This window comes from Sesamum indicum, linkage group LG6 (assembly GCF_026168435.1).
Source record: "Sesamum indicum cultivar Baizhima isolate 11 linkage group LG6, ASM2616843v1, whole genome shotgun sequence".
NCBI classification, from domain to species: domain Eukaryota; kingdom Viridiplantae; phylum Streptophyta; class Magnoliopsida; order Lamiales; family Pedaliaceae; genus Sesamum; species Sesamum indicum.
In genome coordinates, this window is record NC_142662.1 from 21,412,225 (window position 1) to 21,556,403 (window position 144,179).

General features: G+C 35.1%; 9 protein-coding genes, 2 non-coding genes and 1 pseudogene across 17 annotated transcripts; 7 read left to right on the forward strand and 5 right to left on the reverse strand.

The window, feature by feature from the left end:
• The first annotated feature begins 395 nt into the window (after positions 1-395).
• On the forward strand, positions 396-2,736 carry LOC105163891 (exocyst complex component EXO70B1 pseudogene; annotated as a pseudogene).
• Positions 2,737-2,788: 52 nt separating this feature from the next.
• Positions 2,789-7,972, reverse strand: LOC105163890 (GDSL esterase/lipase At2g30310). The gene is made up of 3 exons (XM_011082410.3): positions 7,280-7,972; positions 5,442-5,697; positions 2,789-3,282 (listed from the first exon to the last, which is right to left on the reverse strand). Exons 1-3 carry the CDS (start codon positions 7,937-7,939, stop codon positions 3,077-3,079), a joined length of 1,122 nt encoding a protein of 373 aa, XP_011080712.1. The 5' UTR covers positions 7,940-7,972; the 3' UTR covers positions 2,789-3,076.
• A 7,696-nt stretch (positions 7,973-15,668) lies between these two features.
• TRNAQ-UUG (transfer RNA glutamine (anticodon UUG)) lies at positions 15,669-15,740 on the forward strand. The gene has a single exon. It is a non-coding gene; the product is annotated as a tRNA-Gln (tRNA).
• A 6,213-nt stretch (positions 15,741-21,953) lies between these two features.
• TRNAQ-UUG (transfer RNA glutamine (anticodon UUG)) lies at positions 21,954-22,025 on the forward strand. Its single transcript has one exon. It is a non-coding gene; the product is annotated as a tRNA-Gln (tRNA).
• A 23,600-nt stretch (positions 22,026-45,625) lies between these two features.
• LOC105163989 (uncharacterized) lies at positions 45,626-46,336 on the forward strand. The gene has a single exon (XM_011082526.3). The coding sequence runs from the start codon at positions 45,735-45,737 to the stop codon at positions 46,212-46,214; it is 480 nt and encodes a 159-aa protein (XP_011080828.2). The 5' UTR covers positions 45,626-45,734; the 3' UTR covers positions 46,215-46,336.
• A 4,779-nt stretch (positions 46,337-51,115) lies between these two features.
• On the reverse strand, positions 51,116-54,603 carry LOC105163889 (oligomeric golgi complex subunit-like protein). Of its 2 annotated transcripts, XM_011082407.3 has the most exons (4): positions 54,307-54,603; positions 53,184-53,231; positions 52,952-53,011; positions 51,116-52,849 (listed from the first exon to the last, which is right to left on the reverse strand). In XM_011082407.3, the coding sequence occupies exon 4, from the start codon at positions 52,761-52,763 to the stop codon at positions 51,381-51,383; it is 1,383 nt and encodes a 460-aa protein (XP_011080709.2). In that variant the 5' UTR covers positions 52,764-52,849; positions 52,952-53,011; positions 53,184-53,231; positions 54,307-54,603; the 3' UTR covers positions 51,116-51,380. The 2 variants fall into 2 exon arrangements, with proteins under 2 accessions (XP_011080709.2, XP_011080711.2); XM_011082409.3 differs by lacking the exon at positions 53,184-53,231.
• A 3,724-nt stretch (positions 54,604-58,327) lies between these two features.
• On the reverse strand, positions 58,328-60,641 carry LOC105163988 (cation/H(+) antiporter 15). Its single transcript, XM_011082525.3, has 2 exons — positions 59,656-60,641; positions 58,328-59,545 (listed from the first exon to the last, which is right to left on the reverse strand). Exons 1-2 carry the CDS (start codon positions 60,607-60,609, stop codon positions 58,328-58,330), a joined length of 2,172 nt encoding a protein of 723 aa, XP_011080827.3. The 5' UTR covers positions 60,610-60,641.
• Positions 60,642-72,729: 12,088 nt separating this feature from the next.
• On the reverse strand, positions 72,730-74,558 carry LOC105163887 (uncharacterized). Its single transcript, XM_011082405.3, has one exon. The coding sequence runs from the start codon at positions 74,347-74,349 to the stop codon at positions 72,877-72,879; it is 1,473 nt and encodes a 490-aa protein (XP_011080707.2). The 5' UTR covers positions 74,350-74,558; the 3' UTR covers positions 72,730-72,876.
• Positions 74,559-84,264: 9,706 nt separating this feature from the next.
• LOC105163986 (transcription initiation factor IIA large subunit) lies at positions 84,265-94,680 on the reverse strand. 2 transcript variants are annotated; one of them, XM_088881759.1, is made up of 11 exons: positions 94,368-94,680; positions 93,987-94,163; positions 93,682-93,885; positions 93,356-93,407; positions 93,159-93,217; positions 88,515-88,649; positions 86,989-87,105; positions 85,175-85,238; positions 84,932-85,086; positions 84,729-84,812; positions 84,265-84,607 (listed from the first exon to the last, which is right to left on the reverse strand). In XM_088881759.1, the coding sequence occupies exons 1-11, from the start codon at positions 94,488-94,490 to the stop codon at positions 84,584-84,586; spliced, it is 1,194 nt and encodes a 397-aa protein (XP_088737885.1). In that variant the 5' UTR covers positions 94,491-94,680; the 3' UTR covers positions 84,265-84,583. The 2 variants fall into 2 exon arrangements, with proteins under 2 accessions (XP_088737885.1, XP_020550528.2); XM_020694869.2 differs by having other exon boundaries at positions 93,646-93,885.
• A 3,756-nt stretch (positions 94,681-98,436) lies between these two features.
• Positions 98,437-106,337, forward strand: LOC105163886 (splicing factor PWI domain-containing protein). 5 transcript variants are annotated; one of them, XM_011082395.3, is made up of 13 exons: positions 98,437-98,591; positions 98,729-98,818; positions 99,228-99,350; positions 99,636-99,803; positions 99,894-99,977; positions 100,115-100,251; positions 102,588-102,632; positions 102,736-102,786; positions 102,873-103,613; positions 104,725-104,970; positions 105,053-105,199; positions 105,284-105,421; positions 105,514-106,337. In XM_011082395.3, exons 1-13 carry the CDS (start codon positions 98,571-98,573, stop codon positions 106,160-106,162), a joined length of 2,640 nt encoding a protein of 879 aa, XP_011080697.2. In that variant the 5' UTR covers positions 98,437-98,570; the 3' UTR covers positions 106,163-106,337. The 5 variants fall into 5 exon arrangements, with proteins under 5 accessions (XP_011080697.2, XP_011080705.2, XP_011080706.2 ...); XM_011082403.3 differs by having other exon boundaries at positions 105,520-106,337; XM_011082404.3 differs by having other exon boundaries at positions 105,532-106,337.
• Positions 106,338-117,224: 10,887 nt separating this feature from the next.
• PTAC16 (plastid transcriptionally active 16) lies at positions 117,225-120,477 on the forward strand. The gene is made up of 5 exons (XM_020695180.2): positions 117,225-117,885; positions 118,376-118,828; positions 119,018-119,086; positions 119,536-119,594; positions 119,700-120,477. The coding sequence occupies exons 1-5, from the start codon at positions 117,457-117,459 to the stop codon at positions 120,205-120,207; spliced, it is 1,518 nt and encodes a 505-aa protein (XP_020550839.2). The 5' UTR covers positions 117,225-117,456; the 3' UTR covers positions 120,208-120,477.
• Positions 120,478-132,465: 11,988 nt separating this feature from the next.
• LOC105163885 (putative protein phosphatase 2C 24) lies at positions 132,466-135,300 on the forward strand. Its single transcript, XM_011082393.3, has 4 exons — positions 132,466-133,304; positions 133,392-133,733; positions 133,827-133,932; positions 134,717-135,300. The coding sequence occupies exons 1-4, from the start codon at positions 132,870-132,872 to the stop codon at positions 135,034-135,036; spliced, it is 1,203 nt and encodes a 400-aa protein (XP_011080695.2). The 5' UTR covers positions 132,466-132,869; the 3' UTR covers positions 135,037-135,300.
• The last annotated feature ends 8,879 nt before the right edge of the window (positions 135,301-144,179 follow it).

Below are 144,179 nucleotides of genomic sequence, written 5' to 3' on the forward strand. Positions count from 1 at the left end.
TAGTAAGGTTTTAACCAAACATATTTTTTTAATTGATGGACATCCGAGGGGGAGTCTTATCTTGCTATTCATCTCCACCCATCATGATGAAATTTTTTATTATTATTTTGGAGCCTGTAAAAATAGACTATTTTTGTATTAAGATGAAGAAGAAATGAGGTAAGTACACTTTTATTTTTTTCAACTCTAATTCTTATATTGCTGCAACTTTATATTATTTTATAATATTAAATATTCAACTTTTATTTTTAATTATATTTGATAAAGTATTAACAAATCTTAATTTTAAAAAATAAAATATCATTTGAAAATTTTCATCCATATGTTTCTCTTTTTTTTTTTTTTTGGTCAACCAAGAAAGAACAAGAAACATGAGATGAAAGAGAGAGGGGGAGTGAATGAGCTCTCTCAACTTCCAACTTCCCAGACAATATCATATAAATTTCCTCAATTTCAATCTTCTCTCCTATGTCCTTTTCTTCCTCCCCTCTCTTTATTGTTCAGCTTTTACTTTTCCGCTTTTACCAGTCCTCTCCATCACATTCACAGAAACCGCGTTTTTTCATGACTTTTGTCTGGCCCCATTTCCATCTTTCTCTGCTTCTGCAACTGCCCATCAGATTCCCGAGCGCACCCACTCACCTGTTTGAGCACTGAATTGAGTTTGAATCAAGTGGAAACGTAGATATTGGAGAACCCGTCTGTAATATTGTGAAAGATTTGCTCTAATGGCGGAGAACGGTGAGGAGAAGCTAATAGCTGTGGCCCGCCACATAGCAAAAACTCTTGGCCACACCAACACCATGACCGAAGATATTCTCAGGATTTTCTCCAACTTCGACGGGAGACTACGCGAGAAGCTCTCCGACGATGGAGTGAAACAGACCCTCAACTCTCTTGATCGGAAGATCTCCGGTTACGTCTCTGCTGACGCAACAATTTGGTCAAACTCCGCGGATTTCTACTCCTTCCTCGATTCCGTTGACCAATTAACCGCTGCCGTCCGTGAATGGACCCCTTTAGCCGACGACAAGAACATCTCATCTTCCCTACACCGCGCCGAGGATTTGCTCCGTCGGTCCATGTTCCGTTTGGAAGACGAGTTCAGAGACCTCATGGAACGCGGCGCCAAGTCGCTCGACTTGACTGGTGACCGGGCAGCTCATCATCCCGATTACTCCGATGAGGACGACGATGCTTCAGTAGAGGATGACGACAATTGTGTCCCTGTTGCGCAGCCAGTTACGGATTATGACGTTGTGGTTGACGCTTTGCCAGCGGGGACCATCGGAGACTTGCACGAGATAGCGAAGCGGATGGTGGCGGCGGGGTACGTGAACGAGTGCTCCCAAGCATTCAGCCCTTGGAGAAAAGAGTTCTTGGAGGAGAGCTTGTCCAGGTTGGGGTTGCAGAAGCTCAGTATTGACGAGGTCCATAGAACGCAGTGGACTCAGCTGGAGGATGAGATCGAAAAATGGATCAAAGCCATTAATGTCGCTCTCCGGATTCTTTTTCCCAGCGAGCGGCGCCTATGCGATCGTATCTTCCTTGGGTTCTCCTCGGCTGCGGACCTTAATTTCATGGAGGTGTGTAGAGGTTCTACGATTCAGCTCTTGAATTTTGCTGACGCGGTGGCGATGGGGAGCAGGTCACCGGAGCGGTTATTCAAGGTGCTGGATGTTTATGAAACTGTAAGGGACTTGATGCCTGAATTTGAATTGATTTTTTCGGATCAGTACTCTGTGTCTTTAAGGAGTGAAGCAATAGCTATTTGGAAAAGACTAGGGGAGGCTATTAGAGGAATCTTTATGGAGTTAGAGAATTTGATCCGTAGAGACCCTGCGAAGTCTGCAGTTCCGGGTGGTGGATTACATCCCATCACTCGGTATGTGATGAATTATCTGCGTGCTGCATGTCGGTCGCGACTGACCTTGGAACAGGTCTTTGAGGAGAGTGTTGCGCCATCTGTTGATTGCAGAGACGGGGATGATAAGGCATTGTCCTCATCATCTTCATTAGGCGTCGAAATGGCATGGATTATGGAGATGTTGGAGTGTAATCTGGAGGCTAAGTCGAAGGTCTATAGTGAGGCTGCATTGTGCTCTGTATTTCTGATGAATAATTGGAGGTACATTGTGCAGAAGGTGAAAGATAATGAGTTGGGCACACTCTTAGGAGATGATTGGGTTAGGAAACGGACGGCTAAAGTGAGACAGTATCATGTGAATTATCAAAGGAGTTCTTGGAGTAAGATTTTGGGTGTTCTCAAGGTTGATAGTAATTCCACGTCGCCTAGTGCAGCATCCAAGAGTTTAAAAGAAAAGTTGAAGTTATTCAATTCATACTTTGAGGATATATGCAAAACTCAATCGTCATGGGTGATATTTGATGAGCAGTTGAGAGAGGAATTGAGGATTTCAGTTTCAGGGACGTTGTTGCCAGCATATCGCAGCTTCATCGGACGACTGCAGGCTGCTCCAGATATCGGGAAGCATATGGATAGACATGTCAGGTATAGTACTGAGGATATTGAGGCTCGAATCAGCATGTTGTTTCAAGGGACTAGCAGTGGGAGAAGGTGAAATCAAACAAGTAAGCTATAGTGATCAGGAGAAAGATTCATAGTATATGTGGAATCTGGTCTTTGCACTGCTTTGATCTGTACATTCTTCATGTGGTTCGTATCTTGTAATTGAAATCGTGGCTATAATTGAGATGTATAACGTTATGTTTGAACGTGTTCCTAGCTAAACCGTTCCTAACGTGTGAAGATACTTGAGTAAATCTGTGAAAGAGAAATATGGAATTTCATACATTCTTATTGTGGAATTCAGCTAATCTCTGTCACACCCAGATTCATATACTAACAACTCAGTAGAAACGCAAAGGGCAACGGATCAGCTGAATAGAGATAGCACTCACAACATTGTTAAGCATACAATACGAACATAACGATTCAAAGGGCACCGAGCGATTCTGACGTTGAAAGTTTCATGAGCATAATTCTGAAACTGTGCAGCTGATCATGGCCTTCTTGTGCGAGCACTCCTGGAGGTGAGCTTTGAACGAATGTCACTTACTGTGTCCGAGTGACCGGGAACTCATGAAGCAACAGGTCTGCCAGTTTCTGAGAGAGAATCGTGTAGGCCGATTCAGTGGGATGAATGCTATCCCAGAACAAGTAGCCGGAGGGATTTGGGCACACTGGAGTTGAGCGAGTGCAGAGAGGTCCAGCTTCCAGCAATCCAGTCCCGCAGCATCCTCGTCTGGTTTCAACAAATTCTGCACCACCACACACGTTTTAGGCCTCCTTTGCTTTTATTTTTGGCATAGGATCAGGTTTTATACGAATTAGGATACGATAAAATAATCTACCATGGATTATTATGCACAGCTAACGGCACACTCGATGTGTGTGTAAAATATAGAAGACTAATATGTTATAATAATATATTTCTATAGAAAAAAAATATTAATCAATATTAGAGGTAGTTTATTTAGTTTCTAGCTTTATATTAGCGGCTATATTGATGAATGAGAGTTTGATTCGATTAGTATAAAAATAATAAAAATATACTTAAATTTAGAGTTTAATTCATATTTAATTCAACTAAAGCTCGATTTGAGTAATAATTAAGCCAAATTCAAATGCAATTTAATAAGTCCGGTATTAATTCAAACAACTTATATATTATTATTTTTATCTAAGGGCTAGATGAGATTGATATGTTGGAAAAATTTGATGATTTTTGGAAGGCTGGCGTTCGAATAAGTAACTAAAAAGCTAATTAAATTGATTATTTTATAATTTATTTAAGTAATTTTTTTCGATTTTTTCAGCAAATGCGTGGATTCCATTGGTTCAAAATGAGTTGGATTTAAAATGATTCGAGTCTAATATATGGGTAAAAAATGGACGAGTTAAATATGGGATGGTTTGAAAATGATTGGGTCTATTACAAAAATGATATGATTTTGTAATATAAAGAAAATGTTTGTATGATAGCGATTATATTAATATTATTAAAAAGTATTATTATATATGATGAAATCCATTTAAAATCCATTAAAATTCATATAGGATTAATGATCTAATTGGACTTAATCACATTGATATCATAATTATAATAACATATTTCTATAATTGATAATAATATTAATAGAATTGATTGATTCATCAAATATTAAATATGATGAACTCCATTAGAATTCATATAAGCCTCACTATACAAAAGGTAAATTGTTGCAAGGTTAATTACTATAGTAAAAAAAGAAAATAGCGACAAATATAAATTAATCACGGTTTAGCAACAATTAATAATCATTGTATGTGTAAGGGTTATGATTAAAAGTCATGGTGAATATTAATTAAACATAGTAAAAAATATAAGTTTTTGGGTTTTCCGTTGTTTAACTATAATTAATAGTAGTGATTTATTACAATTTTTAGCCCGTCATAATTTATACTGTAGCGAAAATTTTATTTTTTTTAGTAACCAGTAATACATTGAATCAAACTTAGCCCATAACTATCCCATAATTCGTTACTGAAGTTAAATTTTCTATCCAATATGTGCAAGAAATTGGAGGCTACCTAATGCTATAAAGAATTTACATAAGTGCCCCAACTTTTGCAAGTAATCTCACTAGTGGACAAAATTCGCATATTTTTTAATTCCGATAGTATAGGCCCGATTCTTACCTACCTTGAACCTAGATATGTACGGAGTCATAAGAACCACATGACCGTTCTTGGATCAATGATTTATGTCAAACCGTCTTGATCAAGATCTTAATAAACACTAGCCTTTCATGTTCCACATATGACTTTTGACAAGTTCAATACTCTTACAACCTTCGTATTTTATCTCTTTACAAATTTAAGTGTCGAATAACTATAAAACGAGCCTTCTCAATATTTCTTTCTTGGAGACATACAACCTGATTCTCAAATAACCTAAGCATATATTTGGAGGAATCTAAAATTCGATCTGGACCTTAAGTAGATCTTTTCTAATTCGAATGGATATAATCTAGTAATCAATTTTCATCTATACTATTATAAAAGAAAATCTTTTGCGGTATCAATTTTGTAGTACCTAAATTTATCCTTTATTTCATTTTTTTCCCTTTAAAATATTTTGGTTAGATTAGTAATTAATATTTTTTAATAATCTCACAATTATATTTTTTTTATCTTAACAACCCACTGCTCTATATTTCTCTATCAACTTACTTCTCACATTTATTACAATTTGCAATTATAATTTGTTCTTTTCACAAATTTCTTTTTTTTAATTATTTTACACTAATATTCTTTTTATATGCTCGCGAGAATTACGTGCAATAATATTATTATATTTTAAAACAAATAATCAATTACATACAAAATAATTCATATTTCAGATGTGATTAATTAAGTCAGGATTATGAGAACTTACGATACTTGGTTGGGTTGTTGATCATGTCCAAGAGAGGATTGTAGGTGTCAACGTAAAGGATTTTGCTTCCGAGAAGCTCTGCCTCAATTTGCGGCAGCAGCTTTTCAAGTTTGTCATTATAAGACTTAGCATCCGCATTCTCCTTATGACTGCAACTCCTCAGAACTGGAGATTTGGCCGTCATCTGTATTGGCAGACAGCCCACTGGAGGGAGCCCTGATACCACCATTCTACGGCACCCTAGATGATAAAGTTCCTGCAAGTAAATCTCCAGTGGTTTCAGTCAAAAAATATAATGTCCAGACGTAAGATTTGTTGCAGAAATGAATGTTTGGACTATACGGCCCAGCCAATTTACTAGCTGCAATTGGGCGGCATACGGTGAGATATCCAGTTCAATCCCTTATTTACTGGTATTTCGGGCGGCTCGTCGCAATTTGCTTAGATCAGTCTTAAGGTGGGAGGTTTAATTTATTATAATTTTAGTCTTGTAATATCATCTATTGTCACTCATTTAAGTAAATATCGTATTTTTGTACATTTTTTTTTTATCCATTTGGCAATACAACAAAGTAAACATGACACCAATAACGTCTTAACCTTGTGGTCAAGACTAAGATGAGGTCACATAAATAAATTTAAAATTATGGGTTTGAATCCTACCAGATGTGTGGGTACTTGTCCCATATTGTAATTTGTTTGTTCTTAATTAATTGTTGAATCGATGTTTTGCATACCGGTCTTGATCATATTGATATATTAGTTGAACCAATATATAATTAAAAAAAAACTAAGTAAACATGACATTAATAATACTTATACAATTATATCTTATATAATTCTAAGTTATTCCAATCACACACTTATATCATACAACAAAGTATATAATGGCCCCTATATGTACACTATAAAAGAACACAAAAATTAGGTGAGAATATTTACAATTAATTATATGTACATTAAGCAACAAAAGTTTTTACACTATCACTATAATGAGTTTTACAGTTGTAATAGTAATCATATTTGTGTAAAAATTGTCACTTCCCAAACAATTAATGATAGAAAACTTTGCATAAGTCCACACTATAAATAATTAGTGAAATAAGTATATATATAATAACATTTTAGTGAAAATAAATAATAGTTGTTATTATATTTATGTTGTAACTGTAGATGCATTACTAATGATTTATACCTAGGTGTAATTTTATCACTAATAATTATATTTCGATGACATGAAATAACAATCACCAACTCCCATGACGAAAAAAGAGATAATTACATGTACAGATCTTGATCTATATATGGTCTATTTACACAAATTGTTTCTATTATTTGCGTAATTACAAAAACCGCCCTTGACAACAAAAAATCAGGGGTAGTTTGTGCGACGATGTTGATCCTTTTAGAGGTTGTATGTATAATTTTTCAAAAAACAATGATGATTTGTGTAAATGATGTTAAACGTTTTTCCTAGGTGTATGTGTGATTTCTCAAAAAAAATGAATGATTGGTATAGTTAGAACAAAGGTTAGTGCATGTTAATGTGTTCTCCCAAATATTATTAGCTAATATTTTGTGGAGAAATTATAGTCCGGACTCGACTCGGCCAAATGTAAACCACTTATATGGCAAGTGCAATACACTTGTTGTGTGATTGGTGTACAGTTCAATGAAAGTGCTCACTCACATAGCAAGTGAGATACACTTACTTTGTGATTGACTTGATCAGGCCAAATTTGATCCGAGCAAGAACCTTTCATATTTTATTACTCATATTATTTTTGGTTGTAACGAAAGACATGCAATAAAATGAAGGGAAGAGCCAGAATCTGGACCTTAACGAGGTTTTGCAGCTGCTTTTGCAGGAAATCTTGGTACTCATCAATGGTAAATTGAATCCTTCTGGTGGGCACATCATAGAAATTGAAAATGAAGTCATTGGTTCCAGCACTAACAATAACTAGAGCACTGCCCAGAATTCTTGCAACCTCTTTTTCGCCTACAATGCCCTCAAGCCTCCTAATGTAGTGCTTCAAGTACCCGGGCTGCTTCGACATGGGGATTACATGGGAAAGTGACGTCGTTAGGTCGTCGTACCCGGACCCAGCCGATGCAAAGCTGACTCCAGTAACCATATCTTGCTCCGATAAATAGGGGTCCAAGTATGGAGGAATAGTTTCTTTGAGGCCCATCATAGCTGCCAATATGTCGGGTACGAGTTTTCCATTAGAAAACCGGCCTGTTGGAAGGCTGCCGGGGAAGTCTAGGCCATAAGGCGGGTGGTCGCCTTTGAATGGAGTGATTATGTAGTTGTTGTTGCCGGTATCGACCGACGAGTCACCAAATACAAGAATGGCCGGAAACTCAGGGATTGGGTTGCCGTTGCATTTGTATGTGATGGTTATGCAAAGTTGTGCTGTGATGAGTGCAAATAAGAGGGCAGTATGAAGCATGGCTAGGGAAACCCTTTTCTTGCTAGTAGGAAGATGCAACATTATACTCGTGATAAAGGGTTCATTTTATTTTACTCCTTGACCAAATATTGATAGACAAAAAAATTTCTACTAAATATAAAAAAATAGGAAAAAATGCAAGTAACCCGCTTGTGATATTGCAAATGAGCAAATTACCCCTTATGAAAAAATAAATAGCGCATTACCTTCCTGCAAATACAAAAAATTACCCCCCTATGATTTTTAAAATGAAGCAATTTACCTCCCTGTATAAGGAGGTAAATTGGTTCATTTTAAAAATTACAGGGGGATAAATTGCTATTTTTTTTCATAGGGGGTAATGTACTCATTTTCAATATCACAAGGAGGATAAATTGCTATTCACCCTAAAAAATATATTATTATTTTCGTTTAAGGAAGTGTTTCGGCTAATTTAGGTCGTAACAAGGATGCCTGTTATATTTAAGTATTTAACTCCGTATTAAAGCGTTAAAACGCATTTTTTTCCCCTCCGTAAAATTTGTACTTTTTATAAATTAAATATGTGTTTGTACAAATAAATTGTTACAATTGGGCAAAACATTCTGAACTACAAAATATAGGCTGTCGATTTGTTAAGTTCAATTTGAACCATTGATTTAATTCAATAAAACTATTATTTTATATTGGTAAAGTCTAATTTGGATAAAAAAGATTTAAATTATATATATATATATATATATAGAAGAAAAGTACTGATTGTGTAAAGGAAGAAAGGTTGATTAGGAGGATCCTTTCCATACTTGAATGGTTTGTTGGGGTTTCTTAGCTTTGTCTCGTGATCTGCTTGTCAAATGTTTCAGAGGTATTGGGAACTTGAAACTGTGTCATTACTCTATGTCCTGTAGTGGCTACGAAGCATGTCTCGATGTAGATTTTGTTGCTTAATTACTGATACCTGCTCCGGATGGAAACAGCCATTTCTTTCCTTATATTCTAAGTCCTAGTAATATATTAATAAATAGTGATAATTACACTACTCACCCTTCAGCTTTGGTGTAATTATATACAAATTCTCTATAATTTAAAAAATTACATTTAGCGCCCTTAGAGTTTGCTTCCGTGTAACAAATAAAACCCTCAATTAGTTAAAATTTACTGAATTTGCTATATCAACAAAAAAAATAGGAAAAGAAAACTCTATATTTATCTTTGATTGATTTGTTGCAAGTCAAATAAATATTTTTGTGATAAGATTACCCTCATATGTTTTCACGCGTTAATGCATGTTAGGAAGTAGATTTTTACCATTATAAACATACTTTAGTTGGAAAAAAATTATTTGACATTCAACAAGTCATTAACAAGTCAATTGAGGGTAAATATAAATTTTTATTCATTTTTTTTTAATATTAGTAAATTTGGTGAATTTTGACTAATGAAGTAACTTATTTGTTAGATAAAAGCAAATTTAAAGGATGATCGATATAATTTTTCAAATTAAAGAAAAATTATGTATAATTACACTGACATTTAGGGACGAAAGTGTAATTATTCCTAACAAATAACGTGTGGGTTGAAGCTAAGGACAGATTAATCTTCATTCATTCGCCAGCTGATATATAAAGACTAAAGAGATACTGATATACACTGCAGAGATTTTGGTTTCTTAATTTAGTTATTATGTTGGTTGCTCAATTTACATGTTTCATTCCTAATTTGCACAAAAAAGAAATATATTTATATTCTATAATTAAAATGTGAATTTGATGAGTGTTTGTTGGTATACCGTATATACGTATATTTATCTATGTATACTGATGTGGTTTGTTATTTTAACGAAAGAATGATATGAAAATTTTACTTATGATATAATTGGGCACCAGATGATCATACGCGGTTTACGAGAGGGTTTTGAGTATGTATGAGAGGTCAAAATCAACGAGTTGTTGTATTCCCATTAAAAAAATAATATATGGAGTATTTATAGTAGTACTGAGAGTTTTAGAATGTGGTATATTAATGTGGTTGTGATTTTAACGAAAGAATGATATGGGAATTTTACTTATGACATAATTGTGCACCAGATGAATATATGCGTTTTACGAGAAGGTTTTGTATATGTATGAGAGGTCAAAATCAACGAGTTGTTGTCTCCCCATTAAAAAAATAATATATGGAGTATTTATAGTGGTATTGAGAGTTTTAGAATGTGGTAGGGTGTATGTGTTTATTGTGTAACTTGTATGTAAAAATTTACTTTTTTACTCTTGTAAATAAATGAATACCACCAATATATACATCATATATCATTTGAGAGTAAAAAGACACAAGAAGGATTTAGGGCTTGATTAAAAGACACAAGAAGGATTTAGGGCTTGATTTAGTTTGAACAAGTATTTGGGTCAAATATTGAACAAGTTGGGGGTAGGAAAGAGATGTTGGTGGACCGCAACTACTTGTTGGGATGTGCGAGGACATGTGAGCCCCTAAGACAAGCCATAGCCAGTTTGAGGAGCTAACCTTTCCCAAGGTGTGCCTCGAGAGCTCTAGCACTTGAGGAGGTGGGCTCGAGCTCATGGACCTCGAACTCGAGGCGCGAAGCACGGGCTTAGGGCACTACTCGCCACTCAAGCTACCAGTGCTCGTACGCACCAGGTTCCAGCTCGAGGCACCTGTTGGAACAAGTGGCCCTCCCGCGTCCAGCGTCTAGCTCTAAGCGGTGGATCGCGGGCTCGAGCTGGCGAGCTTGAGGCGCGGTGGAACTCAAGCCCGAGCCCTCGAGTGACGACTGCTGTCCCATGTGCTTTGGGAAGAGGCGCACAATATTGTATTCAATGGGTTTTGAACTCAGGTAAAATTTGTGAAAAAGTAGATGTCTCTACCACTCTACCACCAAATATTTGCTACTAATTTTATTTTCATTCTCTATTAGTAAGGGTTATTCAGAATTCTTTCATGTGTTTTGAGGAATTTTAACGTCGTCTTCAAGAGATGAGACTCTCTGTTACACTAGAGGATTTTCATGTGTTATGGAACGTGTGATCAGTTGCCAAGTTGTCTTACTCTAATAATGATGAAAGGTATTTTTATTTCTATCCCTCCTTTGGAGAGTAGTTATTTTTTTTTAGAGGGGTTCACCTCTTCTTGGCTTCAAGGTGGGTGAAGAAGAGTAGACATCTCTTACTTGTAGTGACGAAGCCCCTCAAGACCTTGAGGAAGTTCAGGTAGCGCTTTTTTTTTTTTTTTTTGTTTGAATAATATGGATGTTGCCTCACGGGTAGTTTTTTTCCAACTCATATGATCAAAAATTTTGGTATGTAATTTGACATTTATCACTTGGGATGAATTTCTTCCGACTCATTTAGTCGGATATTTTAACATTAACTCAGAGGTATTTTATACTTGGGGTGAATTTCTTCCTACTCACTTAGTCAGATTTTTTAACGTTCACTCAGTGGTATTTTATACTTGGGGTGAATTTCTTCCTACTCACTTAGTCAGATTTTTTAACGTTCACTCAGTGGTATTTTATACTTTAGGGTGAATTTTTTCCGACTTACCTGGTCGAATATTTTGGCGCTAAACTCCACAATATTCCATATTCATAAACCGACCACCCATGGATGCCCCATGGTATGGCCATGTCTGTGGTTGGGTCTCTACTTTGGCTAGGGGATTCCATGCCCTTGGGCTTCCTTATAGGCCTGCTTGGTTTTCTTCTTATCTTTAGGCCACTTAAGCTCCATTTGGTCAATTTACTTCTTCTAGGCATCTCCTGCCTAACTTCTAAGCAGGGGGGAGACACTTTTTCTCAGACTCCCTGGGAGCACTTTGGGCCCTCACTCGGACTGCGCTTCCTACAGGCAGTATGGGTCCCTTTAATGTTTTTAACTCGTAGAATTTCTTTTGTTGCTATTCTTGCCATGATAATTGAAGCAACCACAATAGTGGAGCAACTTTCTCAACTTGCCTAAGCCATAATCGATCTCCCAAAATTTTTAGAGGACCAAATATATCCGAATCGCCCAATTATGAACAATCTTGAGCATATTAATGAAATTATGTATTGTTCTCAAGCCAAGCTAAGGAAATAAATAGGCGAATGAAACACTACCATAGCAAGACTCAGTGTGAAAATCCAACCTACAATATCTATTAACATACTACCTATTAAATAATTGGAAGAGATGATCACTAACATCATAAAAGTTCAATATGGAGGACCTACCTAAAAATTGCTAGTGTATTTTAAACCATATATCAAGTGAACTGATACAAGAATGCCAATGGGATATCAGTTGCCTAATCTACAACAATTTGATCGAAACAACGGCTAAAAGCATCATATTGTTTGTTCATTGAAATGTGCATATATGATTACATTAACGGTGACCTTTGATAACACGAATTTACTTTGTATTAGTTTTCCGAGATTTGGACTTCGGTAGCTTAGAATTTAAGTACTTTTATTAAAGAAATGTAAGCTTGAAATGAAAGAATACTTCTTGATTAAAAGATGCTTGGAGGAAATGTTTTCAACAGGGAAAGTGTTGTAAGAAACTAACAGAAACACTTTCAAGTTAACCCATGCCCATGGATTATCATGAAAATGCTCCATATAAATACATACAACTTAAGCTTTTGTTGTGGGTTAATTTTGATGAGCGTTGTTGTGGAACCAAAACATGATACCCAATGTTTGCTCTAATTAAAGTCATCTATGGGCCCATTTTAATGTAACTATCATATTTTAATTTGAAAGGAAAGGGAGAAGGAAATGGATTTGCTAAAATGGAAGAGCTTGTCTCCAGTAAAAATTATTTTCCTTTTCTTCTACTTGAGAGAGAAAAACTTAGGAGGAAAGATATAAAAAATTTATTCTAAACAAACATGCATAACAATTATACATGAAACCTTTGCACGAAATGATTATGAAATCATGAGCAAAACACAAAATATGCAAGAAGAGCATATCATATATGTGTACATTTTTGCACTCCACTTGTTGCAGTTGAGCTGAAATGCTTCAAAGCATTATAACACCACGATGAAATCGTCCATCTAGTGACTTGCAGAGACCCAAGTGTTGTTCCTCTAATGATATCTATACCTTTGGATTTCCCAAGACACAATTGAGGTGTTGGGCACATTTGAGAAAGGGACACGGATAGTGCACGTGGTGGAGATGCATGGGCGGGGATGCTCTCACAGTGGAGGCCTATCACACTACAAGGTGGATATGAAGGGCAAATTCGCAATGGAGGCATGAGGTGATTCCATAAAGGGGGTGCAGGGATATGTTGTAATCGAGTCTGAGGAACGTTCAAGATAGAGGCATAATTTTCACCTGAGGTAGAGTGTTTGCTATTAAGGTGGAGATATGAGGTGCTTTTGCAGCAGAGGCCCAGGGCACATATGAGGTGGAAGTTCAGGGTACTCTCACAGTGGGGGCACGATTCAATTGTGCATGGAGGTATGGAATGTGCCACAACCAAGGATGAGGCATGGTGCACGCTAGAGGATGAGGCATGATGCCCACAATCAATGCATATGGGGTTGCTTTTGCGACAGGTGGCATGTGGCATGCACAAAGATGGAGGCGTGGCCATGGTTGAGGCACTAGAATGACCTCATGGTAGAGGCCTAAGGCATACATAAGGCAACGGCGTGTGGCAGTCTCTTAGTGGATGTGTGTGGACATACCTCAGTTGAGGTATAGACGTGAAGACGCTATGGCAATAGAGACTTGGGGGCACTGTTACTTCTCTAGGAGAGTCATTTCTTACACCTCCGTGAGAGTTCCTTCATCTATCTCTGGAACAGTTCATCATTCTCTTCCTGTTACAGGAGAGTTCATTCTTCCTTTTCTAAAAGAGTTTTTGCCTCCTCTACATGGGCCTTCACCTTGCTTGGAGGTGAGTAGTGGGGGTAAGGTCTGACTACTAGCCATAATATATCTTGGGGCCTCTCCTTCCCTGATTTATCATCTTCCGGGGTTGAGGGAGAAATTCGGGCTCAATTAGTGGACTACCGAAAAAAGGCCTTTAGGTGTAATTGGTGAGGTATTGGGCTACTACTCTTTTTTCTGCTTGGGTGGAGCAAAACTCCATTAGTTTCTTGAGTACTTCTTTGGTCAATTGAACCATTATCATCAACGCTCATCATATTTCTCCAGCAGATCTTTGTCCTTGGTCCTAGGTCGGAGAGAATTCCTAGTTCATATTTTAAAATGGAGGAGTTCCCTCCAAGATGATTCTTTGTGGGCCCATCTTGATCATTCATCATTAGTTTTCTAGCTCAAAATTGTGTTTCTATTTGCAATACTTGAGCTAGTTTCCCACATATATTACCAAATTAATGTTGCAAACATCAATAATTTTGTTATAGAGTAAATGGTATACAAGTGAAACTCTTAGTATGAGTGAAAGACCTAAAGCCATGCAGTTCTTTTTCCTAATTCAAACCTCCTCCCAAATGAGCTAGGGAGGACATATTTATATATAAGATAAGTTTTCTTCATTGTATGTTTGGTTCAAATTTCTCCATTGCTTGGGAGGGCATTTGAGTAATTGTACCTCATAGCCATTCAATTAATATTCCCTTTGGTTGATGTTTTCTATTAATGTTGATGTCGGAAATCACACTTTGTGATTAGTGCATGTGACGTGATCCTTGCTCTTCAATTAAGGTTGATGATGTAATATTGTCAAACTAAATCTAACATATCAGAACATGTCACAAGGTACTTTTGTTACCGATTCACTTATACGTAGGTCTTCAAGAAATTTCATGTGGATTATGCTTATTCTCTGAGTACTACGTTGGTGATGTGAAAAAGATCCATTAAGTCCTTTTGAAAAAGGTGAAGATATTTTTTTATCATCAAGTATCCTATTTGACTGCTATAGGAGCACTTTTATATCTTGAAAATTAGATGATATAACTTTTGCAGCTAATTTAAACATAGTTGCAATCCTACTCAAAGACAATGAAATGAGACCAAACATATTATTTGCTTGCTATCTTTGTGGAACACTTGATATGGGATTTTTCTATCCATGTAATTCAAGCTCTCAAGTTATTATTTGGTAATTGGCTAACATATGGAGGTATTGTGATTTTGAGATTAATTAACCAGTCATTGGTGGCTCCATATTCAACTAATTCTAAAATAATTGCAATTTATGAAACAAGTAGATAATGTATTTAGTTGAGATCAATCAACAAATATATCAATAAAAAATGCGGATAAATAGTTAAAAATGATCTAAGAATACTTTATGAAGACAATGTCGTGTGCCCAACTCAAATACTGAGGGTTATATTGAAGGAAATGGGATAGAGAATGTTTTACTAAAGTTTTTTTATACACATGAGCTCCATAAAAAGGGAATTTATGTAAGATTTACTCACTACTCACTAGGGCCTTATGTACAACAATGTTTAACAAAATTATACATAACATCAGAATACATTGTCAAAAGGAACATCACATAATGATATTATACTTTTGAGGGATGAATGCATATTATACTCTTTTTCCTTCACTTGCAATTTTTTCATTGGGTTTTTTCTTCGCAAGGTTTGAACGAAATAATTCAATACACTTAAGTCCTAAAGTATATAAATATGGATCCCGGGGTATACAATTGCTACTTCCTATTAGATCATTGTATAACAGGAAAAATAGTTCAAGTACTGACTAAAAAAGATACATGAGATTTTTTTTTGGCAAACTAAGACGTGGGAATAACTGTTGATATTAAATATTTTTTGCTTATTTCATGAAGGTTCCATGGTGTAGAGGTTAGCACTCTGGACTTTGAATCCAGCAACCTGGGTTCGACTCCCGGTGGGACCTTTTCAAAATTTTAATATTCTAAAATTTATTTTTGCTATAAATTACTAATTAATAACCTAACATAATTGTTTATGAATTGATGCCAATAAAAGTCAATATTAAGTCTGGCCTAAGTGGCCTTTATGAACTGTTGAGACAGATCGATCCAAAAAAATTTTTAAAAATCTTCTTTTATTTTTGATTGGTTAGGTTAATCATTAATGCCGGGATTTACTTGGAAGCTATGAATCTTGTGACATATAAAGAACTCAGTCATTTCAACAACATCATATAAAAGCAATATCTGCCAACAACATCACATTCATGAAGAATTAAAAATAGAGTATTCAATGTAAAGGATCCTCTTATCCTTTGGATTAATCAAATGAAGAGATACATGCACCAAAAGTCTGTAATTCGTCATAGAGCATGTTACGGATGGATACATTTAAGGTTGTGAAATCTGTGGTTGATTATAATTCTGCACTCTTCAAAATCACTTCACAGGTGAAATTGTATTATCAAACAATCACTGATGTTGATATGTTGGAGAAAGCATTCTCTTCTAATGGAAGAATAAAATAACGAACTCTTGATGAAAAATTAGCAATCATGTCCCACCAGTTCAAAGCCATTCCATTGGCGCAAACATCACTAATAATCGAAACCATGTTGGTACTGAACACAATAAGGATAAGTTTTAATAAAATAACATTTTATTAACCTAAAGAAAAAAAGATAAAGATAAATCTTATCTAAACTCGTGAAGCTAAAAATCATGATATTTAGACTAATATGGAAGACATAATTGAGCCTAAGCATTTGAACTGTCTCACCATTGTTAATTTGTTGAAGGATCCAAATAATAATAATGAATAATATTAAAATATTATTAAGTAAATAAGTGAATAAATTAATATTTATCTTTTTATGATTGATGTGCTTATATGTATATGAGTTTTAATAATTTTATTTAGTGTCAGATCATGGATTTTTCTTATAGCTTTACCAACATAATAAAACTAGCGGAGACCAATGCTTTGTAGATAGTGTAATGATACATATATATTATCATAATGGATGGGAAATATTTTCTCAATTTAACATTTATGAAATGTTACCACCATCTCAGTCTAGCAAATCCGATCAAAGGCTGCAGAAGAGTTAATATAGTGCTACCTAGTAGCACTAACTTCATATAATGGAAAGTTTATATTCATCTGAGTCTAAAAGAAATTTACTTTGCTTTAACGATTTACGTCTCAATGGTTACCATATTGGGACCACAAATGAAGATAGTAAATAGAATCTATCCGTTGCTTCACGTAGTTTGAGATAGAAGCGTATTGATGCTTTTCTACTCTATTTAGGTGATTGTCGAAATTCTCTATAGGCTACTTGACAAGGGACTTGAAGAAATTCCCATCTTACAGCCCTTGATAGAAAGCACTGGGTAATACCTCTGAGCGACTGAGGGAACCTCCAGGCAATGGTATTGAAGCCTCGGAGATATCCCATCAAAGACGCTGAATCCTTTTGCTACACCGAGAATAAGCTCATGGCCATCTTCTAGTGTTGCTTGCTATTGGCAAACTAGCGGAGGAACAAGGAGTGAAAGTCCTTGAATGCCCTAATAGAAGCAGTGGTCAGTTGATTGCACTAACAAACACTCGACACTTGACCCTACCTGTGTAGCAATGGAGGAGAGACGCATTCCCAAAGGGGACAAGTGCTCTTTGGTGTAACATCTACAAATTTTTATATACAATTGTAGGATTAATTGGTAATTATTAAAAAAATTTAGTAAAATTATAAATAAATAATATATTCAAATTTTGATCATATTAAAACTTGAAATGAATAAATTGGAGCTTCTTATAATATTTCAGAGCAAATTATATTAATAAAAAAAATTAAGAAACGTAATTAGTATTTCAAAAAAACATTAAAAAAAAGAGATGATAGTGATGGATGCGGCTCACGTGGCTAGCACCAATTTTATTATTAAGCACACAAACACACAAACTCTAACATACACACACACACACTCTTACGGGTCAAGGAATAAGTGAGAAATTTTTTAATTTTAATTATTATTAATTTATATAATAATATTATTTGATTAGTGCATTTATTAAATGAATTTATATATCCTATTTAATATTTAATCGAACAATTTTATGAGTTTGAATATATGAATTAGTGATTGATTAAAAATCCCATTTGCTTTATGTATGTTATAGTTGGTCAATTAATTACTTAATTTCTTAGATTTATTTATTGCTATAGTTGATTTATTCAATTTAACCAGTTTTGTTAACCAAGTACTTAATTATATGTACTGGTGTTTAATAAATTACTATAATAGTGAGGAATTGACAGAAATTAATAGAAATATTAAAAAAATTATATTTTAAAAATATTATGCTTATTAAAAAGGAATATGAGATTTTCACAATAATTTAATTAAGGAATGCTATAGGGAACGGTAGTTATAAAAATACAAGGAGTTTGAATAAATCCTTATGAGTTGATTGATAAATTAGCAGTACAAAAATAACCATCTTTAATCCCAATAATAGTTATCACTGTATGTATAATCCAATGTTTTAGCCACATGCAAATTTTGTCACTGTAGCCCATATCTTTTAGTCACATACAATCTTTATCACAAGAACTAGATATTTTTTGTCACATATAATACTTATCACTAAATTCAATATTTTTCTAATAACGAATATAAATAGTCACTGTTAAAACTTTTAGGTTGTCATGATAAATATTAAGTAAAATATATATATTTTTAATTATGATCATATAGTGATCGATGACAATAAAAATGCGAGTATTTGCTCATTTATAATGACATAATTAAAATTGAATGTAGTGGCCATAACCTCTATTTGAACTTTAATGTGATTAATCTTTGTTTAATTAATGATACTATGAAAAACTAATTGATCGAAAAAGATTAATACTAATTGAAGAAGTATATATTACAAAATTGCCTATCATAAAGAATTAAAGATAATACTATTAATTCATAATTCAATATTTACAATATGAAATGAAAAACTAAAAGAAATTTGTTCTTGGAAAGTAGATTAGCCCACTTCAAAACTTGTTGAACTTCAATCCTACAAAAAGGACGAAAACAATATAATTTAATAATTACAATATTATTGATATATTGATTATACGTATTATAACATATTATAGGATGCGGAGCTCAAGTAAAGGATGGTTCAGCTCTTTTTACTAATGTAAAATCGTTTATTGGAGGTAAGTATAGTTAATTGACTTTATATATATATATATGTACTTTGTGTTGTACATTTAATAGTGACTTATTGGTTATTGTCTAAATTACCTTGTTATTCTTTAAAGTTGTAGTTATGAGTTTATATGTGGTCAGGGTGTAAGAAAGATTAATGATTGTGTTGTGCTATATTTGATTGTTGAATAAAATTGATTGATGAAGTTTCTGGTAGGAAATTGATCATTGAATGGAAATGGATGATGATATTATTGATGAAAATATTGTGAATTGAGATAAAGAGATGACTTACTTAGCTGGGGGCATATCCCAATGGCTTATAATTCAAGATGCACAAACGAGCTGGGTTGGGTTAACCCAACTCAAGATGGGATTGAACCAATAAAAAAATAAGGTGGTCCTAGGAATCAATGCTTGGGACTAGCCCAGCCCAACCCAGTGACTAAGGACCACCTAGGTCGAGCCTGTCATGCCCTTTTTCTTTTAATAATGCTTGGAATATAATTTTTATTTTATTCTTCTATGTTGACTATTCTAATAGTTTTTTTTTATACTTTTGAAACTCTAAAATTTTTTATATTTATTATTCTACTTTTAAATTTTTAGTACTTTAACTCAATAATACTCTTTTTTTTTTAAATTTATTTTAAGTCCTTTTCGAATTTATTATCATCTAAGTTTACTATTGTAAACTTAATGGTCAAATTATTATTTAAGTTTATTGTATATTCTTAACTATTATTTTTTTATATAAATTTTTATGTGATTTAATTTATTATTTATTTATTTCATAAGATAATTATAAATTTAGTAATTATCTATAATTAGACCTCAATATCATAAAAACAAAATAAAACAAGTACTTTTGGGCCTATTCCGGGCCTCAACCTGGTTCGTGTTGGTTCTGGGCCGACTTGACCCACTTTTCATCTTAACTTATAATAATACAATTAATGACAAGTTGTATGTTGTTATTGATCAATGAAGATGATGTGATATCATACGAGTTGTCTGTTGTGTGATACTATTGGTGATGTAACATATCATTCGAGGAGTGTGACGTATGATATAATTGCTGATGAGATAATATACGAGTTGTGTGCTGTGTGATATGATTGATGATAAGATGTCATACGAATTGTGTGTTATGTGTTATCGGATAAAGAAAAGAAAAAAATATTGTGATTCAGATGATGATAGCCAAAAAAGACCATTGAGTTATGCACTCTAATGAGAGTAAGTAAGACCCTAAGAGAATAGACGATAACTCCAAGTATTATGTTGTAAATTGATATATGATCATTGGTATGATTATGTGTTACTTCTTAAATTTATTTTGATTGCATGGCGAGTGTCTATTTGTTGGTGTCATCACATAAATTCATTTTACTGTATTTGGCGGGCTTGCTCCGGTCCACCCTGACTTCCCTAGAAGGGGTGCGAGGAACTTCACAACTGATGGGGCTTCAAGAGGATCATAAGGGATTGGAGATTAGCAGGATCAACAAGATTAGATCGGTCTGCGCCTCCTTGCGATTAGGGTGTCAATGAGGCCCCTACGACCACCTAGAGGACTTTGGTGGCTCTTGCGTGAAGATCGACTCCTTTCTACCTCTCAACTCCGATGTTAGATGCATTGTTAATCCTCACATTTTAGTTTTGTGTTCCCACAAATTCACTTGATGTGAGAAAAAAATTGCTTATTTAAACAGGTCCAACTCGAGATCTTTAGGCATGGGTTCTTGCAAGAATTATAAAGAGAACTGCAAAAGAACAAGGTAGCAGACCACGCACAAGTCAATAAACAATTGTACTTTGCCTTGACAAAGTTTGGGGGGGAGGGAGGGAGGCGTACTCTTAACAAATGATGATCATTCAATTGAGACTGTATCAATTTTTTCATAACCTAAGGAATTATCCAACACAATTAGTCAAGAAATCCAAACCCATTTATGACAAGCTTAGAAGGTAGAAACACATAAGGCACAAGGAACGAGGTACAACATCTTGCCCAATTGGGCCCTGCTAATGAATCATAGCCAACCTAGGTTCACGGATGATCATTGGTGTGACTTGACCAGCACACGTGACATGTCAACATGACTGTCCCCCTAATGGAACACCGACTTGGAAACAATTTGTACGAGAGTAACTAAACCCAAAACAAATTGACACAAGGGCTAAGCTAACCCAAACAGGTAACAAGCTTATTCTAAGTAGGCACCTTACCTGTTAAAATGAAAGTTTCTATTACCCGCTTGTGTGGGATGTGGTCGATGTGCCATATATTTGGACTAATCGAATTCCACGAAATTAGATTAGCCTAAAATCACGGGATGTGGAGACCATGCCTAATCGCCGCTACATTTCTCAACCAGCTGTTAAGAATAGGAGACCAGGTTGAACAAGGCAGTTAGTCATTCAATTAGCTAAATAGCCTATCCATTCTCTTGTTTTTGTATTTTTTTAATTTGTTTTGTTTTTTTAGCACTCCCCTCGTTTTTTTCTTCATTCTTTCACTTAGCCTTTTAATTTTCAAGTAATTCTAGTACATTTGTTTTCTAATTCTTGCTTAAACATCCACAAACTTGAGCATAAGAGTGTCGACATCTTTTTTGTAAGTTACTTTTTAAAAGTCATAAAATCCTCTATTGGTCCTTTGATATTTTAATGATGCTTCTAGATTTAGATAAGCATAAATGTAATAGTGTTGATGAAGTTATTAGTACAATATCACTTAATAGCCTATATAAGTAAGTGATGCACGTATTAGTTGGAGTATGAAAAACATGATGAAAGTTCATAAAAGTTCATATTGGCTAATTGCCGGTAGATCATTTTATAATAGAAAAAATACTTAATGTTTAGACTTTATAGATACTTGCCATTTTTTGTTTGGATAAATTGTGATATGGAGATATTTGTTGAGACTAAACTTTGTACAAGTTTTTCATCAAGATTCCATGGTGTAGTGGTTAGCACTTTGGACTTTGAATCCAACAACCTGGGTTCGACTCCTGGTGGGACCTTATGAAAATTTTAATTTTTTAAAGAAATATTGAAATAAATTACTAATTAATAACCTATGATTATTTGTTATGACTTGGAGCCAACAAAAGTCAATATTAAGTTTGGCCTTTATAAACTTTTGACATGAATCGATCTAAACTACGTTAAAAAAAATCTTCTTTTTATTTTGGATTAATTAATTGGGTCAAAATATGTTCAAATTCATTTGGAAAGGACTTAATTTATGGTGTTCAAGTCTAATAACAATTACCTCTAGTTAAGAATCCCTAGTTCATATTGATATACAGGGGCATTCAGACTATGTATTAATACAGAACAAATAAAGACCAAAATTCTGAAACATATAATTGTATGCGATATGGAAACATATTTCCAGGTTCCTCGCGTGCCAGATGCTGAGAACATTTTGATCACTAGTATGTACTTGACTGTATGCAAAACTCTAGTGGCATACATGTCTCTCTGGCGATGCCAGTGCGAACCATAACAAGTCGAGACATGAGAATTCTTGAAGGAATTAAAATATCATTTCCTACCTTGCACTACATCTTGGCTTCCAAAGGGAGTCCTCTCGAATCTTGAACATTCGGGTACTATGAGGGACAATGTGAAAAATTTAGTTCGTTGATGCTTGATGTGCGAGATATGTTTGAGGAGGGCAAATTGTTCAATGTCCTGCGGGATTGAAAGCTTAGGCTCAGACGGAATTAGAGCATTAGAGCATCAATGACTTGCTTTCTGCAATTGTTGTTGCAGACCGTCTAGTGGACTACAAAATCACTAGCTAGGCTAATCCAAACAAGATGAATAACGAGTCTGGAAAGGACAAAGGAAAGGCTGGCAAAGCGGGTAGGGATGGAAAGTCCAAGAATAAGAAAAATAAGGAGTTGACAAGGATGGGCAATAAGGATACCGCCCAACCTATTGTCGATAGTATAAAGAAAGGTTGTTTTCTTTGTAATGGTAACCACCACATGCAAGACTGTCCCACGTGTGGAAAGCTAAACTCTCTTGTGGCTGAGTTGGATGATGGTGATGAAGGTAGATCCTCTCAGGTCAACCTTTTGAAGTTGCTGAGTGCAATGCAAGAGAAACCCCCAAAATAGAGAAACTTGATGTACATTTGGTGCTGGTGAACGGAAAAGAGGTTATGGCGATGATTGATATAGCTACCACTCTCGACTTTGTTGCTAATCGTGAGATTCAGAAATTAGGATTGTGTCTCACACGACATCCAGCCATATCAATGTTGTGAAGTTTGAGGCAAAGTCAATTCAGGGTATTATTAGTGTGGAATTGAAGGTTAGCACTGGCACGAGAAGTGTAGCTTGATTGTTGTCCCCCTGGACGACTTTGACGTGATACCTGAGATGGATTTCCTACAATTAGTTAAAGCAAAGGTAATACCTTACTTAGGCTGTTTATTGCCGATGTTGATTGCCTTTCTTTTGTATAGGGTATATATTTGCAGGATTCATTTAAGCCAACAGAAATGAAAGATGGCTTGCTATCGGCCATGCAGCCGAAGAACGGTTTAAGGCATGGTGAGAAGACCTACTTTGTTGCATTGATTGAAATTAAGTTGGATACGATTCAAGAGGTGCCAAAGGAAGGTATTGGAGGAGTTCGGGGACGTGTTCCCTCCCAAACTGCCTAAGAAATTACCTCCACGATAGGCCATTGATCACGAAATTGAGTTGGATCCTAGTGCATGGTCTTCGGCACAGGCCCCTTACCATATGTGCCCAACAGAGTTGGCTAAATTGAGGAAAACAATTAGATGGTTTATTGGAGGAAGGGTTGGTCCAACCATCCAAGGCTCCATATGGTTCCCCGATTATGCTCTATGAAAAGAAGGATGAGTCAATGAGAATGAGTGTGGATTATAGGGCATTGAGTAAGTTGACCATAAAAAATAAGTACCCTATTACTAACTCACTAGATTGGTTTGACAAACTAATGAGGGCCTACATGAACATTGACTTAAGGTTGGGCTACTAGCAAGTTCATCTGACTGTTGGAGATAAATCGAAAACCACGTGTGTAACGAGGTATGGTCTTTATGAATTCCTACTGATGTCGTTTGGTTTGACAAACTCGTCCATAACTTGATGAATGATGCTTTTTATAACTTCTTAAATCACTTTCTTGTCATGTATCTTGATGATATTATGATTTATTCTGAATTTTTCAACGATCATTGTGGCATTTGAGAGTTGTATTTTAGAAGTTGAGGGAATAAGAGTTGTATGCTAAAAAAGAGAAATGCAAGTTCTGTCGCGGACAAATTATTTTCCTTGGGTACATGATTAGCCAAGGAAGGATTTGGATGGAAAGCAAGAAAGGTGCAGCCTATGATGGACTGGCCAATAGACCATGATAACAAAGTTGCATTTGTTCTTGGGACTGGCAAATTATTACAGGCAATTCATCAAGGGATACTAAAATATTGTTAACCCCTTGATAGATTTGCTGAAGATGGACCAGCAGTGGGAGTGGACTGTTGACTGCGATGATGCGTTTAGGTTGCTGAAGCAGGCCATCTTGTTCGAACCGGTGTTAAAACTTCCTTAGTTTGATAGGCCGTTCGAGGTGAGGTAGAAGCTTCTGATCGAGCACTTGGGGTGTGTATTGGTGCAGGACGAACACCCTATTGCATTTGAAACCCATAAGTTAAAGAATGCTGAGTTGCAGTATAGGACACAAGAGAAGGAACTGACGGCTGTGGTGCATTTCTTGGATGCGTGGAGGCATTACTTGTTGCGCACCAAATATACTATAGCGACTGACAATGTTTCCAACATGTATTTCAAAATGCAACGAAAGTTATCCCCAAAACAAGCTCATTGGCCGGAGTTGTTGGGGGAGTTCGAATTTGAATGGGTGCAGTGGTAAGGCAAACACAATGATGTGTCCGATTCTTTGAGCCGAAAGATGGTTGAGGAATATGTAGCTGCCTTAATGGTGGTTGAGTTTGATTTCCTTGATCAGATTCGTGAGAGTTCCCAAAAGGATGCAGGTTATCAGAAGATGATCAAATAAGTTTAAGCTGACCAAGTTCGAAAATATTGATTTGATAACGGGCTGCTGTATGCCAAAAGTGGATAGTGTTTGTGCTGACTGATGCATTGTTGGATGTTACCCAGTTCTGTTACAATATTCATAAGTCGTCTATTATGGGTGTGAGCCCTTTTGAACTGGCTTATGGGCAACAACCTATGATGCTCCATGAGGTCGTAGTTTAGAAGATGGGTGGCAAGTGCCCTACTGTCTTCTGGTTTACGAGGTCTAAGCAGCAACTTGGATGAGGCAAAGAACAGTTTAGCAAAGGCACAATGTAGGATAAAAAGGTATACTGATATGGGAAGACTACACGTATAATTCAATTTTGGGGATCAAGTTTTGCTTAAGCTTACCCTTCATATTTGGAACTAGATTAGTACCAAGTTTGCGCATCGTGAATTGATTCTAAAATACAATGGCTCCTTTGAGGAGTTGAGTAAGGCAGGTTCGTTGGCTTATAATCTAAAGTTGCCTATTAAGTTCAAGATTCATCCAATTTTTCATGTTAGCTTTCTGAAGAAGTTCTATGAAGATTTGTGGACAGGACAAGACTTCAAACTCGACATACCCCCCTCCCCAATAGTTAGGAATGAATTTGAAAAGAAGGTGCTGAAAATTCTTTATCATAGAATGATAGGCAATAGTTGGAAAATTAGACGAACAGATTACTTGGTTCATTGGACGAATGAATCTGATGGGCATGCTACTTGGGAACATGATGTTATTTTATGGTAGTTTGAGGAAACGATTGATGAGTATTGGGTAGCAAAGGCAGGAGCTGCATTACCAACAAGGGCATCGGTTTCTTCAAGGATAACCGTTCTTCTTTCGAATTCCACTATAGCATTTCTTCTAGTTGCATCAATCATGTGTTGTAATTCATCATGGGTTAAGTGCACCATTTGCTCTTCCTGTCTCACGGGCTGTTCCCCTTGCTCTTGTGGTGCTATCTCCTCCATCGGGGTGCATTTTACTCTGGAGGTTTCTTCCATTTTGAATCTAAGTATTCTTTTCTCAATTTTCCATAAACATGCCAACTGATCTGAGTTGAGGTCGTTAGTCACCTCAAGGCTCCTTGCAGTAATGTTTGGGACTTGAGAAAAGAACAGGTCATTAGGCTTGCTAGGAGGTTCCCAACTAAGACTCTTCAATGCTTAAGTTAGTAGGGTTTAATGCAAGTTTCTGTATAAAAAATGTCTTGCCATAATGAAGCATAAATAGTGTATTTATAAGGTTTGAGAAGAGTCTACTTGCTTGTGCCATGGTGTCATAATCTTGCCATATGTATTGTCAGGTGAATTAATGGTTCTAAGAAGCGGGTCCTCTGAGTCGGGTCGCTGGACAGCCCGACACAAATTAGGAGGGCACGGATCTCTCATGGGGCTGTGATAATTCCCTCTTTTTTAGGAATAATTATGTAATTTCTTTAATAATAATTATAATAATCCCCCATCAACTTGCAAAGTCCACCTCTATGGGAAGGGCAGAGGGAGCGCATGCAAGAAATCAAGACTTCTTTGTCCTTCAAGAAACGTCCTCTCCTCTATATTTCCACAGCTGAATCGAAAGTTTGTAAACATTTTGGTATGTTATCATTAATAGAAACGGTAAATTACATTTTGTTATTTGATTTATACTCTTTTTTAATTTTATCATCGAAAGTTATTTTTTGCGTCAATTTATTATCTCAACTCTGCAAAATTTACACTTTGCCATATACGATCCTTTTTTCTTGTAGATTTTTCTGTTTGAAAAAACATCACATGTTATTTAGATGTAAAAAATATCACATCAAATAACCTTTAAATATCACATGAGCATTATATGTGATGCTTTTTCGACAAAAAATTGATTGAGAAATAGTTATAAATGACAAAGTGCAAAATTTCAAAAATTTGAGATGGTAAATTGACCCCAAAAAAAAAAGTTTAAATGCCCAATCGTAAAAATGATCATAGTTCAAATCGCAAAATGTAATTATTAATAACGTACCTAATTAATCAATTTTTTCGGTAAGTACAGGTTTTTTTGTACTTTGGTTAACCAATATTTTTTAAAACACAATACAAAATAACTAATAAATTAAATACTGTAAAACATAATTATAATTTTTATTTAATTTGTCTTTTATAAGTAAAACAAAAAAAACACTTGGTACAGAAATAATTACGAGACGTAAAAATGTATATCTAAAATTTAAATATATGAATATATAGAAATAAAACTCCAGTTTCTTTTCAAAAAGAAAAAGAAATAATATTTTAGTATATATTATACCTTATATATATATATATATATGATTTCATGAATGAAACTAAAAATCATAGCTGCATCAATAAATTTTTATAAAAAGAAAATATAATGATCAAATCAAAATTATTCGATTTTCATTTTGATACTGCTGAATTTTTGTTTCTATGTTAGATGTATTAGTAGAACTATGAACGATATGATCTCAACGAAATTTGTCTTATCATTAATGTCTCATTCTGGTTGACACCATGAAAAGGATACTACCTAGAATTCATAATATTTACTCATATTGTGTTCGTTTCGATGTATTTGGAGTTATATAATAATAAATTTAGGATACTTGTTTGGATAATTCTATGTTTCAATAAATTTGCAAACTTTTAATCCTCATTTTGAGTTATTTTTAATAATAATGTGATGAATCTTAAATTATTTTAATACATAGTCATTTGAGTTTTTTTTCAAACTCAAATGTATCCATCCATCCAAACGAAGCCTCAATTAAATCCATCACCTTTGTCATATCGATCTACCTTCAAATTCAAATGTTCTCAACTCTTCCATAAATTACAAAGTAGGTTAACGCCCTGGCCTCGACTGACTTCAACCCCGAGTATATAACCTCATGATAAGCACTCTTGTAATCAATTATTCACGTAAAATTGTACGATTCATAATATTTATATACCTTATATATTATATATATATATATATATATTCTCTTACGACCTTCATACCTCTCCTTTCTCAAGCTTACTAACTTAAGTATTAAAATATTATAACTGGGAGCCTTTCTGATGTGGTTGTTACGATTTCTTACCTTACATAGCCACGCTTCGAGGTTTTTAATTTATTTAGATAATTATAAATTTAAAAGATTTCAAATCTTTCAATAGTTATTTTGAATTATATTTTATTTAATATTAATGATTTATATATTTTTTTTCTACTGGAGTCCAAATTCTTCCCCCAAATCTAAATCCATCAATAAAAATGCACCCTTAAACACATTCAGATCTTTCCTTATCTGAATTAAACCTAACCAGACTTACTAAATTCGAACACGCATTATCCTATTTTTTATATCGACAAATAGCTACTCAAATTAGATAGAATTTAATGTAATTTACCTCCCTGTGATATTATAAATGAGCAAATTATTCCGCTATAAAAAAATAATAGTACCTCTCTATTTTTTAAACAAAGAGATAAATTGCTTCATTTTGAAAAATACAATAAGATAAATTACTATTTTTATTAATAGAGAGATAATTACAATATCACAGAAATTTAATTGCATTTTTCTCAAATTAGATATAACGCCATTTATTGGCATTCCTAATGATCATTTATTTGCGTTGTCTTCGAAAAGTTGACTAAATCTGAGTTGCTCGAAAATTCTAATAAATTATGGCTACATAAGTTAGTTCAATTAGTTAGTTTACCGATACATAAATCTACGCGTCAAAGGACGGACGTACTGATATATATACGGACGAACAATGTAAGATTTTTACTAAGTCTACAATTTAATAATTGGTCGTACACATAACTCATATAAATTAATATATATATATATATATATATATATCAGAGAAACAACACCTTGAATCTGTCGTCAAGCACCAAAGCTGTAACACCCCACGTTCTAAGCAATAATGACAACATATGTGGTCCAAGGTTGTGCACAATTAACCCTACTCAGCTTTAGTATAATTATACGTAAATTTCTTATTATTTGAGAAATTACATCTAATATTTCTAAAGTTTGTTTCAATCTAACAAATAAGTCCCTCCGTTAGACAAAATTCACAGATTTGCTGATTCTAACTAAAAAATTAAAAAAGAAAATCTATATTTACCCCCGATTGACTTATTACAGGTCGAATAAATCTTTTTATGATGAAATTATCTTCATATGTCTTCACGCATTAATGTATGTGAGGAGGTATATTTTATCATTATAAGGGTAGTTTAGTTCGAAAAAAAGACATATAATAAATCAATAATAAGTCAATCGAGAGTAAATATCAATTTTTATTCAATTTTTCTGTTAATATCAACAAATTTAGTGAACTCTGACTAAAGAATGAACTTATTTGTTAGACGAAAGCAAACCTCAGGATGTTAGACGTAATTTTTTAAATCATAAAGGATACATATATAATTAAACCAAACCTCAAGAGGGAAGTGTAATTATCCCTTAAACATATATATATGTGATCTCAGAATTAATGGGAATTGTGGTTGTGCAATTAGTCATTGCATGAGAATGCTACGGTCAACTATACTACTGCAACATGAAAGATAGCTCATGGGTTCGAATTTTTGGGGAGAAATTGAGGAATCAGTTCTAATTCTTGTAAAGATGAAACAAAATCCGACCACAATATGAAACGTATTTACTGTTACAATTTTATCGGATTAATGTCTTTTTTACTAAATTTATAGGGGATTAATGCTACCCTTCACGAGTGATGAACGACGTGAATCTCTATGATAATTGAAGACCTAGAAAATAGATCAATGTTAGAATCAAACCACGAAGGTTCTGATAATAACCTTCTTATACTTAAGTTAGATAGATTCTCGAAATAAAAATGTATAAGATCTTACGTTAGAGTAGCAAAAAAATATGTTATATACAGATTGTACGAATCCATATGTGAACTGTATACCTCAAACTAATCGAATTATCACGAATGATCCACATATATTAGGGTTTTGACAATACTGAATTTAACTCATAAAAATCCTAAATAAATAAGATAAATCCAGAATTTATCTGTAGATCGAGAAATAGCTGGAGGTAAGATCTACGCACGACTTTTATGGAACTACCCACCTCAATATATATTTATCTTTTTTCTTTCACGCAATAAAGTGTGTAGTATGTGAAATGTACGTATAAAAAACATAAGCGTTTTAGACAAAGTAGAATTGTGTAATAATATGACAAAGTACGTACGCGCAAATTGGTGATAGAGGAGGTACGGTTAAGTAATGAAAGAAATATTCCAAAATAGAAATATATAATTAAAATATGAAGCAATAATTAAAAATGTGTATGTAACCAACCTTGGGCGTTGTCTGAACTGTTAGGACAGAGCTTTGCATGTTAGCTAATAATAATGAATTGGTTGTATATAATATATACATATATATATATATAAATATACTAAGATGTAAGCTTAAAACAAGAATCTTAGCTCGTGCAATACCTTGATTAATCATTATTGTGTTAGATGGTATTATTATTTAGTACAAGTTTCATTGACAACAAAATTAAAAGCTAAGGATGCCTATATAAGTGCAGGGAAGCTTCCTCCTAATGATAATTAGACTAACTTTTATTGTTTAAAATTTTAGGATTATGAATCTTGTGAAAAACACTACTAGAAATTTAAAGAAATAATGATTAAGGGGTTGTTTTCCCTTTTTCTTAGAAAAAAAAAAAAGTTTAGACGGTTGTCTTATTATTTCAGAAATATTAGAAAAAATGAAAGCAAACCCCTTGTGATATCGCAAATGAGCAAATTATCCCTTTATGTAAACATAAATAGCGATTTACCTCCCTGTATTTTTTAAGACACAACAATTTACCTCCCTATGTTTTTTAAAATGAAGCAATTTACCTTCCTGTATAAGGAGGTAAATTGCTTTATTTTAAAAGGTAAAGGGGAATAAATTGCTATATATTTTTTGTAGGAGGGTAATGTACTCATTTTCAATGTTATATGAGGATAAATTGTTATTCACTGAGAGAAATATTTTTCCATTACTACTTTTATAAGAGGGTCAGACGATTGTTTTATTTTGCATGCTTATTTAAGTTCAATTATATGTAGAGATGTAGTCTTATATGCTTTATCTTTATGGAAAACTTAAAATGATAAAAAGATGGAGAGAGAGAATATCTAGAATCGGTAAAAATGTCAATTTGGTGTTTTCTTTTTGAAAAATTGTGTTTTTCGCCCCGTAACTTATGATTTTTTTTCTTTTGATCCCATTAATGACGGGATTCTCATTTTTAGTCCCGTAATTTTAAAAAACTAGCAGTTTCGATCCCATGATACCTTTCCATTAGATGTTTAACGAAAAAGGCTATATGGCCATAAAGTGCTTGGGACCAAAAATGAGAATCTTGGTACCATATGGGGCCAAAGATATAAAGGCTCTAACTGTCACGTGCTGAGCAAATGGAATTTTTCATTAAAATATATAACAAAAACGTATCATGGGACTAAAAATAGTACTTTTAAAAAGCTAATTATAGGACAAAAAATAAGAATTTCGTAATCAAAAGTAAAAAAAAAAAAAAAACCTATTTTATGGACCTCTTAAAAAAAATAAGAAAAAGAAAATTGGGTGTAGGTGAACATGAATTACTTTGGAGTAATAAAGGGCACACGAAATTTGAGAGAGATGTTGCTTGTGATTAATTCAAAGTGAAGCTTTTTATAAGCTCTTTATGCTTTTAAGAAGGGGTTCTTCGACTTGTTTTTGGTTCACAAGCAGTCAGCACGCTTTTTGGACAAGGTTTAGGTTTTCATATATACTTTATTAGCTCGTAATGACGTTTTTATGTAACCTAGAGGTCAATCTACAGACTTGAATTAATTAATTAATGGATTTTTATTATCTCAATACTTAAAAAATAAAATAAAAGCTTGTCTAAATTAAGTCATCCAATTACATTTTCCGAATTCAAATCGATTTTTACTTTTAAAAATGACAACGCTATTATGATATTTTGTTAAGGTTAATTATCACGGCCAAAGTAAAAAATTGTGGCGAATATCATTAATTAACGATGGTTAGGCAATGGCTACTAGCTGTTGGTTTTACAAGAAAAGCCAGCATTAGCCAAAGTAAGAATCTATAGTTGTTTGGATCATAGCTAAAATCATGACAAATACTGATTAATCATCACTAAAACTTATATTTTTATATTGATTTTATTTGAATATAGTAAATAATATTAATTTACAACGTCGGAAATGACCAATGTTTTGATAATGCGATTGTGACAGATGCTCGGTGTGATTAATTCATACTTGATTTGAAAAACATTAAAACGTTAAGCCCCGTAAAAAAACCAATAGATAGGAAAAATCTCCCCTTAAATAAAAAACAAAAAAGAAAATGATAATGTGATCCCCTTAACTTTTCAAAAGGAAAAAATGCAAGCAACCTCCTGTGACATTGTAAATGAGTAAATTATATTAAACCACTTTTAAAAAACTCTCAAATCCGGCTGCCGGATTCGAGAGGCAGTTAAATTTTCTTTCAAAAGTTCAGGAATCACGTTAATTCCTTCTTCTTCTTTTTTTACTAGAGTTCTATTAATATTTTTGCGAGGATAAAAACTCTATTAACCCGAAAAATAAAATCCGGGAACCAATTAATGAGTTATGTAACAAATTCTTAATATCCAGCAAGTATTTCTCTGTGCTAGGAAAAAATGGAGCAGCAGAACTTGAAGTCTCGGGATGTTTTGAGAACAATGTCAAAATTTGGGCATCATTACCTGTCTTAAAAATGTTGAACAGCTGCATATGGCAATGAATTCTTAGGAGCAAGCATCAAGTTGTGCTCCAACCTAACAACATTTTTGTGTACTATCTATGTCAGAAATATATTTCACGTGGGACTTCACATGAATATCGTACGGAACTTACACCCTCAGTGATTACCAAAACAAAGTTGTTCAGTCCACACAGGGATTAAGTGTCATGCATGAATTAAAAGTTGGAGATTCAATTCTCGATGTTTGTCATTGAGGGTCCAACTACACTCGCATGTATACTGATGCGAGCAAAAAAAACTCGAATCCAATGGATTAAGTATAAATTATTAGGTCTTTGAAAGTTTCATTACTGGAACCTGCGAAAAGGATGTTAACTCCCAACACTTAAGTTAGTAATGGATTATAAATAAAAAAAGAATGAAATTTTCAGGACGTGACGGGATGCTAGCCCTATTCTATCAATGTTTTTGGCCTATTATAGGTAAATTTATCATAGCGTGTGTCCTTGAATTTCTTGACGATGGTGTCCTCTTACCCCGCTTGAATTTTAAGCACATTGTCTTGATCCCAAAATGTGATAACCGAAAACTATGGCCCACTTTCGACCTATTAGTTCGTGTTACGTTGTGTATAAACTTGCTTCTAAATGCCTGGCTAAAATATTGAAATTGTTTTTGAACTCTACCATTGTTGAATCTCATCAGTCTGCTTTTGTTTTCGGCACACTCATTACAGACAATGTTTCGTTGCTTTTGAATTAAACCGCTTTTTGAAGAACAAAAAATGGGGTAAGGGATTGCTTTCCAGCGCTTAAACTCTGCATGAGTAAAGCTTATGACCGAGTTGAATGGACTTTCCTGAAAAGCGTGCTTGTAAGTCTCGGATTTGATTTGTCTCTCATATTTATTCCTGCATCTCTTCCTATTCTTTCTCCTTTCTGTTAAATGGTGAGCAATTTGGTGTAGTCATCCCAAAAAGTGGTTTCTGTTACAGAGCCCCTTTACCACCCTATTTATTCTTGTTTTGTGCAGAGTTTTTACTAGTTTATTGATCTAATGGTAACCTTAAAGGGGTTAAGGTAGCTCGGTCAGCACATTGTATTAGTGACTTATGTTTTGCCGACAATACATTAATTTTTTGTGAGACTAATGTAAGGGCTTTTCTTACAATCAAAACTATGTTGAATGACTATAATTTTTTTTCAGGTCAGTGCATTAATATGGAGAAATCCTCTTTGGCCTTTATCCCGAATACTCCTCAAAATCTCCAATTGGAACTTGTGGACATACTACTTATCCTTGGATGAACAAAGAGTGCTCTTTTGAGCATATTTGGGAGGAAATTCGGAAGAAGACGCTTGGATGGAAAGAGAGATGCCTATCGCAAGTCGACCGTACTATCCTTATTAAAGCAGTCATGCAAGCAGTGCCTACATATAACATGTCATGCTTTCAGTTGACAGAGAAGTTTCTGAATTCACTTCCATATTCTCTGGTTTTTTGTGAAACAATGGTGATCATAGGAAGATACATTAGTTACCACTGGACATGTTAACCGGAAGAGTTCATGAAGGTGGATTGGGTATTCGAGATTTTTGAAGTTTCAGCATGCTTCGCTTGCAAAACAAGCATGGAGGGTTGCTACTCAACTTGAATGCCTCATGAATAGGGTGATAAACGCCATATATTTTCGAACACTTATTTCTTTGCGGCAAAAACAAGGTTGAATTCTTCTTATACATGGCGTACCATTGCTACTACACAAGATTTGATTGCTACCACGCAGATTTCATGCTTTAAATATTGTTAAGAAATGTAATAAATGACTAATTAGTGTGTAATGAATCGAAAAGTGGTGCAATTAGTGTCCGATCGGCATATCATTTGCCTAGAGATTTGATGAGAAGAGATTCAAGAAGTAGTAGCTTGATCACTCCAACTAACCACTAGGAATTCATTTGGAAATGCAAAGTGTCGGGTCAAGTGTGAAATTTTTTGTGAAAAGCTAGCAAGAACTCATTACCTACACCAAGAAACTTGGTTCGAAGAAAGTTTCCTATTCCATGTATGTGCCATCTGTGTGATGCTGATGAAGAGAATGTTGAACATATCTTGTTGACATGCCCCATGCAAGGATGTTTTAGGGAGCTTGCAGAACTCCCATGGGATGTGGTCAATAGATGGCAGGACTCCTGTGAAAGTTGGATAAGAGGGGTTTCAAGAGTCTCGACATAGCAGAGTTTGAGAGTTTGTTACGGTCTGTTGGACAATTTGGAGAAGTGTTTAATTCTGGAGAGAACATTTGAGGACCTATTGAGCCTTTGCATTCAAACCTGCAAGAATTTCTATATTTTTAAACAAGCACGGGTTCATCTTACCTTGACTTCAAAAGCACAAACACGAAGGGACCTACCACCTCTGGTAGTTATTAAGCTGAACTTTGACGGCTCAGTGGTGGACCAACTCAAAGGAATAAGAATTGGTGTTGTGGCATCGGACCATGAGGGAAGGATTCTTTGATTAATCATGTCAATTCATGAGAGGACCAAGAGCAGTGGAAGACACTGAGCATGTGTAGCACAGGTACCAACAAAAATGGCATCAGACATGGGTGGGCGAAGGTGGTTCTTGAAGGAGACAGTTAGATCATTCAAATGCTCCAAGGTTGCTTCATGGATGACTCCAATCTATTATTGCTGAAGCACAATCTTAGTTGGCTTTCATCTTTTGTTACTCACTCATGTTTATGCGTAGAGAGGGAAATGTGGTTGCATACCACTTAGCTAAATTGGTAGTACAAGATCATAATTGTATTGCTACACTACCACTCATGCGCTGGCGGCTGTAAAAGCTTATTACCAGAACTATTAATATCAATTTATTTTCTATAGCAAAAGAATGAAATAAAATAATGAAATAAGTAGAGTGTAGTTAAAGTGTGTCGAGAGTGATTTAAGTTACCAAAAAAAACTAGTGAGAGCTTGCTATTTATAAGCAACGGTGGATAAGAAATGATAAGACTGATATCGCTTAGGATATATCCACCTAGGTCTAAGAGGGATCCTCGACTTTTTGGGCTTTCGCCCGTTAGAATTTGGGTAGGGAGAATCCATATCTTCACTCTGATGTTGCCATGTATTAACAAAATTTAAATTTTGTCTTTATCCCCTTCCCTTTTTTTCTAGGAAAGTTAGTAGTAATGTTTCATTCCCCATTACTTCTTAAGGCGTAACTACGTGTCTCTATTCACATTCAATTGTACTGGGCCTTCTTTCCAGGGATCTCATGAGAAATTTAGGCAAAGGCCTTTTTGGGGGAACCTAGGCACTCCATTTGGGCTGCTTAGTCTATCCTTTAATTAGCAAATTTTGGAACTGATTCACATATATGTAAATATATATTGATTTGAATAGTCGTAATTGACTTTCTGATAAGCTATTATTAAAGAAAGTGGGGGCAACATGACCCCCTTATTGGTGAGAGTTATGTGTTGAAATTTAGAAAATGTAATTAAGGTCAAATTTATTTGTCATAGGCTCAAATTGTAATCAGGTAACCTAGAAATCCATTGCATGCTCGACAATGAAGGAATATATGAAAACAATATTCAAAAGATCCTGATTATAGCCTTTCGGTGCTTAAGTCAATTAGGCCGTAAGAAGAGGAATATTAAGGTCATAAGCATACTTAAAGTATTACTACAAAACAATCATTTTATTGCAACGAGAACATTGCAATAAGAAAAATCCATCCCAATTTGTGGTGGATATTGCAACAGCTTTATAATGGATGGTGTCATCCTGGATATTAAACAAAAGGGACCAACTTATCGACAAAAGGTCCATCTCAAGGTAAGCTCGTCATATGCAGTCGGGAAAATCATCCCAAACATTTTCCATCCATTAATTCCGGCGACAATTTGAAAAGGAAGACTACTATTGTAAATTTGTGATAGATGTTGTGATGAAGATAGTGCAATTGGGACGACATTTGGAGCAATTTTTACTGCCGTCCCAAAATCATTTAATGTTCGTTGCAAAATGTTGAAAGTTTTGCAACTTGTTTCTTTTTCTGTTGCAAAGCCAATAAACAATCGCAAATATAACAGCTATTTCCACAAGGGCTACTGTAAAATGTTCATAAAATCATCTCAAATGTCATAACGGCTATTTCTCAACAGTTGGTTTTCTTGTTTCTATCAGAAATTGTGGTGCAAAATCCATCACAAATTTGTGTATATATATATTACTTTTTTTTTTTCTTTTGTATGCACTCTCTTGAATTATTAAACCACACACATACTGTGTCTCTCTCTAGTTTCAAGTATATTTTAAATATTACCATCGTCACGTATTGTTGATCTCTAAATTGAGTTTGGGGTAGGTGGACCGTGATTGACTAGATAACAATTGGAATTTTTTTTGTTTGGTATAGTTTAATTATTAATTTTAATTTTTATATTTAATGGTTAGTTATTATTAGTGGTAAATAATTAATTTATAGTTTGAAATGTAGATATATAGGTAACGGTCATCATGTTAAGACAATTAAGGATGTCAATGTATGAAAATAACCTGTGGGGAAATGTTGGCATTAGGCACGAGTTTAAGAATTGAGTTCAGACTTTCGTAAAATGGGTCAAGTATCAGCGTGTTCATATGTATTATGAGAAGATTAGATACCCGTACCGGAAGTGTAAGAACAAAAGGTTCAAAACAATGGATGAAGCTATGTTCGACTTATGTAGGAAAGCTTTGTGACGAAATATTATAATTGAACTTCAGATGGTGAAGAAAGGGTGTATGAGTACTACAATTTATGGTATACAAGGACACATGAAGGATACATGTTTTAAACTTCATGAATTCCCGGATTGGAACAAGACCCTCAAGGAGCAAAAACAAAGCGAAGAAGCGCCACCAAGAGGCTTCAATGTGGCTGTTGTTGAAGATAAGAAAGCTAGAGTGTATACAAGGGACTTGGGCGAAGCTTTGAGAAAAGTTTCAGAGTTGCTGGAAATAATGAAGGGGCAAATTCCAAATGCAGCAGCTTCAGACCCCTTACAAGTAAACTTTGAATGGGAGATGACTTTGCAAGTAATAGCATCCTTATTGATACACATGCTGATGATTTTGGGTCTTGGATAGTTGATACCGGCGCCACTAACCACATGTGTGCAGATTCCTCCCTTTTAAAACGAAAACACTGCATTTTTCCTACCTCTCTTGTGCATCTACCAGATGGTTCTACAGTGTCTGTTACTATCTCTGGAGACATTCCCTTCCATAACAACCTCATCATTACTAATGTTCTATACATTCCAACCTTTAAATACAACTTTCTCTCTGTAATTCAAACTCCATTTCTGTACGTTTCTCATCCTCTAAAGTGTTGGTTACAGGACCTGAAGACTAATGAGATCCTTGCCGTGGGTCTTGTTTCCTCTTCTTTCTGTAACATAACATCTAATTCCAGCATTTCTTGGATGTGGCATAAACATCTTGGCCACCCATCCTTTCCTGTACTTCAACATGTAAAATCAATAATGGATCCACAATTTTGGGGAATTTGTGGATGATTACAGTGGGGCCATGTGGACTTTTCTTCTACAAAACAAAACACAGGTCACATCTACACTTGCTTCCTTTTTTGCCTCTATCCCGAACCAATACAATGTCTCTGTTAACACTGTTAGGTCTGATAATGGATCCGAATTCGTTAACGCTGGTTGTCAAACACTTTTTTCTTCTTTAGGCATACTTCATCAACGTTCTTGCACCTATACACCTCAACAAAATGGTGTAGCCGAGCGCAAACATAGACACTTACTCAATGTCGCTCGATCGCTCCTACACCAAGCTTCTCTTTCAAAGAAATTCTAGGGAGAATGCGTCCTCACTGCATCCTACCTTATCAATCATCTTCCTTTTTCCATCTTAGAATGGAAATCCCCTTATGAAGTCCTCTACTGTAAGCCTCCTATACTCACTCATATTAAGACCTTCGGTTGCTTGTGCTTTACGACCGACACCTCTCAACACAAAGACAAATTAGCTCCACGAGCATCAAAATGTTTGTTCCTTGGCTACAACCAACTACATAAAGGGTATAAAGTGTATCACCTCGACACTAAAACAGTGTCAGTTTCCCGTGATGTTGAATTTTATGAACATTGTTTTTCCTTCTCTGGTAACTAACTAGAATGTCCATCCTATCTTCCTGTCCCTACACCTGATTCATCACTTCCAACTTTTGCCAATGCTCCTCCTACTCGACCACTCTCTCTAGATCCCCCTTGCATTCCTTCATCTTCTACATTGCGTAGATCTCAGCGAACCATTACACCTCCTAGTTGGCTTCAGGACTATATCTGCAATCACTCCTCTTCTACTTCCCATCTATGTAACTCACTTGTTTTTAGCCCTGCATATATGTCGTTTTTGTCACTGGTTGATGCTTCACAGGAGCCACAGTTATTTTTGGAGGCCAATAAACATAAATGCTAGAGGCTAGCCATGAAAGAAGAACTTGATGCTTTGTACAAAAATCACACATGGGATCTTACTCCTCTGTCGCAACGGAAAAAAGGCCATCGGCTGTCGTTGGGTTTACAAAGTTAAGTTGAAGCCTGACGGATCCGTTGATAGATACAAGGCGCGCCTTGTTGAAAAAGGATACGACTAAATTGAAGGTGTTGATTACTTCGATAGTTTTTCTCAAGTAACCAAGACCATCACAGTGCATATTTTCATTGTTGTTGCCTTTGCTTTCTCTTGGCCTCTTTTGTAGCTCGACGTTAGCAACCCGTTCCTCCACGGGCATCTTGACGAGGAGGTTTATATGGTGTTTCCTGCTGGCTAGTCTAAAGCTCACGATGGCCTCGTATGCAAATTGCAATGCCCGTTCTACGGATTGAAACAGGCCTCCCGCCAATGGAACATTGAGTTCTCCACTCAGCTGCAGCGTTATGGCTTTGTTCATCCTCCGCACTGATACAGATTTTCTCGAACTACTTGTCTACGTCGATGAAGTTCTTCTCACAGGTAAATCTTTAGAAGCTATAATTGATGTTAAACTTTACCTTGATAAACTTTTCACGATTAAGGACTTGGGGCACGCCAAGTATTTCCTTAGCTTGGAGCTGGGATGCTTTTCTCATGGCGCTTACGTCTCCCAACAGAAGTATCTATTAGATATTGTTCGTGATTGTCTATACTGAGGCGACTCCTACTGCCACACCTCTTCCTCCTGGAATCAAATTTGATGCCTCCTCTGGCACTTTAATTGCTGCTCCTGTCGCTACAGAAGATTGATTGGCCGCCTCCTTTATTTGGGTTTTTCTCGTTCTGACATCTCTTTTGTGGTGCAGCAGTTGAGTCAATTTCTTCAACATCCTCGTGAACCCCATATGGATGCTGCTCTTCACCTTGTTCGTTATTTCAAAGGGACTTCCAATTTGGGTCTATTCTTCCCCTCTGGAAACACACTGTCTCTCTCAGCCTCCACAGACTCGGATTGTGCCTCTTGCTTGATTCTCGTCGCTCTATCACCGGTTACTGCATCTTCCTTGGTGGTTCCTTAGTCTCCTGGAAAACCAAGAAATAAGCCACTGTATCGCGTTCATCCGTCGAAGCCGAATATCGCAGCATGGGATCGACCGTATGTGAGCTACTTTGGATCAGCTACCTGCTTCGCGACTTCTCCCATCCCTGTTGCAGATCCCATTCCTTTCCACTATGACAATAAAGCCGCCATCCACATCACTGAAAATCTTGTCTTTCACGAGCGCATGAAACACCTCGACATTGATTGCCATCTAGTCCGCGATCACTTCAAGCACGGTTTTATTCGCCCTCAACACATTCCCCGCTCTGATCAAATCGCCAACCTCTTCATTAAGTCTTCGCCTCCTGTTCCCTTCACTCATCTGTTCTCCAAGTTGGACCTGCTTTCTCATGCACCAACTTGAGGGGGGGATGAAGGAATTCTTGCTGAAGATCACTTTGTTTCAGCTCCAGCTGCTTCTGAACCTTGCATAGAAAGAAGACGTGCATTTTCTCCAACACGACATCCCTTTTATGTTTTCTACTCTATAAGTGAAATAGTGATTTATTCCCATGTAATTAGTAGTTGTTCTCCTTTTAGCACTTCTTATTAATAGATTAACACTTTTGTTAGGTAGCATTAGTTAGAAAGTAGTTAGCAGATCTCTTAAACAGTGGTTAATTAGTTTCACTCATCATCTCTGTGATTTAAAAAAGCAGAGATGAAGCTGTACAGCAACTCATGAGTTCATAATCAGAAATCAATCTTGTTCTCTGCAACTATGGCTTCTTCTCTTCAAATTTCGGCTTCTATAGTGGTCTCGCAACACATTAACATGTCAATTACAACAATTAATGTGTTGTCATTTCTCTCTCTTTTCGTCCAAATCTCATACCTATTAGTATTCTTACAATGGGTAAAATGCAATTAACCATTTAAAAGCTGTAGCAGCACTGTTATTATTAATTACAACCTTTTAATACTATTGCATGTATTTATAATATAAATACAAACACAAGAAACTGTCAGATTCTGCGTGGCAAGCCCACGATTCGCGTTGCCAAACAGAGAATATTACTTATAGGAACAAAGAAGATAGTTGGGAGTGAGAGAGGGATGAATGTAGCCATAGTTTAAAAAGTTACTTGGTTGGCGATGACTATATATATAATAGCAGCACTCGAATCACTTCATTAAAGAATACATTGACATGTGCAATTTTATTATAATTCCAAAAAGGGAAAAGAAGAAAGAGTTACAAGCAATCTTTATTAGAAAATTAGGGTTTGGATCAAGAACAGCTGGAAAGCTTTGGAACTATGCAGATTTAAAAAGAGCAAAATTTGGGAATTCTAGCCCCCAATCATGGACCATTATCAATGACCAATAGTTAATTTTTCTCAATTTCCGTCGCCTGCATTTGTGCTGACTTTAATTAATTTTTAGCCTCATCAAATTAATGTTGTGCCCTAATGATTTATGGCGTAGAATTCTTGTCAAAATATTTGAGGGTTATAACTCTACAAACTGATATGTTTGTTAATTTTTATATAATTAAATATTAATTTTTTGTGATTGTTGATTAATTATAAAGACGGTGTCTATAGTATAATACAAAAGACCAATCCTTCTTTCTGTATTTTGTGGGGGTGAATTTTGACCAGCTATAAAGTGCATTTGATAAAATTGATCGCGTTCATGTATGTGTACTATTTCGATCATTTTAGTAGATTTTAGCAATTTTTTTAATATATGAAATTTTTGAAATTATAAGACAATTATAAAATAATTCGTACATAATTAAAATTATCAAATATTTTAAGAAGTAAAATTGTTATTTTCCCCGTCGTGCAGTGACTGAATGCAACAAAATTAAATATGTCCATCGATCTAAACATTTATATGCGTATAACTTTTCATAAAATATCATTAATATTAAACTGTAGAAAAGTATGATGTTAGTTTCTCACATAAAGAGAAATAATTGCTAAAGTATATTGCACATACTTTTACTTTTCATTCATATACTTTTTAATATTCAAATAATTATAATCTATGTTGTTATAATTTGCCACTATTGCTACCTATGTGTCATGGGACATATGTTTCATGAAATGGAACAAAACATGCATGGTCGAAAAGTTGACTTTGTTTTTGTCCATCATGACTGAGTTCCTCTTTAGTGTGCAATATGGCAAATGGTACAAGCTTCTCATCATACATTGTTTAGGAAATAGGCTCTAGAAATATTTATATAATGGGGTTGTCATTTGTCTTCAGTAATCAAATTTTTAGGGATCAACGTGAGCCTATGAAAAATAGGTAGTAGAGCCAAAACTCTATGGGTAACCACACAGTATGAGGAGGGGAGTTGAGAATGTTACAAATTCAGCATCCCACATAAATTGAGAGGAATTGAAACATTTTATAATATGATATTTCACTTGTTAACCAATTTTATAGATATAAATGTGGGTTCATGACAACAATGTCTATGTGCTTGCTAATACTTCAAGCAAAACTTAAGTCATTAATTCTTTCCTTTTTGTCGATTTCCGAAGAGCTTTGAATAAGGCTATAAGTATTCAGAAGTTATTAGGTCCAACTGCAAAATGTAATTTGCTTTATTATACAACGAAACTCAAATATTGATTAGTTTAAAATTCAACTTGACTTGTAAATGGGACTTAGTTTCATTAGCGAAGTTGAAGCCCTTGTGGATGTCCAGAAGGGACACGACTTCTTCTATTATAAGGCTAGAAGGCCACTGAAAGACATCCAGGACTAGAGCATATCGTGAAAGAAGCACACTGGTGGGCATGCTTTGACCGTGGCTCCAAGGCACAGTTGAATAATGTAGATATCATGAAAGCGAGGTGCATACCAAGACGAAAAATCCGAGCAACCACTCCCTTATGTGCCAATCGCTAGCGCATCCAAGGCCCCAATGCCCAGCTCAACTGGAGTTGACCTTACTCGGCATGCTGTTAAGATATCAGTATCTTTGATTTCGTATGAAGGACTATAAAAGTCAATTTATACTCTTTAACACTCGCTTCTTTGTTTTCTTTGTTCGGAGGATAATATAAATTTCTTTTCTTTCGATCTATTTCTTAAAATTATAGCTGGACTGAAAGAGGACTTGCTCTCCCTAGAGAGCAGACCAGCAAGTCTCAAAGAGTCATGTGCTTGAGTTTCATCAATGTATTGGTATTAATTGATTTTAATAGTAGTTGTTGGGCTACTCTAATTGTACTTATATATATTTGATATTGTTAATCGATTGATTAGTTATATTGATTATTAATTTTAAAAAAAAGAAAAGAAAAAAGATAATAAATGTGACCTAGCTTCAAACATTAAGAACAGAATCAAGAAACTGAATCTTCAGGGCATGGGTAAGTAATTAACAAGGAACAATCAAAAAGTTAAACATGACACAACCAATATTTATCCAGTTGCCAAACTTAAAATCTAAGTACGTTATCTTAATTTCAAATTTCTTCAACTAGTTACCTAGCGCCCATGTTAGACTTACAAGCAATATACACACTATAAATAAAAGAATTGAAAATAAAAAATAAATAACTACATTAAAATTGTCATTAATTATATGATAAGAATTTTATTAGAGAAAAAAAATGTATTTTCACATTATTACGTGACACGGGTATAATAAAATTGCAACAACACCAAATATAATTATTATTATTATATTTGTGTTATCATTATAAAAGTATTGTTTATTCGTCTAGACAGACAATTTCATGATATCACACTGATAAATATATTTTGATAAAATTAAAATTATTTTTTATTTAATAATTATAATTTTAGAATTATCACTTAATATTTTATTTTTAATATCATATTTTTGTGCAGTGATGTCAAAATATTGGCAAAATCCATAAGCCCTAACCAACAAGAGGTCGAGGATGGGGTGGTCATTTACACATTCATGTCAAATAAAGAATGCAAACAAGATCTTGAATTACAATCAATGATGGTTAACGAGGCATAGCTTGATTCATAAGATTGAGGTTTCATAATTAAAAAATTGTAAGTTTGATTTCATGATTTAAAAATATTTTTTTTTATCTCGTTTGAATATATTCATTGATTTAAATTATTTCATAAATTGATTCTAATGAATCATACATCCTCAACTGCAAAATTTACACGAACTATTGATCCGAAGATGATCAGGTAGTTATCATAAGTCCGAACATATTTTAAAATTAGGTCGGATTGGTGCGACCTCAACATACGAGGTTTCTAGCTTGTCGCATTTTCTGATTAATAAACGAGTTATGGAGCGTTTTGTATCATTTTCAAAATTAAATTTTGTCCCAGATTGTAGGATTTCATGTGAATTATTGATTTAAAAATAATCGGATAATTACATACTCGAAATCAAGTGGGTCGGTACGACCTGAACATAATTAGAGGTTTGTATCTTGGGTAATTTGGTGATTAATAAAAGAATTAGGAAAAGAAAAAAAATAAGAATAATTAAACTCCCATTTTCTGAAGTTTGGTGTAATTACATTTGGACGCATGTAGTTTGAAAAAGTACATCTAACACTCCTGATATTTGCTACCGTCTAATAGTCAAAATTCATCGAATTTGCTGGTGTTAGCAAAAAAGTCGGAAAAAAATATATATTTACTCCGAATTAACTTATTACTCACTTATAGCAGGTTAAATAAATCTTTTTATGATTAAATTACCTTCATATGTATTCATGCGTAATGGATGTGAGGAGGTATATTTCATTGTTATAAAGGTAATTTTAGTAAAAAAAATTGTTTGACCTGTAATAAGTCAGTTTTAAGTTAATTAAGGGTAAATATAACTTTTATTTAGTTTTCTGTGCTAATATCAACAAATTTAATGAATTTTGACTAACGAGTGACTTATTTGTTGGATGGAAGCAAACATTTGGGGTGCTAGATGTAATTTTCAAAATATAGGGAGTTTACGTGTAATTACACCAAATCTCAGGGTGAGAGTGTAATTATCCAAAAAAATTACAAACATGGATGTATGAGCACAAACACAAGGGCATTTTAGGAATTTACATAGGAAGTAAGTAATTAGATAAATATAATCAATCATTAAGCCTGATTAATTATTGAACTTCATGATCATGATCCTTAATTCTATATAAACTGCAGCCTACAATCAGTTCAAAACTCTCTTACATATGAAATAAGTAGAGAGAGAAGGAGATCAAGAGAGAGAGTCAGAGGGGTAGCTCAGTTTAACCAATCCATCATTCTCTTCACATTTTTTGAGGCAAATTCAATTCAATCAAATGGGCAACAGCTTAAGGTGTTGTTTGGCATGTGTTCTTCCATGCGGAGCGCTAGACTTGATCCGAATAGTACATTTAAACGGGAGCGTAGAAGAAATAACGGGTCGGGTCACCGCCGGCGAGGTCCTCAAGAACAACCCGAATCACGTTCTCACACAGCCATGCTCCCAAGGCATGACCCGCCGGATTCTGATCCTGTCCCCGGAATCCGAGCTCAAACGGGGCTCCATTTACTTCTTGATACCCGCCTCTTCTTTGCCCGCTGAGAAGAGCAGTAAAATCCTGAAGAAGTTCAGCTCCTCCAAGAAAAAGTCGTCGCCGCCGGAGGTGATCAGCAGCCACCCGCCGGAGGAAAAGTTGCCGGAGGTGGTCATCAGCAGCAAGTCGTCGGAGAAAAAGTCGTCTTCCCGGCGGCGGGAAAGGAGCAAAAGCACCGGCGGACTGTGGAGGCCGACTCTTGAGAGCATTGCTGAGGACTAGTCACAAAATTTTACAAATATATTATTATTTTTAAACAATTTTTTCTCCCATTTCTTGGGGTTTTCTTCTTCTTTGGACTTCTAAATTGTGCATATATAATTAAAATCCTATCCCTTTTAATCCTTTTTTGGTATTAAGTTTCTCTCTCTCTCTCACTTTTAGAAAGAGGTCAGTAATCACCTGGTTTTTGCCTCATGAAATTCGACTTCGGATGTACAAAGATGAGGTGTATATGTAACATAAGGAAAATATTTTTTCCTCTTTCTCGAGTAAAACTCCAACGTCTTTTAATTAAGTGGTTTTCCATTTACTTGACATGAATGAACATTGCCTTTTAATTTTAATTATGTACATGTGTATGATCAATATGAATAAAACGTACTTTTGTTTTGTAAATTAAAATGGGGTGACACTTTTGATCTGCTCCGATTTCAATTTCGCAATTGAGGGCAGTAATTTAAAAAGAAAAAAAGCAGTAGATTTGATCCAACTTCTATCAAAAAATGCCAATATCATCGAAAAAGGCACATGCTTGGCACGTGACGGCCCTCTTTTTTTCGAGCAAAAAATTGATGAAATACGCTATTTCTTTTATAAATTATTGTCATTAATTACAAAATTAAAAAATTATAACGGACCAATAGTATCAGCTCCACCAAAATTATAAGACAAAAAATGCAATTTTTTTTCCTTAAATCTTAATTAATAGGGTAGTATATAGATCAAGATGATTTAATTTTACTAATATAAATGAATTGTATTAATGCATTACCACCATCCACATGTGAACTTCAACATTTGTCGCTTATAACCACAAGATAAACATAATGCACATTATGAGCAATAGAATAATATTAGAAACACATATATTTTATATAATATTATTCATGAACCAATGCATAATACAAAATATATATACATTTTTTTTCAAAAAAAAAAAAATTGAAGTACGTATTGGTGAAGAGTTGTCAGCTGGTTGAATAGGGGACAAATGATATAATAGCATTTATTTTATAGAGAAGTGTTGATTAATAGTTGTGGGTTTGAATCTAAGAGCAATGTATATGGTGCACCTAATGGATCAAAATATTTAAATAAGTTGTTGGCTTGTTGCACGGGAGAATAATCGGGTTTTAGCTGTCACTCATCATCTTCAATCAATCATAAATTCACATATAGTCGGCGTCGATAGCTGTTTAATTACGCATTATTGTACATGCATAAGATCCATTACTCATTTAATATATTCTTATATATATATATATATAGTAATTTTGGATGGAAACAGTTTGATGATGGGGTTATTTTGTCAATTGAATCAATTAATGAGTGTGCAGAAATGATTTTTAGTAGCATTTTCAAGATTATTTTGAATGATGTTAGCTAGTTAGGTTTTGTCGAGTGGTAAAATTTTGATTCAAATTCCATCACTTTTTATGTGGGTCTGCTTGATTGATAATATTAGATTGAATTAGTTTTCTTAATTAGTTCATTCTTAGTACATATAAATTGAATTTTAAATATTACAGGTGCGTTGGGTAAAGATTATGAAGTAAGAAAATTTACCTCTGGTTTGAATATTTAGTGGCCTATGTATGTTTGAATTGGTCAAATTTAACAGACCATTGGCAAGCGTAATTTATCCAACAAAGGAATTTTAGGTCATTTTTTCTTTAAAACAGGATTGGGTAGGCCGATAGGTTATATTATCTATTTCGACCAACCTCCTGATTCTGTCTTGAAAGATGTGACCTGGCTTGCATGCCAGATTTATGCGATTGAGACTATCTATATTGAGCAGTCATGATCCAATCAGAGCTTTATAGGATATAGAGTTCATTATTTAATTTACCTAGCAGATTAGAAGATCCATTTTTCATCAAATAAAAATAATTTTTATTAATAAAAAATTCAAATCAAGCATTATCTAACAATAGAATGGAAACGGTATTTTTTTTTTTTATCATGTTAGGTACAAAATTACACTCTTTTAACTCTAGTCCTACATGATCACTAAGGACTAAGCGAACAAATCTTACAACTTTAGCAGCAATGACCTTGCCATCACCAAGCATTCGGACCACCTCACCTTACTTAGTCTTCAGCTTCTTTCTTCTAGCACCTACAAAATCATTGCAGATGTGAGCACCACAATCGATATCTAATATCTCAGAAACAGAGTTAGTAATCATGTCAACCTCAATAACAAACATATCTTACTTTGAGGGAAGTTTGGGGCAATCCCTCTTCTGATGCCTTTCCTCTCAACAATGAGCGCATATATCATTTGCCTTCGACTGCTACTGTGAACCAACCTTCATTTTTTCCTTGCCCATCTCCATTGGGACAACGAGAGCGTTCTTAGCGCTCGAAGTTGCAATGATAATCTTCACCTTTACTTTCCCTTTCTTTCTCTTCTAGCGTTCGACCCTTTTTCATTTTGCTTTCAAGGTCGAGGCCTCCTTACCAACATTGATGGTGCAAATTTTTTGGTCGTTGCCTCATATTGGACCAGCATATTAATTAACTCATTGATGGACTTCTCAAGCTTGTTCATATTGAAGTTAATAATACACAAGTCATCGGATAATTAACTCATTGAAGGATCACGTTTATGTATGTGTTATTGTCAAGCTCAGCTAAGGTTTTTGAGCTTCTCCACTAGGAATAGCATCTTGATCCTATGCTCTTGCACAGAGGACCATTTAGTCATCTTGGTCCTAAAGAGTTTTTTAGTGGTGGCATATCTAATATGCCTATCTAGTATTGCATAAGCCTATTTTATGCTGGAATTGAGGTGATATTGTCTAGCCTATTATAATAGGTTTGTATATTATTAAACATAGAAGCAAGTAGGATGCTTTGGACTTTGCGTTGGTCTGCCTGCCATTTCTTTAATGTTATACACGCTTCTAATGTAGGCTCAGTCGGCAAGGTCCGTTGAAACGGCTCACCCGAGATGTACCTTTGATTCTCATAGTAGAGGACTATCCTCAAAACTACATAGTCAATCATAATAATTTGTTCCATTAAATTTGTTCGTCTCCAATATAACAATCAAAGGGTTCTTAGACATTATCTACATTAAAATGTAAAGCATAAAATTTAGCAAATGATTGTAATACTAAATTTAAGTTAAAGATTTGAACTTCAGTCATGAACCTTATCACTATTTCTAGGAAAGCCTACATTCTCAAATGGGTTTTGGAAAACCATTTCCTGTAGACTTGATATCCACAAACAAAATTCTCCATGCCCTACTTTTACCCAACACGATTCATGAGATAGAGAAACAAGAGGGTATTCACTTTACTCACAACAATAGCGACACTTTATTTCATTCTAAACATGTCATGACTCGTGAGACCACGTCTGGATGAAATTAGCTTCCCCACTACATTGTTGTAGATGAAACTTGTCTTCATTTTGTTAAGGGTCTATTATTGACTTGGCATAATCAAGTGAAAGTTAATATTCTGGATTCTGACTGAGGCGTTATCACACAATTAAGTTTTGTATGCTCAAATACCAATATTTAAGAAGGACTCAGTCAAAAAGCGTATCGCATGCAAAATGAAGGTCTAGCATACCTCTATTGAATGATCACAATCTCAAAACCTATGCGATCCATTGAACCCGCAATAGATCTATGGTCAATCTTGGCCCTATACTAAATAAAAGTATTCAAACCAATTAACACCCTAGCCTCTTTGTTCCTTGGGCTCTCCATCGTGGCTCATCCTTCGTGCCTCTCCTTTGAAATATTATCATAAAACGTTCCTCAATTATGCTTTAACTATCATCCCCATGCTTGGATTAAGAATGCAGTTAAGAGCCCCTAGCAATGCTACAAAGTTCACCCATTTTTTCGACCATATCCTTCCTACAAAAGTCGACCTATTGTCAGACTTTTGCCAGCAAACTTCCTGAGCAATCATCACTTTTTCGATATCCTCGTTTGATATAATTACACAAAATTTATTGTAATTTGAAAATTTATATTTAGTACCTCTAAAATTTATTTTTATTTAAAAAATAGGTCTAATTCATTGAATTTGACAATATTGAACAAAGGACTTAATGAAATTATATTTTTACCTCCGATTGATTTATTATTAGCTTGTTGCAAGTCAAACAAATTTTTTCTAACTAAACTACCCTTATAACGCTGAATATATATTTCCTTACTTGCATTAATATTAAGATAAATAAGGATAATTTTTTATCCCAAAAAAATTATTTAACCTACAATAAACTAAAAATACATGTCAATCGGGGCAAATATGAATTTTTATCGATGTTTTTGTTAATTTCATCAAATTAGATGAAATTTTAATTAATAGAGAAATTTATTTGTTAGACGAAAACATTGATTCGAAACTAAGTTCAGATTGATTCTAAGCGAAAATATTTTCCTTGTCTGGTCTGATATATTCAAGAAATATTTTCTGCAAACAATTAGAGAAGAAAATCTATTTTGAAGTGCTACTACAAATTTTCAGCTCTATGTTCAAAGGCTACACTTATTTTCAGAAAAACCTCTATATCTCACCTTTGGAAACAAATAGACTATACCTATTTTAGAAGGGAAAAATGTCAAATCAACCGATTCACACATCTAAACATGATTTTAAGATCAACAAAAAATCCTCAAGAAATCTTCTCGAAATATAACAGAAAAGTATTTACCCAAAGCTGAAAGTAGTAGACACACTGATGAGAACTTCCCTTGCCATCTGTTGGAGCACTACCCTTTCTACCACAAAGATGATACCAGGGCCATTAGAATCAAGGGAGTGGGCATGTAAACCAACCATGGAGATGATCAAACCACTCATCGACAAATAGCCACGGTGGAAACTTAAACACACCCGCTGGCATGCAAATTCCACAACACATGCTTTAGCAAAATGGACGTTTCATTACAACTGAAATGGATCCATTAATCTTGATTGTCTTTTCGACATTCAGAATACTCCAAGCTATGTGAAGTCTGCTGTACACCTTTAGTATTCTGTTTATGCTATTAAATTTAACTATCCATAAAAATAACGGGTAGCTGAAGAATCTGCAGCTCTATCATACATCCCTAACAGTGCCAAAAACCAGGCTTGATTAAGGATAATACATTGAAATTCAATCAGAACAGCAATTTTGCATGAAAAATCAACTTGTTCTTGATCTAGCTTTTATCTTCTTGATCAAGTAATCCTCCAAGCCAGCACCGAGATCCACTATTCTAGTGTTTGGCGTTATCTCCACCTTAATAACCTGTTGTAGGACATCTCCTGTTGTGTTGTCTGCCTCACATATACTAGGTAAAATTTCAGCCCAAGTGTCAGCATGTGGACTATTCCCATGCCTCAACAACTCAAACAACACTTCACAAGCATCCTCCGCTTTCCCGATTTTACAAAAGCCCTTAACTAGTAGATGAACAACCGAAAAATGTGGACAAAACCCCTTTGACATCATCACCTTAAAATAACTCTTTGCTTCAGTGTACATACCCTGATTGCATAAGCCCCCAACTATGCTCTGATATGACAACAAATTTGGCAAGCACCCATTTGAAGGCATGTCATCTAGTACTTTACAAGCATCAGCAGCACGGCCAACCTTACAGTATCCTGAGATGACAGTATTATAATGGAGAATGTCAGGATTGCATCCCTTTACTTTCATCCGACAAAGAAGCTTGTACGCTTCCTTAAGCTTCTTTTTCCTACACAAGCTATTCAAAAGAGTAGTATAGCTTAAAGTGTCTGGTACAAACCCTTTGTTCAACATATCCTCCAGCAAATCAACAGCTTTATTCACCTGACTCTTCCTGCACAATCCTTGCATTAGAATCCTATACGACTCCACATCTGGAGGCACATCACGCTTAAACATTTGATTAAACAAAGTGTATGCAATGCTTAAGTCGTCATTTAGACAAAAAGCTCGCATCATAATGTTGTAGGACTTGGTGTTGGGGGAGACTCCATATTTATGGGCAGACCTAAAGAGATCAAATGCAGGCTGGACGAAGTTACGGTTAGCAACAAGGATTTCGAGAATGCAATTGAGGTGTTTTGTAAGGGGCTTGATGTTGAATTCAAGGATTGTATAGAAGGTTTTGAGAACTTTCTCTGGCAAGTTTGCATCACCATAGATTTCAATGATGTGAGTGAAGAGAGATGGGGAAATGGAGTACTTATGGAATTTGAGGCTAGAGAGGACTGCATGCATGAGAGAAAAGTGGTGAGAGCGGCCAAGTTTGAGGATAAGGGAGTGGTAGGTTGCATAGGAATGCTGAAAATTGGGCTGACGGCAAGCTAAGTCGAAAATTTCCTTAGCAAGGAGTGGGTCTGACTGTGAAGCTATCAACTTATGGATTCGAGCTCGAGAGCCAACCAAAGGTTCTTTATTCTCCTTCAGTTCTTGGTCCTTTAGTCTCCATCTGTCATCTTGTTCTTTGTAATGATTAAGGGGTGCTGAACAGTATGAAAAGGAAATGTTTCGAACTTTTGATGACAATGAAGAGCGGAGAGCTGACAGGTGCATTTCTCTACAACTGCTTGATGTAAAAGTATAGGTCGAAATGTTTTTTCCTATTTCCCTCTCTGCTAAAGGGCATGGCAAGATGAGAACTGCACAAAGTACAGCTATTTAATCAATATTACTGCATCAAAAATCATTCACTAATTAATTAAGTAAAAGGTACATTCCAACTACTAAAATCAAGAATTCACCTGTTCATTGACCCCATCAGGTACACGTGATTCTCTGTTTAGTACTTCACATACTCTGCCCTGATTCAAAGTAAATTAGAACAAAATTGAATCAAACAAAGGTACCAACGCATGGGACATGCACATCCTCGTGAACATAAAGCACTTCAATTCGAAGTAAATTACTACGGAGACCAATCAAACAAAGATTTTAATGAAGTACTGCAATACTTGCGTATCTAAGATCTAGTACCTTGCCACCTCTTGGAATAATTCATATAGCCCAGGTTCACTTGCAAAGCTAAGCACAAATAAAAATAGAGTTTAAATACAAAATAAAGTGCAAGAGATTTTAATAAAATATAAACACCTTAGTTTCCAAAATCATAATAAATACATTCTAAATTCCATGGTCATTCTCTGCAACGCACACCCCTATGTTATGCATTTTTACTAATTTTGAAGAGTAAGCATCTGAGAGATTCTTAACTAAATTTCAATTCACAACATTGCCATGGTTTTATTAGTGAGAAATTAACATTAACACAGTGGGTCGTTCTCTTGCTCAATAAAATATACAAAAGAATTAAAATACAAAGCCTACTCTTTGCAACTACACACGCATACACCTGCACTATCTCTTCATATATATATATATATATATATATATATATATATATATTAATACACATACAAATTCTCATATTGTTTGCAAATACACCCAAATTCTCACTTGCACTATGTCTACACCAAAATTCTTACACTCTAAAAATACATACACCTGCACGATCTCTTATATATACATATACATATATATGATTCAAGACACATATTTAGAGATAAATAAGAGAGAAAATGAGGAAACTAACCTGAATCGCAAGAACCCACCTGAATAGCAAGAACCCCAGTGGTGGTTTCTATGTCAAAAATCAATATTTTAGGGCTGGCAACGAGTCGAGCTCCAGTCGAGCTCGACCATTTTTGTCCAGCTCGAGCTCGATGCAGTATTTTCGAGCTCGAACTCGAGCTCGATTTGTCGAGTTCGAGCTTGAGCTGTCGAGCTCGAGCTTGAGCTGTCGAGCTCGAGCTCGACTCGCGAATTTGTTCCAGATTGCATCAGAATGGAGGTGGGAAGGAGAGGAATTTTACAACATTACATACAAAATTTTTCAGAAATTTTGCTAACCGATAATGGTCTTGTATACAACATTACAACTCTTACAAAAGCAAACAACAACAACAAGAATTAAACAAATCATTGTTCACTGAAAACACACCCAAATTCAAGAAAAAGAATTAAACAAGATGCGCTAAAAACACACCCAAATCCAAGAAAAAGAAGAATAAGTAAAATGCAACAGAGAAATAAAGATTACCTGGAAGCCATACTCGTCGCAGTCCTCGTTGCCGACTTACCGTCCTTGTTGCCGTGAGTTTGGGGCTAGGGTTCTAAGAGATGGGTTTGGGGAAGAAATGAGAGGAGAAAGATGGAAGCCGTACTCGTCGCCGTCCTCGTTGCCGACATGCCGTCTTTGTTGCCGTGAGTTTGGGGTTAGGGAGATGGATTTGGGGAAGAATTGAGAGACGAGAAAGAATGGAGAAGAAACAGAGAGAGAAAGAAAAGAGGAAGAAGAAACGGGAGAACAAGAGAGAGAAAGTGATGGGTTTTTTATTTTGACTTTTTGTATTATTATTATTATTATTATTATTGTTATTATTATTATTATTTTAAATCATGAGATCAAATTATAAAATTTTTACATAGATATAGTTGAAATTAATATATGTTCACAATTTACAAAATTTATATATTTATAAATCTTAGTAATATTGATGTAATTATCATCTTACATTATTGAACAGCATGGGTTAATCGAGCCATCAAAATTCAGATCAAACTGTTAGATATGATAAAACTTACAAAAAGATATATTTGGTAAAGTTTTAGACTTATTGGATATACGGATGTCGAGATATCGTACTCGAAGCATAAGAGTAATCATTCAAGACGGTGTATCGTTAAATCAAGCCATGTGATTTTAAATCATACCGTCTGATATGATCTAATGTATACAGTCTTGTATATATTTATATTTCGTATGAATCAAGTACCCAGATTTTAATCTCATTATATATAATAAAATAATAATTAAAATTATTCAACATTATTATTATTATTATTATTATTATTATTATTATTATTATTATTATTTTAAATATGAAATCGAATCATCAAATTTTTACATACATATAGTTGAAATTAATATATGTTAACAATTTGCAAAATTTATATATTTATATATGTTAGTATAACATTGATACAACTATCATCTTACATTGTTGAAAAACATGTGTTAATCGGGCTATCAAAATTCATATCTGACCGTTAGATACGATAAAACTTACAAAAAAAATACATTTGGTAAAGTTTTAGATTTATTGGATATACGGATGTTGAGATGTCGTACTTGAAACATAAGAATAATCATTCAAGACGGTGTATCGTTGAATCAGGCCATGTGATTTTAAATCATACAGTCGGATATGATCTAATGGATACAGTCTTGTATATATTTAAATTTCGTATGAATCAAAAGCCCAAATTTTAAGATATCGTACTTATTGATTAAATTTTTTAATCTCATTATATATAATAAAATAATAATTAGAATTGTTCAACCACCATCATCATCATTATTATCATTATTATTGTTATTATTAATATTATTATAATTTTTAGATTAATTCATAGAAATTACTAAATTTTGACATAAATTTATAAATAATAAAAAATTATAAGTGAATTACTTGTCAATTTAAGAAAAATATAACGTAATAAAAATATATGTTAAAATATAACATAAAGTTTATATATGTCATATTAAATAATAATTTTAATTATAACAAAATTATATTTACTAAGTTGTTGATTAAATTTATTTTATATAAAGATTAAATGTATAAATAAAAGTATCATAATTTATTATTATCAAAAATAAAATGTATGATATTGATTAATAATTATAATATATGGTCAATTTTAATTATAAAACTGATCAAATATTAAATATAAAATTAAATATATAAAGAATTCAAAAATAAAAAATATATAAAAATAAAATAAAAATTATTCGCGAGCTGGTGAACACCCATATATGAGCTCGAGTCGAGTTCAAAGTCGAGCCGGCTCGACTCATCTGCCACCCCTACTATGGTGTAGGCATTTGAAACTTCAGACATTTGATAGATCTTCTCATCAATCTTAGGAGGCGGGAAAAAAAAAATTTGGTTCATTAACTTTGTCCGCAATTAATTTTAGTACACTGACTTTCGCTGTTATCACATTTTGATCAATAATTTACAGAAATGGGTCAATTAAATATAAATTAGAATTTTATTGCTAATTTTTCGACTAATTTAAACATTTTCACCGGAAATTGCTGACTTGGCAAGGCCATGGTGAAAAAGCAGCCAGTATAGCCACGTGTATTTTCATGTAAACAATGACGTGTACATCTTGTTAAATTATAAGTCGCGTGCTTCTTCTCAGTCAAATTTTCAGAAGCAGAACTCTCCAAATTCTTTAGCTCTAATTTCTCTCCCCTCTTTTACGATTTCATTCTATTATTGTGTGAAATCTAAAATTTTTGCTACTAAAATGGTGGTGATGAGAGACTCATCCCTCAATGGAGATTATTTTTCCCTTTTTATTAGTTGGTAATTGGCTTTGGGAGGGAAAACTAACATTTTTCCCTCCAAAAATTGCCACCTCAAGTGCCATGTAACATTATAGTGCCACATGGGATTAAAAATTCCCAAATTAAAGAGCATGTGCCATGCACATGCTATTTTCTGGCAAAAAATCCAATTTCCATTCGTCGTCGTGCTTAATTGACCTATTTTTGTAAATTGTTGGTCAAAATGTGATAACAACGAAAGTTAGTGTACTAAAATTAATCGCGGACAAAGTTAATGGACCAATTTTTTTTTTCCTTCGTACAAATATAAATATTATGGGCTTGATACCTTGTTCATATGCCTATAGGGTCAGGCCTGTTGGGCTCATAAGTGACTCCCATCTTCTTTGTATTTGGGCTCTAGAAAAAATGATTGAAGGGTATGAAACTAGTTAATTGGATGACTATTTTTCAACACGCACTCATTAATTAATAAGATTAGTTTAATTGGTGGGCTTGAAAATTAATTAAATCAATTTGAGCCTAAACTATACTGATAGAGATTACTTAAATTAGTGCTTAATTTAATTAGGAATAAAATTAAGGCTATAACCAAAATCCTATACCGCAAGTCCATATAACAAAGGAGGACTATTAGTTAAGGAGATTTCATTAAACTGTATTTTCCACTTGCTTCAAAGAGAGGACGTCTGGGCTCTAGCCATGAACTAAGAAACAAAACAAATTGTTTCTGCTGGGAAGAAAGGGCCTCGTTTCCTGTTTGCTTGTGAAGAAAGGGATCATTCTTAATCGAAGCGCAGCAAATGTTGGTAATCTTGATCCGATTTACTTGTTTATTTCTTTGATTGCATGAAATCCATGTTGTAATAGCAACTAGAATAACGATTTGATTACAATTTTACTGTTTTTTAGGTTTTTTTTTTATTTTTTGTCTTTAGCATCTCGAGCCTTATACAAAACTTTCATAAGGAACCTAATATAAGATCACTATAGTGCCAGAAGTCGAAGGTTTAATCTTGCACCATCACGTCAAGGAACTCTCAATTGGACATTGGCACTCCTATAAAGAGTTTCTTACACAGTCATTCAATAAACTTGTTCGAAACAAATGCCGTCACAAACATTCTAGTGTCTCTATACTAATTTCCATGAAATAAGACATTCTCCTTATGAGCATGTGTCGTGTGAGTAAGTCTCCATGGGATTATTTACGTCGATTTGGAACATTTAAGATCAAGACTGTAGACGCATAAGGGACCTAATATAAGATCACTATAGTGCCTGAAGTCGAAGGTTTAATCTTGCACCATCACGTCAAGGAACTCTCAATTGGACATTGTCACTCCTATAAAGAGTTTCTTACACAGTCATTCAATAAACTTGCTCGGAACAAATGCCCTCACAAACATTCTGGTGTCTCTATATTAATGTCCATGAAATAAGACATTGTCCTTATGAGCATCTGTCGCGTGAGTAAGTCTCCATGGGATCATTTACATCGATTTGGAACATTTAAGATCAAGACTGTAGACGCATATGTATGCGTAACCATGCACCACAACCATGAATGACCCGGAGACTTCATTCTATTCTGAAGTTTGCAACACAAATATGAACGAGAAATACTAAATTATATTGATGTGAAATGAATAAAAATATTTTACAACATGATATGACATCGGGCAACCTAACTAGCATCCTACACTCTAATTGGCATGCCGGTCACTACTTTAACATTACCGTCAGTATATTGCATGTTTGGCAGAACATATGAGCTTTCTCTAATAAATTCAGGATCTCCCATTTTGCTTTCACTGGATAATGCTTGTTGTACAACTAATACAGATACTTTTCTAGTTGGATCGGATGATACAATCATATCTCCTAAACACCCTAACTCCGGAAACTCGTTAAAATCACTAATCCCGGCCAACAATGGCGAATCATTGTTGTGTTGTCTTCCGACCAGTATTAAGTCAAAACAGCTTGTCATCCTTCTGATGACACTAACAACTCCGAAACTATCCTTCACCAACTCTTCCCGATATAGACATCGTTGGTTCATCATGTCAATATCTCTGTACTCGTTTACTATATGTAGGTCTTGCTCCATGTCACTTGAATAGGCAGCGTTGATATCAGCATCCACAAAGTGGACAAGAGTGAGATGTACGTTGGGATGTTGGCCCATGCGACGCGCATAGGCTAATGCTTCTCGATCATCCGACCCGCCTAAGAAAAACATTCCAATGCGATATACACATGCCCGTGACAAGATGGGAACGCTGTAATTCATTGCCCCACAATCTACTAAAATCCCAACTGAGCATGGTGATTTTTTGATTATGTTGTGGTTCACAACCCTTATAGCAGTGGACTCCCCTTTGCTAACATGGATGTGTGGGTGCCTATGAAAAAGCACAATCACTAAAGACACCTTCTTCTCTGCTGCTAAAGAGCAGACACTGTCATGCATCTCTCCGTAAGGCGATATGGCTGTGAAAGGGTAGACTGTGGCATGACCTTTCTTTTCACTCTCAAACAATTTGAGAGCATTAATTATGGGCTCAGATTCATGTGACATGAATGGATTCCTCATACCAGGGTGATGAGCCATAAGAACTGGAGCACTTCTACCTGCTAGCTCAAGAAAACGGATGACATAAAAGCAAATCGGGCTTTTAGGATTCGGATAGGAGGCCTCAAAAAGATTGATCACAGAAGGAGTATGCTCCTCATAGTGCATGCATGCAAGTAACCGGAGCTCAACGAAAGGATTGGCATACTGGATTGTCATCCCTTTACTGCCCGTATATCTTTCCAGTGGCTTGTAAGAAAATTTCACTATCGGAGCAAGTATTCCTGTGAACAGAACTATTGATAGAACCATGATACTGTATGATTGTTTGTCAATGAGCTGCAACACAAATAGCATTAATACGTTAGAGATGAAAAGAAACTAATAGAATAAAGAAAGCATTTGATTTAGGAGAAGTTTTCAAATGGGGCATCAATGGTTATACTCACCTGAAGCGTTTGTGCTTTTCCCAGAAGTAACACCTCGATGATGCCTTGGTTGCCCATTATGAGTCCAAGGTAGAGGGCATCAATGAGAGTCATTTTGCAGTACACTGAAGGCAACATAACCGCAACTATTTTCCATAATAATGCAAAAAATGCTAGTAATTGAATAATGGCAAAGTTCCTGAGCGATATGGCTGACAAATCCAATTTCGCACCACTAACAACAAAATAAATCGGCAAGATAATAGAGGAGATGAAACACTCGAGCTTATTGACTAAGGCCGAGCCTAAAGGAGGTCCGTCGGGTATTACGATCCCTAAAATCATTGGCCCAAATAGAAAATGTATCCCAAATAACTCGCCAAATATTGCAGACCCCAGTACTATGATAAAGATGGTACAGACATAGCTCTCCTTTAGTGATTTTGCATTACTTGTACGTCGAGTCATCCAAAGAATTAAGGGACGAAAGACAAACAAAGAGAATAGCACCATGACACTGGTAGCAGATAACGCCATTAGAGAGTAATGCTGCTGGTTTTTTGTACTTACACCTAGCTTTCCTATGAAGAGTATGAATGTCCAAATGCAACTGCAAAGGCCACTAATCAAGGATGAAGATATGGCTAGCCTGCCCAATTCTGAGTTCCTAAGGTTTAGGTCAGCTAGAAGACAAACGATGACATGAAATGAACTCAATGCTTGAAACGACGCGATCCATACTATCGACCTGTGAAGCATTGGTTCCATGGGGGTAGAAAATATTAGGAACTGACCGAGCATGATATTGAGTATGAGGGGTATTGAGAATGAACAAATGCCTATTGCCACTGCTTTCTTTCCTGATTTTCTTACAAGACTCATGTCGGTTTTCACACCAATGATAAACAGAAACAACATTACACCAAAGTATGCGAATGTATCAACAACATAAAAGCTTGAAGTTGGGAACACCATTTTACTGAATGCTTCGTTGCTTCCCAGAAAAGATGACCCCAATATTACACCTGCCTGATCACCCGAGTCACTTACTTAGATAAAGGATTTTGCTCTTAGATTCAAGTTAACAGTGCTGGAACATACATAAAAACTTCACTACATAAAGGAAGAGAAAAGATGATCAAGAAAATTAAACGCTTTAATTCACCTTTTGTGATACTGTAAATAGTATGCATTTTTAAAAAGGGTGACTAACAATTTACCGTGATACCGAAAATGAGCAAATTATTCCCTTATGAAAATTAAAATAGTAATTTATTCTCCTGTATTTTCAAAATTTAGCAATTTTGCCTAGATAGATTGCCTATTTTCCATAATACAGGTAGATAGATTGCAATTTACCCATTTTAAAAAGGGTAAATTACAACGACTTCTCCTAACATTTGGCATAATTATAAGTACCCCTCGTTCTTTAAAAAATTACCAATTTCTCCTAATTATAATGGTCGTCAACAATTAGCCCAATTCTATATTCTGTTAGGTTGACATCCAACTTTCATGGTAAACTGATCAAAATGTTCTTATAGACTAAAAATTATACTTTTATTTATTTTTTTAATATTTTTTATGAATTAAGTAAATTTCTTATAAGTTAAAAATTATACCTAGATGCACATGGAGCATGTGTAGTCAATTGCTGGGCCTAAGGGGTATTTTGCTCTATTTCTGATAACACAGGGGATACATTGCTGCTTTATTTTTCACAAGGGAGCAAATTGTTCATTTTCCTTAACACAGAGGGTAAATTGTGTTTTTTCCCTTTATTTATGTATACATTTTCCATAAGTGTTGAACTATTGTTTTTTATTGTCTTCTCTTTAATATTTAGGAAAAAACTCATAAATTAAATTTATTAAGTCATCAATTTATGATTTATCAATACAATCATGAAAAAGAAAAAAAAATATTCTTTATACAATGTCAAAACAGAATGATTTGGTTATGAAAAAAATACAAAAAATTGTATAGTTAATTAATAGGCCTTTTGATAGGATATAATTATTGATAAATAAAAAATAAAGATAAAATAGGATTTATTCGAGAGCACTCAAATTTGTCAAGGATCAATATTTAATAGTCAAGTTTAAGTTGAACTTGTATAGAGCACAATCCACAGCACATTTAAAAAAAATAGAGAATAGAAATAGAATATTAAATTAATTGAAGCTGGAGAAAATAATTGACAATAATAAAAATTGTTGAAATCCCAAAAAAGATAATTAAAATTTTTAAAAAGGAATGAAAAATTAGGTCACATCTCATATAGATTAGCATTTCAAAAATTATATTTGGAAAGGGTTTCTTAAATTCTTTTTTGCTTTTAGTTGATTTGTGTTTTCATTTTTAAATTTAATTCTAATTCTTTTAATTGTTAAAGAAAATCTATAGAAAGTTAAATTAATCAGATGTAGTTATAAAAAAATACATAGTAAGAACTATATACAATATAAAATGATATATATTTATTGTTGTAAAATTAAAATCGTATTTAAAACAAAATCAAATCAATCACGTGAAATTATTATGCATGATAGTAAAGAATAAGTTTTTGTTAAGCAAAATTGTAGCACAGATCATTAAGAATTACAGAACTAATAAAAAAATTAATTACAATTTCGAACATATTAATAAGAAATTGCTACTTGGCTTACTTAATGCTATGGAAACGAACAAAAAATCAGGTGAAAAACATTAAGAAATAAAATCAACAAAACTCACAAACAATGCACTGATAAAATATATTCATTAAGAGCATTTTATAAAAAAAATTTACATTTGTAGTTATTCATATAATAACTATTATATTAGTACATAACAAACAATTATTATTATTTATTTTTCGGTACAATTCAAAATTCGTAATATGTTTTATAATTTTTATAATTATATTTTCCAAAATTGAATAATGGTACATGCCACTCTTGTTGGAGGAGATAAAAGGAAATAGGGTGAATAGCAATTTATCCCCCTGTGATATTAAAAATGAGCACATTACTCCCCTATAAAAAAATATAGCAATTTACCTCCCTATATTTTTTAAAATGAAGCAATTTACCTCTTTATATAGGGAGGTAGATTGCTTCATTTTAAAAATTATAGGGGGGTAAATTGTTGTATTTTAAACTATATAGGAAGGTAAATCGCTATTTATTTTTTCACAAGGGGGTAATTTGCTCATTTGCGATATCACAAGGGGGTTGCTTGCATTTTTCCAAAAAGAAATATAAACATGAAGATAGCTGTGAGGCTCTTAGTCAAATTGCAGTATTTGGTCATTTCTTGGTACTAATAAGGTTAAGGTGTTCACAGGGTGATTGTAGCTACAGGGTTGGATGAAACATCATGTGGAATGCACAAGTGCCTAATAAGATTAAAGTGTTTGTGTGGTGATTGTTTAACGAAGTCGAAGTGTCTCCAAGTTTGGACAAAAAGGTGTTGGAGAAGGTTGTTGCAGCAACGAACTCCAAACAAGCATGGGAAATTCTTCGAGCTTCTTTTGAATATACTGACAAAGTGAAGAAGGTGTGTATTCAAATATTAAGAGGTGAATCTGAACCTCTTCATTGAAGGATTTCGGGTCCATTTCGGATTATATGTCAAGAATTTTGGTTATTATAAATTAAATGACGAGATATGGATGATTGGATAGTAGAAAAAATGTTGAGATCTATGGATCCAAATTCAATTATGTTGTTGCCATTGAAGAGTCCAAACATTCGGACACCATGACTATTGATGAGCTTGTTGGATCGTTGCAAATGCATGAAGAAATATTGAAGAAATTAATTCAAAAATGGGTAAAGCTTTGAAAGCAAAGTTACCCATCAAAGAGACAAATCTAGACACGTCCCAAAGTGGGAGAGGATGCATCGGTTTTCGTACTCAAGGATAAAATCGAGGTCGTGGAAGAAGGGGAGAAGATAAAAAAATTATTCATCAGACGACAATCAAAAAAATTCTTCCACACAAACTACCAATCAAGGAAGAGGGGGGCAGAGGTGGGAGAAGTACACATAAACCAAATCAATAACAGTAAGACAAGTCAAACATTATCGATTTATCGAATTAAAATTCTTCATCCGATAGAGTATGTGAATTCACATCAAATGAATTCAAACTTTTTTCTTTTTTATCGAAATGGATTTCATCATTCCATGAAAACTCCATATTGACCGCAACAAAATGGAGTCGTCGAGTGCAAGAAACGAACCATTCTCAACATGGCGATGAGTATGTTGAAAAGCAGAATTTTGCTGAATGAATAGTGGGCCAAAGCTCTCTCTTGTATAACTTAATGAACTGAAGTCACACTTGTGGAAAACATCTCAGAAAGCTTGGAGTGGTCATAAGCAAATTATTCCAAACTTGCGAGTTTTTAGAAGCATAGCCTATTCCTGATAAGGAAAGAAGAAAGCTTGATGATAAAAGTCCAAAGTATGTGTTCATCGTCTATAATCAAAGTTGCAAAGGCTACAAGTTGTACAATTCGAGCAGCATTAAAATTTTGATAAATCGAGATGTCGACAAAACAGGTGTTTGGGAAAACTAAGATTACCATTATTGTTCATTCTTTGATCAACCACTTGTGGTGAAAGGCCAAGAAGCTAAGATGTTGAAATTGAAAAGGGCTTTTTATGATTTAAAACAAGCCTCTTGTGCTTGGAGTAGTCCAATTGATCACTATTTCCAAAAAAAATGGTTGTATCAAGTGTCCACATAAATATAGGAAAAACTACAAGCAATCGGATTATGATATCGCAAATGAGCAAATTAGCAAATTACTCCTTTATGAAAACAAATAGCAATTTACCTCCCTATATATTTTAAAATACAATAATTTACCCCCTATGATACTTCTCATAATTTTGAGATTGTTGGCTATTGCAATAGTGATTGGGCAGGTGATGTCGATAGTTGGAAAGATACAATGTGATAGAATTCTGTATTTCACGAAGGAGTAAGAATACTGAGGTGAAGTTTCATTTTATCCGAAAATGCATGTCGAAGAAGAAAGTAAAGCTTTATTATGTGAAGTCACGAGATCAAATTGCAAATATTTTCATGAAAGCTTTAAAGTTTGTTGTTTTCAAGAAATTGCGTTCTTCATTTCGAATAAGTGTCTAGTTTAAGGGGGAGAGTTAAATAATTAAACTACATTTATTAAGGTCAATGAGTCTAGAAGTTGTACATGTATTTGGATGAATATATGAATGCGTCATTTCATATTATGGATGAATGCATGAAAAATAATGCAATATATGAATGTCTTTTAGGTTTTGATGATCATTATTTATTAGGAGAATCTGAAGGGTGTATTTTTTAAAGTATAAATACGTCATACTTTTTTGTCACACGAAAAAAATAGAACAAATTAAGAAGTCGGGTTTGAGTTTTCCGATCTTTCATCCACTCTCCTATTGTGTAAAATTAAGTTATATATACTCCCCATTTCCTAACAAGAACCTATTTATAGTTGATTTATGGATGTATTCATAGTTAGAAGGAGCGTTATAGCTAACCAAGCTTGATCTACGTACGTCTAGACACAACATATATATAATTTTTTTTGCATTAGATTTATGCAATTTTCCCAACAATTCTAAAACCCCATCATCCCAAACTCATACATAATATTATTAAATTATCACCTTATTTGAAAATTTAATCTATTAGAGAACAGAATTATTTAATATTTATGATAAACGGCATCAAGACCCTGGCCTTGAAGTTAGGTCTAATAGCACAATGCCCCCGTCCTTTGCTATATATTAAGTAGTGGGTGTACTTCTAATTATAATCACAACTTCAAGAGGTATACTTGTTTTTCCGTAATGCTTGTGTAATTGAACCTAACTTCAGGGGGTGTCAATATAATTAAAATTGAAACTAGAAAACCTCTTGTTGGACTGATTTCCACACCACGTTAAATGGCTAACTCATGTAAAAGTATAAAAAAGTTGGTAGAAACGAGAATCATTTAATATTTAATATTTTACGATAGTATAATTCATTACAACCAACGCAAGCACACATCCAAAGGAAAGAACATGGATCAAGAATAGTGGCTTACCAGCACTTGTGAAATGAAAACACTCTGGCCGAGGGGCGTCAACAAGACCTGAATGATAGCGGTGAGAAGAGCACAAAGTGAAAGCTGAAACAGCAAGCGGGGGGTATCGAAGGAGAAAGGACTGTCGCCATAGAACATTCCTTTGTACTGGCGGCTATCCAAGGGATAGCATATTGTGTTTTCAATGAGTGCAGTATAATTCATTATGACGAATTGATTCTCACGTGGTTAGGCTTATGAACATGCATGAAGGAGATGAAGGGATTGAGAACAGGAATAGAAAGTATGCGCGTGAGAGAATGATCAGCGAGAAAAGAAAGACAGATGGAGAAGAGAAAGAAGCGGAGATAACCATTTTTGTTATGGTTATTTTATTTACATATTTTTGGGTATAACTTGAAATATATATATGCAGTAAGTCACGACCATTCAATCTTGTGTAATAGTTTTGCTATAATGGTCCATTTGCTTATTAATAATGGGGCTAAATCCAAGCTGTGAAAACTAAAGGATTAATTACATTTAGATCCTTTTTAAAATGTGAAATTACACTTTTTTTTAAAAAAGTTTTAAAATTATACTTATACTTTTTCCAAAAATTCATATTTACACATGACCCTCCATTCGTTAGGGATTGAATGAAAAATATTGACGTTAGCAGAAAAATTATATAAATTTTCAATACCACTTATCTAACATTCTCATGTAATAATTTTATACTTTAAGTGACAAAAGATAATGATATTAGTCTCACTATATATATATATTATATTTATCGGATCCCTTTATAAGTACAAAAATATATATGAGATTATTAAATGAATGTCAAAATTAAAAAATTTTGTAACGTCAATACTTTTTGTTCAAGCCTTAATGAGAAGGGTCATGTGTAACCAGTAAATTTTGCAAAAGAAGTGTAAGTATAATTTCAAAAAAAATTTGAGAAAAAGTTTAATCTTGTATTTTTAGAGGGGATCTAATTGTGAAATTAACCCAAAATTAAAATAGAAAAAAAAATCCTAAAACTAAAAAAAAATAAAAAGTCAATTCCCCATGATTTTGCTACATCCTTCACTTGCACAATTTGCGATTGATTTTTATATTTTGAAAGGTATTTTATTTATATTGCTCTCATTTTATAAATTATAAAGCACAAATATTTAGCTAATTAAACTTAATTACTTTTGGATGAAAAATCCCAACAGACCAAAGTAATGTTGGGTGAAAAATAAAAATAAATACTAACTAATATTTGGGCTCTTCTAATTAGTAAATACGGCAAACTAGAGAATACAGACCCAAATATAGAGTTTAGTTACAAAATGCGCAAGTGAAGAACACAACAAGGCCGAGGGAGGGGGTGTTAAATGTTTCGTTTCCACAATGTTAAGGTGCCTTTTTAAATCTTTTTTTTTTTTTTAATTTAGGAGGATTTTATGCCTATTTCCCTGTAATTTTATATAATCCATTAATAATGTGATGAATATAAGTACCATAAATTATATAACGAACACATTCTGATGAGGGTAATTTCCAAAAAACTAAATTGTATCTGCTTTTTAAAGGAATTTGCAATAAATGCCGGGATCCGTGGATGACACACGGACCATCAGATGACACCACGTGACAAGTTCTTAAATGGTACCGTACATTATAAATACCAATATTTATGAACATTTATAGGCAAGTGCGATTATCACATTTCTAGATCTCATTCGCCTACTACTGATTGCTTTCGACCCCACTTTTTAACTTAAACATCGGAGGGCTTTAGCTGGGGGCTACCCAACAAGCCTGTGTTCTGTTCTCAGTATCCACTCGTTGGAAGCTCAAAGAGAGATTCAACGACCCGATCTCAAAGTACCAAGTTCAGCGACCCGACCCCAAATTATACGACCTGCATCACATTCGTTTTACAACGACCAAAAAACAACCACTGCTTTCATTTTACAATGAATGAACAAAGTGGAATACATCTTCTATAGATGGACAGACAAAAGGAGGGATTGGTATGTAGAATTGTGAACATCATACTTATTCTGGATTTAAATTCTATCCATTCTTTTTCTTTGACAAGAAACGCGATCGCTATGTCCCTTTGCATTATTTGACGGAATGAAAGGGTTTTATTTTTGTCTTTTTGTGTAAAGTAATCTATTATACATTTATTCAAGTGTTGATGTGTTCTTTAAACATGCGTGCAAAAAATTACTTTTTTTATTTTCTAAGATAATTGGGAAAAATATTTTTTTAGTCCGTTAAGTATGTTTAATTTTAGTTTTAATCCTATAAGTATGCTCATTTTTTATTAACTCCAGTAAATTGCAAAATTGATTAGATTTAGTCCATTTGAGGATATTCTACTTTTTTTTTCTAGCTAAAATTTTAAATTTACCCGGAACTTGCCAACATGTAAATTAGTTGGTCAATTTTCAGCCAATTAACCACGTGTCATGCCACATGGGAGAGTATGTGGCTTGTATGCTGACTGGGCTAGACCATTCTCTCTACAAAACTAAATTCATTTAAAAAATTCAAAAAAATTGAAAAAAAAATGATTAGGGGAAAAAATGATCTTATTACCTTGTAAGCTTGATAGGAATGGAACCTCCTTTCTGGATTTTGATTGGTCCAAAAAGTCTAAACCATTGATTTCTTTCCGCAGTAACAAAAAAGTGGTCCTTCCATGGAAGAAGACATTGGAGCCTAGAGATAAGGGAGAGAAATGGGTTTGTGCAAGCTTAGAGGGAAGAAAATATATTTTGTTGGTTAGGAAAAGTGTTATGGAAGGAAAAGTCACCTTTCTTCCCTCCAGAAGATGGTCAACTTGTCTTTCACCTCATTATTTTAGCCACATAGAATTATAAATCAACAAAAATGAATCTAAGTGTCCAACCATGGTCACTCTTCCGGCGCAAATTACAAATCCAATCCATCAAATGACTAAATGTAATCAATTTTGCAAGTTACTGGAGTTAATAAAAAATGGACATACTTATAGGACTAAAACTAAAATTAGGCATATTTAACGGACTAATAAAATATTTTTCCCGAAAATGTTTGACAAAAACTTTTGCTGCTTTCTGCATGAATGATTCTGTTTGGTAGCTGAATATTTGACTAGATAAACTTTTCAAGTTAATGTGGAGATGTTTACAATAGTTATTAGAAACCTTCAAAAGTAGTTGAGATTAGGGGTGGCAAACGAGTTAAGCAGGCTAGAGAGCTTCACAAGCTGGTTTGAGCTCGAGCTTAATTTCCTCTGTTTGTTTTTATTTTTATATATATTTTAATTTTTAAAATTTTTATATATTTAATTTCATATTCAATACTTTATTAATTTTATACTTAAAATGACCATATATTGTAATTATTAATCAATATTATACATTTTATTTTGGATAATAATAAATTATAGTACTTTTAATTACTCATTTAATCTTTATACAAAAAAAAATTTAATCAACAACTCAGTAAATTATAATATCTTTCATAAAATAATTATTTAATATGATCCATATAAATTTTATGTTATATTTTAATATATATTTGTATCATGTTATACTTTTTTTTAAATAGACAAGTAATTCAGTTGTGATTTTTTTATCTAATTCTTGAGTTTTATATTTATATCAAGATACATACTATGCATTATATAATCTATTTATTACTTATAAATTTATGTCGAAATATAGTGATACTTATGAATTATATTAAAAATAATGATAATAATAATAATAATAATAATGATGGTGGAATAATTTTTTAATTATTTTTATTATTATTTTATTATATATATAATAAGATCAAAAAGTTTAATCAACAATTACGATATCTTAAAATTTAGGCACTCGATTCATACGAAATATATATATAACATTGTGCGCATTAGATCATATTAAACGGTATGATTTAAATTCACACGGTCTGATTAAAAGATATACAATCTTGAATGATTACTCTTATGTTTCGAGTACGATATATCGATATCCGTATATCCAATAGTCTAAAACTTTATCAAATATATTTTTCTGTAAGTTTGATCATATCTAACGGTTTGATCTGAATTTTGATGGCTCCATTAACTCATGTTGTTCAACAATGTAAGATAGTTACATCAATGTAATACTAACATTTATAAATATATAAATTTATTGCAAATTGTGAACATATATTAATCTCAACTATAAAATATTTTTATGTATTTTAATTGCATTATTCCAGATAATGGATACTTTTCTATAATTTAAATTGTTCAATATAAATTTTTTTGGTATATTTACTAATTATATTACTACTAAACTAATTAGTAGTTTATATTTATAACAATAAACTAAAATATCATACTATATTTTGGTATAATTATAACACAGTATGCACTATGCAATCTATTTTATAATTTATAATTTATGTAAAAGTTTGGTACAGTTTACTAATTTGTTTTTGTAAATGGTTAGTTGATTAACAATAAATTGTTACGTAGATGTGTTTTAGAATTATAATTTAAAACAGGGTATTATAGGCTTGAGCTCGAGCTTGAACTAAGAAGCTCAAAGTCAGCTGGAGCTAAATTTAGCTCGAGCTCATCAGGTAAGATTCGAGCTCGAGCCATACCACTCAAAATCGAGCTCACCAGAAACGGTCTAGCTCTGCTCATTTATACCCCTAGTTTTATACAAGTATATGAAAAAGGGCCTTAGGGGAGACCTCTGTCAGGGTTATATCTAAGATCTCTTCAAAAATCCACTTATGAGAACATAATATACAGTAAAACCTCTATAAATTAATAAACTCTCTAAAATAATAAAATTTTCTGGTCCCGACATGGGCCTTTGTAAAAAATCATCAAATTCGATAAGATAATAAGATAATAATTTTTTGAAAAATTCCTTTATAAATATTAGGTCCCATTAAAACTCTAAATTAATAATTCATAAATATTATGATAATTGGCTAAAATATGAAGTCTGTGTTTTACGCATTTGATCATTCATGAATAATTTTGCGATGCTTTTTTTAGATGAGAAGACATGATTGGGTGTTATGAATTATTTTATTTTCATATTGAGATTTATATAGTATATGTTTCATTCATCATACATGAATATATTTAATTGGCTATAATAGTTATTTAAGTGCAACGAATTAATGTGAACATGTATATTTAAGTAATTCCAATCAATTGGTACATGCGTCCATGAATATAATAGTTAATTGTATACAATGAATTGATATGATACATGAATATATTTAATTAGTTACAAAGAATTGGTTGATACATGAATATAATCAATGAAACACATATATGAATTCATAGATTTTCAATACATATGTACTAAATTTGCTGAATTTAAAAAGTCTCTCTTTTAATTAATAAAATATTAATTTATTGATAAATTAATACCTCTCTAAATTAATAAAATTTCATGGCCCCAAGGTTATTAATTTATAGAGGTTTTACTGTATTAAGTACCCAAGGTATCTAGCAGAGATCTCTGTACTTCCTTCTAGAGACCCAATATCTTTATTCGTTCATATTATTATTAAGGACTCCCAAGTGACCTACTAAAGAAAGTAGTCAAGGTCCGGACATTAGGCCCTAAGTTATTGTAAAATTGCCTTAGTACCAAGGTCTCTAAAAGATCGTGGTACTTAATGAGATCTAAGTATTTAGTGAAAAGGACATTCGTCCTTGTCTAACATAAAGATCCATATTCTCTATTTGGACCACATTTTCCACTATCTTGGGTTTGATATATGCGACTCACAATGACTATTGAAGAATATAGAGTCCATCTCGAATCTAGTTGCCTCAAATTATTTTCTTGAATCAATATCAGATATTACCTTTTCAAATATTTTTGGATTATTTTCTAGTCAAATGTAGCATATTCTTTAATTGTTCCTCTTTCCCCCTTTTTGAATCACTCCAATCACAGTGTGGAAACGAAATAATTATATTTTACGAATCTGTAATATGATTATATACAGCTATTTATATGGGTATAGTTTAGTTCTCATGCATTAAAAATACGAGACAAATTCAACCAAATCCTTGTTACTCTATCTGCAATTGCTAGTCTATCAGGAACTTGAATAGCAAAGCAGCTGGGCCATTCAAGCCTATTGTACACTCCGTTTTACCAGCTAGGCCGCACAATCTCAGGATTGTTCGGTTGCAGTCAGATAACCTCACTGGCAGAAACAGCTTCCACCAAGAACAGGCAACTTTCGTTGTGATTTGTCAGAATGGCGTTCCAAAGGGACTGGCACATGTTCTTCTTTCTCACTGAGTTTCAAAACGCAGGTCGCAGACCTAATTAAGGAGCTTCTAGAATTATTGAGGATGCTGTGATCAAGTTACAGTAACATATAAACTAACAGCAGATTCGAAAGAAGCAGGAGTACAAATTTGGAATGGCAACAAGACACAAGGCATATACGTGGAGAGCTACATCATAAGCCATGAGATGGGTGCTGCTTTTATCTATGTGTCCCACGTTACAGATTCCGGCATAAACGAATCTGACGTAGGAATACATATCCGAGCGTAAAAATAGAATAGCTCACATCAAACCTACTTCCATGTATGCATTAAGGTGCTTTCTGTTACAAGAACCTAAGATCCTCTTACGTACATCAAAATGAATTTTTTACATTTTACCTCCACCATCAAGCGACAGGTTCGACAGACAATATACCCAAGTAGATATAGTCCAGTTTGATTTCTTTCATTCTTTTTCACAATCAAAGAACAGAAATACACAGAGTTATGAGAAGAAACATTAATCAGACTCACACACGCCCACACAGATACACAGGGAGAGGCCAGTTTATAGAGAATTGGCGAAAGAGAGCCATCAGCAAATGTATTTTGCATATTCACAATGTACATGGAACAGAAAACCAGTGAATTTTAAAAATGAGAACCGTATGTTGTATATTCATGAATTATATGCAAGAAAAGATTAATGAATATATTATTAAAAAAAAAGTACGATTGCTGGTGGACTAGAAATCAAACACTAGAATATTCTGATGTTACATTGAACTTCTACTTTCTCAGGAAATACAGATGTATATTGTATATTCACAAAGTATATGCAAGAAAGAATTCATGAATGCTTCAAAATGAAAAATATCAACTGCTCTCATCACCACCATTGGTGAACTAGAACTCCACTCTTTCTGAGAGAGGAATACAATTCCAAACATTGAGCATAAGTGTTCTGATATTTTGGACTTCTCTTCCCCGGGCAACACCTCTGCCATCTATTATAATGACATTCAAGGAACATCTCATCAATCAAACAAATAGCTCCAGTCTCAATCAACCTTGGGATCAAATGAAACTCTGTTCCTTCCACATCCATCTTCACCACCACATAATCCCTCTCCACCACCGTACTCTTCAACCACACTGCAAAATCAAATCCTTTGATAAGATCACCCATAAAATTACTTGAAGATTGCACAGCTTGAATCCTCCCCATTGCTCGACCCCTCTCCTCATTCTTCCTACTTGGCTCACGGTTAATTTCAAAAAACAATGTTTCGTTTCTTATCCAAGCTGCATATGGCAATAGTATAACCCCCTTCTTCATTTTATATTCATCATGGAATGTGCTGTCTGCCTCAACTGCATAAATTTCAAAGATCTTCTTTTGTTTAGGATACTGGTGCTTAAACCAACTGCCGATACTCGAACCATAACTCCTTGCTCCAACATCAATGTATATATACCTATTCTTGAAACTTATATCAACCATTGCAGACAGATATTTCACATTCTTGATATTCCTCTTCAACGTAATCCATGGTTTCAAAGGCTCTCCTTTAATCAAAGGCTCCAAATTCCTAATCAATTGACGCTTATACCTAGGAACAAAACACTTGTTTGCAGTTTTTCCTTTTCTATAAGTCCCTCGTGCTGCATGATGAACAGTCTCATTTTCCTTTCTAAATATGATTTCACTTATTGCTAGCGAATCTAAACCATCAATTCCACGCAAATTAATCAAAGTAAAGTTATCAAATAACTGAAGTAAGGAGTGAAGACTGTACTTATCAGTCACCGAATCCGTGTGCAGGACGAAAAACCCACCAGGCTTCAGGGTTCTGGAGACCTCCAAGGCAAATTGAACCGGCTTCAGAGTCCGGTCCAGACCTGCAATACTCGAGAACTCAAAATCGAATGTGAGGTTCTTGAACGGCTGGTTGAACTCCTTGGCGAATCGAATACCTTCCAATGACAATTTCTTGGAAGAAATTCCAATCGAATTTACCACTCCGATTTCTCTCAAGGCGACAACTTCCTCTCCCGATAAGGTCTCAATGCAGAGGGACTTAGAGTTCGTAGAAAGAACGCCTTCCGCTTTGAGGTCTTGGAAAACAGAAGAGTAGTAGGTGCGGAGACGATCGGAGTTGGCTGCGGCCTCCGCAACGGCGGTTGAGGATTCGACGGTTTCATGGAAGAAGCAGAAATCAAGAGAATCGCAGGACTGACCCTTGACGGCGACGAAGTAGGCAAAGCGGGCCAGGATCACCAGAACACAGAAAGAGAGGAGGCGCACCAGAATATTGCTCAGGAGGATGTTAGCGGCGGACTTGGGTGCGTGAGTCTCCATGGAAGCATTTCAGAGCCGGCGATGAAGAAGGGATTCTTGTTCTCTGATCCCGCAGAATTCGACAATTGGAGATGGCAGTTACAGAGGTGGAAGCCGGAAGGAGGTAGCCGTTGGCCAATGGGGATAGATGCGGGAAAAAGCGGTGTCGTTATTTCAGAAACTGCGCGGTATGAAATTTGTCTTTGTTACTCGGCGTCACAACCTTTACACTTTTAGTGTTATTAATTACTAAATCCTCATTTTTTGTTTCATACTTTTTAAAAAGTTATACTTTTAGTTCCACGAATTTAATGACCCTGTGGCCTTCTTTGAAAGTATATCGTTGGATTAAAAGTATTATTTTTATAAAGTTACGAAATTAAAAATAATAATTATATAACTAATGAAATCAAGGAAAAATTATTATTTTAGTCCGCCAAGTATGCTAATATTAATTTTAATCCGATAACTGTACTCATATTTGTTTAGGTCTAACAACTTTAAAAATTGCTTACTTTTAGTCCTATAACAGATTTTTTGGCAAATTTACTCCTATGCAACTTTTAAAGAACAGCTTTAGTCCATATATACTCTCTTTGCATTTTATTGTAAATGCTCACTTAAAATGGTATCGGAGTCTAGTTTTGTTGAAGAAATATTTATTTATATTATATTTAGATATTATTTATCTACTAATGGAGGAGACTATTTGATAAAAAATGGAACTGAAGAGAAGTTCGGATTATAATGAAAACATGGAATATTTTCATGAAAATACAAAGAATTGAATTTCTCATGAAAATTCTTGACAAATGTTACAACGCCTCCAAGAGGATTAACCCAAATCTTCTCATCTCAGATGAAGAACAAGAATGATTGAGGAATTTTCAAGTTCGACATATAACACCAGGAAATGCGGTAAGGCATTTACCCTCCACCGAAGTCCATGGTAGAATCCCAACCAAGAGAAGCGGAACGGTAAATTCATGCATCGTTACAGTTCTAAAAATTATGATCGAAAAGAACTCGAGTTGGATACCTCGAAGATCTCCCAAGATCTGAGAGAAATACAAAAGACAGTTCAAAACTATGGATATAGGTTAGTTTATATATATACCTATGAAAATAGAAACCTTGAGCCAGAAGGTGGACGAGATCCTTAAGATCCTTTCCGATCTATACAAGGACCTTACAGATCTGAAATTAGAAATTGCAGATTTAAAGAGAAACCAAAGGGAGAGCTGTGAGACATCTAAAGCCAGACAAGAGCGAATCACGGACACCCTAGGAACAGTTCCTCTTCTGCATCAAAAGGGGAAGGCCACAGAGATTCTAAAATCTAAAATTAGAGAAGATCTGATCATCGCAACCATTAGATATATAAAGTAATAGAGGTGACGAGAGTGGATTTATTAGATTACAAGAATTGGCGAAATCCTTTTCCCAACTCAAGATTGTGGATTTAGTCAATATCCAAACCAATGAAATCACTCCAGCACGACCATTATCTGGAGGGAAGTACATGTTTCAATGATCCTCCACAGGATCATCGAATGAGAGAAAGTGCGGATTTCCACACCAACGCCACCTCAACGTTCGTGGGGACCAGGCTAAAAAAAAATCCAAGAAGAGTGCTTGAAAACATACCTTGGGCGAGAACCATGCTCCAGCGCTTGTATCCATAAGGCGCTATACTTACCCTGGATATTATTGATTTTCGAGATACCGAGAAATTGATAGATGAATGGGTTGCATCCATAAACATTGCAGCAACTACCTTACAGTCAACAAGGAAAACTTCGTAGAACTAGTACAGTTAAGTTTAGAGGACTTTGTGAAGATCGGATGGGATAATACCCCCAAAAGATACCAAAGCCAGCATCCTCACCGGAGATTCAAAAGGCACAATAGCAGACCAGCTAGGAAGGCTTATCAAGATACACTTCATCAGAGATGGTTACTTTGAAGGAAGTAGAGTAGAAAAGGCTAGAAGATATACACAAGCTCTTTTCAGCCTTGAATTAAGAAGTATTTGTGTAGTAGACGAATATATCTATTGGTTTTGCAAGTATTTCTTCCAGAGTGGAGTAGCAACAGAAGTAGTCGCTCCAATGCTCTTTGTAAAGATATGCAGTCCATGGAGGAAAATGTTGATCCAGTCATACAAAGTACTTGAAGGACAGCTAGATTCAGTTACAAGGAGGATATCTTTCCTTAATGACAAACTTAAGGATTGATGTTATCAATCATCTATCTAAAAAACATGAAAAAGCTTAAAAGTAAAATCAAGTGAACTCCTCTCTGTTGTGATATAAATAATTTTTCAACTATTATAGGAGAATTGAGCGAGCCATGGAAGAGGAGGAAACAAAATAGTGTCTCCTACCCTAGGAGTTCCAGAAGAATATTTTCCCGACGGAGATCATGGTGGTCCAAGTCAAAAGTCAAATCATACAAATATGGATAGAAAATAGGACCAATAAGGGCTTCATTGGAAGGATCTAGACGAACAGATACGAGATCCACCGGAAGAATCCCTACAAGGAGAACTTTCAGACCGGCCCATACCCGAGCCAATGAAAGTTTCAAAAACTGCAATTGCTAGCCCTACGAAGCAACATAATATATCTCTCCCGACTGCCCATAGAAACGTGGTGAATTGAGAATATCTGAAGCCACAGATGACATTTTAGATGCAGTCTACTATGGTGATTTCGTACCTATTTACCAATTCGAAGACCTTTTGTCTGATGAAAGCGTCTGTGAGGAGGAAATAAAGATTGATTTGGATGGATTTTCAACCGAGTCAGAATAATTATAACAAGAGAGATAGGCTTCAAACCTTTGAAAGCCTGTCAGTATTCTTTTCCAGAATGATGGTGTCAAACAAAACTTTGAAAAAAAATCATGCTACAAGACTCCAACCTCAGCCCATACGATGAATTTAGGATTCGAAGGATTGGAGAAATCCTTAACCATATAGGATTAAATAAAAAAAAAGCATCGCATAATCTATAAAGTAAGTTCAAGTAAGTTTGTTATACCTATGGAATTTACTGGTAATGTGATGGAAATCAACTTATTTCTAAAGAAGAAATTCTTTAAGAATTGAGTAAGCTTAGAGAAGAAGTAGTTGTCACTATGAAATGGGTCCATATAGAAACTATTGAAGTAGTAATAAAAGCAACTTTTAAGGAAAAAATTGATTCAGAAATACATTTATCAATAACGGATAGAAGAATTAATAACTTGAGAGGTGGTTATCTTGGGACAATAATAGAAAATCTGTATGCAGGAAAATTAATGTTTGATATTTATCCTAGGATTGCATACAACCTAGCAGATCAGGATTTCAGGAAAGTCTTGACCATTCATTAGGATTTTAAAAGAAAAGATCTAATGAAAAAAATTAATAAACCATATTCTATAACTGATAGAATAGCTTATGTCATTTCCAATACACATCATTCAGATTTATTTCTTAGGAATGAGTACATTAAGATTCCTAGAATTTTCACACAATTTGCTAAGGTTATGGCACCAAATCCACTTAGATACCTAGAATAGGTGGTATTGATATTGGTATAAAAGACCACCTAGTCTTACATCGAACACTTAGCTCTAAAATTTAGTTTGGTAGCAGAATGTCCTTTTCGGAAGATGGGATTATAGGTTGTAAAGGGAAGGAAAAAGAGTTATTAAAAGTTTAACTCCTCAAGATATTAGGGTAGATAACGTAAAACTTAGATACCCCGAAGGATTGAAAAAAATACAAGTTATATTTGCGATCACTAAGAGAGAAAACTTTTTCCCTTGTGATGCCTTATATCTTTTGCAGCAACCTGTTGTTGGTAGATATGATGGTATGTTAAAAATAGCAGGCCATGAAATTCTAGTTACAGATGTTATAGGACGAGAAAATGGGAATACGACTTTGGGGTTTGTTTCCTCGAATATCATAAACCATAGGGAAGAAAAAGGTAACGAAATGGAATTTAGTCTTGATGGTGTTACCATAATGATTGAATGACAAGTCCCTTTTCTATATATATATCTATTGGTATGTTGTAAGATCGATATAAGAAAAAATATTTTGCAACTTATATTGATTCAGGATCAGGGATTTGCACGGTTAAACCTGGAATTTTCCCTAAAGAAGCAAGGGAAATCTTACCCATTATTGCAGGAAAGGATTTTTCACAGAAAATCCTGATACTCAATAGGGGAATACGAGAAGTCAAGATCATGATCAGATGAGCATTTGGATCACCTTGGTTCAGGAAAAAAACACATCCTATTTACTTTCATGATACAGGTGCCGATATCTTGCTTGGTAACAATTTCATTCAAACATTTGCAAGGTATATGCAGGATAATTGAAGGAATCTGTTAATCTTTACCACTAAAAGTGGTAGTGAGATACAGGTTTTGCAAAGAGAAAAGATCTTTAACAAGATAATGCCTATAAATTTTCGCAGCAAGCATGGTGAACTCGATGCCAAATTAACTGATTTGAAAATGCAGGAAAAGAGAAAATTTGATAAAGTTCTTTTGCCTTTCGGACTAAATAATTAATTAAATATCTAATAATAATTAAAATATAATAATTTGTTTTTTTTTTAAGAAAAACCTGGGGGTGATGGCAACGGCCGCCGCACACCATAGGAAGGCAAAGGCGACGGCGACGCATCGCCCTCTTTCTTCTCTCTAACGTTGCCCTCTTTCTTTTTATCCTGTCGTCGCCCTCTTTCTTTTTATCTGGACGACAGCAACGTCGCCAGATCGAGGGCGGGGGCAGTGGCGAGATGGTGGGGATAGGGATAGGTGGTGGGGATTGGGGTGGCTGGGGGGAGGCTTGGGGGTGTGACAGTTAGGGTTTTCTTTTTCTTTTTCCAAATTATATATATATACTAATAATTTTTAATTATTTATATATAATATAAGCCAGTAAATGTATAAATTTAACAGCGTTACAACTTTGGTCAGAAAAAGGGAGAGTGAGCTTAGTTTTTAAAACACAGAGGGTTGTTTTACCTATTTTAAAATCAGAAGGGGTTTTTTGCTGAGTTTTTAAAATAAAAGGGGGTTTATGCAATTTTACCAAAAAAAAAAAAAAAACTAACTAAAAATTATACAAAAAACATGTGAAAGACTAATGCTTCATCCAAAACTCCCATCAGTTACATGCCACTGGCACATGAAACCTATTTTTGCCTTCACCCTTTATCACTACTAGGTAACAGAAACCACATTTTGCGCTCCTCAAGACAAATTCCCATCGTCATATTGCCAGCCCCCGTCTTTTCCTCTTTCCATCATTTCATTCTAATCACTAAACCGTCGCCAAATCATGGAGAGGAGCAAGAAAGACCACAAGAACAAGAAGAGGAATAAGCCCTCTACCAGGTTGCAGAAACACGCCCCGCCTGCACTCCAGCTCGATGACACCACCGCAGAAGTTAAATGGGCCGATGTCGACTGTGCGTCTGCCATACCCTTCCTATCACCACTGTTGCTTTCTCCTATCACGCCGTTCGCTGCCCAAGGAAAAGAGTTAGAACCGGCCGGTGAAACGAATGCAACGGGCGGTAGCAATGAGGCGGCCGAGGGGTGGAAACATCCGGCTGTTGGCGTCATGACGGAGCCTTCAAAGCTAAGTGCTGTCTTCCAGGCGCAGTGCATGATTGTCAACAATGTCGTCTGATGTTTTCCAGATTGCTTGCTCCTCCTGCACGAGAATGGGCACGGTTATCTTATTCTGAATAACAATCAACTGGTTCCGCTTATGCTGTTCAAGTCCTTGTATGGTCACCAGGCACAAAAATCTGAAAACTCGGATGGTCTGTCTTGTTTGTTCATCTGGGCTGTTTCAGATTTCTTATGTTATTATCAAATAAGCAGTTCTCATGTTGATTCTATATATTTATGAGTATCGTCCACTACTCCTGATCTTCAATTCATATGCATTTGAGGAAACGCATTAATTAACTCTGCAATGGTAAATTAATAATCTGTTAATACTGAATCATCAATTAAAAAGAATAAAAAATTAACAAAAAATTCAATTGACAGTTTTAATATAGTCATTGATTTTATATATGCAGTGGCAAAAAAGTTATTTTGTTACCATAATATTTAGTTTAGTAGTTTTATTAGTCATAATTATTTTTTGAAAATTATCATTACTACAAATTAGTAAAAATTTGTCATAAAAATTACAATATTATAGATGCGTCACTTATTATCTATTATGACAATTTTATGGATATTTTTATTACCAATAATTCTATTGTGACAAAACCAAATTATTGTCACTTAATGAATACATACTTTCAGTGACAAACTTTAAAATTATCATTGGATATTTTGTCACTAATATTATATTTTTTAATAGTGCATAGAACCGAAGTAGACATTTGTTTATAAGTAATTCTAGTGAAATTTGAATTTCGATAATTAACCATGATATTGAGTAATAATTACAGCTCAAACGGAATATTCAATGGGAGAACAGTAATATACTCATGATTAGTATGTAGGAATGAATTAAGTGGGGGTGGGATGAATTTAGGAATAAGGATCGAACCACATTGAATAGCATTCCTATAGTTGGTATACACAATAAGTTAGAAGGTAATAAAATTATCATTACCTTCGTTGATTGCATTCACATAATTGTTAATTAAAAACTAATAATTATTAATAGATTAAATTAATTTTATGATAAATTAATTTGCTTTAGTTTTTTTTTGAAAAAAAACTTACTTAATTATTCATATTTTATAAATTGAATATGTTGAATTCAATAGTGGTGCGAGTAAAAATAGCTCGTTAGGTAGATCTTGGACTCGAGTTCTTTAACTAAGTCAAAGACAAGGGACCTGCAAAAAAAAAAAAAAAATTGAAATTCTAACGCTCAAGTTAGTAAACAATCATAGAAAGATGAAATTAAGCAAAATAAGATAGCGATGAGTGCTTAAGAATGAGGATAAAATGATCTTAATAGAGTGCGTTCATGCTAGTACTTGTGTAAAATTGCATTACAGGTAAAGCTTTGCTTTTACAACCACAGTCCCCTAGCGACTAAAAAAGTGTGACCCCTAGGTACTCGGGTCAACAGTTGTCGTGGATAAGCCCCCTCAAAATTCAAGAACAGTTGGCGAGGATCTCCAAGGAGTTTTGTTGGCCATGGGAATCTCAGTTGGATAAGCCTTCTAGTGGATAAACTCACGATTTCTGGGGATCGTTAGGAGGCGTGGATAATCCATCCTTTATCTTCAAGCCCCATCATCAATTACGTACCTTTCCCTTTCATGTAGACGAATGTTTTCTTGCCATCTGTTGGGGTAGCTAAGCTGGCCTAAAGGACTGTCTCCTTGTGGGCTAATGGGATCTTACCATGCTCCACCCTCTTTTAGACTTGCAAACAAGAGCTTTGGCTAGGAATTAGTCCTTCTCCGCCCTCATGGGTTCAGGGGCCTTCTAGTGGGCCTTTATTTTGGTGGGGCCTTGCTTTGGGCCAAGTGTAGTTTCATCATCATTTAATTCCCTACTCTGAGGAAGAAGGAGCTAATTTAATTCCCTACTCTGAGGAAGAAGGATTGAATTAGCTCCTTCTTCCTCAAAGTAGGGAACTGAATGATTCTCAAAACTACACTTGGCCCAAAGCAAGGCCCCACCAAAATAAAGGCCCAATAGAAAGTCTTTGAAAGCATGAGGCTTAAGAAGGAATAATTACTGGTATGAGCTCTCATTTACAGCTCTAAAAGAGGGTGGAGCATGGTAAGAGCCCATTAGCCCACAAGGAGACAGGCCTTTAGGCCAGCTTAGAGGGATCCTATCGGCCGGTCTCTCGCCCACAAAACACACAGATTCATCCGAAGAAGCCATATTTAAAATACACATACGTAAAAAGGAAAAGAAAGCTTAAAAAGAAGGTGAAGAAGTTAGTGGCAGAAGACTTACGGAAATAAAAGGAAGAGCCTCCAATGTTAAAAAAACCTCTTTCCAAGTCTGGGAGGGGGGGAAGAAGTGGGAAAGATTTTGCTAAATGAAGAGAAATGGGTAGTTAAGTCACTCTCAAGCCAAATAACCTCCCGTCATTGGACGTTTACTAGGGACGTCGAGCACATGCAGGGATAGTTACCATAACCCCCCCCCCCCAGGCATAGGTAATGATTGGGCATGCGGGCGCTCCCTAAAACTGGCTAGATCCTAGCCTTCAGACCAAGTTTGACAAAGCAGATGCCGAAATCCAAGGGGGATGTCTCCAAACCTTATTTTTAGGAATAAGTACATCCCCGCCAAGGAGGACCTTCTCTGAAGAAGATGAAGGACTCCTCCACCAGAAGGAGCTCTCTACTCTAAGAAAGATTAGGCTGACCTTATCCTCCACTGAGAGGAAGAAACTAAATGACGTAGTTACAAATAGGTAGCACAAAATGAAGTCCATTTATAAGCTCAACAATGAAGCCCTAGGGCCCAATGCAAAAAAGAAGACCCGAAAAAGCCTCATAGGCCTTCCCCCTCGATTGTGGCCCAAGTAAGTCAAGGTCCAAGAGAGAAGGACTTGTCCCTTCGAGGCCCAAGGCCACCTTGGCAGACAATGAAGCACTTGTCTAGATAGAGAGACCACATTGGGAGCCAAACACGACGAGAAGGTCCAGGAGGGCAGACCCATGGAGAGATGGGATCTCCACTCTGCTGAAGTCTCCTAACCCGTTAGACTCCCTTAAACTCTCAACCAACAGATCAAGACTCCAAGAAATCTACTGCCAACAACCTCCCGAACTCCTTCCGGGGTCAAACTCCCTAACCACTGGGACTTCAACTATAAAACAGGTTCAATCTCTTCAAGCAGGATTTTTTCGAGCATTTTCAAGCAATCTTTATCACACGCATGCATTCCTCGTAATTTTCACCATAGATTATTATTCTTCTTTTATGTTCTCTTTTATTACAGCAAGTTCATCTTTTTTAAAGCCTACAAAGAATTTGGCCCACCAAAAAGCTTAAGTCCATAGAGGATTCTAACCGTGTGTCTTTTGCACGCATCAAAACTGATATCATTTTTTTATTACTATGCATACACAATTATTTTTCAGTACTAGACACATGATGTATTTAAATATTATAATAATTAAAAGTAAATATTAAGCTAAAAATTATATATATATATATATATATATATAAACAAATTTCCAGCATGGTGGAAATAACCAATATCACTGTTAGGGAAAGGAAATGGCTAATCCTTTATCTAAGATTACTTTTGGATTGAAAAATTTGAAATTATAGATTTCAAACCCTTAATAACAAATCCTTAAATTTGTTTGGACAAGTCTAAATATAAGAAATTTCAAATCCTTCAATTATAATTTTGAACTATATTCTTTGAACATTGATAAATTTCAAATTCTTCTTGAATTATTTGAAATGATTTCTTCAAATTCTTTCATCAAGTCCAAATTTATCAATTGAAGTGCAACATAAAGGAATAAGAATTCTCATGGAAAAAACTACTCCTAAACCTTGAACATACCAGTCTGATGCAGGAAGAGACTCAAAAAAGTCCATTCATTCCCACTCCATTCCTACATACTAATCACCCCCTCATTGTTGTATCAACCTTGTGTTTATCTTTCATCCAATAAATGTCTAGGAATGTTTGATTCGAAGAAACCAGTGTTCACTTTCAGTATTTCAACAACGATACTTCATAAAATGGCATAACCATCGTATGGTCGTGTAAATATTACACCATTAGTGCAGATGGGAAGTCCAACCATCTCGTAAAATCTCTGTTGTATGACGGATAAATTCCAGGTGCATTTATAATAGACGGGTAAACAGATGTGTGTGAATCTGTTTGCAATGGCTTCGCCCTACTGGTATTCCAAATAATAAGCACAAAAATTAACCAAAAAGGGAGAGAGGTGGAAAACCACAAAGATATGAGACGTAATTTACCACATCAAGTGCGAGCGTAATTGTTACTAATACAAAGTAAAATTGGCATCAATAACAAAATCTTCAAAGGATACGTAAATGAAATTTTACATGAGTCAAGATACTTGAGCTTTAAACTCAATCCACTGGAGCCAAAACTCTGTATGTACATGTGGCCATCACAACTCATTCTGATTTTCTCGAGTCCTCATTCAATATGAGACCAAAGACAATATAAAAAAGATAAGAAATATCTCTGGTTTTCCTGAACTGAGCGTGGCCGCCATTTGGCATTTCTCGAACAAAATTAGAAGTCAAATTCTCCGGTGGCCTGAGAAATACCCAGCAGCCAAACAATTCAAATAGATTTCTATAGAAATAAGCAGTGAAAAACATAGAGATGAGCACATCAGACGGCTCCGAAAAGAGGGCCTTCTAAGAAAAACACACACCTTGTTGAACAGAATGTCCTTATTATTTATGTGCATAATGCCATCCTTCAATGTGCATTTCCACCTGCTCTTGGTTCTTGTAACCTACATAAAGAAGTATCAAAGACCAACTCGTAGTAAAGAATACACAGCTGAGAGAACGAGTAAGCAACATCAGAAGAAAACCATCAAAACAATGAACCAGTAAACGTTTCGCTAAGTACCTTGTCAAACTGAGCGAGAACCAAATGTGTCGTGTTCAGATCCTCCCCTTGGTCCACATCATCTAGATCATCATCATCATCTTCATTCAAGGGTTCATCATCATCATCATCTCCAGTGTCATTCTGAACAGGAGCAGGAGTTGCTGCGTGCATCTCTAGAAGTGCAGTTGAGAGGAAATCAACATCAGAGCATAAATACTATTAAGATGCCGCAAGTGGTTCAAATTAGATGACCAGTGTTACCATTTGGCATAGGCGTGTTCACTATATTGTAGTCTTCATTGACAACTCCTTGATAATTATATATCTTTGAAGGTCAGAATAAAGTAACCAAGTTAGTTGAAACAGAGAAAGGAACATTGTATTCATAACGCAAAAGATTTAATGCATCCTAGAGGGGAAACAAAAATAGAACAATAACAATATTAGATGATTACTGCGAAAGAAAATAATCAAGACAGAAAATGCACATGAGGCAACACTTGATTAGCCATCATCTTCAATTGTTGTGGCCAATGGAATACAAGCGCATGGCAACCACTGTGATTAAATTAAGTATCACTCAAAATTTTCAAGATTGCTCCACATATCAGATTTTAACTAAACAAAAACTGAATACTTGTTTAAAATGCGAACCATTCAAATAAGATTCACAATTCTCAAGCATAGCAGCTTGCCATTGAATTGTTAAGGAGATGCTAACAAGCTCTAACAGCCCAACTATGAAGATCCAGGAATTGGACATATAAAAGTTAAGCAACATGTCAGATTTTTTCTCATAAAATAATTGAACTCCAAGCATTGCATGCATGAGCTCAAAAGGGGTATGAAAAAGCCACCAGGGTACGGTAAAGCTTGATCTCAGCTTTACAACAGAAATGTGGGATTCAAACTAGAAATGGAAGAAAAGAATCTGCAGTGCCTCAAGTGTCATAATCGAAATTCAGACAGTGCTCCTTGTCAAATTATATTTATTTAAATTTTTCAAAATATCATTTAAAGAAACAGAACAAAGACAGGATAGTTAACATATAGTGGCCCAATCATAGTTTCATGCGGACATCATATAACATGTCCATCTTTGCCTGGTACAACATATGCTATCGAAAAGAAAAGTAACCATCCTAATAGTCAGAATTTGACTCAAAGAGTTGCAACAGATGGGATGCTTATAATATCAACAAACAACCGAAACTTTACATCTGCGGATCATGGACGAGAAGACAACATGATCTGACATGCTAATAGGTAGCTTTCTTAACTAATCCACAAACCATTAAAAAAGAAAGAAAAGGAAAAATAAATCTACAAGCTCTTGATTAAATTAATCTTTCATAGACATTGACAGAACAATTCATCAAGATGCGACATGATAGCATATGTTGTACCAAGAAGTATAAGAGAATAGACCCCCATTTACGCAAACCTTTGAATCACAAAACTGGGCCCTAATCTTTGTTTAAAAAGAAACGTAGACCCAGCATTCCACATTTTCACCAGCACCAGTAATTGTATCATATGCATTTCTTGCATCGTCACATAGAACAATTTTGACGGATAAGGAATGTGCACTGACTGATGATATACCACATTTAGAAAGATAAACTAATGCAGACCTCAGGACCATAGGGTACTAAATAGCAATTGGACTTAGAAGTTAGTTTCACTTTGTTCTTTTGCAATTTCAGACGATAGTAAGAAAACACTGCAACATCCAAACCTTCAGTCACAAACCTAAGAATAGACCACAAAGAGAAATAAAGACAAAGAGAAACATGTCTCAGTAAATATGGGAACGATGCCCAGCACAGGGCAATCATCACCAAAAAGGGTTTCTCCAAGTGAAAACAAGATACATACAGATCCACATATCTGCTTTTAGGTGGATATAGATTGAACAACGGATAATCTACAATATCGGTTGTCTTTATGATGATGAACAATAACACTGTAGAGCTACTACTTTGCAATGCTAATACAATAAAGATAATCAGTATCACTATTTGTATGCGTGTGTGATTTACAAATTACAGTAAAACAGCAAGGCGGAAACTCACATTGGGTGTCGAAAGCACATCATCATATGGATCAGGTATTGGACCATCCAACTGAGGAATCCTAGAAGACATTGTCCCCACTTGAAAAAACATTTGTTGGTTACCCCCTTGAACCACCTGCTATGACAATTAGAAGTCTATGAAGCTGGCCATGAATGGACAAGAGAATAGACAGAGGCTGAAAAATGTCTAATAACACACTGAAGAGACTAGCATCATCCCGACAAAATCATCTGACAGGTCAAAGTCAAACCTAAGTTTTCTCTGAAGAAATCGTGCTTAGAATAGAATTGCTAAGCAACCTGCGTGTTGTAAAACACGCTGACCTTGTTTACCATGTAACCAACCATTGCAAAGTCCCTATTTTTCCGATTGCAATTGACAAGGAAACCAATGGAATTGCCAGTGAGTAGGTCATACGTATGTCCCCATCTCTAACATGGAGAAACGTCGGAAACAGTAATTTTGAAATGTTGCACCACCATTAAAATTTAAGATCTACACATAATTGAACTCTCCATAAGAATTAAGCCTCAAACAAGCAACAAGGTAACATCATTGTTCCCATTTTCCTGCCTGTGGCAATGCCTCAATGATGGATAGCCCTACAACAATAAAATGAATGAATAGTGAATAATCCCACCATCCCTGACTCTCACCTCGAAACCCCCCCACCCCCAGTTTCCATAGCATATACCGTAACAAAAAAAAATGAGGAATAATTGGTACTTTTCCCACAATTTTTGTAGAATTCATCAATCTTTTTCCTATTTTCAAATTGTTACTCTTTCTTTAGAAACAAGGTCACATTATGCTGATGGCTATAAATTAGGTTCTGTTGAATGAAATAAAAAATGGGTGAGATTTACCCAATTTTCCCAATTGGTGCAATAACTTCCCTGGATTGTGGATACCCGAAGATAATTCGAGCACTAGGAGATTGGTTCTATTTAAATCTGTATAATTCAGCTGCTAATCATTTTATGAAAGCTAAAAAACTAAAGCAGGAAAACAAATTGTTTAACAAACAGTTCCAGCCCACAGGAGTGGTAGCTAAAACGTTGGTGTTTACATGCAATCACAAGAAATTTATACAAAAAGAGAAAATTACCATGGAGATTAAATAAATTGAAACTTTTCAATGACCTCTGAGATGAATAAACCATAAATCCTTAAAAGCAAAAATACCAGGGCAAATTGGAAACTACAAAGGAAAGTCTAGCAGTAACTTGGTGATACTGGCATATGGCATTGACATGCACATTGTGCACATTTATTTTGTGTACCTTAGCAATTTGCATGTAAAATATAATCATCAATGAGACAACCTACAAATCCCGGACAGAACTAGGAATTTCCCTGAGTTAGCAAATAGTCAACAGTTCAGAAGTTGTTGAATGATATTACTAAAGGATAAATACAAATTTAATGAGTCCTTAAGGATCTCAGCCTTCTACTTAGATACAGAATGCAATAACGTTTCAGTAATCCAATAACCAGAGGTAATTGATAGACAAGAATTCTACCTTTAAATTCTGTGATCGATTGTCCTCATCTGATATATTGTCTCCCGCTCCATCTTGTTGTGGGATGTATCCACCAGCACGGTACTGAGGAGGCAAGTCATCACGTTTACGCTTTCCGGAAGAAATGAAAAAGTCCTGCATTTATTTCCCATTGCGTTATGTCTGTTATTCAGTGGAAATGCAATCACAATTTAAGAGAACGAGATCTACATTTATGCAATCCAGAAGACATGAAAAACCCTAAATATATCTCCCCAGCATTATGTCTGTTACTCAGTGGAAATGCAATCGCAATTAAGAGATCTGTTGCAGGAGAACGTAGTGCAAAAGACACTCCCACTATCCCAGAAGAATGCTTTGTTTTCGTCTTCTTTTTCTTTCTTTTTTGTCCAATTGCCCTTTATTATAGAAAATATGTGTTTAGCGATTGTTATAGCCTCAAAATTTTAATGGACAAATTTGATCATTCCTGCCATAATAAAATAGTGCAACAGATGCAAACAAAGAAGTTTCACACACTCAAGTAACAAATAAAAATAAAAAATTAATCATTTTCATTAAATGAACCATCGCAATTTTCTCTCTTCCCAACCCAAAATCAATTCTCACTGACATTCCTTTTGTTAATGATGTTAATTATGTGGCTGAAAAAAGTTTTTTTTTTTTTTTATGATGGAAACTTTTTTGCATGGAAATTTAACCATATGTTGACCTATTCCTATTCTTATCAACTTTAATAAACAAAGGTATGTGGAAAAAAGTTGTCATAATGCTGCTTTTCATTAACAATACATCTTTATGGAATGGGGGACTACATTTTCTTGAGGATTGACATGGATGCTAGAGTACCAACCCTCAAACTAAAAAGTAATTCAACAGGAAGAACATCACAGAAAGGTAATCTTATCTTACTAATATGCTTATTCAATGTATCATTACTGCAACACTTTTATTCAGTAATATTTCATTTAACTTTATCTAGATATGCAAGACAAGTGAGAGCTAAGCTGAATCAAGCTAGATTTGAGCTCAAGCATCCTAAGGGGATGAGCTAGAGCCAAAGAATAGGTGTCCAAGAACTCACAATGTCTACTTTTCGAATCATTGTCATTTTAATCATATTGCAATTGTATTCATAATATTATGATTCTTACTAACATCAATAATCATAACAGTAGTTTGTATAATAATATTTCTATATTTTAAATAAAAAAATGATATTGAACTAAAATAATATTATGTCGTCCACCAAGGTGATTGAATTTGGACAGACGCACCAAATTAGTAATGATGATATAAATACTAAAATAATAAATCTATGTCCTCAAAGACATAGTAATTTTGCTCTAGTGACCGAACCTTATACTTAAATTAAGCCTAAGTGAGTCAAGCTCGAGTTTGAGCCTTAATTAAGAAGCCCATGAAGAGCAAGCCTGAAAATATTTAAAGCTTGACTCAAGCTCGATTAGCCCTAATAACATTAAATCACTACTCGAAGTTTGGCTTATTTATAGTGGATCATTAGGGAACAGGAGAATTTCATCAGGTGACTTGATTTTTGAATTACCAGCCACCATAATATTCCTACTGAACAACAAGAGAGCATTTCTATAGCCCAGAATAATATTCCTACAGAGAAGAAGCAGGGTTGAACTTCTTACATTATGTTTTTTTATATCTTACCAATATTCCAACAAACATTACATTTCTCTCTGCTTATGTTTCCATTTAGATGTGACTTTCAAAAAATATTTATTCGCTCCCTCATTTCAAGGATGTCAATTATCAAAAACATATTACGTAGGTTCAAGAGGCCAGTTCTTTAATCTCTAATAAATTGTTCGGACATTCTACAATGTAGAAGAGCAGCACATTTTCAGGTAAAAGGAAATGAGAACAGAAAACACAAAAACATAAAAAAGAAAAAAACAAAAGATATTATACGTATCCCATAAATGAACCACCACTGAAGGGTTAGCATTTAGTTTTCCAGAAATATCCGATTCAATGAAAAATGATCCAGGAAGATTGGGACATAGATTTAAACTCACACCGAGCAAAGGACATAAATGAATGGGACTTTAGGCAAAGGGCATCAAACTTCAGCATTTTCCTAGTGTTTCCTTTTATTAGCCAACCGTAACTTGCTATTTCTGAAATTTGTGAACAAAAATGATTCACTGATAACAGACTTCACCATACAAAGCAAAACTAAGGTCAAAAGAAGCTAGAAGCATTTGAGTTCAGTATGCAATTTCTGACTTCTAATATGGTGACCTGGAGTATTTGAAATATATTACTTTCACTTTTACAGGAAATTTTACAGTTATTAAGCAACTCTTTATTCTTTCAATACCATAAAGGATGTCTTGTTTGACTATTTCTAGGAAATAAGAAAAATGAAATTTGGATCAATCTCTTCCAAAATAGTATTTAGTTAAAAAACACGTAAAATCTATATAAAGTTAATAATATCAACAGCAGAGCTTGTATCTAAAAAGGAGCAGACGTTTTTTAATTAATTTTAATGGCAAACTAATTGGTTTAATTCCATATATAGTACATTCTACATTATACATATACATTTTTGTAGCATAACAAAAATTATTATATGACCATTATTATAATCGCAATTAAGTATTTATTACATATCCAGATATGTAGAAATAGTAACTCAACCAGTTTGACAGTATGATATTTTTGTGTGCACAGAGTCGTGTTACATGGAGACGAGACAACCAATTTTTATTTCATTAAGGGGTCATGGGAATAAATTACTTTTAAGGTGATTGCACTCTACATGGAAGTATGGTTACCAAAAGTACAGCAAAAGCTCTTGTCATGTTCTAGTTTATGGATATTTGTACTCTTTAGCCAGAAAATTGGCCAACCTTGGGCTTCGACAACAATTCAAACCAAGAAAAGGCAACACCTATTCTTTAGCAAGAAAATTGGTTGCCCTAGGGCATCGATGATAATTCAAATCAGAAAAAATGGAAACATCTTTTTTCATATAGGATTGAAGAGTCGAAGGATAAAGTATTTCCACTAGAAGTGGGAATACTTATTTCTATGTCCACTAGAAATAGTTACTCCTGCTTAAGTGGGATTAATCATGAAAATTCCCTCCCTCCCTCTGTCACACACAAAAATAAATAAACAAATGGATGCAAGCTTATACACTCATCCATCATTCTGTGTAGCTACCGTGTCTTCCACGGGCTACAATGCACAATCAGATGCATGCTCCTAGGTGCCCATATCGCTAATTTAATCTTCCTTCCCCACATATAAAACCAAGATTTGTTGTACAAAACTCTGGGTTTATACCACAGACACAAAGTAGGAGACAGGAACAAACTCCAAAACTCTTGAAACACTCTCGTTCATGTCTTACAATTTCAAATCCATGAGAAAATGAGCGCAAGTACATAGATGTTATGTGGTAATTCATCATATGGTATTATGCAAGCTAACCTGGATACCAACAGATATGAACTATAATTAATCTTTTTCACAAGAGTTGTCTGATTAAATAATTTCAGTGTCTCTGTATCATAGCCATGTTCGCAAATGGAAAGCAAAAGCAGTGAATATCTTCATGCTCCTTATATATTTGGAACATGGATACAAAAACCATCAAATTTACGGTAAAATGATGCAGAGTAACCATGCAGATCTTTGACCTTCAGCTGAGTTGAAACAGCAATTGTCATTTTGACAGATTTCCTTGGATTACAGCACTTAGTATGAGCAATTAATGTTATTCAGCACAGAATTTCAATTTGCCTACATGATTAGCTCACATGGCATAAATTTCTTTAGTTTTGAATTCCAAACACTTCTTTGTCATAATAAATTATATAAAGCACTTAACTTTAGATCATCATTATCCTTTTCTTTTTCAAAGTCAGAACCAAACAAAATCTGTCTATATGCATCTTCTGTTGTGTGCTTTCCTTACCTAGAGTGAGTACACAGTCTAAAAAACACTGGTACTAACTAGGTGGAGCCAAAACAAGATGAGGCGACATCATCTATCCCAATGAATTATACATCTCATACCCACTTTTCTGCTCTTTTCCCAAACCAAGATCTTCCTAGGCAAGATGTGAGTTTTAAACTACTTCATAGAAGAGAGCACGAGGAAGGAGAAATATATCCAGTCATCTCTATTCCAGAAGGAAGAGCACCTATATACATAATTGATAAATTAGGATTTGGTATATAAAGCTCATTTAGGCTACAAAAAGGTTCTTAAAAGAGATATCTTGCAAGCCATCTTATGATCATAAGCTCTAAGAAATTTACAAGCAAATCACTTACATCTAAAACACAACATCAACCAAAATCTCCAATCAAAAATGCAGCAGTGACAATTTGCTTTCACCCCAGTACAGTTCATCCAACAAAAAGGAATAGTACTTCCCAAGATACAAGTACCAAACATTTTTTGGCATCTCCATCCATCCCAAACAATTCTAACTTCTTATAATAACCAAGTGATTGACTTTTTACCATTAAAAAGTGATCACTGGGCGTTAGTTCTGTAAGAACCCAATACCTTTTAGTAATACAAACAGTAAATCGCTTTGTTTTAAGTAAAACTAATTCAATTAGACAGTTAAGAAAAATGACAATCACCTGAGTTGTTGGCTGATGAGGGGCTCCCCTCTCACTCTCTTCCCGGCCTTCCACATAAGCTGCAAAATGAGAGCAATAATATAGCATATGGAATTGCAAAGTTACAACACAGCCTTCCACCTGTTATCATCTTTATCTAGAGACTAACAGAGTTCACATCTCTATATTGTTTACAAGGACTCTATTATTATACGCACCAACATTCACATCAAGCGGAGGCCTTTGATTTATCCAAGCCGAAGGTGGCTGCTGCAGGATTAAAATTTAAAAAGAAAAAAAAATTAGTTTTTATCACCAACCAAAACGAAAATATAGCTCACTACCTAATTTAAGAAAGAGGGTTTTCAAACATTTAAGATTATTACAGCAAACCACATAATTGCCGAGTGAAAAAACACAGTGAATGAGTTTCTGGAAACAAATTTCTCATGTGAGAAAGAAAAGTCAGACCACACTACAAAAGTCGAGGTTCAGGAAATGTTGGTACCATATAGGGGCTAGGTCTTCCAGGTCCAGCTTTTACCTCAGGAACACCGTTTTCATTAGTAGATGTATACTCATTGGGAGTGATTGGGGTGCCACCAGTGGGGATGTTATACAATGAACTACTATCACTTCCAGGAAGAGGAGTTGGTGCTGTTCCAGGCAATGGCGTCTGTGCCATTCCTGGTAATGGTGTCTGTGCAGTTCCTGGCAATGGTGTCTGCATAGGAGTCTGCAATGGAGTCTAAACATACACAAAAACCAAAATTTCAACCAGAGGAACAGTTAATACATCATCAACAAGATCATATTTCAGACGGCAGTCACATAAAACCGAAACCTTACAGGGGGAAAGAGTAAATCAGCAGTTGGAGTCTCATACTCCTCAGTGCCTTCATAGGGTACGTTGAGATCATGCACAGGATTAGGCGTGATAGGACCACCTGCCCCTGACTTTTGCGTTGCCGACCTGTCTATGGGACCCAAAATTGCTCCAGCTTGCATCATCTTCAGTTCCCATAACTGTACATTTCCAACGTAAACTCATCAACACTTCAATCCCAACAACAGATCCAAGAATTATCAAAACCCTAAACCACCCAAATCAATCTTAATCATCTGTTAACCCAATAATTCAAATTTGTCGCGCAATTAAATGTTTTCCTAAACCCTAAAATTAATCGGAAAGCAATGATAGAATTAAATAAAAATTCGGGAAATCATTACTCCTTGCAGCTCATTGAGTACGCCCTCGCCTGGGCCGCCGTTGTTGATGAACTCATCGCGGACCTTGTTGATGACGTCCTCGATGACGTGGATATAAACATTGCTGGTGGTAGAGCTTGCCATTCTAGCAGAATTTCTGGAAAATTTTGAAATCCGATGACAGAAGCACAGACCCCCGAATCGATTGTCCGTGAATTCAAGAAACACGTTGTAGGGTTTGAGAGTGTGAGTTCCAACGGAGAGAGACGACGCCCACACGGCGGTGGAGAGAGAGAGAAGGAGAGAGAAGAGGCGGAACAGAAAGGAAGAATAAAGGGTGGAATATAAATAGGTTTGCATCCGTTTATATGCTAAGATTCCACGTGGCGACATCAGATAGATCTGTTTTCCATTTATTTTTTCTTCTTTTTCCAGGAAAATATCCTACTAATTAGGTATTTGCTTAATGGAAAAGAAAAAATTTGGAAGGAGAGTCAAACCGTTAAAGAGGACAATAATCCATTGTTCCAACACTTGGAAAGTTAGCTTCTTGCTATCATTTTGTTTTTTAAAGAAACCACCAAGAGGTAGAGGCATTTTTCGTCACTGTCTTTTTTATATTAAATAAAAAAAAGACTAAATATACATTGGGGAGTACTAACTCCCTAATATAAACTAGAAAATTATAAATAAGGAGTATTATTCTGTTGCAAATATAATATAATACAACAAAATATAAACAAGGAGTTTTTTATTTTTTTTGTAAACAATGAGTATTACTTCTTTACAGTTTCAAAAGATGTATTTAAGTTGGATAAAATAATATGGTATGTTAAAAAGTTTATGCTAATCCGCTAAGAGCTCAGTGAGAATGTCCAACTTTGTACCGGCTACAATTTACCAAACAGAAATCTCCAAAGAAAGCAGTAAAAGAAGTACTATTCCATTACAATGATGGGCAATGAAAAATTTGGAGTACAACTCCTTAACAAAAATTCTGAAAAGCACAAGTAGTCCATGTGACAAGCTAACGAGAGCCAAATCTTCACTTGCAAATGAGACACAAAAAGAATCCCCAGAAAGCACAAGAAGGAGTATAACTCCTTTACAAAGACCAGCACAGGAAAAGCAACAGAAATAAGGCGACATCTCCTTTATGCTCCTATGAAAACAACTACTAAAAGCAAGTAAATGAGGAATACTACTCCCTTATAATGAATCATTGCAAACGAAAGGGGAGTGACATCCTTGCAAAAATAGTACAACGAATTTCAGATACAAAAGTGAATAAAATCTGGGTATTATATCTATATAAATATAAAACGAGGAACACATAAAGTATTTAACCTAACTACCTATGATTTTACCTCGGAGTTGTTCTCTAGTAAGGTAAGTAGGTTCTTCAGTTGTGCAAGCTAAGTTGGCAAGACGGTTTGCCACTTGATTACCTTCTCTAAAGATATGAGTAATTTGCTTCTCAAGTTGAGCTAAAAAAAATCTGATTTTTTTAACTGCCATAGTCCTTGAAGTGGTTTGGATATCAGATGAATGATGTACAAAGCATCCACTTCAATCTAAATTCTAGTGAGATTCTTTTCTAGACAAATTTGAAATCCTCTAGCAAGAGCTCTCAATTCTGCTTTAGTGCTGGTGATGACACCCAAAGCTTCAAAAAACAGGACATGACCTAAGTGATTTTTAATCAAACCTCCAACGCTTGAGAGGCCAGGATTGCCTCTTAAGACCCCATTTATGTTCAATTTTACCCACCCTTCTTCAAGCTTCTTCCAAATAAACCATGATGATGTTTTGATTTCTAGATTGAGAATGCAAGGGAATGTGAAGTGTGCTAGCAGCACACAAGTCTCCTTTCAAATGCTGGAGTTTCCATAGTTTGCATCTACTTAGTGTGTAGAGATGGTCCATGATCCTGAAGATGTAGAACTAGCTTTGAATGTGAACTCCTGTGTTTAACATCATTCCTCATAGTCTAGATATGCCACATAATAAGCATGGGTATCAGTTCTCTCAAGTGCAGAGATTGAGAAATGTCCGATTTCCATGCTTTGGTAAAGATAATAATGCTGTCAGACTACGGAAAAGTGATCTAAATTTATTGGCAAAGAAGTTCAAGCTTCAATGAATTATTCATTGTTAAGAAAGAGGTGCTCTTCTGTTTCTTCTTGGGAGCAATAATAGCACTTGACGGGCATGATAATCTCTTTCTGTTTAAATATAGCATCAATAGGAATCCATTTGTTTATTAGTCTCCAATGAAAATTAGACACTGTAGGTGTAATTCAAGGAGACCACATGCTCTTAAATGGGGAGAGTAAGTCTATGATCTCTAATATTCTCCCAGGCTGAAGAGGTTGAGAATATGCCATCTTTGGAATTCTTCCAGAATAAATGATATTGTTGATTTTTCATAATAGGGACAAGAATAACTAATTCAACAAGGTGGGGAGGTAAATCTCTTTGAAAACTGTTCAAGTCCTACACTCCATCTTGCTGAAACCAGTTAACTGGGATATGAGATGTGCTGTCATGAGTCCACAACTTGTGCCTTTTATGGTCCAGCTGTTGTGCTAGAAAGATGTTTCCCCATCACCCAAACTCCAGAACATATTTCCTTGAGTTGTCTTATCGGGATAATTGTGAATTTCTTATGAGATAAAATGCATTTATTGAGGCGTGCTACACTATGAGACACATGCAATTAACTTTTTGCATGAATGTCTGTGTGTCTATATGATGCAAACTCCTTGTGAGTGTTTTTCCAAATAAAACTTCAATTTTATCCTTTCATTCAAGTACACATTTTAAAGGTTCTTGGTTATGGTCCTTCTTGATGGCACTAAAAACATAGGACATGCAACTGACAAAGGAACTTAAAACTAGGATTTTCAACTGTTTTAAATGGAAGCTCATCAAGAAGCAACATAAGACATAATGAATCTCTAGTTTTATCTTGATCAAACCTCCCATTAATAAGAGATGATTCTATCACCCACGCCACGAATAAGTTAAAATGAAATACAAGTTTGATTTTTGCAACTTTATGAATATTTTTTTTTTTTTTGCAAGACTCATGATGATTTTTTAGAGATGTAGTTCCACGAAGTCTTAGGTCTGCCTTAATCTCTCACTAATTAAAATTACGGGTGGGTGTCGTGTCGCGTAATGCGGGTTCTGGTAGTTTGGGTTGGGTTCATGACCAAATAGCTACCCGATCTCAACCCGAAGTTTATCGGGTATCCGGATTTTTTTTTTCTTTTTAAAATAAATATCTAGAGGCAAAAGAGGTAATTTTGCCTCTGAATGAAAGTTTTCAGAGGCTCAATCAATTTCAAGTTTCATATTTATAGCTAATGAAATGGATAAAAGTATTAACATTCATTTTAACAAAATCACAATAAATTTAATCCACGAGTCACAATAAATATAAAATAACAATTCAAGTCTTACAATTAACCAAATGATAATCAACACAACGTTCAAGCTTTTACATTCATCCAATATCAACAAGAGTCATAGTCGAAGCATGCTAATTCGTCAGTGGAGTCGTAGGCAATCAAATATCAATAACAGTTGAATCAATTCCCAAATTGAATATTTCTACAAGAAAATTAATGATCACTAATAAGTTAAGTATCACCAAAATAGAAAATAAATGTAAAAGTAGAAAGAGCTAATAAAAGTATTTCTCTCAATTGTTTCAATTTCGTATCAATCTTCTTCAATATTTATTGGCTTGGCTTAGATACGAAGCTAATCTTGTGCACAGATGAGGGTTTCTACTGTTTAGGGGACAAATAACTCCAAAATGCATCAAACACATGACTGCTGTCAATATGCAACGAGCTATTTTAGAAACAATAGAAAATCTGTTAGAATTTAATTTCCCCCAATTTAGTATATCAAATTCTTTTCGAAACGCCTTAAGATTTTCACCTAAGTATTTATCTAACTCAGACTTACAATATCTTTTTTATGTAGATAAGATTGTTTTTTTTGGCAATTTAACAAAAGATATAGGGGGCTTTTATATATTTTACAAAATTTTTCTAAGGAAATGGATGTGCACGCTTGAAAAGTCTAGGTTTAGTCTTCTGCGACGTCGTTTCCCTACGAACACATACCCAGAAGGAGTACATTAGACAAGGAGTTTCAGTACTCACACCCGCTATCTCAACTCAGGAGAGCAAAATAAACCCTAGAAAAATGTCGGGCGGATTTTTCCGGGTAGAAAATCTCACTTGTTTTCTTAATTTCTTTATCTTATTCCAAATTCCTTTTGTAAAATCTCGATTAAGTCCGTTGCTTCACCTGAATCAGATCTTCCTGTTGAATGATTGTTTATAAATTCTTATGTGGATTAGGGCACGTCCGCTGATCAGGACACTCGATTCTCGAACAAGCAAGCGAAGCTACTGAAGTCTCAGAAATTCGCCCCTGAATTGGAAAACCTGGTTTGCTTCCGAGTTTTTCTTTTATCAATTATTTTTTGCCTTCACTAGGAGTTTCTTTATTCATTAACGCTATGGACTATTGATTGATGTATGTATCTTTCTATATTTTATTTTCCTATGGAAGTATGATTGGTAATGTGGACTTAGTAAAACTTAATATGGATGCGAGGCAAAGATTTTTATACATCTTAAAAGGTTTCTAGTGAAAGGCATGGGGAGAAAATTCCTATTATCCCCCCCATTCTTCCACTCCTAGTTAACACCTGTAGAATAACTGAAATGTGAGTAAAAAAGGACGGCTCTCCTGAACTTTTTTTGATTGTTTTGCTATTGAACTTTGTTGTAGCAGCTATGTTTTAATGTTTGATTATTTCTGTATTTCTTTTTGTTGCAAAATTTGTTTGTTCAGGTGGATATGACCAAAGTCAAGATGGATGTTATGAGACCATGGATTGCAAAGCGTGTAACTGAGCTAATTGGGTTTGAAGATGAAGTGCTCATCAATTTTATTTATAGTCTTTTGGAGGGAAAGGTAATTGGCTTTAGTATCTGCTTTTTTCGTTAGTAGAGATCAAGAGTAAAACTTAAAGGCTTATCCTATGGGAAGCTATTATATAGCTGAGAAAAAAAGTAGCAGGACTATTTTAATATTGAAGTTGCGGCTGTTTCCTGACAAAATTTTCATATGTTTTGTCTTACGGTGTGAGTTTGATTATTCTGAACTTGCTTTTTTTTCAAGGCAGTTCAGTTTTGGTTATTCTAATTCTGGAGAAAGTCTGATGTTTATGAACAATGGTGTCGATGTGCTTGGACGCAGGAAGTTAATGGAAAGCAGGTTCATATTTCACTTACCGGGTTTATGGAGAGAAATACTGGGAAGTTTATGAAAGAGCTCTGGGCGCTGCTTCTCAGTGCACAGCAAAACGTGAGTGGTGTCCCCCAACAGTTTCTGGATGCAAAAGAAGAGGAAACTAAGAAGAAGAAGGTTTCATTTTTGATATATTCATGTTGTAGATCTTTTATCTGCATATGTGGTAACTGCTTTGTGCTTATGATGCTCTTTCTGAAATTACAGGCAGAGACAGATCGTATAGCTAATGAAATCCACAGGAAGAAAGAGAAGGAGAAGCAAGAAATTGAGCAAGAGAAAATAAAGATGGTAACTATAATCATTTCATTCAAGTGTTCAATTGTCTAGAACTAGACCCTTAACTTCTGATTCTGTTTCATTGCGTTCAGCTTGCTTCTGCTTCTGCAATTATTTCGGTTGATATCCTTTACCTCAAACTACTGTAGGATGGTGATGGAGCAATGTCGAGGGATAAGGATGATGAGTTGGATCTTCATGTGAAGAATGATGCTGGGGGGTCCGGCATCAATCCAGCAGATGATAAAGAACGGTACAAGAGAAATGGCCGGAGAAGACGCAGCAGGTATTACTGTAGTATAATTGGTTGTTGCTCAAATATTTTTTGATTTGCTCTTTGAGATTGCTTTTGGGACTGATTGGATTTATAACAGAAGTAACTGGAACATGTTAAGGGCTGTAGGTTGTCTATAGTGGGCTTGTTTCAGGATAGAGAAATTAAACTTGAAGTGCTTATGAAGAGCTGATTGAAGAAAGGTCAAAGAGAGTGTGAATTTCTCCCCCATGTCTGTTTTGATGGAATATAATAACATCAATTACCTCAAGTATCATACATATTGTCACACTTTCTGTTGGATACAATGTGAAAAACCTGATCTTTGGAAACATGTTAGGCAAGAGGACTAACATAATTTTGCTACTTATTTCAGAGGATACATCATGGGAAAGATGGAAACTTGTGGAACTTTCTTTGCATCCAGTATCATAGATGACAGGGAGCTAAATAGTTGCAGTTCTGGATAATTTCAACTATAAATTTTGCAGTTAAATAATGTTACCGTCATTATATTAAGTCTGGAATGCTGCAAATTTTTGTGTTCCCTTGAATGTTTTGCTCATGCAAATGACTACAGGATTTACCTTAATAAGACCTTGGACATCTTAAGGTGTTACTAATCATCATCCTTTCATATGCCATTGAGTTTTAAGCCGATGATTAGTTGACGTAAAGAAATACAGCTCACTGGCTTTAAGTGGTCAATCTCGGGCATCAGGCAGTAGTTTCTATCATCAAACTTGGAAATGCTGCCAGGTTTTTTAGTGTTTGAGCTGAACTGTCCTCTGCTTCATTAGATACCATAAGGTGGAACTTGTAGTCTGAATTTTATGGCTGCAAAATGTGCTGAGTTGTATTCTAGTTTCAGGTACTGCAAAGTGTATTATCAATCAGGAATTGGTTGGGCCTGCTGCTGATGTCAATTGTCATATTATTTTAAGAGGGCTCAGGGATAGTTATAGCTGTGACCACTTCCTACTAGCATACAAATGTAAGATATTACAGGGGACTGCTAAGCTAGAAAACATTGCTTAAGTTATCCTTAAAGGAATAGAAAGTTAAGAGTAATAAGCACTAAAACATTACTCCAGGCATTCTGAAACTGCAAGACTTAAAAAGGATATCTGAGGAATGCTTGTTTACTATGGCATCCAATGTCTTGATGTCATTTGTCATGGGTTTGATTAAGGAAACATACTTCCTGCTTTGCAGAAATCTAGAAACTTGGATTTATATGTCCACAAGCAGCAGTGGATAGAGCCTAGTATCTTTGGTGGATGATATGTAATGTGTGGAAAAAAAAAAGCATTCTTTCTTACTAAAGTAACTGTGACTCGCTATTTAACAACATTAGAAGAAGTTCAATTCATCCTATCAATGAAATACTGTAGCATCTTTTTGTATCAATCATCCTATCAGTGAAATATGCACCTTTTGTAGGGCTTTTGGCATTATTATATTTAACTTTTACAAGGTATAGAAAACATTTGAAAGTGTTAGCCTATTACTTTTTGTTTGTGTGGATCCTTTATTTGTTACCTTTATTTAGTTAAATTTAGCATGTATTATTCACAGCACAAATGTTGATCAGTTTTTTGGTTTGGTATTTATTCAAATTGCTGCTCACCATTTATTAGAGTTACTTGGAATCAAGTGACTTATTATATGGTGAAGATTAACGCAAAAGCTTGTTGGTCACTTCTGATTGATGACATTCATGCTACTCTAGACAAACTGTTAAGAAGCTGTGTAGAATTCATCCAGTACTAGTTTGAACCGTTTTTTCTTTGTTTCCTTCAGTTCTTGAAAGAACTATACAGGTTATATGGCTTGTAATCAACCCTTTTATTTTGTCTAGAGAGGCCATGGCTTACTATTATTATTATTAAAATAACTGAAAAGGTATTTTTTCCAGCTTCTCTTGTGTAGCCTGGGGTATACCATTTACAATCTGCAACTGATTACTTGTTTTAATAACTCTCTGCATATTTTGGTTAATTTATGCTTTAGTTTTTAGGAACCAGTACTAGTTTGAACCGTTTTTTCTTTGTTTCCTTCAGTTCTTGAAAGAACTATACAGATTATATGGCTTGTAATCAACCCTTTTATTTTGTCTAGAGAGGCCATGGCTTACTATTATTATTATTAAAATAACTAAAAAGGTATTTTTTCCAGCTTCTCTTGTGTAGCCTGGGGTATACCATTTACAATCTGCAACTGATTACTTGTTTTAATAACTCTCTACTTATTTTGGTTAATTTATGCTTTAGTTTTTAGGGAGAAAACTCCAGACTGTACAAGTATATTGCGTTTAGGCCCAACTTATTTTTGTTCCATCTGCACAGGGGTTCACAATCTCCAGATTCAGCTTACCGTTCCCCATCCCTGCGGTATGCTTTTTGGTCATGATAAGCAATTATAGTTACTGAAATGAATATTCTTTTTTTTGAACCTGTATATAAATGGAAATAACCTTTTTCATCTTTTGAGCAGAAAGAAGCGATCAATATCTCCTAGCAAGTCCAATTCTGGAAGTTATTCAGAGTAGGTTTCTGTTTAGCTGTGATGCGTTTTTTTTCTGGAATCTTCGTTATGTTTTAACCTCTAAAGGCTCTAATCTGGTTGCACAGTGAAAGGCGGAGGTCAAGCAGCACCTCCAGAACACCGTCAAGAAGTCGCTCCATTTCTTTGGAAAGACGGCGTCGCTCTTCACCAAGGCGGTCTGTCACGCCTCGTCGGAGACATGTTACTCGGCGTTCTCCTTCACCATGGCGTAGATCATTGCATTCCAAAAGAAGATCAACATCTCATGCTCGCTCCAGATCTCCTTCCCCTGTACGTTTTAGGGTCCGTTCTCCGCGGCACCACAGATCTCGATCTCCCTTGCGACGTAGATCACGATCCCCTGTGCGCCGTAGGTCAAGGACACCAATAAGAAGATCACCAGTGGGGTATAGGTCCCGGACGCCTTTACGACGCAGATCGCCATCTCCTGTACGGCGGAGATCCCCGTCTCCTATGCAAGGCAGATCACCATCTCCTATGAGAAGAAGATCTCCTTTTGTACGTCGCAGGTCACCATCTCCACTGCGGCGCCGTTCGCCATCTCCACTTCGTCGGTCACCATCTCCTGCAAGAAGGCGGTACCGTCGCTCTCCTTCAACTCCTCAGCAGCAATCTATATCTCCAGTTCGACGTAGGTCCTCTATGCATGGCCGAAAAGGATCTTTTACCCCTGTCCGTCGAAGATCTCCTTCTCCTCAAGAATCAAGTTCCCCCTCCCATATCCGTCGCAGTTCCCTTTCACCAGTAAGGAGAGGATCTCCAAGAAGCGCGAGATCACCTGTACAATCTTCTGGAGAAAGAGCCAGGTGCTTTATTTTGTTATCTGTTTTCAATCAATTTAGAGTTGGTCCTTAATGAGCTTATAATTGGAATGCATTATAGTTATCCTCATATTTTAGATACTTTGACTGCCTATATATATAACAGTGCTAATTGATGAATGCCAATCTTTTGGTGATGTGAAGCACAGATATATAACCAAAGGACTATTGTATGAAAGTCTGATAAGTTTATTCTTTACCATTTCTGTGCCACCTTTCATGTTGAGAAAATGAGAGTTTATCTGGATAAAAAAGACAAGTCAATTAACTGGAAGCACACTTCGAAATAATGGTGTCACATGCCACACAAACTGTACATGAATAAGGTTTCATTACATGCCACACAAACTGTGGTTGAATTGATCTTTTTCAGAATAAGAATTTGGTCACTGGTGTTCCCTCTGTACATTGTAGAAAAGAGCTACATTTGCTAAAAAGTATAAGATTGCAGGGAAGAAGGTAATGACTCTGACATCGTATGCCCTCTTTTCAATTATGACTCCAGTAGGAAAAAGGAAAAATGATCTTGTTCGAGTTTCTTTTGTTAATTGTCAGTTCATGGTTCCAACTTTTACTTCATCCACCTGCAAAACCTGAATAAAGCTAGCTAACTAAACATTAAGAGAGGTTCTCTCAGAGAGCTTAAAATATAAGTTCTCTTACGGCTTGTATCCTTAGCATGAAATGTAATATTGTGCAGCTGTTTGCCGATTTTTTCTACATCTATTAGTGCAGTCAAAAAGGGTTCAATATTTTTGGTACATTGATGCAAACAATAGTCCAAGCAGCAGCTAAAGAAGCAATTGTCTTGGCCTTTTGCATATTAATCATAAGGGAAGTGTGTAATACAAAGTAATACCAGGGTCTTAATGTCTTAAAGAGATGGCTGCCTTTGTAAATTATGTTGATTGTTAAAACTCAATATGGTTGCCCGCTTTACCCATGAACTGGATTTATTACTGCCAAAATCTCTTATGGTTGGCCAAGTATAGTATATAATGTGATTAAGTTTTTGCTTCTTGGACTGAGTGCCTTGCAATCAAATTGATCATGTTCTTCTATGACATCAGCTTTAATCCTTCTGTAACTTGTGCAGAAGACATGAGAAATATTCTCCTGCTCGTCGTGCTTCTCCCAGTGACGAATCTGAATCCCCATCTGAGAACCGTAAGGAAACAAGATTGGTGGAAGGGAGGCCCATTGTTTCTCTGAGGTCTCCACAGAGGGATATGCTGGACCAAAATGATTTACGTAGAAAAGAGCGAGACTTCTCACCTTCTACACAGAGGTCCCCATTTGTATCTGATGCCTCTAGGGGCAGAAGTTATGGTGAAGAACGAAGGTCAAAATGCATTGTATAATTTTAAGCTTTCTATGACTCGATGTAGAATTTTGATTGGTAGTTATGGAGTTTATTCTTGCAGGTCAACTAGTCCTCGAGGTAGTTCTTACCAAAAGAGGGAAAGAATTGTTCCTGAGAGCCCAAACCCTTTGCGGAAAGCTGCAGGGCATAAACCTCATCATGATAGTTCTGGGACATGTGCAGATGACGAGAATAAATTCTCTAGCAGGTTTTGCATGAATTCTTCTTAAATAAGGAACCTTCTTATATTTTCTCTTGTAAGTTTCTAAGTTCAGAATTGTTCACTTCTTAGGGAGACTGGAGACTACAAATATAGATCCTCACGAAAAATTTCTCCAGTGCCTGTGCGTCATAGGGATTCAACTGAGTCTGCTGGAATCCATGGTCTTGTTGATGGCACAAAGTCAAGGAAGACCCAACATCAGGACAGGTTGCTGCTGCTGCAATGTTTTTATCTTGGTCTATTGCTGTTCCAAAAGTGACTTAATTTGCTATATGTTCTGTTTGTATGTCTGTGGCTAGTAACAGGCTACCTGACAGGGTGGATGGCAAAGAACGTCATGAACGGCAACACTTGTCAACAACTTCTAGAACCACTGGTTTGAGTGTTAAAGGAAGTGAATCATATGGTGATGATGGTACTGGAGCGAAGGATAAGAAAATAGTTCGGATAGATGAAAGCAAAGGTTCGCCTAAGTTGTCAAGGAAGTCTGAGCAGAATGATCGCAATGGTTCACTGGATTCTCCTTCCAAGGAAACAGATGAGCAGACGGTTAAAGTCAAAGAAAAGAGGAAGCACAAGAAGTCAGATAGGCAAGAGGTAGAATCAGATGATTATTCTAGTTATGATTCTTATGAGGAGAGGAAGGAGGCCAAAAGACGGAGAAAAGAAGAAAAGAAATTGAAAAAGGAGGAGCGGCGTCGAAGGCGGGAGGAGAGACGCCGTAGAAGGGATGAAAGGCGTGCAGAGAAGCTAAAACTGAGATCGGGTGATGCTGGTAGTTCATCATCAGATCCTGGGCGAGATCATTCTGAAGATGAAAGTGTTAGAGGGCGGGACTCACGAGCAAGCAACACTCGGGAGACAGAGTCTGAGCAGAAGAAGCTTGAGATTGAACTTCGTGAGAAGGCTCTTGAGTCACTTCGAGCCAAAAAGGGCTTTGGCAATTGAACTTTTTGATGCTCTCGAATATTTAGATGTTATTGGTTATTATGTTCTTGTTTTCAGTTATTTGCTTGTTACTAGACCTTATATATTTTCGGATGAATGTACTCTTGTATCTGTTTAATGTGATCTGTCTTTACTGGTGGCAGCTGAAATGGATAAATGAGGATTTCCTGAGCTAGTATCTTGAGTGAAACTTTATGCTGACTTTCTGCTAATTTTCTGGTAATCTATGCCTTCCCCTTTGCTGGGAATATGTTTGTTGTTTCTCGAAGATATATGTTGTCTGGATATTGATTATCCTAATGCTTGGCTGAGGCCTCTCATGCTTGACACCTGTTGGTTCTAGAAGTACATATTTCATTTGCTCATCTTGCCTGAGTCTCAGTTTTATTGAGTATGATATAGAATGATTTTCAGATTCTCACTTCTGGCTTTTCTAGCCTTTTTAATCTCTGGGGTGATTGATATAATCATGAGGGTCATGGCAGTTTTTCTCCTAGTATAACTCTGTTACTAAAGGTGCTTTCTGATTAATTGATAGATATGAATATTACCACATAGATGACTTGGTTGAGCAGACCCTTTGCAGCTACTTAGTTTGGACTAGTCAAACAGGTGAAATTTTTACATCCCTAGTTTGTCTCTATTGGATAACTGATTTAGTTGGCTAAGATTTATTTAGTGCACATAGTTCTATTGAAGTACTGATTTAGCTCTACATGATTGGCAGCTTGAGAATTCTCCCAGGTAATTGCGCACCAAGGTGATGTAAATGCCGGCCTGGTAACATTTGAATTCTAAATTCTTGGTCAAGTAGTCTGTAACTTCTCTGAGTTGAGTTTTGTCAGTTAATATTCATTTTCTGATGTTTCTTCTAAATAGTTTTTGTACAGTGCAACTGGCACTAGGTTGTTTGAGGGCTGCTGTTTATGTTGCTTGTGACTCTTGAGGTACTTGGAGTCACATCACTTTTTTGTCTCTTCAAATTAGTTTTGTGGTTGACCAGATATTGTGCCCATATCTTTTCTACTTACAGTTCCACACATTCTTTTATTTCTTTGTATTATGCACTACTATTTTGGATGAACTGCTGCACTCCTGGGCATTTTTCTTAACTGGTGGAGTCAAGCAACTGCCCTTGTATGCCTCACTTCCTTTAAATGGATTTTGAGCATTCCTCAATCATGAAGTTCGTACTATGTCACTTGATTATTACTTATGTTCATTCTTCTCTTGAGCCTGGGGCTTCTAGGTTGTATTTTGCATGAGCAGTAACTTCTTTGTAGATAGTACTTCTTTGTTCTGTTAGATTTATCTGGATGGTCATGTTGCTTATGCAGATCCCAGCCCTTTAATTTTTAAGTGAAGAGTATGTTGTGCTTATCATTGCTTGGTGCCCTAATATCAATACGAGCAGCTTCCCCTGTCTTTTTAGGTTGTGAAGTTTAAGCGAGATTTTGCTTTATTTGCTATGGGTGTTTGTCAACCAAAGTCTATCTAGTTTTGGTATTTTAGACCTATGCGTCAGCATTGAGAGAACCATGCTCAAGTCGGTTCTAGATGCATAATCTTCTACATATTTGTTATGTGCAGGATTTTTATCAGCAAATTGATCTGTTATACATACTTGGGTTTTGTTGAGATCTTAATAGTCACTAGAAAGGTCGAATTCATGAGTTTGGTGAAGTTTTGTTTTGGTTTTGGACATATTTCACCTGAGATGTCTTTGATATGTGTGCTTTGTCATTTGACTGGCTCTTTATCCTAATGAATTTCTTAAGTAAAGATGCATCATCATTTTTATTTGTTTTTGGAAGCTTATAGAGAGCCTGGCCTGAAATCTTTCTGAGAGCTTGAATACCTTAATTATCAATAGGGTAAATTACAAGGACCTTCCTTGAGGTTTGGCATAATTGCGAAAACCCCCTCCGGCCCTTGTCGTTTGAAAAATTACCAATACCCCCTTGATTTTATCGGTCATCTAACAATTGACCCAATACGTTAGGTTTCCATCTATTTTTTGTGGTAGACTGACCAAAATACCCCTGTAGATTAAAAATTATAATTTTATTTATTCTTTTTGAAATTTTCTGATTTTTTATGGACTAAGTAGATAATTATTTTTTATAATTTTTTTAAAAAATTTCATCCATGCTGTTCAATCTTTTTTATAAGTTTTTATTTTTTTAAAAAAACAAAGAAATACAGTAAGGCCAAAGTTAACAATTTCATACTTCAATCCAAGGATTACATAATTTCATCAAACGTTTGGGGATTATTGTCTTTCAAACAATGAGGGGGGTATACGTAATTATGACAAACCTTAGGGGAAGTTGTAACTTACCCTTATCATTAATTGTTGTGGATTTAGGAGAACAAGGACTGGGATCTAGGGAAGGTTGATATGAGAAAGGGGAAAAATAACTCGGACACTCCTACTGTGGTCTGGAATGCTCGTAGATCAGAGATTATGCCACTGGAAAAATATGAGAACTACAAAGTAAATGCAGCCAAAGTGTATTTCCTTGATGTGCACCATGCTTTAATTCTGGAGCTTGTCCACATAGCTGGGGAGATTAGACAGAAGAAGAATCTGTATGGTTTGGCATTCCTGTTAAGCTTGGTGATTCTCCTAGGAAGATTGGATGATGCAATGGGGATGGTCCGTGTAGAAGGTGACTTCAGTTGATGTAATACATCCTTGCGGGTGGTTGGCAATCTTTGGGAGAAAGCTGCAAAGGAAAAGGAAGTTACATTAGGGCTCCTGACTCGAGGGTGAGAATTGGAATCGAATAGATTGAATCAGAAATGAACTTAGAGAGAGGGTCCGAAGGAGAAGAAGGGCTACCAAAAGTTCGTTAGAGCTTTTGAGTTTTCTTGCTCGTACGCCTTTCTCTTTTAATTGTTTAAGAACACAGTAGGTTGGATTTTGATCTTTAAGATTGAGAGGCTTTTTACTTGAACATGGTTATATCCTTTATGGGTAGCATGATGCAGTGGTTGTGCTTCACTTGGCATAATCTGGGAGAATAGGGGTTTGTTGCCTAACAACAGCGAGTGGTCTATATAAAGAAATGCCAAGCAAACATGGATTTGAAATTTAGTTCCATATTTAGAGCAGGCAACAGTGCAGCATATCATCTTGCTACACAAGCAGTGCCAATTTAACATTGCTTATAAATATAACTGTTCCACCTATTCATGCACATCTGCATGGTATTATTAGAATAGATAAACCCAGATGATCAAGTTTCCAGTCTTACTAGATGTAAGAGAATAGTACACCTTATTTATTTATTTCGATTTCTTTGATTGTATACATTTTACATCGAAATTTTAATAAATGGGTAGAGTTGTGCGGTGAACCTTCCACCTAGGCTCGCACAGTGGCAAGTGTATTGCCCTGTCCATCCCTAGGATTTTGATAATGTAGTCAAGTGTCTTGGACTTGATTAGGAGTCAAAAAGAATGCGATGTGCTCCCATTAAGTTGCTTGGAATATGATACTTGGATGTGAACATAGAAAATTTTGGTCTACTGCCATACTTGACTTCTAGGTTCCAGATGAGCGGAGGGAGGCAGGTATTTGCTTCAAGTTTCTTATAGTTAATTAGTTTAATGTTTGTAGTTAATGAATTTGAAATTTGAATCTGGTGAACCTTTTTTACTCCAAGTCAATTTAGCATTTGGTTTTGATTGATTTGGAATTTGAATGTCATAAACAATATCTTCATCTATTTCTCTAAAAGGTACGAGCAGAAGGAATACGAAAATAACTAGGATCTAGCCGTGAGAAATCACTACGAAGCTCACAATCTCATCTGGGCTCATGTCATTTTGGTGAAAGATTTTCCCACCAAATGGCCCAAAACACAGTAACAAAATTAACCCATTTCCTCGTAATGGAGGTGTCGATGAGCTGGAGTCGTCATCTTTGTTACATTGCCAGTCCAGTTAGCAATCACTTGCAAGTAACCATAATAGTCAATGGCTCATGGCGCATCGTGGTGCAAATGGCGCGTGCCTTTGCTAAGGACGACGCTAATATACAAAAATAATTGATGTATTTATATAATTAGTAGTTTTCGTAGAAAATAATATAAAAAAGTACATTTTATTTCTCATAAATCAGGACCATATAGAAATTAGTTTTTTAGTAAATTTCTGCACTTCTGAAGTAATTATTAATAGCGTAAATATACTTGATAGTCTAGTATTAGAAATTACGAAAGAAGATGAGACATTGGTGATGCTTTTTAAGAGATATATAGCCACTGTGTGGATGTTGCCTTCAATTACGTTCTCCCTCTTGTAAGAGACAAGTCAGAGTTTCTTTTAGTAGAACAGCACACTTTATTGGCTGTTGTTGGTTTTTTCTTTTCCCCTTCTCTCCAAAAGCAAGCTTAAGCATGGAGCAAAAATGATGAAGAATGACAGAGCGGAAGCAAGGTAGTAGAAATGAATAAAATCGAGTCTGGCCGTGTTTTCCAACACACTCGCATTTGTCATTGGAGAAGGAGATACAACACGTACGAGAAGAACATGACATGACCTTGTTTTCAACCACGATCGTGTCCTAGGTTTCGGAAAGCAGGCGAGCGGAAACCCCTTTGAAAGCTATAAGAAGACGACCTTTTGAAAGAAGTTACTTGATCATAACGTACATGAAGTCAAGGCAACAAAGTTCGAGTGGGTTGATTTTCCAAGCAATTTTGTAAATTGTATTACACAAGCTGATGGGTTGAAATTGATTAATATGTTTTGGTTATTCACATTTTAGGATTGACACAAATATGAATATAGTTCATTTTGTGCAGAAAATTGGCATGCTCTAGAAAGTTGAGAATACATACTTACATTGAGTAAATTTGTTTAATGTAGTTTGTTATCTCTTATGTTGTGTAGGGTTATAATAATGTTTCATTTATATATTGGATAACTTTTGGTGGGGGATTGCTCACAGTTAATTAATAGCTTAATCAGATGGTTGCCTTAATAAAAAGAGTTCTACGAAATATCCCAAGATAAGATCCCATAACCCACTATCCATTACCATCCATCAGAGCAAAATTGCACTTTTGGTCCCATTGAATAGGATCGTTTATATTTTTGCTCCCCCATTTTATTAGATTGACACTTTTAGTTCCCAAATCTTAAAATTTTGGCATTATTGGTCCCTCATTGTTAAATGTAACGGTAAAGGGTCATGTGCCATTTGTCAACAGTTGTTGACTCGACAAATAAATAGTCAAATTTTATTGGGAAAAATATTTTTTTAGTCTGTTAAGTATGCCCAATTTTAATTTTAGTCCTATAAATATGCCCATTTTTTATTAACTCCAGTAACTTGCAATATTGATTAGTTTTAGTCCTCCGGTCGATTGGATTTATAATTTGCGCCCGAAAAATGACATGGCATGACACCTAGATGCATTTTTATTGATTTATAATCCTATGTGGCTAAAATTATGATGTGGAAGACAAGTTGGCCATCTTTTGTGCAAGTTTGGAGAGAAGAAAAGTCACCTTTCTTCCCTCCAAAAGATGGCCAACTTGTCTTCCACATCATAATTTTAGCCAAATAGGATTATAAATCAATAAAAATGCATCTAGGTGTCATGCCATGTCATTTTTCCAGCGCAAATTATAAATCCAATCGACCGGAGAACTAAAACTAATCAATTTTGCAAGTTACTGGAGTTAATAGAAAATGGACCTACTTATAGGACTAAAATTAAAATTGGGCATACTTAACGGACTAAAAAAATATTTTTTCCAATTTTATTTTATCCCCTTATATTTTTCAAAAAGGGCTAAATCCTCTGTGTTTTAAAAATAGGCTAAAAATCTCCCTTGCTTTGAAAAACTCTTTTTTTTTTTTTTTAACTCAATTTGATCAAAATACCTTTTTTATTTTATAAAAATCACCCTCCTTTATATTTCTTTTATTTTGTGATTTTTTTTGTATATTTTCTCTCCTAAAAAAATAATTATATTATCTATTACAAATAAAATTTAAACTATATTATCTTTATTTAGAATAAAATTTTAATACTTTTTTTAATTACTTTGAGGTTTTAGAATTTTAAATCAATATTTTAGTTTTTTTAAGAACTTACAAAATTATACATTATAAAAGATAAATCTATATTAATTTTTTTTGTACTAAAATTAACCTATACCGACCCATCCCATCATTAGACCCCCTCCCCCAGCCCACCTCCCTCCACTGCAGACTGGAATGTTCAGGTTGTGGGGATGGAGGGTAGGGGGTTAATTTTAGTAAATTTATTTTTTTATAATTTATAAATTTGAAGTTTTAAGAAAATTAAGAAATTTGAAACTTAAAAATAAATAAAAGTAAATGTTAAGTATTTTTTAAAAAAATTATAATATTAATTTAATTTTAAATATTATTTAGGGTAAATTATATTTTGTCATTCGAACTATATTCGTTTTTATGCTTTACCATCAAAATTTTTTTCTGTGTCAACTATCATCTTAGCTTCGTGAAATTTGCACTCATATATGACCTTCTTTTTGTTGATTTTTCTTCTGAAAAAACATCACATGATGTGCATATGTGAAAAATATCACATCATATAACCTTTAAATATTACATGTGCACCGCATGTGATTTTTTTTAACAAAAAAATAATTAAATAATAATTATAAATGGTAAAGTGCAAAATTTCGTAAAGTTGATAGAATAGGTTGACACAAAAAAGATTTAGATGCCAAATTATAAAATCAACTATAATTCAGATGGCAAAATATAATTAACCTTATTATTTACGAATGGTGGGGGTGTAGCTGGCTTTTGGTGTGGTAAACTAATTAGTGTCATTGGTCCATGGTTTCGTAGAGAGGTTGGCTAATTTGAAATGACGCTGACAGTGTTGTCTTGATTTTTTGCCAGTGCTACGGCTTGGTGGAGTCTCGTGGGTGGCAGGGAAATGACTGACCCCTTGATGTCTAGCCTAAGCCCATTAATGAAGCATGTTACATAATATGATTCAGGGAAGTCACTGTGGAAGATCATCACGTGGGATTTAAGCTCTTCAAATCATTCCAAGTACTGATCAACTGTGTTGGTGCATTGCTGTGATGTGTTAAATTCGTCTAAGACGGCACCTGGGTCTACTCCTCCAAATTGTTCATAAACCTCTTCGACGAATCGCTGACAAGTTGGTAGCCCTTTTTCCACCAGACCCTAGAACCATAACTCTGTTCCCCCTTCAACATGAATAGAGGCCAAGGAGACCGGTTGATCCTCTAGAATGGTGTATACCATCTGAAAGTACCATTAGCACTTACTAATCCAACCCCTCGGTTCGTCTCCATTGAATTTTGGGAATTCAATGTTGGACAGAGAGGAAAACGTCTTTGAGAACCAGAAAATTCATAATCGACTTTAGGAGCTGCTGGTGTTTCTCCTGACACCGATTTTCCCCTGTTGCTGTGCTGCAGTTGGTCAATTAGTCCTTGGAGTTGCAACTGGATGGCTTTCTGCCCATCCACCAATTCAGAATACGAGTTTTGTAAGCCTGTTTGAATGCTCATCATGCTTTCGAACTGAGCCTCAACTTCCTGCTCATGAACTTGGCGTTTTGATTTTTCTTCCATTAACCATAGCTCCTGTTTTTTGTGTTTCCAAAATTTCTTTCATTCGTGTTCCGTCTGCCATCTGATTAGGTCTCAGAGAGGCCGAGCAAAACCTTGCTGTGGATACCAAATGTTATGATATTTCCTTGAACTAAGAAGGTTGAAGATGAAGATTGCTAAAAGTTGAAACTGAAAGGCTAATTCATTACTTGATAAAAATGGTTCCTTAGAGACGAGCTTTATATAAGACGAGAAATGGAAATCTGAATTGAATGTAAACTGCAGAGAATATATCTAAGGGTGCGGAGAGTGCGTCTGCCATGGAGGTGCTGCTGCTGGTTAAGAAAAGATGAGGATTGTTAGATGATTCAAGCAGGAAACATGTACATTCGATTAAGTGTGGTCTCCTCACAAAACAACGTCGTAGTAGTGCCACCCTTTTAACTGCAACGGCGTTGTTGCCGCGCTAATCCACTTAATCCGCTGATCTGAGGGTTGTATTTAGTCATGGATGGATGGTGGCAATTTCGTCTTCTTCCTCCAGCTAAGAACATGACAGCTTCCACTTTACTTCATCTTGAGTAATGAGATCTTATAATTCTTGTGGCACTTGTTAATTTTCCTGAGTTTTAGTCTCGGCTGTTATGATCCATTTATGCATATATTATATGAAAGCCGCTCCTCAAACATTTGATCTTCTTTTCTTGGTATTTTTTCCAAATCTCAAATTTAATAACCAATGCTACAATTTCTAATATTGTTTCAGGATGCTGCAACCTCCTCATTCCTCTTAAGTATCTCTGATCACTTCCTCACACTTAGCATTCCGAATCCACATAATTAAACAATTTCTTGCATCTATGGGAGATTTGTGGACTACTACGTACAACCCAAGTAAAGAGTGGGCTGAGCATGAAATGAATATTTTTCTAATTTGCCTTATGATTTGGGAATAACTAAGACTATAGCATGCTCAAGTTTTTCTCTGAACCAAATCTCATGTACATCATTCCAATCGAGGTATATGCCATAACGGTCTTGGGTTGCCCCCCCTCTCTCGTCATGCTGCACTCTCCATGAACCATGCATAGAGGATGCATTGATTCATCCAATTCATTAAACAACTGCCAAGTAAGGGAAGCATTTGGAAATCTATAGAAACTTGTAAGCCCCTTTTCTTGTTTTTTGATATATACTATTAGTTTCTTGGATATCAATGTCTATGTGGTTTCGCAAAAAACTTTGAAGACTACATTTAAAGCTTTTTTTCGAAACAAGATATATATTACCTCACTTACCAACATAATCCACACTAATGCCAAAATATGTGCATCTTTCTTGATAATTTGAAAATGATTGGACTGCACTTGGTTTTCATGATGAATACCATTTAGGGATCTGAAATGAGGGAATTGAGTTTAGAATTATTCAAGAACCCCTTTATTTATCGAAAATTCCAACTAAGGATTTTCATGGCTCTCGCAGTTTTCGATCCATCCATAAGGCATCATCTTCCAAAATTTTAGCATTTTTGTGCTTCAGCATTGAGGATTTGCGATCCTTTAAGGTGGCTTGGGTAGTAATCTTGCTCTTTTAAGTGTGTGGCAATTAAGTTTAGTGGTACATTTCCAAGTACCTCTGGTAGAAGGTAAGTGGATAGGGTGAAGGATTTGAGGTGGTAAACTGTACGGGGCATCCTTGAGGCATGTGTATAGATCAGTTAAGGGGGGAGAGGGTGTGATAGTGTATCAGGTAAAGACGTGGTTTGTGCATGGGTTTAGACAAGGAATTATTTACATGCAAGAATGTTTTGGTGTATGGTGTCATCACTGGAGATATGGTTATGTATAGGTTCGAACGATAGGTAGGTCGGTCTGCACGCATGAGAGTCTTCGAACTAAGGTCTAAAATCTACCTTGACAATATTTTGTGATATGTCCTATCGTATATCACTCCACAAAGATGGCAAAAGTTGGGAAAGTGGTTGTAGGTGAAAGATACAAGAAGTTCACAACCCATCCATATTTTGTGATATGGTGTTTTGGGTTTTCAAGAATCTCTTTGAACCCTAGTTAGATTCTGAACGTATTGCCCCATCCATAGCCTCCGTCATCAAGCTCAACATCTGTCAACCTATCCAATCTATCTCCAATTCTGAGGTAATTACCTGGTTCATTTTACTGATATGGAAACCCTGAACATGATATGGAAATCGCAATCCACCAACCCTTTTGAGCATGACAATATTTCTACCAAATCTGCATGGCATCCTTCCTCCAATGATGTGGTTAAATTTGACCAAGAATCTGCACTTGAAGCCCAGAATGGTGGATTTTAAGGCTTCGAAGTTGGGCAGATCAGAATCACCATGTCATGTACCGAGTGGGATGCAAACACCGTAGCGCAAGGATGCCATAACCATCAAAACTTTTGAGAACATTGCAAACAAATGAATAAAAATCTAGGAAAAGGGTACAACAAAAGGGTCATTCATGTCTAAGGTTTCTGCCCTAATTTATTCACTCAATCAAATAAAAGTGATTATAAAAAAAGAAGCTAGAAATGGCTAAAGAACAATCTTTTCAGCATGAAAAAAAAAAAAAAAAAAACCTCCTATCCTCGAAAAGTTTGTATCATAATAATCATTGTTTTTCAAAATTATAGAAATATTATTTTTCGCGCAAAGGGTTAACATAATTGTAAAAGTTTTTTCGTTATTCGAAGAATTACTAAAATGTTTTAAATTTAACGGTCGTTCGACAATTAACCCAATTCATTAGTTGATGTTAGGTTTCCATTCTATGTTTTTTGTGGTGAACTAACCAAAATGCCATTGTGGGTAAGGAAACTTAATTTTAATTTTTTTTTTGAATTTTTTATGGGTTAAGTGGATTTTTTTAATAATTTTTACAAATTTTTCATTCACCTCTTCTTTTTTGTCCTCAAATATTTAATAGTTTCTTACAAGTTAAAAAATATAATAAGGACAAAATTGACAATTTCAAGCCTCCGTATAAAAAAATTATATAATTTCATCAGATATCAAGAAATATTGATAATTTTCTAAACAACAAGGAGTATTAGTAATTATGTCGAACCATGGAGAAGCTACTTGTGATTTTCCAATTTTACAATCTAACATCACTTTTTTGCTATTTACTATTTTCATATTAAATTTCAGATTATTTGTAGTTATTTTTATATCATAGTCTGAATTATTTACAACATAATACTTATTAATTTTTAAAACTTATAATTCTTTTATGCTGTATAAATATTAATTAATTTAAAATAAAAAATTCAATCCATCCCAGGAAGTTGAACATCCAATCCGGGGGCTGATGTTACTACAACAATTATACACATCACTTTCTCTCATGCTGATTTTTGAATGCTATAAATGTCTGGTGAGCAATATCCCGAGTGATTTATGAAGATAAATCTCAACCAAGTGGCTCACACTGATTGGGCGGCACGTCTCTTCCCCCCATCCACTGCCCACTCAAACAAGAGTCTCTCGCAGCACAGAGGCTGGCCTGCGCGCTTTGGCTCTCTCATTCCCCTTATGGAGAATTATCGTCATCATTTCCACAACCTGATTTCGATGAATGGATTACAAAGAAACTAAAAGCTGAAACCTCAACTCAAACAAACTCCTTTTTATCATTGTTCTTCTCCTCTTATATCCATTCATGGCGCCAACTCTTACTTCAAATTCCTTCCTTCTAACAACCACCCCGCATTCAAGAATCAGTCCCAAGAATCACAGGCTAACTGTGTTTGCCAAGAAGGCTGGACCCTTCTCGCCTTTCGGCAAAACAGCCGATGATTCTTCCCCCGACGAAGCCCAGAGTTCAGGCAATTCGAGCCCCTTTCGCTTTGACTTCAGCAAATTGCCTGATGTGAAATCGTTGGTTCCAGTGGTGGCCAACCCATCGTCGGGCCTGGGTATTGGGGGGCAGAGGCGCAAGGACCCCGGAACGGTGTTCGTGGCGGGTGCGACTGGGCAGGCAGGCATCCGCATTGCCGAAACGCTTCTCCGCCAGGGTTTTAGTGTCAGAGCTGGTGTGCCTGACCTTGGTGCTGCACAAGAGTTGGCTCGTCTGGCCGCCAAGTACAAGGTTAGCTTTTTTACAATCTCTGCTATTCTTTTGTGGGTTTGCAGGAAAAAGTAGCGGTGGGCTTATAAGAGTTGGTAGGAAAATGATATGTGTTACTGGCAAATCCATCGTTTTTTCACCTTCCATTATCTGTTCATTATAATGAAGTTGAAGAGGAATGTATGCAAATACAGCTTTTTACTTATAATTCTCTAAACTTAAGCGATGAAGGGAGTGTTTGCAGAACTTGCTACGTGTGGAGATAAGTAGTAGAAAAAGTTAAAAACTGGTATATAAACCATTATGGTTTTAGTTTGTTGCTTTATCTTTCTCTTCCCATTCTTCCGTGGCCAAGATCCAGGGTCTAAATGTAGCATTAATGAAGAAAAACAGCTCTATCAAGTGATTCTAGTGGCCACAAGAAGAGCTTATTTTGTATACTAATGTATGACAAAGGATAGTGCTATCCCCTATTAGGACTTAATACTTGGTAGTTTGAATATCATGACAGATCATTTCTAATGACGAATCAAAGAGGCTGAATGCTGTTGATTCCAGCTTCGAGGATGCAGAATCAATTGCAAAAGCAATTGGAAATGCTAGCAAAGTTGTCGTCACAATTGGTCCAGCAGAGAATGGGCCAAGTGCTGAAGTAACGACGTCTGATGCCCTGCAAGTGATTGAGGCTGCACAATTGGCAAATGTCGGTCATGTGGCGATAGTCTATGATGGATCTTCTGCAATTTATTCCACCTATAACGTTCTTGATGGTATCTCATCCTTCTTCAATAACCTCTTCTCGAGATCTCAGCCCTTGACGATAGCAGAATTTCTGCAGAAAGTGGTGGAAACTGATGTTAGCTACACTCTCATAAAGACCAGCCTAACGGAAGACTTTTCCCCTGAGAGTTCATACAATCTTGTTGTCACGGCTGAAGGAAATGCTGGTGCGAACGACTACAAAGTAATGTAATGTATGCAATATCATTTTTCATTTCAGGAAAATACAGTAAAAGATTTTTGGTTAGAAATGCACATCAGTGGCTGTAGCTGGGAAAAGGGTCATATTTGGATTGTTACTTCTTAATATGTTTTCCAGTAAATATTGTTTGTTTCAGGTTCCTCACAAATTGTTATTCTCTCTTGGAAGCAGGTTGCAAAATCACAGATAGCTTCACTGGTGGCTGATGTCTTTACAAACACGGCTGTTGCAGAAAACAAGGTATTCATTAGTGGACAAATGAATTCATACTGCGGTGAAGCAGGGGGCAAAAAATCCTTCTTTGAAAACCATCAATCCGTATATTTCTTTATTGTTCAGCTCACTATCTATGACAGAGTGAATTAAACAAATGTGTTGCGTGTGAAAAGAGTGATTAACTTCAATTGTTTCTGATTAAATATATGTATGTTTAACTCGAAGCAACTAAGGGATATTGTTAATTTAAGGGAATTGAATCCCAGTTGTGATGTGATCTTTATGACCTTTAGAATTTCTCTTCCACAGGTTATGCTGATTCAATCTATCTCTGATTACTGTTTATGGACTATACAGATACTAAAACATATTCTATGTTAGACCAGATTCCTTTGTTTTCTGTGACTCTCCAAGACAGTGAGAGTGGTCATGTTACCTTGCCATTTAATCTGTCATTTTTTGTCAATGTTCAGGTCGTTGAGGTCTTTACCGATCCATCAGCACCCTCAAAGGCCATTGATGAACTTTTCAGGTAACCATATTCCTGTATTATGTTAACATGGCCATTTGTAAAGAAGACCTTATCTCTATTAGCAATCAGAACAAGTTACAAAATGTTTGACTTGATGCTAAACAGTGCCATTCCGGAGGACGGAAGAAGAAAGGCATATGCTGAAACCCTTGCGAAAGCAAAGGCAGAGGAAGAAGCTATCAAAGCATCAGATCAAGCTCGTGAAGCAGCTGAAGCAACAAGGAAGCTCGAGGAAGAGGTGAAAAAGCTGGAAGAGCAAGAAGCTCGAGCTGCCAATCTAGCAGCAGAAGCCCAAAAGAAAGCAGAAGCTGCAGGAGCATCGGTCGAGAGCTTCTTGGAAAAAGCCAAAGGTGTATCTTGGGAAAACTTGAGTTCGCAGCTTAAATCAGCTGTTCAAAAGCTCGATAATGAACCAAAAGTGCAGATTGCCACAGTCCGTGGCCAGGCCAAGGCTCGGTCTCTGCCTTCCCTCAAGGCAGTAGTGAAAAAGCCAGCTCGGCAGCCGAAGGATATTCCACAACCAAAAGCTAAACAAACAGACTCCAAGAAAGAAACAAGGAAGGTGTTTGGTGGTTTATTTCAGCAGGAAACCATCTATATCGATGATGACTAGAATTACAGTATTGTACGAGTATAATCAAACTTCTGAGATTAAGTCCTTCAGAATTTGAAATGTAAAGAAAGGTGCTTTACAAGACAAGAGGTGGGCAACACAAACATTCCTCCTGTAGATGATTCTTTCAGGTATCAAGTGTCTGTTCAAACGATATTGCTTTTGCCAACAGCACGTTTTTGTGATTCTTAGCTGTTGTAATCTTTATGTATATGATGATGCATGACCATCAAACTTTTACCTATGCAAATAATTTCAACCTTTTCAGCACTATTAAGTTTGTTGAGGGCTTCGGAGAATGCAAAGCTCCAGTTTCTTGCTCCAAGAAGGAAAATTATTATGCGAATCACATCTCGCCGAACCAAATCAATCATAAAATAATCCAAACCAATCCAATTTCTTGCTTTGTGATTGACCACTTTCCATGAGATGTACACCAGTCACATGGTAATTGTATTGCACTTGCCATATGATTGGTTCATCCGGACTAGAATTTCCTCTTAAAGAATATAGAGTTAAATACATTTTACACCTTTGAAATATATTACCCTCATCAATTACCCCCTAAACTAAATAAACCTTCATTTACCCCCCTATCTTTGGATAATTATTTAAAGTAAATAAAATGAACAAAAATACCGTTGACTATTAATAATATTATATGTTAATGCCCATTATTGTTAAATATATCAATTAATTTATAAAGTTATTAACTACAATGTATACAAATTAATACGAGATTTTTTTCCTATTCAAAGATCAGCTCTCTGGCAGAATTTTTGTCTCGATTGATCATTCGATTTGTATAAATTAATTAAGTACAAAATTCAAATTTGAGTGTATAAATAGTCGTATTGATAATTAGCAAAAGTTTATAAATTCATTAATCTTAAATTAACGAATGGGATGGATTTTTGCATATTAAAATTTTACCAACAGGTATTTTAGGGTATAGGCTCTGTCGGAACCCAAAAAAGTTATTATCATAGATATGTGTTCAAATTTGGATATAATGTAAAATATTAGGTACGGATATGGTCATAACTATTAAAATGGGTCTAGTCTGGGTCTAAGTATTACACACCAATTGACAAGTCTAATATATTGGACCAAATGTTAGGTCAAATGGTGAAATAGAGTCGCCACATGGAAAGATAAAAAAAAGAAAAAAGAAACAAACCTCATTAACTCCAAAATTACCTCACTTGATATTTGAGTGCCAAAACAATAGGCTCGGCGACCACTTGTAAGATTTTTGTCATTAAAATTATATCTAGCGTAATGCACAATCACAAGTTTATAAATTTATTTTAATTTAAGAGTACTAACATTGATTTTATTAATATGTGACTAATCCAATATTAATTCATTAACATCATAAATTAATAACAATTAAAGTCAAATTAATCAAATATTTAACAATAGAAGGAAGTAAAGTGAATATGTCATACTATTAATAGTCAAGGGTATTTTTGTCCATTTTTTTTAATTTAAAAAAATTGTTACAAAGATGGGGGATATTGAAGGTTTATTTAGTTTAAAGAGGTAATTAACGAGGGTGGTAAAATAGACATTTTCACACATAGAATAATCTTAAAAGGCCATAAACGGAGCTCGCACAACACGCGAGCATCAAATACTCTCAGTAGTTTCAATCTGAGGAACATTTTGATTGTATTTTGAATAACACAAGGAGTTTTTTGTCTATAATATTAACATAAGAGGATTTTGTGCTATTTCATCGAGACAAAGGAGAAAGTCATGCAATTTACCCATAATTTTAAAATAAAATCCTGCTTATGGTATGGCACGTGCAAAGCATGTAACACATGAATTTTTAAGAATGGAGATATAGAAACAACACCAAGGTAATTGTTGGAAAATAATGGAAAATCAAATAATATCTCGCCTATAATAATTTATGTGCACCAAGAAACACTTAATCATGTAGGAACATAATTGTTAGTAGAACGCTCACATATTCGAATCTAACTCGTTTATTAGCATTAGCTCAATTGGAATATGAATGTGCCTTTCTTGCATCCTCCAAAATCACCCAATTATGAACACGTCTTGCTCGCTTTGATGGATACACTTCAAATTCATAAATTTTTGTGATGCTCCAAAAAAGAACATAGAGAGAGAATGTTTGAAAAGAGTTGTAGAAAGTAAAATTTTATGCCCAATTGAATGATGGCAGCTGACAAATATAACATAATATATTAATTATCAAATATATTATTTTTTTCATTTATAATTAGAATTTACTAAATTAATTTTATGTGTAAAATAGTTATCTAATTGATATTTTAATATATATTTGTCAACAAATTAATGACCAGTAAGTGTCAAAATTAAAGTATTTTGATGAATCAAATCGTGCTTCGCAGTCAAAGATTCAAGCCAATCAAATAAGTCCACGTGAAATAACTGTATGTACATTCCAATCAAATTAAGATAAATAATTTGATATTTAACTCTTTAGAAAATAGGTTAAATTGCATTTTATCCCCTTATATTTTAAAAATAGACAAAGAACCCCATGATTCTTAAAATCCTATACAAAATCCACCTTCCGTCAGAAGCCAACAGAAGGTGGCATGCACTCGTGGGTAGGTATGAATTTTTTGCGATTTTTGACATTTTTTACTATTAATTGACAAAATAACCCTTATATATTTTTTTTAAAATTAGCATGACCAAATATACTTGTTTTAACTTTGTTTTTAATTGATTTTTTTGAATTTTCATTCCTCCTAAAAACTAAATAATTTTGTTCTTAAATATATTTATTTAAATATCTAAATGCAAAAAAATGTATATATATTTTTATAAATTTATAATTTAAATTAATTAAAATTATAATACAAAAAATAGTGTAGTCAGTTCATTTTTTAAAATTCAAATACTATATCAATGTAAATATTAATGAACAATAATATTTTATTAACTAGCTTAAATTAATATAATTTTAATATATTTAAACAAATTATAAATAATTTATGTTTAAATTACTAGTATATGTGTTCACAATGGAAATGTAATACTTTCTTACACAATTTTTAAATTTAAAATCAAGTTTTCTTATCATTTTACAATGAAAATTTCAATTAATTTTTCTTATCATTCAAAATTTTGCTTTTCTTAAATTAATTTTTAAATTTATTAAAAACATAGAAAAAAAAATGGGCCACAAAAACTGTTGCGCCATCGTGGCCCAAAGCGGCAGTCACCCAAAATTCCCGTAGGCAACCATCGAATCACGGTCGCCCAAATCACCTATGGGCAACCACAACGCGGTGGTAGCCCAGGTTTGGGGGCAATGATGCATTCGGCGGAGCAAGGGGTTGGGGCGGGCAACAAGGGAAAGGGGGCCTAATGAATTTTATTGAAAAAATTACATAATTTATTCTTTTAATTTTATATTATTTTTTTAATCTAATTATTTAACATGTTGGTAGGAGATGTTCTTGAGAATGATGGAGGAACGCCAGAGACAGTAGAACTAGAGGTGGCAGATGAGTCGAGCTGCAAGCCAGCTCGATTTTGAGCTCGAGTCGAGCCAGCAAGAGCTCGAGCTCAATTGTTTTTATTCATAAGTTTGCTAGCCAGCTCGCGAGCTTTTTTTATATTTTTATACATATATTTGTTTTTGAATTTTTTATATATTTAATATTTGATCAATTTTATAATCAAAATTGACCATATAGTATAATGATTAATTAATATCATACATTTTATTTTGGATAATAATAAATTATGGTACTTTTATTTATACATTTAATTTTATATAAAAATAAATTTAATAAGCAACTTAGTAAATTATAATATTTTTTGTAATTAAAATTATTATTTAATATGACATATTTAAATTTTATGTTATATTTTAATATATATTTGTATTACGTTATACTTTTTTTAAATTAATTAGTAATTCACTTATGATTTTTTTTTATCTATTTTTGAGTTTTATATTTATATCAGGATACATACTATGCATTATGCAATCTATTTTATTATTTATAAATTTATGTCAAAATTTAGTGATTCTTATTAATTAATCTAAAAATAATGATAATGATAATAATAATGATGGTTGAATAATTTTTATTATTTTATTATATATATAATGAGATCAAAAAGTTTAATCAACAATTATGATATCTTAAAATTTGGGCATTGAATATATAAAACCGTGTCCATTAGATCATATCAGATGGTTTGATTTAAAATCACATAGCTTGGTTCTACGATACACCGACTTGAATGTTTACGATATCTTGACATTTGTATATTCAATAAGTCTAAAACTTTACCAAATATATTTTTCTGTAAGTTTGATCATATCCAACGGTCTGATCTGAATTTTAATGGTCCGACTAACCATATTGTTCAACAATGTAAGATGATAGTTACATCAATATAATACTAACATTTATAAATATATAAATTTACTGCAGATTGTGAACATATATTAATCTCAACTATAAAATATTTTTATGTATTTCAATTGCATTATTTCAGATAATTGATACTTTTCTATAATTTTAAACTGTCCAGTATGATTTTTTTTTTTGTATATTTTACTAGTTATATTACTACTAAACTAATCAGTAGTTTATATTTATAACAATAAATTAAAATTCCATACTATATTTTGGTATATTTATAATATAGTATACATACAATCTATTTTATTACTTATAAATTTATGTAAAAAAATGGTAATTCTCATTATATAATCTAATTCTAATAATAATAATAATAATAATAATAATAATAATAATAATAATAATAATAATAATAATAATAATAATAATAATATAGTTTGCATTATAAAATCTTATTTATTACTTATAAATTTACGTAAAAAATTGGTGATTTCTATTATTTAATCTAATAATAATAATAATAATAATAATATAGTATGCATTATATAATTTATTTTATTACTTATAAATTTATGTAAAAAATTGGTGATTCTCATAATTTAATAAAATAATAATAATAATAATAATAAACAAAAAATAAAAAATTAGCTCGAGCTCGAGCTTAGCATATAGGAGTCGAGCTCGAGCTTGAGTAAGAAAATTCAAAATCGAGGTCGAGTTCGACTCATTTACACCCTAAGTAGAACTGAAATGAAGAGCCTTCATTGTCCTCTCCTGTGGCCCCGTAGAGCAGCATGTCTAAATGTCAGTAGTGGGTGGTTGGAATAGGGGCCGTGTATTCGGTTTTGGCACCAAGGCCCACCATTCGATTGTTGGGTCATCCCATGCAACCTAGTCGACTGCTCCCTCACCCTCGCCATCGCCACCACAACCGCAGCACCCCAACCTAGATGATCGGGTGTTGGCACTTGAGTGCTACATCAGAAGCGTCTATCCCAACTAACCTGATTATCTAGTGCCCGAGCCTCCAGCTGATCCCACGGCACCCGATGACAATGACGAACACGCGGCCGCTAGGGATAATAACTTAGATTAGGATTTTTTTCGGTATTCTATAAAACTATAATTTTATAATAATATTTTAATTTTTGTAATTGAATTATTATGTTTTTTGTTATATTATGTGTGTTTTTATATAAACTTATTTAATTTTACAAAAATAAATTTTAAAATATATTAAATAAAATAAATTTTAAAATATATTAAAAATAATAAATTTTGTAATCATTTTTGTAACGACTTTTGTAATACACAAATAAATTGTATAATTGTCAGGCCGCTACAAAAAGTATGCCAAAAACAATTACAAATTAAAACCCAGGCCGTTCCAAAATAAGTGAAAAAAATAGTTACAAATGCAGTGCCAAAAATAGATACAAATATAATAAAAAATAATTACAAAGAGTATTATAAAAATCGTTTCAAATATCTGGCAAAATCATACCGAAATGTATTATAAAGACCGTTATAATAACATTTATATCAAATCCAACCTAGCAGTTATAAAAGCCGTTCCAACTTACTTTTTTTTTTTTTTTCATATTACTATTTTTGTAACTGCTAAAATATATACCTTCACAAAACCCGTTACAATTTGTAACGGCTTTTTGACAAGCCGTGTGTAACGCCTCGTTTAATCGCGGTAGGCCTATCCATTACAAAAGTCGTTACAAAAAAAAAAAAAAAAAGCATAACAAATTTAAAATAAAACCGTTCCAATAAAATAACTTCTTTGTAGTGATATGTTTTCAAGTATAGACATATATATGAAAAAAATATCATGAAGAAGAATCAATTTCGATGCATGTTGACTTCTTCACTTCGTTGTAGTACATGTCCGTGAACAAATGTCGATGAGGCATTTGTAGGCAAGTAAAATTTTATGCCTAATTGAATGATGACAAGTGTAAAAGTTATATGATGAATCCTACACATACATATATACACATATATATTATTAAAGACATCCATTTCAATTCGCAAAATTAGAATATAATCAATTAATAAGTATTGCATGCATTTTAATAGACCAAAAAGCGTTTAAGTTGTTACATGATCAAAACAGTTTCAACGATCAACAAAAATTAGAGAGAGATTGATGAAATTTACTATTAATTATATAAGAATGCGAGAGAAAGAGTGAGAATATATGAAACGAAAGCAACATATATATAAGAATATTAGGAATAGGCATTGAAATGGTATTTGAAAATCCACAACTAGCTATTAGAATATAGTCTTTGCACCATATTTAGGAACGTGGTTTGGCCCACTGTTTGAAACGGAAAAATAGTTGTTAAAATTTAGCCTTTTTAATGTATTTGGAATGCGTCTTATAATACGATATTTTTTACCTATTAAAGCAATGCCAAATTGTAACTCACTTTAGCATACTACTTGGAACACAAACTACATCTCATAAATACCATACTTAGGTACGGATACTATAATACAAGTATTTCTAAGGATTGAAACTGTATCTAATTGTACCCATTTTGAAATGATCTTTTCCACTATCCCATATTTCAACAGTCATTGAACCGCATTTTGGAAAGGTAGCCATCTAAAATTGACGGGTTGTTCCAATGGTTACAAACTGTGCTGCAATATTGTACAATATTTTATCGTTCTATTTTTGACACGTTAATAAGAACGCATCCTATAACACAATAATTGGAATGGTTACATTAATGGACTTGCCGTTCCAAAACTAAAGGACGGAATATAAGAGGAATGTGACGTCAGCGATGTGATTTTATTCCTCAATAGTTCCAATGGTCGTTCCTACTAGGAACGGGCTTTGGAACAGTCATTTTATCCACTCTAAATCTCCCTTTTTTTTGTAGTATTCTAGATAAGGCAGTTGATTTTTTTTTCTAACAACTTATTTTTAGATAAGATTGATGTTTCACAAATTATATTTTCAGATAAATTACAATATAGAGGGTTTAGTGCAATTAAACCTTAATTTCAACTCTTCCTTAAAGCTGAACGGCAAATTACAGCGAACTCCGAAGAGATCCGATAATTACAAGTATCTCTTATTATTGAGAAATTATGGATATCTTTCATCTGTGATATAATCATATAACTTTTGGACGATTAGATGAAAATGTTACCTTGCTGAAATTTTATCTTTTTTAATAAAAATTAAGAAAATATATGTGAAAGATGTTGGGTGGAGTTTGTACAAAGAAAATATAAAAATTTGATGTTGAACGAACGTTATTATAAAAAATATATATTTTTTTAAATATAAGTAAAATATAATTTAGGATCAAAGAGCATCTTGGACTATTCAATATAAAATTTAGGGTTAATCACAATTAAACCCCTTCTAAAAAGGCTAAGTTATACGTTTCTAAAAAAAATTCTGAAATTATACTTACACCTCTTCGAAAATTCTCAATTTATATCTGACTGCCTTCCATTAAGATTTGGACGGAAAAAAAATCTATCATAAGCAAAAAAAAATCACATAATTTTTTTATTTTTTTCATCATTTAATATTCTCATATATATTTTTATATTTATAAAGAGGTCAATGTAATAATATATATATATATATATATATAGTGAGATTAACGTCATTATTTTCTTGTCCTATATAAGTATAAAGTTACTACATATAAATGTAAAATAAGGGGTAAAATTGAAAACTTATACAATTCTTTTTTGCTAACTACAATATTTTTCATCTAAATTGTAATTGATGTGTATAAAAATTAGTTGGTCCAAAGCGGCCCAAATGACCCAAGAAAGAAGGGAAGAGACCTGGGACATCCCCCAACTCGAACTATGATCAAAGCCCGATAAATATATTCGGCCCAAAAGGCCTACACATGTGGCAACCCACTTTCCCACGTGACACCTCATTAACCTAGGTATCAGCAGCTGTATTGGACCACATCAACCCTAGGAAGGAGGACTTCTCTAGCGGCTGAGACTCCTCACAAGCGAGGGATCTCCCAAGACAAGGATGACTCCTAAAGCATTCCTAGTTACAGATAAGGATGATTTATCCCTTATCCCAACCATCCCAACCAATTTCGTAAGATTCTCAAGTGTGGGATACACCCTCACCAGAACAGGGGACTCCCCCTATAAATATAGGTTCAGTCTTCCATGCGAGGGACACTTCTCTCACTCCCTTCTTACTCTCTAAACTGTATGTTAAGCTCTATCTAAGCATATTATTCCTTGTTCTTACACTTTTCACCAAATTTATTCATCATATCTCGATTCTTAATTAAATTCACTTACTTTTTGCTATATTTAATCTCGAATCCAATACTAACTTAGATATTGAAGTGCTAATGCCTTTTTTACAGTTTTCCCCTTCAGGATTTGCGTTCGCTTTGGTCCAAGCTTTGAACAATAGTACATATTCATTGAACCCATGTGTTTTTTGCACGCATCAAGTGGCGTTGTCTGTCGGAACACAAATTCAAAGATGTGAGTAGCAATGAAAATACCTAGCAACACACTCAACAAGGAGAAGGCCGTGGAGACAGTTAGTAGTACCTAGGCTTTGCAGGTCGTACTAGGAACACCCTTGGCCCGTGCTAGTGGGACGACATTTTCAGGACCTCCCAAGCCCACTAACTGAGCCTCCATGCCACAGTACCTCCTCAGACACCTCCTTAGGGGACCTCCCCCACAGACTCCTACTAACCATACGCAACGATGAATACAACAGTGATCGCGACAGTCGTAATAGAGAAAATAGCGATACTAAGTCCTGGCTCGCGTTGCAACCCCCTCCGACGTGGACGTCCCAGAAGAGGAAGGTGAAAGACTACCTCTGTCCCTGCACCGCCAGGAGGCCAGGGACCCCCCTTACAAGCCCAACAAGACGTTTCTCCTCAATAGCTCGCACGTCTAGAATTCTTTCATAAAGACCTCGAAGACATCCAGTACCAGATTGCAGGAGCACCCTTGGACGAGCAGTAGGGCATCCCCTTCAGCGAAGAAATTCTGGCACACAAACTCCCACTCAATTGGAAGGAGACCAACCTACCGGAGTACTACGGAACCACGGATCTGCAGGAGCACCTCTCATGCTTTGAGAATGTTGCCTTTCTCCATCGTTACACCGTTGGGGTTAAATGTCGTGTGTTCTTAACCACTTTCACATGATCGGCCCAATAGTGGTTCAATCAATTGCCCTCCAGGTCCTCCCATCATTCGGAGAATTTCACTCTGTCAATCTCCATCAATTTCTAGTAGTAAACGATGTCGAAAAACAATTATAAGCTTTTTTTCTTTACAACAAAAAGAAGGAGAATCATTAAGGGAGTATCTTCAACGCTTTAATTTAGCAGCCCTAGAAGTCCCTATTGCTACATCTAATGCACTAATTTGTGCTTTTACGCATCGATTACAAGATGGAGATTTCTTCAAGTCCTTAACTAAGAAGCCCCCTCTCAATTTTTACAATCTCCTAGCACTAGCTGAGTAATACATTAACTTGGAGAAGGCTAGGGACTACAAGAATGAAGTCCTTAGTGAAAAATGCAAGGAACAAGAAAACGAGTACCTACTCCAACCAAACACCTTCTTAAAATAAGCCCTACACCCAAGGTGGCATCCCCCTTTCAGAAAATATGCCTTGTCACCTAGGTAGGCATCCTTCTTAGAATAAAGCCCTGCCCCCAGGCAGGCATCCTTCATGAAATAAATCTTGCCCCTAGACATACATCCCTCTCAACAAATAAATCTTCACATACAAGCTTTCCTTAGGGAGTATCTTTAATATTTCAAGTTAATAACCTTGGAGGTTTATTTTACCACATTCGATGTGTTAACATGTGTCTCCTTCTAGGGATTTCACGAGGGAGGCATCATTCTCAAACCTCTCACATTAAAGCCTTGCCCCCCATGCAGGCACCCTCTAGAAAAAAATCATATCTTCCACACATGCACAAAAGCCCTCTTTAGTGGAGGCACCCAGCCGTTCTTCGGGCAGGCATTTAGGTCCTCTTTTGGGGACTTGTAAGCTCTGTCCTGAGCAAGCACCTAATCCCTCCTTCGTGGAGGCATCTAAACCATGTTTCTGGTGGACACCTTATTCTTCCTCAGGCAAGGTCCTTAAGTCCTATTCCAAGGAGGCTCTCTTCAAATAAGCCTTCCGAAGAGGAGGTACAATAACTTTTTCTCCCTGCAAGATCTATTCGTAATATGTCTTTATTATTTAACATTCTCTTACAAAAAAATAAAATCCTACACTGGAGTAGGCACAAAAGGCACCCGTTAAGCCATCCTCCATGGAGGCAACTTCATAAAAAGCTTGCTTCGTACAAGCATGAAGTAAGCTCTTTTATTTTTAAGCATGCTTATGCTACTAACATTCTTTGCAACAATTCAAAAAAGAAAAAAAAAACCCTCTTTCAAGTCTCACCTCTAAAGACATCTCCACTCATTAGAGTAGAGGGGCTACTGATGTGCAAAAAAATAAGTTAGCCCAAAAAGAACTAAGTTGCCTAGAAAAGAAGGGAGGAGACACGGGACATCCGCCGACTCGGACCACAGTTAAAACCCGACAAAACGTTTGGCTCGAAAAGTTCACACGTGTGGCATCCCACTCTCTCACGTGGCACGTTATCAACCCAGGTGCCAGTAGCCACATTGGACCACATCAACCCTAACACGGAGGATCTCCCTAGTGGTTGGGACTCCTCACAGGCGAGGGGTCTCTTAAGACAAATAGGACTCCTACTAAAGCACTTCTAACTAAAGCACTTCTAACTACGAACAAGGATGATTTATCCCTTATCCAATTATCTCAACCAATTTTCACAAGATTCTTAAGAGTGGGGTACATCCCTCGTAGACGAGGGCACTCCCTCTATAAATACAGGTTCAATCTTTCATAAGGGGGACACCCTTCTCACGCCCCTCTCACGCCCCTCTCACTCTCTAAATAACCTTTTTACTCTCTAAATTATCGTTTAAGCTCTATCAAAGTATATTGTCATGTGTTCTTACACTTTTCACCAGATTTATTCACCATATTTCGATTCTTAATTAAATTAACTTAGTTTTTGCTATATTTCATCTTGAATCCAATACTAACTTGGCGTTGGAGAACACATTGTTTTGCAGGTCCCCTTTCAAAATTTGCATTCACTTCGATCTAAACTTTGAACAATAGTCCATATCTATTAAACCCGTGAGTTTTTTTACACGTATCTCTAATGAAAATGTGTCAAGCTTAGGCAATGAATATTTGGATTGGCTGATTTCAAAATTTATTTGAATGAAAGTGTAATTTCAATTACAGATGGAATTTAAATGTAATTAATTAAAAAATTTGTATAAAATTCCAATAAAACTAAGGAAATGAATACATTATTAAACAAACATTACTATTACGGTGACATCCATAATTTTGTAGATAATAGAAAATATTTATAATTGTAATAAATTTTAGGGGAGGTGGACTCATAATTTACCCTAAATCTAAATCAAACACATCCCATTTTCTGAATTCTCATATAAGATGGTGGAGAATCGATTGAGATTTGAGAATGCATGATTAGGAGGGGGGGCACCAAAGTAGACAAATGAAAATATCCCGCAAAAGCAGAGAACAGTAGAACTTGAAACGTGTCCCGCGCCACCAAATGAGGGGCCGGATGAGCTGCAAGTGTCGCAACAACAAACCAGTCCCGCCGAAGAACGCCACCGTGGGGCCCGCGTGAAAGCGAATTCCGGTCGTACCGAACAACTGCGTGCGCGCTTCCCATTGGCACACGTACTGCTGCGCTTAAAGGCGCAGCTGGTACACGCGTTGGGTTTGAACGGACGGGTGGAAGTGGAACCACATAGACGGCGAGGATTCACTCTTCATCTGCCGAGGACAGCCCTAAGACTTGACACATGCGTCCTACCTATTCACTCCCTCCCACCTAAGCATCATTTCCCTTTCTCTTCTTTTTCTTCTTTTACTTTTTGTTTCTAATAAGAACTGATGAACTGAAAAAGAGAGGCGTTCATTGATTGTTGCAAGTTACCTTTGAAATGGGGTCCTCTTACGGTCTGCAAACCCTTTATGCTGCAAATCATCTTTCTTTCTCGTTTCCGACATTTTGTTCTCTTTCCATCAGTCAATGATTGCTGTGTTTCCAACTATTTGATGTGCATTTGATAAATTTATTCATAACACATTTACACATTTTGAAGAGGTGAAGTTTTTGGTGGTGGTGGGAAATGGCTGGGATCTGTTGCGGGGTCGCGGGTGAGAGCGATGGCTCGTGCGAGGATAGCAGCAGAGCAGCGAGGAGGCGGAGAATGGAGCTCCGCCGCGTGAGGATTGATCCTGGAGTAAAGCGACGCCGTTTGGAGCTCTGGGATTACGATAAGGCTCTGGATAATTGCAGTACAGATAGTGATGGGCATGTGGGTTTGAGCCTTGAAGACGCGAGACAGTTGCAGCCAGTTTTATTGAGTCCGAAACTTTCGAATTCTTCCAGCCCCGAAGACGGCGGCGATGTGCTCCCAAAATTCGGCATCGCCTCCGTCTGCGGACGGCGGCGGGACATGGAAGACGCGGTCGCGGTTCACCCTTCATTTTGCCGGAGAGAACACGAAACAGCCGCAGGCATTCACTATTTTGGAGTGTACGATGGCCACGGTTGCTCCCACGTACGTGTGTTTTCTGAATCAAATCCACAGAAAAATCAAACAGAAAACAGACTTCCCTTATCGATTCGATTTGTTTGTAATTTTCAGGTGGCTTCCAAGTGTAAGGAGAGATTGCACGAGATGGTGAAGGAAGAGCTGCTCGTAAAGGAGGAACAAGCCAGCCGAAATAGCAAGGATTGGTGGAAGTGTGTGATGGAGCGAAGCTTCACTCGCATGGACAAGGAAGTTGTTGCGTGGAACGAAAACCCTGTCGACAATATCACCGTCAGCTGCCGCTGCGAGCTACGGACGCCGGAGTGCGACGCCGTCGGCTCGACGGCTGTGGTCGCCGTCGTTACACCGCAAAACATCGTCATCGCCAATTGCGGCGATTCGAGGGCCGTGCTCTGCCGGAAGGGCAAGGCCGTCCCTCTTTCCACCGATCACAAAGTCAGTTCTTCTTGGTGCCCTGGCTATGATTCTCACTGTTACTATTGTTTTGCTGCTTTTGCATGTACGATAATCTGAGTGTACGGATTGCAGCCAGACCGGCCGGATGAGTTGAACCGGATTCAAGCGGCGGGCGGCCGTGTGATATATTGGGAGGGAGCTCGGGTTCTTGGTGTTCTGGCCATGTCCAGAGCCATTGGTAAGTTTCGAAAAATATGGCAAAGTTTGTAATATATGATAAGTACTATCTCACTTATTTGCACAGTCGATTATTAAAAGTTGTTGTAACTGATTATTGGTTTTTAATTATTTAAGTATTTTATAATTTATGATAAATAAAAAATAAATTAAGAAAAAATGAAATAATATAATTGAAAATTAAAACAAAAATAGATAAGAGATTGAAAATAAATAATTGGATTATGTAAGATTTGATACAATTATAAATATTCTCTATTTGAAACACTACAAATATCTCCTAATGTTCTATGAAGTTATGCAACGTTTAAATAGAGGTCTGGACGTTCTTGTGTCTTATTTTAATTTTATTAAAAAAACCGGACGAGATGAATGAAAAAAAATGAGAACTTATAAATAGTTTAGTCATTTAAATTCTAAAAAAAATCTAAAAAGTATGTGAAATTATAATTTATATTTCATAAGACATTTGATCAATTTATCATAAAAAAATTCATTTAATGGAGATTAATGAACTGAATTATTGCTAGACGACCCTTAAAATTAAGGGTATTGTTGATCTTTAAATAATAAAAAATATTTGAAATTATATCAAACTTTAAGAGAGCTTATTGTAATTTACCCAAAATAATTAACGGAAATTTTAAGTGAAATCAAGTCTAGTCAGACTTGAATCGAAATTTGAATCCATTACACTATTATGATTAGTGTAATACATTTTGTATAGTGAAATCAAGATAGAATAGAATTTGTAGTGTCCTTAATATCAATGGGATTTATTGCAGGCGATAATTATTTGAAGCCATATGTAAGTTGTGAACCAGAGGTCACGATAACAGAGCGGACCGAAGAAGATGAGTGCTTGATTTTAGCGAGCGATGGGTTATGGGATGTGGTGTCGAACGACACTGCATGCGGCGTTGCACGAATGTGCCTCAAGGGCATGGCTGCACCTCCATCACCATCCTCCATGGGAAACGAAGGAGGCGAGAGCTCGGACGGGCCCTGCAGTGATGCATCGATGCTACTTACAAAACTAGCTTTGGCCAGGAGAAGTGCTGACAATGTGAGCGTGGTCGTAGTTGATCTCAGGAAGGCCACATGAATCGGGACATTTGCATGTTAGTTTTACTTTGTTGTTTTTTAGCTTTAATTTTTTTGTTCTTCCATGGACGGACAATGAAGGAAAGACTAGTCATTTTCACTCTCCCCCTTCTCCTCGTATTTGCGAAATGGAAATGGGCTGGAGCGCGCGGAATTGGAAGAAGAGATGGTTCTATCTTACCGGGTTCTTCACGCCTGTAGAAGGCGTGTTAGTGGTTGATGCTCTCTTTTTGGGGTGTTGGAAAATAGTAATCGATAATTTATATTTTATTTTATAAATAAATTTTGTATATAATTAAATAATTATGTGCATACAGATGTTAATCATATAGACACATAATTGTGGATTGAATTAATCTTAAGTAGCGGAAGTATGTCCATTCACGTATACAGATCAACATTGTCTACAAGTTTATGCCTTTTATGGATCGTGAATATATCGTCTTTCTTTTTTATTCGTAGTCACTCCACGAATATCTTCAAGATCTATTTCATGTTGGATTTTGTTCCAAATTTTGTTCACAGAACGAACACACCTCAAATCCATGGAGCTTATGGTGATGCTCTAAGGAATAACATAGAGAGAAAAAAAGAGAGAGAATTGCAGAGAGTATTGTGATCAACCTATTTTGTATCACATCTGTGTTTTTGTATTGTAATTTTATCACAACTATGTACCCTATTTATAGGTGTATATAACCCTATCTCTAAGAGGAATGCATATCCCAATTAAAGGAGTTCTTATCCCAATATGTATTTGGGAGTCTTAAACTCTATCTTGAATATGGATGCATATTGAATCATGGGTCTATTAACCCGGCCTAATTTTCAACATCTCCCACTCATAGATATTTGACTCAATCTTCAAGATACTCATTATCTCAACTTCTCAATATCACGTCATACCTCCATACAGGAAATGAGGCGTGGGACCAAGCGATAAGGAACAATGAGGAGGGTTATATTAAGTCATCACCAAACTAACATAACCCTACAACTCAATAACTTACTATGTACCCTAAATTATATGGTCGCACTTAATGAAGCATTTGTAGATCCCTCAATAAGTAGAGCATGCTTAACTCACTCAAATATGTATCTATATTTGTGATTGGTCTGACATTTTCCAACACAGTCACTCGAGCTAGTGCATTTCCAACTTAGTTCTTCCTCGGCCTTTCATACCAATCAGCTTGGTCTTGACAACTTTTTAAGACATGCTCCGATAAATCAAATCACTCATGGCCATTGGATATCATGCTAAAGTAGCATCATCAAGTTTGCACCTCAAGAAATAATATGGGCTCACACAGTGCCGAAATAGGGACCATTCAGTCATTCCCACAAGGGGTCGTCTCAAAGCACATGTAGTATGAATACATATTATGATGGAGCTCTAATTCAACTTAGGCATGTTACCGCTCTTAACATCATACTAAGTCTAGTCGCTATTCAAGCGCCTAACTTGCGCATTACCAGACAATGACTCTCTTAATGTCTTCTAGTAATTCGCACATTCAGCTCAAAATTAGGCTTTTTATAAAGTGCCGACATACTTCATAAACGATCAAATATATGATCTCATCTTAGCTCCTTTAGCTAAGACGACTATTCATTATCTATTATCCTTCCTCACTTCCCAAGTACTAAGGTGGTCAATCGCATGACTCATCTATGCGAAATGAACTTTTAAGTCTCATCCCGCTCGCTATCGCCCGTGTGAGAGGGCCAATCAGACCCTAGTGACATTTCAAGATTCAGTAACAATTGCATGTTGTCACAAGCCACAAAAATCAAGTTCTACATGATCATTTACCACTAGGATGCCTTCTCATATACCAAGGCTAAGTGTAAGGAATAAGTGATCATACTACTCGTCGAACATGTTTGAACAACTTAGTTATGCGGATGTCTTATAAAAAATATCTGGTATCTGTATACTTAGGTCCTCCAACAATACATGGCGCCTAAAGCATACATCGCCTCACATATGTGCATCACAACATGCATCATGACCATATAATCTTCGACTGATCCTAGATTAATCCATAGATATCTTATTGATCAGTTAGGTGCATCACACAATTTGCAGTAAGGATCATCTTGATATCTACTCACCATTCTAATTATTGAGCATTGGACTAGTTGAGCACACATATTGTGCAATAAACATTCTATAATGCTTACTCAATTAGTCCACATTAGCATTTCTTTGCTTCTTTCAATTTCAAGCCATCTATTTAACTAAGAACGATGTAATTATGAAGTATCACTAAGGATAGTATGACACGTATACAACCTTAGTATTTGAATACTAAGTATGTATCATATTTTATCCTTATGTCCATGTGAGAGTCAACAGCTCTATTTGGTCACATCACCATATCACTTCTAGCCATCAATTGTTTTCGCCTACATAACAGCGAGAGCTACATTCTTTCACTATCTTGACATATTTGGTGATAATCTCGTTCATCGTTAAGCCTATCAAAAAATAGCTTGATGGAATCGATGTTTATCACTACCTGTACAATTTTTCAAGTTATAAATAGAGCTTGCAAGCATCAAACTTGGGCTTGCCCCACTACTTGAATTAACTAGAAGACCCACGTTGATCCTCATGTCCACTTCTCATTTGGATATGTCAGCCATCATTACCTAAGGACACCTGGATGAAAGTGGCATAGTGGGCTATAACGAATTCAAACAATTTCTCACCTTCATGCAAAATGGCCCAAAATTACACCCCTCAAGTGGGTATAAATAGTTTGCCGTCAATTGACCTTTATAAACTATCTATTTTGCAGCTAACATTTAGAAATCATATGTTTCCAATAATTTGCACATAGATAGAAAATCAACCTATCGTCTTAGCTTTGTTCTTAGTCATTAGGGTTATCAATTTTCCTTTAAGAAATTGTCCACTTGAAGTGTTAAGTGAAGTCAAGTCTTTTCAAACTTGACTCATCAACATCCAAATAATAATTATGAAGGATACACATTTAGTCTCACATAGACGATGGGGAATATTTTTAATATTCTCTCCTTATTTATGGAATTTGAGAATCATTATTGTCAGATTCCTACTTATTTTTGAGTCGCTTGGTTATCTCTTGCAACTGGAGATGAAAATATCATTGTTGCAAGAAATGAGAGCCTTCCTAATCACGTTGAATACCATTTGCTTCTTTTACTTTGTTTTTATCGGATAATTTCATTCTAATTAATTTAATTATATATATAGATAGTTCGTTTAGAGGGAAGTTGCTCAATTATCTTCTTCTCACAACATAAATAAACACTAGTGCGATTCACACTTTCATCTATATACATACATATAATATATATATATATATATATAAATGTATATAATTTTAGAAACATCACAAGTCATATATAAAGAGAGAATAAAAGGAGAATTTAAAAAATATAAGAGGATACACAAACTAATTTCATGGTGGAATGTGTAAAACAAAATTTTGGTAAATTATATTTTTGGTCTAAGTGGATCTGTTTTTAATTTTAGTTCCACACTCAGGCCAAATTCGCACATTGAGTCCCATATGTGGGTTTTTTTTTTCAATTTTGAGGATCATTTTGAAATTTTCATCCAATTGATAACGGCAACTGCTCTCTATGTCAGTGAATACAATCAAAATAAGGGTAAGTTACATTTTTTGTCTCATAAATGAACCTGTTTTCAATTTTGGTCCCGAAAGATACAGGACAAATTTGTCAAAACCCTAAAGATACAGGACCAAAAGGACATTAAACCCACATCAATAAATTCAAAAATTAAAGATATTTAAAATATTAATATAATATGGAGGGATAATATTATTACAAAAATAAATTAATAAATTAAAATAAAAATAGCAATTATATTCATAAAGAAAAACTACAACTGAATAATAATTTACCTTATTAAATTGGAAACTTTTTGTATAGAATTAAAAATAAGAGACTTCTATATATTAATAAATTTCTTTAAAATTTGATAATTCTTTTTATAATATTAATAATGCGTTTATATTTAAATATATATTTTTGCACGTACGTTGCACACCATATTTTAGTATATATATATATATATATATATTGAGAGAGAATAGTAGCTCAAATATATATATATATATATATATATCATTCTGTAAAGAAATTAATAAATATTTTGCAGGGATCAATTAAAAATTTAAAAGTCTGTATGATAAATAAAAAACACTGATTAACTCCTAATATTTACAATGCAATTCCAAGGTCAATCCAAATTTTTCACTAACAGAAATGTCATAAAAATAAAAATAAAAACTAAAAAAGAATGAAAAATGCGATACAGAATTGTTATGGGACCTCATGAAACTAAATGTAGCAATTCTATTACTAAATATTTGTGTTTATTGAAATAAGAAGAATAACAGAACAACAGAGAGTCCATTATACCTCTTTTTTTTTTCTTTCAATATATCTCATTAGTAAAAGTGGTCTTGGATTGATTTACTTTACTAGAGGGGATATAGTGAGAGAAAATGAGTGGAGGATTGATAAAATCTGATAACTGCCTTGGATGGTTAGATCTGCTAACCAATTCTTGAATTGGTTGCCAGCGACCACTACAAAATATTGTAGTTTTGAACCATGACTTTGGTGTGTTTAGCCATTTTGATTTCCTTCCTGCTAATAGCGGTCTCTATAATTTTCACCCTTGAATCACATGCTAGTTTCTGTAGCATCATACTCTTTCATATCAGGTAAACAAAAATGAAAATACACATCTATGCAAGCTTACAAAAATGTTACAAAGGACATAAATAGACCACAAAGACAAACAATACCCGTAATGAACATAAAATATTGCGAAACTATGGTGACATCCTGCACGAGAAAAAATGTTATGTAATTAGAAATGAAGACTTAGAAATTGAAGGAGAATGACAAATGTAACAGGACACAGCTGACATTCGTTGGCACAGAAGATAAAATCAACACCTCACCTCTTCTACGTTCAAAATGAAAGTAAAACATGTTCTACCGTGACACACACACACCCCTACACACACACCCCACAGACTCACACACACACACACACCCCACACGCGCACACACACACACACACCCGACACCCCCCCCACACACCCACACACCCCACACACACACTCACACCCTACACAGACACAGACACACACACCCACACACCACACACACACACAAAAAAAAAAAAGAAAGGAGCACAGACAAGGAAATGGAAAAGTCGGAACAAGGAAGGGGCATCATTAAGCAAAACTTCTCAAGTTTGTGGTCCATAAAATTGCAAAAAAAGTGCAGTAGCTGATTAGAACATATAAAAATATATTTGTTGACATCATGATCTCAACAGAAACCTGCTACACCAGATCTTGATTTTCAGAGTGGTTGATCCAGAAACTAGATAATATTAATGACAAAATTATTGTCCTAATACAATTACATATATAAAACACACTTGAAAATGTTGCAACCTTCTTTGCTCCAATAATATCACTAGGTTCAAAAGAGCCGCAATAGTTAAGCTCTTCTTGATGTCCACAGGCAGGATTCCCCCAAAATATCGAATAGCAACCAACAAGTAAAACAACTTTAAACACAATAAAATTTCAAAGCATTACTGCAATATTTCAACTAACAGGACCGATCACATGTCGGAATCACACATAGCATACTCAGTAAATATCATAATTCTTACAACCAGAAGAATAAAGCAATTACAATGATACATTACATCAAACTGAAAAACAACAAATGCACCAAACTAATGCATTGTCCACTAAGCTAAAGTGGTTTTCATCAAGAAGCTCATCAATCACCATATTAAAAATTGAATAGAACAGAGTGAGCAGAAGTTTAGAGGAACCCAAAAAGCGTGACATATCACCCACTGTAGAAGCTAGTCCCATTCATGGCGATGTTTCCTACTCTTCTTCTCAGACCGCTTTTTGCCCCTACCCACTCGCGAATCATTTGAAACACTAATGTCAGAATCAGAGTCTGAATACGCCTTCCTGCTCCTCTTTTATGCTGCAGATCAGCAGAATCATCAGAAGAATCATCATCTGAATGATGGTGACTCCTCCTCCTCCTCTTCTCCTTCCTACTCTTCCTCTTTCTTCGCTTGCGCTTCAATTCCTGCAATTTATACCTGCAATGTACCGATTCAGAAAAGTGCCTTCAATTTCTTATAAAGAAAACAAAAAAGAAATAGAAAAGTACCTTCAAGGTAATCTAACTACCCATACTGCTCAAAACCAACATGAGATCAGAAAGTAAATCAAAATTCAAAATGCTATAAATACATGGGATGGTTAATAGAAAGCAATTAGCACTGGGTTAACTTTGTATTACTAAGGCATTTCAGCAAAAGCCCAAGCGCAAGAAACATAAATCACACAAGAAGTTAGTATAAAAACTTGTAATGGATTTTGATTACTTCGTGAAACTTACCTCTCTTCCAAAAAGTTAAATCTAGTGTCTCCTTCCAATAAAAGAATCATTCACTTTCTAAAGAAGAGCCACAAGAACACTTGTGCCATTTATCGAGCAACACCACATATTCAACAACTTATAAGCCTAATATCCTGGTTTCTGCAATGACAAAACCACATTATTAGGAAACCATTACCACTCAAATATGTATGAAACTGCCCATAAGTACCTGAAGGCAGAAAAATAACAGAAACTTGGGGAGGTGAATGATTAGTTCTTTACCTGATAAACAGTAAGCCACATGTAAGCACAAGCATGTGTCAAGCATCAGCTACAACATATATAACTGATTAATTGTTCCTGAGCAAAAGCACCATTCTCCCTCTTCCATTGGAGTACACCCAAAAATCAAGGTAATGCTAAAGAAACTACCATGTGATTCAAGGGTGAAAATTATAGAGACCGCTATTAGCAGGAAGGAAATCAAAATGGCTAAACACACCAAAGTTAGGGTTCAAAACTACAATATTTTGTAGTGGTCGCTGGCAACCAATTCAAGAATTGGTTAGCAGATCATAACCACCCAAGGCAGTTATCAAATTTTATCAATCCTCCACGTATTTTCTCTCACTGTACCCCCTCTAGTAAAGTAAATCGAGCCAAAACCACTCTTGCTAATGAGATATATTGAAAGGAAAAAAGAAGAGGGACAATGCACTCTTTCCTGTCCTGTTATTGCTTTTATTTCAATAAATACTCTTTCATATTAGGTAAACAAAAATGAGAATACACATCTATGCAAGCATACAAAAATGTTAAAAAGGACATAAATAGACCAAAAAGACACACAATACCCGTGATGAGCATAAAATATTGCGAAACTATAGTTGACATCCTGCACGAGAAAAAAGGTTGAGTAGATAGAAATGAAGACTTAGAAATTGAAGGAGAATGACAAATGTAACAAGACGCAGATGGCATTCGTTGGCGCAGAAACTAAAAGCAACACCTCACTTCTTCTACGTTCAAAATGAAAGTAAAATATGTTCTACCGTGATACACACACACCCCACACACACACCCCACACGCACGCACACACCTACACACCCCACACGCACACACACACCTACACACCCCACACGCACACACACACCTACACACCCCACACGCACACACACACCTACACACCCCACACGCACACCCCACACACACACCCCACACGCACGCACACACCTACACACCCCACACGCACACACACACCTACACACCCCACACGCACACACACACCTACACACCCCACACGCACACCCCCCCCCCCACACACCCCTACACAGCCCATACACACACACACACCCCACACTGATGCACACACCCACACACACACACACACACACCCCACACTGATGCACACACCCACACACACACACACACACACCCCCCACATAGCCCACACGCACACACACACACACACACATCCCACGCACCCCACACTGACACACACACCCACACCACACACAAACACAAAAAAAAAAAAAAGCACAAACAAGAAAATGAAAAAGCCGGAAGCGACAGGAAACATAAATCACACAAGTCGCCTCAACCTTTAACAAAGATCGCATAAAAACTTGTAATGGATTTTGATTACTTCATTAAACTTACCTCTCTTTCAAAAACTTAAAGTTAGTGTCTCTTTCCAATAAAAGAATCATTCACTTTCTGAAGAAGAGCCACAGGAATAGTTGTGCCATTTATCGAGCAAAACCACATTACTAGAAAACTTTTACCACTCAAATATGTATAAAACTGCCCATAAGTATATGAAGGAAGAAAAATAACAGAAACTTGGGGAGGTGAATTATTAGTTCTTTACCTTATAAACAGTAAGCCACATGTAAGCACAAGCATGAGTCAAGCATCAGCTACAGGATATATAACTAATTAATTGTTCATGACCAAAAGCACCATTCTCCCTCATTTTATCAAATTTTATCAATCCTCCACTCATTTTATCTGCACTATATCCCCTCTAGTAAAGTAAATCAATCCAAGACCACTCTTGCTAACAAGATATATTGAAATGAAAAAAAAAGAAGGACAATGCACTCTCTCTGGTCCTGTTATTGCTATTATTTCAATAAAAATACTCTTTCATATCAGGTAAACAAAAATGAGAATATACATCTATGCAAGCACACAAAAATATTACAAAGGACATAAATAGACCACACAAACACACAATACCCGTAATGAACATAAAATATTTCGAGACAAAGGTGACATCGTGCACGAGAAAAAATATTGTGTAGATAGAAATGAAGACTAAGAAATTGAAATAGAATGACAAATGTAACAAGAGGCAGATGACATTCGTTGGCGCAAAGCTAAAAGCAACACCTCACTTCTTCTACGTTCAAAATGAAAGTAAAATATGTTTTACCGTGACACACCCACACACACACCCCACACACACCCCCACCCCCACACAGCACACACGCATACACACACCCACACACCCCACCCCCACACACCCCCACACACCCCACACGCCCACACGCACACACACACACACACACACACACCCCACACTGACCCACACACACATACACACACACACACACCCACACAGCCCACACGCGCGCACACACACACAACCCTTACACACACCCCCCCCCCACACACACCCCACA

What these genes read in the sequence shown, in the direction of transcription:
- LOC105163889 (XM_011082409.3), bottom strand. Translation starts at nt 52,763, where the DNA reads ATGCACCTGTCAGCTCTCCGCTCTTCATTGTCATCAAAAGTTCGAAAC.
- LOC105163986 (XM_020694869.2), bottom strand. Translation starts at nt 94,490, where the DNA reads ATGGCAAGCTCTACCACCAGCAATGTTTATATCCACGTCATCGAGGAC. An exon ending in TACTCAATGAGCTGCAAGGA is followed by an intron (nt 94,164 to 94,367) that starts GTAATGATTTCC and finishes GGAAATGTACAG; the next exon opens with TTATGGGAACTGAAGATGAT. An exon ending in AGGACATTCTGTTCAACAAG is followed by an intron (nt 84,608 to 84,728) that starts GTGTGTGTTTTT and finishes GGTATTTCTCAG; the next exon opens with GCCACCGGAGAATTTGACTT.
- LOC105163989 (XM_011082526.3), top strand. Translation starts at nt 45,735, where the DNA reads ATGGGCAACAGCTTAAGGTGTTGTTTGGCATGTGTTCTTCCATGCGGA.
- LOC105163988 (XM_011082525.3), bottom strand. Translation starts at nt 60,609, where the DNA reads ATGGTGTTCCCAACTTCAAGCTTTTATGTTGTTGATACATTCGCATAC. An exon ending in GAAAAGCACAAACGCTTCAG is followed by an intron (nt 59,546 to 59,655) that starts GTGAGTATAACC and finishes TTTGTGTTGCAG; the next exon opens with CTCATTGACAAACAATCATA.
- LOC105163886 (XM_011082395.3), top strand. Translation starts at nt 98,571, where the DNA reads ATGTCGGGCGGATTTTTCCGG. An exon ending in GGCCGGAGAAGACGCAGCAG is followed by an intron (nt 100,252 to 102,587) that starts GTATTACTGTAG and finishes CCATCTGCACAG; the next exon opens with GGGTTCACAATCTCCAGATT. An exon ending in GAGAATAAATTCTCTAGCAG is followed by an intron (nt 105,200 to 105,283) that starts GTTTTGCATGAA and finishes TTCACTTCTTAG; the next exon opens with GGAGACTGGAGACTACAAAT.
- PTAC16 (XM_020695180.2), top strand. Translation starts at nt 117,457, where the DNA reads ATGGCGCCAACTCTTACTTCAAATTCCTTCCTTCTAACAACCACCCCG. An exon ending in CTGGTGCGAACGACTACAAA is followed by an intron (nt 118,829 to 119,017) that starts GTAATGTAATGT and finishes TCTTGGAAGCAG; the next exon opens with GTTGCAAAATCACAGATAGC. An exon ending in GCCATTGATGAACTTTTCAG is followed by an intron (nt 119,595 to 119,699) that starts GTAACCATATTC and finishes GATGCTAAACAG; the next exon opens with TGCCATTCCGGAGGACGGAA.
- LOC105163885 (XM_011082393.3), top strand. Translation starts at nt 132,870, where the DNA reads ATGGCTGGGATCTGTTGCGGGGTCGCGGGTGAGAGCGATGGCTCGTGC. An exon ending in ATGGCCACGGTTGCTCCCAC is followed by an intron (nt 133,305 to 133,391) that starts GTACGTGTGTTT and finishes TGTAATTTTCAG; the next exon opens with GTGGCTTCCAAGTGTAAGGA. An exon ending in CTCTTTCCACCGATCACAAA is followed by an intron (nt 133,734 to 133,826) that starts GTCAGTTCTTCT and finishes TACGGATTGCAG; the next exon opens with CCAGACCGGCCGGATGAGTT.
- LOC105163887 (XM_011082405.3), bottom strand. Translation starts at nt 74,349, where the DNA reads ATGGAGACTCACGCACCCAAGTCCGCCGCTAACATCCTCCTGAGCAAT.
- LOC105163890 (XM_011082410.3), bottom strand. Translation starts at nt 7,939, where the DNA reads ATGTTGCATCTTCCTACTAGCAAGAAAAGGGTTTCCCTAGCCATGCTT. An exon ending in AGCTGCAAAACCTCGTTAAG is followed by an intron (nt 5,698 to 7,279) that starts GTCCAGATTCTG and finishes ATTTACTTGCAG; the next exon opens with GAACTTTATCATCTAGGGTG. An exon ending in CAACAACCCAACCAAGTATC is followed by an intron (nt 3,283 to 5,441) that starts GTAAGTTCTCAT and finishes GTGGTGGTGCAG; the next exon opens with AATTTGTTGAAACCAGACGA.